Source organism: Rhinolophus hipposideros, assembly GCF_964194185.1.
Source record: "Rhinolophus hipposideros genome assembly, chromosome: 19".
Lineage (NCBI taxonomy): Eukaryota > Metazoa > Chordata > Mammalia > Chiroptera > Rhinolophidae > Rhinolophus > Rhinolophus hipposideros.
Window position 1 is genome coordinate 32,638,273 of NC_138065.1, and position 108,490 is coordinate 32,746,762.

The 108,490-nt window shown below is 37.7% G+C and overlaps 2 protein-coding genes across 2 annotated transcripts; both read left to right on the forward strand.

Moving 5' to 3' along the window:
* Positions 1-14,940: 14,940 nt before the first annotated feature.
* Positions 14,941-91,954, forward strand: CR1 (complement C3b/C4b receptor 1 (Knops blood group); the record flags this gene model as incomplete). Its single annotated transcript, XM_081026193.1, has 30 exons — positions 14,941-15,004; positions 17,314-17,710; positions 18,673-18,758; positions 22,589-22,987; positions 26,186-26,365; positions 26,459-26,561; positions 29,852-29,937; positions 32,228-32,446; positions 34,430-34,609; positions 35,194-35,293; positions 38,152-38,333; positions 40,213-40,611; positions 42,173-42,349; positions 42,434-42,536; positions 44,662-44,747; positions 48,195-48,422; positions 58,763-58,942; positions 60,050-60,149; positions 63,097-63,182; positions 69,923-70,321; positions 71,673-71,849; positions 71,934-72,036; positions 73,261-73,346; positions 75,086-75,313; positions 76,301-76,477; positions 78,597-78,782; positions 80,720-80,743; positions 82,063-82,138; positions 86,597-86,704; positions 90,798-91,954. 30 exons carry the CDS (start codon positions 14,941-14,943, stop codon positions 90,808-90,810), a joined length of 4,932 nt encoding a protein of 1,643 aa, XP_080882319.1. The 3' UTR covers positions 90,811-91,954.
* Positions 91,955-92,599: 645 nt separating this feature from the next.
* Positions 92,600-92,941, forward strand: LOC308487792 (protein Churchill-like; the record flags this gene model as incomplete). The annotated part of the gene is made up of 1 exon (XM_081026505.1): positions 92,600-92,941. The coding sequence occupies one exon, from the start codon at positions 92,600-92,602 to the stop codon at positions 92,939-92,941; it is 342 nt and encodes a 113-aa protein (XP_080882631.1).
* Positions 92,942-108,490: the final 15,549 nt, after the last annotated feature.

The following is a 108,490-nucleotide window of genomic DNA, read 5'->3' on the forward strand; positions in this document are numbered from 1 at the left end:
TTTTATAAATTTGGGATATTAACCCCTATCGGATATAACATTGGCAAATATCTTCTCCTATTCAGTAGGATCCTTTTTTGTTTTATTAATGGTTTCCTTTGTTGTGAAAAAATTTTTTAGTTTGATGTAATCCCACATGTTTATTTTTTCTCTCACTTCCCTTGCCCGAGGGGATATATCAGTAAAAATCTTACTCCGGGTAATGTCTGTGAAGTTTCTTCCTATATTTTCTTCTAATAATTTTATGGTTTCAGATCTTACATTTAAGTCTTTAAGGCATTTTGAATTTATTCTTGTATATGGTGTAAGGAGGTGGTCCAGCTTCATTTATTTGCATATGTCTGTCCAGGTTTCCCAGCACCATTTATTTCAGAGACTGTCTTTACTGCATCGTAGATTCTTTCTTCCATTGTCGTAGATTAAATGACCATATAGGCATGGATTTATTTCTGGACTCTGTATTCTCTTCCATTGATCTGTCATCATTCACTTGTGCATTGCCTCAAATATGCACTGAGTGCTAAGGACCTGGCTAAAGTATTCATTTAGAAGAACAAAAATCACGGAGTCTCTTGCCTTCGTATTATGCACGTCTGATATCTATTGAGAGAAATATATATTTTTAAAGCACACGAATCTAAAAAGCACAACTTGTAATAACTGATATAAATGGAAATGGAAAGGGTCTGATTAGAAATTATGATGGGGTGGGGTCAAGGGAAGTAGTTTAGATTTGAAATCCCTGAAAGGGTCAGAGAAGGCTTCAACATGGAAGTGGCATTTTAGCAGAGACCTAGAAGAACAGCGGAAGTTAGAGTGAAGAAAAAAGCAGAAAGAATATCACAGACAGGAGAAAAAACATATGTCTTAAACTTAAAGAAAGGGAAAGGGCTACAGCTCAGATGACAAAGTGGTACAAGATGCGGCAAAAAACATAAGCCAGGGCACTCTTACTTAACAACTGCTGGTTCCATGAAGAGAATGTGTAGTGATAGATATAAGGCTGTCTACTATTAGAGAAAAATAGGTAAAAAATATGAGCTTTCTTGGACCACGATTCTTTGCTTAAGTAGAGTATACAGAGTAAGTCCCCTAATTTTGATGAAAGCCACTAAACAGGAAAAAGGCAACTTAGTAACTATCCAGCCCTAACAGCTACTTGGATCTACTTTCTATAGGAATTCTCATATCTGTCAGTGGTCCGGTGGGAATCATGATAGAGCTCATGAGTTAGTGATTAAATCCCAGACTGAATCTGGGACACACTCATTCAGGAGAGCTTCTGAGATTACTGGTCTCTGAGGTCTTCCAGTGCTTTCCCAACACATACACAGGAAATAAACTCTTGGAAGCAAAGGGAGCATGCCCACTTTTGCAGAATATTTGAATTTATGTGTTAGCGTTTTTCTTTTCTATGAATAATAACTATACTACAATTTATCAAGTATATGTAGTGTAACTAAATGCTTTGCATTTTGACCCTACCAGTAAACCTATCAGGTAAATATTATCATTACCTTTATGAAGATTAAACTGGTGAGATTTAAGCAGCTGGTTTAAGACCTCAAAACTAGTAAGGAGAAGACATTGGATTCAAGTCCAGGTCTCTACGAGTTCAAAGTTTTTAATACTATGTGCCACTATCTTTTATATTTATTTTTCATTCCTATTATAACAAATTACCACAAACTTAATGGCTTAAAACAATAGATAATGTGATGGCTCGGTGCGAGGTTGGAGGGATAGTGGATGGGGGGAGGGGGTTCACAGTGTGAGGGATATAAATGATGAACGTCTAAGTATTACCTTATCTTGTACACCTTTAACTAATAAATTATAAAAAAAAAGATAATAAAAAAAAACAATAGAAATTTATTCTCAATAAATTTTTTTATTAAGTTCTGAAGGTCAAATCTAAAATGGGTCCATAGGGCTGTGCTCCTTTTGGAGGCTCCAGAACTAAATAGGTTTCCTTGCTGTTTTGTCTTCCAGAGTCTGCCTACATTCTTTGGGCTCATGGCCCCTTTCTCTACCTTCAGAACTATTAATAGCAATGCAACATCTTTAAATCTCTTGTCTCCTTTGATCCTTTGCCTCCTTCTTATAAAGACCTTTGTGATTACATTTAGGACCCATACAGATAATCCAGGGTAACCTTCCAATCTCAAGATTCTTAATCACGTTTGCAGAGCCTTATTACCATAGTAGGTGACGTTCAGAGGCTCCAGGGATTAGGGTATGAATGTCTTTGGGAGCTCATTGTTTAGCCTACCACACATTTCTACATAAATTTTCAAAATCTTAGTTGAGCCTACTGAGGAAATCCATTACTATTCCCTAATAGTAGCAAATGGTTATAGCCCAACAAACAACCTGCAGTGTGTACATTGAATATGACTAGTGAGAGTTTAAAATACATGTAGAATTTAAATACATGATAATGATAGAACAAAAGACAGGAAGGAAATACATGGAATTAGCGTTTTCAATGGTTCTTGCAATGTTGGGGAAATAATTGTTAATTATATGTTAATATGTTAAGGATGCATGCTTTTTTTTAAAGGAACAATCAAAGAATGTATAACTAATAATCTAATACAAATAACAATAAAATATTAATAACTATAACTGATAATCACAAAGAAGGCAAAATAGAAGAAAATAGAAAATAGGTCAAATAAAAAGCAAATAGTAAGATGACAGATCTAAACCCAAATAATATATCCACAATTATGTTAAATATAAACAGACAATTCTACTTTAAAGACATAGATTGTCATACTGCTGCCTTACGCAAACTGGGATGAGGTGCTTTGGGAGCCTCCATGAACTCACAGGAGACCTGTGGGATGTTTTAAAATTTTCAGTGGAAACACAGCAATACTTAATATCCCTCAGATGGTGTATAAACTGCTAGCACAGAGTAGCTCCTGCTTACATTACAGTACAATAACTTCCTCTTGATTATATCAAATCTTTGCAAAGTTGGTTTTCAACAGTGGTTATTAAAAAGTACCAAATAAAAATTATTTTGAATAGGAAATGAGGTGGTGGTTTACAATCTGACGCCAAGGTTTGAGAATTTTTTTTTAATTAATTAATTAATTAATTTATTAGTTTCAGGTGTACAAAACAAGGTAATACTTAGACGTTCATCATTTATATCCCTCATACTGTGAACCCCCCTCCCCCCATCCACTATCCCTGAGAATTTGAGCAGTGCTCAACATCTCATTGTTAAGAATTGTGGTGGACATAAGACTTATTAAGTTGTTTGTACCTAATTATTTAATAAGTGGAACTGTTAAGTGTTTCTTTTTTTGGCTAAGAATGACATGAAAATATTCTGGGGCCCTAACAGTGCTGTGAACTGAGTAAGTTTGGGAAGCTCTATCACAATAAATCAAAAATAAAAACTGCATGGTGCATATAAAAGAAACAATATACATGTTTAGAAACACAATAGATGAATATAAAAGGATGGAAAACATACCATGCACAAGCAAACCAAAATAAAAGCTGATTTGGCAAATGTGGCACTATGACAATCTTTGTCTTCAAATTGTCATTGTGTATTTATATTTAAAATATGTATTGATATATTGAGGATTAAAGCTACAATCTTATTATTTGTTTTCTATTTGTCCTACAAATAAAGTAGACAAGGTAGAATTTGACACAAAATATATTACTAGACATAGTCCACCACAAAATATAATACAAATAAAATTAAAAATGCACAGAATAAGAAAAATAGACAATGTACAATAAGATGGAATATTTTAACACAACTTCTTTTTATCTGATAGAATAAGCAGACCCCACCCCCCAAATCAGTAATTATCTAGAAGATTTGAACAAATATGTTTGATTAATTGTTGATTGGGCCTCACTGACATAACCAAAACGCCACACTCACTATCACAGACACATCATTTTAAAGAATGCGTATGACACAGTTACCTCATTTGACCATATGCCGAGCCATAAAACAAGTGTCAATTAATTTCAAAGCTCAGTGATAAATACACAGCTAAAACAATTCCCCAAATGCTTATAAATTGTGTAAAACACTTCTAAATAAGCCGTGGGTCAATAAGGAAATTACAATGGCCATTATCAAATATTTTGAACTGAAAATATGGTACATCAAAACTTTTGGACTGCAACTAAATCCATACTTAGAATAAAAACAATAATCTGACAGTTTATTTAGAAACAATGAAAGCTAAAAATAAAAAAAATTAAGTTATCTAAAGAAATTTAGTTTTTTTAAAAGCATAGCAAATAAACACAAGAAAATTTCAGTGAAGATAAAATAAATTTCAAAGCAAACCAATAAATCCAAACGTTGGTTCTTTGAAGCCTAATAAAATTGAAGAATTGATTTATCAGTCTGAATTTATCTTCCATTATTTGAATTAACTAGTAGGGGTTGTGGGGAAGAATAAAAGATTAACCAAAACAGAAGATACGATATTTCCAAAACTAATGTAAAATGATATTTTTCCAACAGATACTTCTTGATTACATATTGTTTTACTCTAAATGGTATTTTTATTACTTTAACTTAAACCATTTAGGCCTTAAGGGGAAGTAAATGAGTCTAATATTTAATTCAATATTTAATGCATTTTTAAATATATGCTCTCATAAAGCAAAATATAGCTTCAGTTTTTCAGCTTTGTCTACAAGGCAGGTGCTGAATTTCCTTGTGCTGAAGTAATTGACTTGGCAACATCTTTCAACAGTAATGACTGCTACTGAAGGCTAGAGAAGAGCTTACAGTCTTGCTAGGTCTGGGTGGTCCTCTAGAGTAGATATATGGTAAAATGCATGAGTGCATCTATCACACAAGAGAATGATAAATGAGGAGGGCACAGATGAAGCCAGAGCACAGGACTTCCTGACTAACTAAAATTTGAAGATATGAATTAGTTTTCCCTTCAGTGAAAGAATAGACAGGTATAGATGATATAGATAGATATAGATATAGATATAGATATAGATATAGATATAGATATAGATATAGATATAGATATAGATATAGATATAGATATAGATATAGATATAGATATAGATATAGATATAGATATAGATATAGATATAGATATAGATATAGATATATCTTAATTACCTTCAAAATAGGGAATTTCCAAATGGGTACATGATGATTTAAAAACTCATTTCTAATGTTGCTGTAAAATGTAGCAATCATTTTACCATTATTAAAGTGTTCTTTTTCTTCTTTGATCACATCTCAGAAGCATATTGGAGAAAAAGAGGAAGTAGAATAAATGTTCTTCATTGACTTTGATGTTGCTGTGGTCTTGATCTCTAGGTCAGTGCAAAGCCCCGCAGCATTTTCTGTTTGCCAAGCTTACAAGCCAGACTGACAAGGATGAGTTTCCCATTGGAACAACTTTGAACTATGAATGCCGCCCTGGTTACCACAGAAAAAAATTCCGTATCACCTGCCTACGAAACTCAGTCTGGTCAAGCCCTATAACCTGTTTACGTAAGTAACTCTGGACTGAGAACTCCTCTGTGTCCATTAAACATCTGTAAGATCTGATGCAATTGTTTAAATTTTGGAACTCAGACACATATGACTTAGTAAGTTTGCCTAAGGTACAGTTGATATGAGAGTTATTTTTGTAGGTCATATCTTCCTACTGCTTTGAGTTCCTGGCACCTTCATTACATGTTCATTTCATGAGAAATGACAATTACAAGGCATGATTGAGAGAAAATCTCCATTCACTAGGAGTCTCCCATTTTCACAACTGAAACTAAATACCAAATGACTCAAGAAAGGAAAGAAAAGTGCGGATGGGGAGAAAAGCCCAAACTTTGAGACCTTTACTTTACACGTGTTGACTCACACAGTAAACACTTTGGTAACAAATAAAGTTTACATTTTTCTGGGAGGCACAATATGGGGATGATACAGAACTGGAGGGGAAGTCTTTTTGAAAGTGGTACTTAGTAAGTGGTTGACTTTTAAGCAGTCTTGTGAGATTCCTCAAGTGCAAAATCTGTGGAACTGCAAATGCTCTTCAGTAAGCTACAGCCAGATTGGGACCTTATGTGCTAAGAGAAGTCAGAAGTATTCTACACCCAATCCCCAAATTCTGCTTCTTTTCCATAGGTAGATCGTGTGCAACTCCTCCAGAACTCATAAATGGCAACATGGACATAAACGAAAACACCCAGTTTGGATCAACTGTTCATTATTCTTGTAATGAAGGGTGAGTTTTCAGTAGCATTGTTTGATATGACAGTTCTAGAATTGTAAAACCAATCTCTAAACATTAATATTAGATAGAATTAAATTACCTGCCCATTAAAAACATAGCAATAGGATTTCTTAGTGGAGGTGTTGGCTTGAATTCAGGCATTTAACTACCCTTGAAATGACTAAATAAATATTTCAAAAATAAGAAAAACTTGTATCTGTGATAGAAAATTGGGGTGGGTGCCTATTGCACACCAAATTAATGCATTTAAAACCAAATGAAGCCTTCATTAGATGAGGAGGACCAGCTCTCTAAAGAAGCAAATAGAACAAACACTGGTTAACTTGCACATGTATTCTTAGCTCAAAGCAACAAGAGCTGGATGGAAATAGTGGATTCATGGAAAAGTGGAAAAGAGTGATTTGTTTGGGATAATGGAGCAGATGTGGGGGATGGGCAAATTTTAATTTTTATAGCCTCTTCAGAACTGCAGGCATCTTACATATTCTTGGCTTATCCTTGGGGGAGACAACCAATTTAGGAAAGAAGTAGGGAAACTGCTTCACCTTATATCTTAACTTTTGTTTCTATTACTTATGGCTTACTTACAATACATACAAAATCACATAAGTGAAAAATTAAAATAGCAATAAAAAGAATTTCAGTTTACACATTACTTACCTTAAGAAACATGGAGTCTAGATGGCAGTGTAGGTAAATGCTATATTTGCCTCCTCCCGTGACCACATTTAAATTACAACTAAATCATAGAACAATCAACCTGGAGAACCATTTGAAGACTAGCTGAACAGAAATCCTATAACTTAGGATATAAAGAAGAAGCCACATACAAGTAGAGACTGGTAAGAGGGGCAGAGACATGAAACGGACTGGCCCCATGCCCATGTGTGGCAGTTGGGAATCGGGAGGGATATAACAAATGCAGAAGTCCTCCCTGAGGACCAAGGGGTTCCAGCCCCACACTGGGTTTCTGAGCCCAGAGCACCAACGCAAGAAAAATGAGCTTCCACAACATCTGGCTGTGAAAATCAGCATGGATTCCATTTGTCAGAGTGAGACAGAAGGCTGCTAGAAACCTAGACATCCTCTTAAAGGGCCCATGAGCAGACTCTGGCTCCCAGGCACTCACCCCAGACTCTGGCAAAGGGACTGCAGCTGGGGATACACCACAAGCATACAGGGAAAGACTGAGTTGTGTGAACCACAGGGCGAGGGCTGGAGGGACAGCTACTATTGTCCCTGTGTTGAGCCCGTATCCCATGCATCTGGTGATCAGGTGCCACCTTCCCTGTGTTGAGCTCTACCCCCATAAGGCCAAATCTGAATCTACATTGGCCTGGTGAACTCCACTTGCTATACCCTGGTGATTCCCTGGGACTCTGCCCCACCCAAATCGTACACCACCTGAGGCTCTTTTGGTGGTGGGTGGTCAGCCTTGGCTCAGCTTCAGACTTTCTTGGACAACTCTCAAGGGTTAAGGGGCCCCAGGCATGCAATGGCTGACCTCAGTGTGCTCAGTACCTTTGCTGAATATAGCCCCAGGCTCAGCAGTGGCACCAAATCTGAATCTTCATTAACCTGGAGAACACCACACACTCCACCCTGGTGACACCCTGAGAACCCACTTCACCCAACTCTCCTAGTGTCCTTCAGCAACTAAGCCTTACCGGCAGCTAATAGGAGGTAGCAGGCTTTGGGGTGCCATGGGCCTTTTGCCTGAGCTGCCCCAGGCCTGGTACTGGTGGCAGCCAGCCTAGGTTCACAGTGTGGCCTCTCTCACATGCCTCCAGATCAAGCACAGGCAGCAACAAATCTTGGATCATTTTGTAACTCCTACTAGGTAGCCCCAGCAACACCTGAACTTAACCTACATAAGAGTCCCTCCCAAGAGGTTGGAGAATGAACACACCTGGAAGCCAGCTTCAGACCACAGCAAAGCACCACCTGATTAACCCCACAAGAAGCACACAAAAAGGGTGTTCTTGGCAAGCACCAGAGGCCACTGGGGTGAATCCCATTCCATGGGGTCCATCCCGCACAGCAGCTTGTACACTGTGGGCATGGCCAGTTCTCACAGTCAGCCTGAGGGTCAATCCTACCCACTGATTTGCCAATAGCAATCAAGGCTCAACTGTAACAGGAAGGCACATGCAATCCACACAAGGAATACTGCTAGATAACCCAGTGCAGGTGACAAGGGAGATTGGGCCCCACAGGAAACCTTCTACATAAGGTTACCAGGCCAAGACTGGGAGTCATTACAGATCTACCTAATACATAGACACAAACACAGAGATGCAGATAAGATGAAGAAATAAAAAAAACATGTCCCCGATGAAAGAAGGAGAAAACTCCAGAAAAGCAAATTTTAAAATGGAGGCAAGCAATCTACCAGACACAGAGTTCAACCACCAGTTATAAGGATGCTCAAGGAACTTAGTGAGAACTTCAACAAAGAGATAGCACAAAAAGACATCTGACCTTTATTGTTTCCTTCCTTTTACTTTGATCTTTGTTGCTGTTTGTTGTTTTTTTTTCTAGTTCCTTTACGTGTAAGGTTAGATTGTTTATTTGATATTTTTCTTGTTTCTTGACATAGGCCTGTATTGCTATGAATATCCCTCTTAGGATTGCTTTCAGTGTATCCCATAGATTTTGGGTCATTGTGTTTTCATTTTCATTTGTCTCAAGATATCTTTTGATTTTTTCCTTGATCTCAGTTTTGGCCCATTCATTGTTTAGTAGCATGTTATTGGGCCTCCATGTGTTTGTGTGTTTTTCAGTTTTTTTATTGTAATTGATTTCTAGTTACATACCACTGTGGACAGAAAAGACACTTGGCATGATTTCAGTTTTCTTAAATTTATTGAGACTTGTTTTGTGGCCTAACATGTGGTCTATTTTGGAAAATGTTCCATGTGCACTTGAAAAGAATCTGTATTCTGCTGCTTTGGCATAAAATGCTCTAAAAATGTCACTTAAAACCATCTTGTTTAGTTTGTCATTTAAGGTCGCTGTTTCCTCATTGATTTTCTGTCTGAAAGATCTGTCCATTGGTGTCAATGGGATGTTAAAGTCCCCGACTATGTTTGTATTACTATATATCTCTCCATTCATGTTTGTCAATATTTGCTGTATATATTTAGGTGCTCCTATGTTGGGTGCACAAATGTTTACAAGGGTTATATTCTCTTGTTGGATTCATACCTTTACCATTATGTAATGTCCCTCTTTTTCTATTATTATAGCCTTTGTTTTAAAGTTTATTTAGTCTGATATAAATATTGCTATCCAGCTTTTTCTTCATTTCCATTCACATGAAATATATTTTTCTATTCCTTTACTTTCAGTCTGAAGTGGGTCTCTTGTAGACAGCATATGCATAGGTTTTGTTTTCTTATCTATTCAGCTACCCTATATTTTTTTTACACCTGAAGCTGAAGCTGAATAATAATAAATATCAACTACAATTATATATATATATATATATATATATAATTGTATATATATATAATTGTGGAGATATATATATATATACATATATATATATATAAATTTACAAGAAGTGGAGTACAACATTAGGAATAGAGACAGTGGATTTGTAATGGCTGTGTGCTATATCAGAGGAGTAGTGGATGGGGAAAGGGGGGTTGTCACTGTGTGAGGGATATAAATGATAAATGATAAATGTCTAACTATTGCATTGTTTTGTGCATCTGAAACTAATAAGAAAATGTTTAAAAAATACCCTATATATTTTGATTGGAGCATTTAATCCATTTACATTTAAAGTGTTTATTGATACATGCATAGTTATGGCCATTTTATTATTCATATTTCTGTTCTTTCCTCCCACCCCCACCCTCCCCATCTTCTTCTTAAAGAACTCCCTTTAACATTACTTGTGTACTGGTTTGGTGGTGATGAACTCCTTTAGCTTTTTATTGTCTGGGAAGCTCTTTATCTCTCCTTCAATTTTAAATGATTGCCTTGCTGGCTAGAGTAATCTTGATTGTAAGTCCTTGCTTTCTATCACTTTGAATATTTCATGCCAATCCCTTCTAGTCTGCAAAGTTTCTGTTTAGAAGACAGCTGGCAATCTTATAGAAGCTCCTTAAGTAAGTAACTAGTTGCCTTGCTCTTGCTGATTTTAGGATTTTCCCTTTGTCTTTCACCTTTGCCTTTTTAACTATAATGTGTCTGGTGTGTGGGCCTATATGAATTCATCTTGTTTGGGACTCTCTGCACTTTCTGGACTTATATGTCTATTTCCTTCACCACATTAGGAGAGTTTTTAGTCATTATTTCTTCAAATAGGTTTTCAATTCCTTGCTCTCTTCTTCTGATATCTATGATGCGAATTTGATGTGGTTGATGTTGTCCCTCAGGCCCTTTAAACTATCCTCATTTTTAAAATTCTTGTGTGTGTGTGTGTGTGTGTGTGTGTGTGTGTGCGTGTGCGTGCTATTCCAGTTAGGTGTTTTCTTCCAAATTGCTGATTCTGTCCTCTGCTTTATTTTATCTACTGGTGATTCATTCAGGTGCATTTTTCTTTTCAGTTATTGTATTTTTCATTCCTGACTATTTTTTTTATGGTCTCTATGTCCTCTTTTATGTTTACTATCTCTTTGTTGAAGTTCTCACTAGGTTCATCTCTTCCTCTATGTTGAGCATCCTTATAACCATTGTTTGGAACTCTGTATTTGCTAGGATGCTTGCCACTATTTCATTTAGTTCTTTTTCTGGACTTTCCTATTCCTTCATTTGGGACATCTTTCTTTGTTTCCTCATTTTGGCTGCCTTTCTGTGTTTATTTCTATGTATTATGTAGATCGGCTATATCTCCAAGTCTTGGCCAGGTTGTCTTATGTAGTAGGTGGGGCAGATTGTCCAGTGGGGCAATCTGTCTGGTCATCAGTGCCAGGTGGTTCAAGAGTGTCTTTTGTGTGGATTCTGTTATAGTTGATTGCTATTGGCACATCAGTGGGTGGGAGTGACCTTCAGGCTGACTGGCTGTGGGGTTGGGCTACATCCACAGCTTACAGGATCCTGTGCACATGGGCTTACTCTGTGGAGAAAAATTTGCCCCAGCAGGCTCTGGTGCCTGCTAAGCCTCCCCCCACCCCCTTTGATTGTGCTGCTTGTCAAGCTAATTGGATAGTGCTCTGCTGTGGTCTGAAGCTGATCTACAGATATGTTCGTTCTGGGGCCTCTTGAAAAGGGCTTCAGTGCAGGCCCAGGTCAGCCACTACCTGTTTACCTGTGACCAGAAAGGGAGTATGTGGTAGGAGCTACAAAGCAACCTGGGGTTGGTAGCTCCTTGTGCTGGACCTGGAGGCACATGGGAGAGGCCACAATGTGAACTGAGGATGGCTGCCAAAAGTCATGGGCCTGAGGTAGTTCCACAAAAAGCTCAGGACACCCCAAGGGCTGCTATTGCCTGCTGGCTCCCATGAGGTTCAGTCACTGATAGAGCTTTCTGCAGAATGCCAGTTGAGTAAGACAAGATCTCAGGGATTTACCAGGGTAGGCTGAGTGGTGTTCAGCAGGTTAATGTATATTCTGGTTTGGTGCCAGTGCAGAACCTAGATCTACTCAGCAAAAGTCTCAGAGTACACTGGAGCCAGACAGTGCCCAACGTGGACCTGCAATCCCCCAACAGTTGTCCAAGAAAAAGTGCAACACTGGCAGAGCTGGCTGGTGCCAGAAAAAGAGCTAGTATTTCATGAGTTGGGTAGGGTGAAACTGAGAGAGTACCAAGGTGGAGCGAGCAAGGTGCACAAGGCTAATACAAATTCAGGTTTGGCTATGTGGGGGGAAGGCTCAACACAGGAAAGATGGTACCCACCTGCTGGCTGCACAGGAGAAGGATTTTAAACAGGGAAAATGGTAATTGTCCTTCAGTCCTTGGCCTGAAGCCACACAACTCAATCTCTCCCTCTATTTTTCTGACTCCTCTTGAGTCACCATACCTCCACCAGAGCCCAGGGTGAGTGCCTGTGAGCAAGTGAGCCTTTTAAGATGACATCTGGTTTTCCTGCAGCCTTCTGGGACCTCACTGGGAGGGTCAGGATCCCTACTGTTTTTCACAGCCAGATGTTGCGGGAGCTCCTCTTCTCAGCATGGATATACTGGCCTAGAGAGCCTGGTGTAGTGTTAGGGTACATTTCTCCTCCGGGTAGGGGAGAGATCTCCATGGCTGAAATATCCCTCCTTATCTCAACCACTACACACAGGTGTAGGGCTGACCTGTTTCATTTCTCTGTCCCTCCTACCAGTCTTGAAGTGGATTCTTCCTTATATCTCTAGTTATAAGATTTTATTCACCTAGTCTTCAGATGGTTCTCTAGGTTGACTGTTCTGTAATTTCATTGTAATTTTAATGTGGTCATGGGAGGAGGTACACACAATGTTTATCTACTCCATCCCATCATCTTGGCTCCTCTCTGAGAAATGGCATTCCTGACAGGAAGGACAAAGCTTTGTTGGAAAAAATGTTTTTTCAAGCTATGAAGATTCAGTAAGGAAGCCAGTGTGACTGTAACAAGGTGAATGAAGAAAAGAATGATAGGAAAAATGATCTGAAGAATAACCATAGCCAGATTTTGAAGGGCTATGTAGACCACAATATGGACTTTGGACTTTAATCTGCATTTAACAGGAGGCCATTGGAAGGTTTTTAAGCAACAGTGACATGATCTGATTTAGGAATTTGAAGACACATTTTAGTTGCCATATGAAGAATCTGTTGGATTCTTCATTGGAAGGTTTTTAAGCAACAGTGACATGATCTGATTTAGGAATTTGAAGACACATTTTAGCTGCCATATGAAGAATCTGTTGCCCTCAATTGGAGGGCAATTGAAACAGGGAGACCAGTTAAGGACCATTGTTTTGTCCAGGTGAAAGATGACCTTTTTTAGTACTGAAACAGTGGTTCCCAATTTGGCATTTTTGTTTGTCACAACAGAAAGGGTGGTACTGGCATGCAGTAGTTAAGAGTACAAGGATGCCACTAAACATGTTACAATGCAAAGGACATTGTCTTCACTTTAGAGAATTATCGGTTCAAAATATCAATAGTGTCTGGGTAGAAAAATCTTGGACTAGAGTGAGGGTTATGATAAATGATTGCATTCAAAATATGCTATGAAGGTAGAGATTACAAAATTTCTGAATGGACCAGATATTGAGTCAGAAATAAAAAGATGAATATGGATAAATCCAGGATTTTTTATTTGATATGAAAGCAGGAAAGAAGGAAATATCAGGAATGGAATAGAAGTATTTTTTCCTGATACTTTATACTAAATGGCAGTGTTTTGAGTGTGTTTTAAAAATTATTCTATAACAGTCAAGCTATTATTCATGTGTAAGAGTAACAAGAAACATTTTTTTCTAAAACTTTAAAGACTTTTATTAAAATATAGCTAACATACAATATATTAGTTTCAGATGTACACCATTGTTATTCAACATTTATGTATCTAAAGAAGTGATCGCCAGGATAAGTCCAGAAACCATCTGACACCATACCATATTATCACAATATTATTGACTATATTCCCTATACTGTATAATATATCCCTATGACTTATTTATTTTATACCTGGAAACTTGAATCTCTTATTCCCTTTCACCTTCTCCTCCTCCCTTTTTAAATTTTTCAATTACAGTTGACATTCAATATTATTTTATATTAATTTCAGGAGTACAGCATAGTGATTAGACATTTATATAATTTAAGAACTGATCCCTTGACTATTCTAGTACCCACCTGGCATTATACATAGTTATAACCATATTATTGACAATATTCCCTATGCTTTACTTTATATCTCCATGACTATTTTGTTACTACTAATTTGTGCTTTTAATCCCTTCACCTTTTTTAGGTGCTTCCTGCTTCCCACCTGATTCCCACCCCCTCCCATCTATCACATCAATAAATCTAGTATCCGTTTGACACCATACATAGTTATTACAATATTATTTAATATATTTCTTATGCTATACCCTACATCCCCATGACTACTTTTTAACAAACAATTTTTAACTTCTTAATCTCTTCCCCTTTTTTTTACCCTGCCCCCATAACCACCCTCCCATCTGGCAACCCTCAAAATGTTCTCTGTGTATATGAGTTTGTCTCCATTTTGTTTGTTCATTTACTTTGTTCTTTAGATTCCACATACAAGCAAAATCACATGGCATCTGTCTTTTTCTGACACATTACACTCAGCACAATAACCTCCAGGTTCATCCATGCCTCTGTGGATGGCAAGAACCCATTCCCTTCCATGGCTGAGCAATATTCCATTGTACACATGTTTCACCTCTTCTTTATCCATTCATCATCCATCAACAAGCACACAGGCTTCCTCCACATCTTGGCCATTGTAAATAATGGGTGGGTAGTGTGTGCCCTCCTCTTGTAGTTGACCTTTGGTTGCTGTTTGCATGTCAATGGGAGGGATTGACCCTCAGGCTGATTGGTTGTGAGGACTGGCCTTAAATACAGTCAATGTGCTGTATGCCGGGGCGACCTACGAAGCAGGATTAGCTTTAGCAGGGCTGTGGTGCCTGCCCAGTCTGTTCTTTGAGTGTTTCATCTGGGAGACAGCCAGGCAGTCTGGCTTGGTCTGAAGCCAGCCACGTAGAGTGGAACCCTGGAACCACCATGCTTGAACTACAGCTTAATCCACAGATGGCCATTACACGTGTTTGGCTTAAAGGTGCCTCAGGTAACCAAGCTGAGAACTGATGCCAGCTGCTACTAGTGCTGGGCTTGGGGTTGTTCAGCAAGAGGTATGGGGCATATTCATGTCTGATGCTGCTTGTTTGTGTTTTGTGAACCTTTGAGAGATTTCAGGAAAGTCCACAGCATGAGCTAAGATAAGCTGTTTGTATGGAAAAGCCACTGTAAGTGTCTTGGATGTGTCTGAAATTTGGGTGGGCCATGGTCTCAGGGAACCTCCAAAGTGGGGCAGAATAAAGCTGTTTTCTAGGTTGGTGGAGACTCAGATATAGTGCTGACTCTTTCTGCACACCAGGAGGAGGGAGGGTTTAATGAGAAATAATGGATTCTGCCAGGACTTCTGTCTGGGAGAAAGCTTCCCCTCCAGACCTTGTCCTGAAGCCAGACAATCCAGTTCCTCCTTGTATGTCCCTGGTGCCTTTGGAATTGCTGCCACGGCACTGGAGTTCAGAGCGACTGAATTGGCCAGCAAGTAATTCCTTACATGGTCCCTTTAAGAAGAATGCTTGGACTCTAACCTCCTTCTGTCTTGCTCAGCTACAAGCTATGCTGGTTTTCACATCCAAAATTTATGGGGACTTCTTTCCCTGGCACTGGAAATCTGGGCTGGGTAGCCTGGTGTGGGGCTGGGACCCTTCAGTCCCCCAGGGGACTTCTTCTGTATGTCCTTAGTTGTAGGACTTTGGTTCAACTAGACCTCAGGCAAACCTCAATGATGGTTGTGCTGTAGTTTAGTTGTAATTTTAATGTGGTCATGAGAGGCTGCCAGCACAGCATTTACCTTCTGCCATCTTGACTGGAAATCACTAAAAATTTTAAAGTGGTAGATTTATAGTATATGTCTCATTCTTGACCTCAAAAATGGAGAAAACAAATTCATATATATTTTAATGGATAGTACCCCAATAGGATAAAATATTTTCAATATAATTTCCAACTGAAATTATTAGTCTCATATATATATACATACATATAGATATGTAGTACATAAATACATATGTGCATGACAATATGGACAATTTTTATTAACCTGAATATTCCCTTAGGATAGTCATTATATTTTTAAAAGTTGAGACCCTGAAGGAGCTGTTCTGTACAAGGCAAGGGGAAAAGGTTCCTTGTTATTGTAGAAAAGGAGTAGAAAGACAAGTGAGGGTTAGAGTAAAATGCCTAATGGTATCCAATCTCCCGTGTAACACCTCCCTAAAATTTTCCCCAAATTAAACAACAACAACAAAAAAAAAACTGCTTTGAGCAAGCAGATTTGGAGGAGAACCCTAGGAAAAGACTGGGCTTTCATGCTGGATAAAAGGAGTGCAGAACCCAAACACAGCAAGGATGGACTCAGGAATGTGGATGCAGAGAGAAGTGTGAGGAAGTAAGCCCAGGGTGCACAAAAATTTGGGGGGTGGAGGACTCTCACATGTCTCTGAATTATAGGTCATGGTCCAGTTTAACCACACCTACTGACAGTTGATATTCATGTTATATGAGTATCTCTTTATAGAAAAGCTCTTGCCACAGATCAGCAAAGCCAGTATCTTCTCAGAGCTTGTTAGAAATGCAGAATCTTTATACCCACTGAATGAGAATATATTTCCACAAGATCCCCAGGTGATTTCCATGTAAATAAAACTTTGAGAAACACTGCTGTAAACCATTAAGTATGCACATTTCTGTAGGATAGAGTTTGGGTAATTTTTTTCCATTACTGGAATTTTCTATACCTTTCCCTCTTTTTTCTACATTAATAGGAATTAAATTTAATAATCAGCTATTAAAAAGTTATTACCAAACTTCCAGTTCCAGGACAAGATGGGCAGACTCACTTTTCCCTGCTTCTCTCTTTATATATAACTAAATACCCTGGAAGTAGTTTAACGTACAACCACAAAAGAAACACAAAAGCTGGAAAGAAGGTGTACTGGCTAGGAACCACAGAACTTAAAGAAAGACACTTGTAAGTTCCCTGGGTTTTCTTTTTATCTCTCAGACAGTGTGCTGGAGAGAACTACAAATTGGAACAGAGAGAGAGAGAGAGAGAGAGAGAGAGAGAGAGAGAGAGAGAGAGAGAGAGAGAGAGAGAGAGAGAGAGAGATTGAGAGAGAGAGAGAGAATGGGAGAAGAATCTGCTCTATGGTAATAGGATTGGGAAAGAAAAAGTCAAGCAGGGACATAGTGGGGAGATCAATACTTAGTGGCAATGGTGGCTCAATCTGCCCACATTAGCAGCATAAACAGAAATTGGGGATGGGGATAGCTGTAGGTTATCATTCCCATGTCCCACACCCACAGGGAGTGGCAATCCCTCCTCTACCAGCAGCTGTGTCAACAGCAGATTTTGGGTGGGCCAACACATCTCATGCCCTACAGCATACAGCAGTAGAGGGTCGTATTCTGCCTGCGGTGGCAGCATCAGCAGAGCCTGGTTAGTGAGACAGATTTCAAGACAGCAACAAGAGGCCCCATCCATTCTTACCAGGGATGTCAGAAAGCCCAGAGTCCCCGACACAGCATCAGAGAGCAGCTCAGAGCCAGTGTCTCTTGAGTACACCCAAGGTAGTGAGCCACCAAGCCAGCATCAGAGGGTGAACCAAAGTCAGGGTTTCTTGATCTTCTATCCAGTAAAAGAAAGCCTCCTAGACCCATATCTCCTGGTCCTCCATCCAGTAGCAAAAGACAGCCTAGACAGGTGCCTCATTCCCCTGTTGATACCAACATAGATGAAGTGAGAAGCCCACCTTCACCAGGTAGCTAGAGAACAGGCCAGAAAGCTTCCTCTCCATCCCAAGAGTTAAACATCCCCCATTTCCTACCTAGTGACAGCAAGCAGCTCAGTGAAGCACCTTCACTCTCACAGAGAGCTTCAGTGGGACCTGTTGAGAACTTAAATGGAGCCAGAAGAATGGAGAAGACCAGAATGGCATTGCAAGGTTCAGAAAATTAAATTGCCATTAGATCTAAAGCCCACGAAAGTAGACCAGAATCCGCACGACATCTCCACAGCTGTCACACTTTTCATTTGATCTCCATTTGGTCTGTTTTGCTGTTTGAATAGATTTTGTGCTGCCATATTTTCTTATATATTCATGAGGCAATGTTCTAGCTATACCAAATAATACTTGACTATTATTTGATACCATTTGCCTTCATTTGTAATAATATTAAGTTTGGCCCTACTTTACACCAATTCTCATGAATGGTTCATGCCAGCATTCCATCATTGTAGAGAGTCTCTGTTGAAGTAAATGTAAATGTCATTAATTTTTCCAAATTTTATGGCATACTACAAACAGTTTGTGGCATACTAATTGGGAATTTCTGCCTTTAACATTTAAAATATAAAGTTAGTGTTCAACTCTCTTTGTTCTGCTTGGATTTCCTTTGGTTATAGTTTGATGAAACTATTTACCTTAGATTTATAAAAAATGCACCTTAAGGTAATAAAGAGAGATCTCATCCAGTTTAGAATGTATAAAGAAGAACATTTAAAAGCCCAAATGCAGACATAAAATTTAAGAAAGTGATAGAACAATGACAAATGGAAATTGTTTTTCTGAATTCTCCAAGATTGTAGTCTCTTATAAGTAGCAATTTAAGCAGGGAGACTACCTATATAATTAGAATATAACATTCATTATTCTTTGCTTCTAGATATCGACTCAATGGTGAACCCTCTATCTCATGCATCATCTCAGGCAATGGTGTCGCCTGGGATAATGAAGCACCAGTTTGTGAGAGTGAGTTGAAATATTTATTCCTTTCTATTACACTTACTGATAGATTCTAAGTTTCCACCTGGAGTTATAAAAATCTGAATCGAATTCCATTTGTTCATTCTGTCCTTCAGATAGTTGAAGACAGCTGTCCTGTTCTCAAAACTACCTGTGTGTTTCCTTGCAAATGCTTCCTTAAGTTCATCCGTATCCTGAGATGTGCCTTTTCTGAATCTGGGAATTCAAATACATAAAAGCCTCCAAACCATATTTTTACTTCAGTTAATTTGGAATCTTGTGGGTTCTGCCATCCTCCGTGTAATAATTATTCTACCTGGCTAATAAGTAAAGATTTTAAAAGTGATACTGTCTTAAAAGGAATCCACACTCTCATGTGCTGAGTGTTCAGCAAACCCTCTCAAAAGGCACCATGCACTGTAAGCCTCAAAAGTGGGCATATATTTTGACCCACTTTCTAGAATTCATACGTAAGAAATAAGCATAGATTTTTACAAGGAGGTCACTGTAAACTTTTCATTGTAACATTCTTTACAATAGCAAAATTGTTAAAATAACCTAAGTGCACTACATGTTTCAAATATGGTTTAGTAGATATAATAGTAGAATTATATCTAGTAGAATTATATTTAGTAGAAATAATCTCATATTTAGATTATATTTGGAATTATATTTAGTAGAAATAATCTAGTAGATTATGGTTTAGAAATAATCTACTAGAAGGAATGGTGAGTTCAAAGCTTTAAATTCCTGCTCAAAGTCTGGATCTGAAAGCTTTCATATCTGACAATCCTCAAAATGGTCTTGGTATCTCTGAGTTTGTTTCTGTTTTTGTTATTGTTGTTGTTCTTTAGATTCCACGTATAAGTGAAATCATATGGCATTTCTCTTTCTCTGTCTGACTTATTCCACTCAGCATACTACCCTCTAGGTCCATCCATGTTGTTGCAGATGGGCAAGATTTCATTCTTTTTTATGACTGAGTAATATTCCATTTTATACACACACACACACACACACACACACACACACACGACATTTCCTTTATCCATTCACTTATCAATGAACACTTAGGTTGCTTCCATATCGTAGCTATTGTAAATAATACTGTAATGAACATATGGTTGTACATATCTTTTCAAATTAGTATTTTAGGTTTCTTTAGGTAAATACCCACAAGTAGAATTGCTGAGTCCTTCTTTGTCTCTTGTTATAGGCTTTGTTTTAAAGTCTATTTTGTCTGATATAAGTATTGCTATCTCAGATTTTTGTTTGTTTCCATTTTCATGAAATATCTTTTCCCATCCCTTTCAGTTTGTGCATGTCTTTTGATTTGAAGTGGGTCTCCTGTGGGCAGTATATGTAAGGGTCTTGTTTTCTTATCCATTCAGACACCCTATCTTTGTATTGAAAATTTAATCCATTTATATTTAAAGTAATTGTTGAAAGGTATGTAGTTATTGCCATTTTATTATCCATATATTTGGTGTTTTTTGTTTGTTTGTTTGTTTTCCTTTTTCTTCTTAAAGAAGTCCCTTTAACATCTCTTGTTATCCTAGTTTTGTGTTGATGAATCCCTTTAGCTTTTTCTTGTCTGTGAAGCTTTTTATCTGTGCTTTGATTCTAAATGATAGCTTTGCTGGGTAGTGTAATCTTGGTTATAGGTCCTCGCTTTTCATCACCTTGACTCTTTCTTGCCAATCCTTTCTGGCCTCCAAAGTTTCTGTTGAGAAATCAGCTGACAGTCTCATGGGAGCTCCCTTGTAGGTAACTAACTGCTTTTTTTCTTGCTGCTGTTAAGAATCTTTCTCATTTTAATTATGATGTGTCTTGGTGTGGGTTTCTTTGGGTTCATTTTGTTTGGGACTCTCTGTACTTCCTCGGCTTGTATGTCTAATTCCTTCACCAGGTTAAGGAAGTTTTCCATCATTATTTCTTCAAATACATTTTTCAATTACTTGCTTTCTCTCTTCTCTTTCTGGTACCCCAATGATGTGAATGTTGGTATACTTGATGTTGCCCCAGAGGCCCCTTAAACTATCCTCATTTTTTGGATTAATTTTTCTTTTTGCAGTTTGTTTGGGTGTTTTCTGCTACCTTATTTTCTAAATCACTGATTCAACCTTCTGCTTCATCTAATCTACTGTTAATTCCGAATAATGTATTCTTCCCTTCAGTTATTGTGTTCTATTTCTGACTCGTTCTTTTTTTATGCTTTCGATCTCTATGTTTATGTTTCCTATTTCTTTGTTGAAGTTGTCTCTGAGATCACTGAGCATCCTTGCAACCAGTGTTTCGAATTCTGTGTCTAGTAGATTGCTTTGTACTTTTGTTTAGTACTTTTTCTGGAGGTTGGTTCTGTTCTTTTAATTGGGTCATGTTTCTTTGTCTCCTCATTTTGGCAGCCTTCCTGTATTTGTTTCTACATATTAGGTAGGGCTGCTATGTCTCCCAGTCTTAGTACAGTTGTCTTACATAGTAGGTGTCTGTGTGGCCCAGTGACGCAGTCTTCCTGGTCACCTGAGCCGAGTGCTGCAGGTGTGTATAACTTGTGTGTATTTCTCGTGTCCTCCTATTGTAGTTGAGCCTTGGTTGCTCTTTGCATGTCAGTGGAAGGAATTGACCCTCAGGCTGATTGGTTGTGAGGACTGGCTGTGACTACAGTGGAGGGATTGTTGTGCATGAGCTGACTCTATGGAACAGGATTTACTTTAGCAGGGCTGTGGTGCCTTCCCAGTCTGCTCTTTGGTTGTGTTATACTGGAGACAGCCAGATGGTGCTCCAGCTCTGTCCAAAGCTGGCTGCCCAGTTTGTAACCCTGGTGCCACTTGTCATCAGCCACAAAGCAATTAGCAGATGGTTGACAGTGGCACTAGGCTTGGAGGTGCCTAGGAGAGGCTAAGCTGGAAACCAAGGCCACCTGTCTTTAGTGCTGGGTTTGGGGCTGCTTACCAAGGGGTGTGAACCATGCTAGGGCCAGATGCTTCTTTTGGGGGCTTGTGAATCTTTGAGAAAATTTTGGAAAGTCCAAATCATGGGCCAAGACGGGCTGTTTGGGTGGGAAAAAATAATTGAAGTCAGTTTGGGTGGGCCTGCAAGTTGAGTGGGATGGGGGTCTCAGGAAATCACAAGGGCAGGGTGAATGTTGTTAGCCAGGTTGATGGAGACTCAGACATGGCATTGCTCTGTGTCTACATACTTGGTGTGGGGAGGGCTCAACAGAGAAACAATGGCTTCTGCTAGCACTTCTGTCTGGGAGAAAGTTGTCTGTCCTGCCCTGCAGCCAGATAATTCATTTCCTTTCTGTATGTCACTGGTGCCTCTGGGGCTGCTGCCCCAGCACTGGAGCTCAGAATGAGTGAGTCAATCCATGTGCGGGCCCTGTAAGAGAAACACCTGCAACTCTAGCCATCTTCTGTCTCACCTAGCTACAATTTCCACTGGTTTTCACAGCCAGAAGTTAGGGGGATGTCTCTCCCAGTCACTGGGACCCTGGGCTGGGTGGTATGGAGCTGGAACCCCTAATTCCTTCAGGGAGGAGCTCCACAGCCAAATTTCCCTCCTAATTTTTAATCACCACATGCGGGTATGGATCCAGCCTATTCTGTGTCTCTGCCCCTTCTTCCAGTCTTGATGTAGTTTCTTCTGTATTTCCTTAGTTATGGGACTTCTGTCCAGCTTTACTTCAGGCAATTCTAAATGATGGTTGTTCTGTAGTTTAATTGTAATGTTGATGTGTTCATAAGAAGACACAAGCACAACATTTACCTACTGCACCATCTTATCTCACTAGTTATTTTAATTCATTATTATTTCAATTGCTTTTCCTTTCCCAGGTATTCTTTGTGAGCCACCAACAGTCATCGCCAATGGAGATTTCATCAGCACCAACAGAGAATATTTTCAATATGGAATGGTGGTGACCTATCGCTGCAAACATGGAAAGAGAGGAGAAAAGCTATTTGATCTCATAGGGGAGGCATCCATGTATTGCACCAGCAAAGACAATCAAATCGGCGTCTGGAGTAGTCCTCCCCCTCAGTGCATAATACCCAATAAATGCACGCCTCCAGTTGTTGAAAATGGAGTAAGGGAGTCAGAGAACAGAAGCTTGTTTTCCTTAAATGAAATTGTGAGGTTTAGGTGTCAGCCTGGCTTTGTCATGAAAGGACTGTCCAGTGTGCGATGCCAGGCCCAGAACAAATGGGAGCCAGAGTTGCCCAGCTGTTCCAGGGGTGAGTTTAACTGAGGTCTTTAAGAGGACTATAGATAATATGAATTGTACGATGATCAGAAGATTAGTGTTTGTTCTGGTAGAAAAATGTGTGGTGAGCAGTGTCATCGAGTACATGTTTTGGGGAAGGAATGTGATATAAAGAAAGTATGTGTAAGTGTATGTGTGTGTGTTAAAATTGATAAGCAAAGCTGAATCTGGTCAAAGAATGTGAAGTTTCCTTGGGATTCTTATAAAGAGAAGTTATCTGCATGCATCGCTGTGTCCATTCTTCATTGTCTGTCAGTCTTGAGTACAATGATTGCTAATATCTAATGCATGATTTCTCTGGTCACGTACCATATACAGGCTATATGTGCACTTAATACTGAAATCAAAGGTTAGTACAATTGTTTGCATATTTTACAGTGAAAATGAGTGTTATAGAGGTTAGATAACTTTTGCAGTGAAAATGAGTGTTATAGAGGTTAGATAACTTTTGCAGTGAAAATGAGTGTTATAGAGGTTAGATAACTTTCCAAGAGTAAACAGATATTAACTTGCAGACAGAAAAAGACTAGAACCCAAGTCTACCTGACTCCAGAGCCATACAAAATAAAAACCATTCTAGATATCTCAAGGAGTACAGATAATAAGATATAAGGATGTTGGAAGGGCAGGAGGATCAAAAGGAGGAAGGCATTGTTACCAGACAGCACGAAGCCACGATTACTCCTGGAGTAGATATGGGCACGTGCCCTCACTACTGAAAGTGTCAATGAGCAGTCTGTCCTCCAATGCTGCTAATGGTGCAGGAGGCACCACTGCTCCCAGGATATGGCTGAGGTTGCTGGAGCCAAAGTCATGCATTGCTAGAAGTAAAATTGCTGCTGCTAAGGAAGAGCCATCAACACTGCCACTCCCCGAGCCTCCTTTAGAACAATGGCTTCTATCTCGTCCCTGCCTTTTTTTTTCCTAACCCTTGATTCATTTTTCCTTATGCCAGGTTTAATATTAAATGAAAACTTTCCCTATTGTCTAGTTTTATATAGGCTTACTGTTCCAAAGATAATGATTAATGACAATAATAATTTCTTGTAGGTTAGAATATTTAATGCTTAAAAGTGTTTCCATATTCGTAGACTGTAGATGAAAAAAATAGCATTTGGCCCCTAAATTGTAATCATCCCTCAACTCAGCATGCCCTGCAATTATTAGGTTGGTACAGAAGCAACTATGGCTTAAAAGATTTAAAATAATCGTAAAAACCACAATTGCTTTTGCACCAACCTAATAGCATTGCTTCTCATGGGCTCCTCCTTCAGCATTTCTCAGTCTCAGTGTTCAAAGGCTTTTTTTTGTTTTTCATTTCCCTTAGCAGAAGCACAAATACAGTCTGTTTTCCTGTATAAAAACTGTTCTTTTATTCTTCACCACTCTCTACTACCCCTTCAATCAAGTCAATCTCTCTCTCTCTTCTCCTCCCCTCTCTTGAACACAAAAAGATACAGTAAAATATAAAATACATTTATTTATTTTATACTTCCTTACCAATTACTTTTATTCTGCTTTAGTATTTTTTGGACCGTAATTTTTTGCTTCTGTGTTAACTTTTATGATTAATCTGAGCAATTTCAAAAATACAACACATTACATTTGACACCTTTTAAAAATTTCTAACAGATACATAGAAAGTTAGCTTATACTGAATGGATCATCGCCAATATAATATATATTACAAAAATTATTACAAAAATTAATGTAGATTGTCTTCTACTTTTGGAAAGATCAGTTAGATAGAATTTTCCCTAAGTAAAACTAAAAATCCTGGAAAGTATATACATATCAAACATAAGGAGAGTCTGAAAACTGAAGAGAAAAGGCACACTGGCCAAGGAACATAAGACCAGAGTGAGTTCCCAAAGTTTTGTTTCTGCTTCATGTCTCCCACACTTAGAGCTGAAGAAGGTGATAGCTGGGAAATGCCAATAGGTGCAGACACAAAAAACCTCAACCAAAGCCTGCTCTCCAACCAAAGGACAGAAAAGGGGCAATCTAGCAAAACAGAAAACTTTTAGACAATAACTGCTTTAATTTAGTCAAAACACTGCAGAAAAATATTGTGGTTTAGCCTCTACTCACACCAGCAAAGGCTATGTGGAGAGCCTAAAATTTTACCGTTTTCAGGCTGTAATGAGTCTCTTCAAATCCCTCTTTGGGGTGGAAGGCTGAGTGCAGAGCTGAAACTTTCATCCCTCACCAAGAAGTAATGAGCCCTGCCACCACCTCCCTACCTGCCCTCTACCCTTGCCCATGATGTCAGCAGAGACCACCTGGAGAGCCTGAACTTGAGCCTTACCTAGTTATCATGAGGTACTAGTCTCCTTCCCAGCTAGGCTAGTCTCATCCCTGCCTTTTAATTTGCTATATATGTCACCAATTGACAGAGCTTAACCAGAATCCAGCTCACAAGGAAGATAAGCAATTGAAGTTTGCAGGCTTTCCAGCATCAATGGTCAAAGGAGAATGCAGAGGTGTTGGCTGTGAGTCAACAAAAATTTAACCAACACAGCACTTAAATATCACATAACTGTGTAGTTCTTAATCAAGGGAGGCAGAGGGTAATGAGCCCTGAAAATGGGTTTTATACCATTAAGGTCATTTATGAAGTGCTTAAGCGGGTCATTTATTCTCCTCCAATCCCCCATTTTATACTTGAGAAAGCTGAAGTCCAGACAGGGGAACTGATCTGTTGTAAGCCAAAATAAAATTATTTTTAATATAACTACATTTTTATATAATTTAGTTGAGACTCAAGTACATTCTGATTCTGAATGCAAACCAACTGTTTAAAGAGAGAGTCAGAGACTCAGTTACAGTATGCTCTGTGCAATGTACACTCTCATGAGGACTGTAGCTTTTTTTTTTTTTTAGAAGATTTCGTTCAATGGTTGCCCACCTTCTCATTGGAATAAAATAAGTGTTTAAGCAGCACCTGGGTATATAGAGTGTAGAGAGGAAACTCATAGTCTGTCTGTCTCTCTCTCTCTCTCTCTCTCTCTCTTTCTCTCTCTCTCTCATTTTGTCATTAATAAAATGACGGTGTTCATCTACCAGATTTTTTACAACATATATACTTATAGTTATGATTTTGTTGGCCCTTACCCCTCAGGAAGAGTTATTTTCACACAATTAACAGCACTTGATTCTCTTTCCCCAGTATGTCAGCCACCTCCAGAAATCTTGCATGGCAAGCACACCCTCAGCAACAACAAGGAGAACTTTTCCCCTGGACAGGAAGTGTATTACAGCTGTGAGCCCAGCTATGATCTCAGAGGGGCTGCCTCTCTGCGCTGTACACCCCAGGGAGAATGGAGCCCAGCACCCCCCAGATGTGCAGGTGCCTACACTCTCATCTGGTTTGACATTTTAAACTTGTGTCTTTATTCTCCATGTGCCAGTGTTATTTCTGTTTCTTTTTCTTTTATTCCAGTGAAATCATGTGTTGACTTCCTGGACCAACTCCCTAATGGCCGTGTGCTCTTTCCACTTAATCTCAAGCTCGGGGCAAAAGTGTCCTTCATTTGTAATGAAGGGTAAGTGTGAGTTGCCTGGCCTTCTGGACACTGAAATTGGAGTTAGAAATTACTTCAAAAAGGGAAGATTTGGCTAAAAAAAAAATCAAGGAGATTAAATTTTGGGAATATATATAGGAAGGAAGAGTAAAAAAATAGATGGAAATAATAACATGCAATATGAAGGAAAAACTGGGACATATATTGAACGGGGGGTTCACAGATAAATAAAAACACTTGTTAAGAATACACATAAGTGAAAAAAAATCATATTTTCCAAGCAGAAAAGAATAAGTAATTTGGAGAGTCCCAGGAAAAGTCTGCTATGTAACAATAAGCTTATTAAAAATAACTAATGTAATTTCAGAATTATTTGAGAAAAATTTTTAAATGTATTTTTTACTTCTTTCCATTTTTTTTAGGTATAGTTGACATTCAATATTATTTTATATTAGTTGCAAGTGTACAGCATAGTGGTTAGACATTTATATAATTTATGCAGCGATCCCTCAGGAAATTTTTTAACCATCTGTAATGATGAGTGGGGGAAAAGAAAAGGGAGCACACACTAGAATGGGACTAATTGATTTATTTAGCAATATCTAATCAATTTGTTTAGCAATATGCAAGAGCAAAAGACAAAGGCAATTATTGGACTGTGCTAACGACAGAAAGTAAAGGTGGTTAAGACTAAACTATATGTGTTGATAACAATGTCATGTCAAAGGAGTATACACACATGTAAGTTCAAGAGATCTCAACATATGTTTACTATTGATCAAAAATCACTTGGCTAAATACACAAATAACATCAATAAGGAGTATCCAAAAGCAGCAATAAATTTTATAGATGGCAACTATTACAGTAGATGCCAAAAGCTGACCAAACTGTGGAGAAACAACAGTGGAAAGGTCAGGAATCAAAACCTTGCCAGGTCCATGGCTGGAAAACGGAGGCATCTCCTGATGCTGCAAGTGCAAACTGCATACAAGTTTCCAAAATGTTAACAAGTTTTTAAGAACGTTGCTGTTGTTGTTGTTGCCGTTGCTGCTGTTGTTGCTGGAAGTTAGGGCGTCTCCTGATGCTACAAGCTGCAAGCTGCATACAAGTTTCTGAAATGCTAAAAAGTTCTCAAGAAGGCTAACCATGGGGAACCACACTGGAGAGGTGGGGACCCAGCCAGACCTCCTCAGGTCCGCGGCTTGAAGTCAGGGCATCTCCTGGTGTTAAAAGCTGCATGTTGCATGCAAGTTTCCAAAATGTTAAAATGTTGAAGAATCACAATGACAAAAGATGAAATTACACTGCCAATTGAGGTCTGTCTTATAAATTTTTTCAGATGTACCTTAGAGCCAGTCTCCTTGTTCTGGCCTCCCCTCAGGAAATGGCCAGTTCCAGGAGGGTTCAGCAGTTATGTGATAAAATATTGCTTATGACATCAATAAGGAGTATCCAAAAGCAGCAATAAATTTTATAGGATAGCAACTATTACCATAGATCCCAAAAGTTCACCAAACTGTGGCAAAACAACAGTGGAAAGGTCAGGAATCAAAACCTTGCCAGGTCTGCAGCTGGAAAACTGAGGTGTCTCCTGATGCTACAAACTGAAAGATTGCGGTCCATCTGAAGGGCCAGTTCATTCAGACAAGCAATACTTACTGTTCTTGCCTGGGACCATCAGCCCAAGGCCTTCCAAAGCCTGGAAACATGCCTGACACGTCATTCTGATATAACTTACTAGTTACTTCTCCATCTCATCTGCTGAAGAGGGCAAAACAGGCACAGAGCAACATCATCCCATATCTCTGCTGCTGGGAATCAGACGAGAGAGAAATTCTCTTAACCCTAAACCAACTATCACTCCACATGCAGTCTCTCATGTGGGGGAACAAACAGGTAATCCAAAACTAACCAGCTCTTCCCATGCAGTCTCTCATGGGAGGGAACCCCTCATACAATCTCTCATGTTGCAGGGGAGAACAAAGGAACAAAAAGCTAATCAGCTGACCCGCACCTCACATGCAGTCTCTCATGTGGGGAAACAAAGAAACAAAAAGCTAACAGACAAAGCTAACCATCACCTCACATGCAGTCTCTCATGTGAGGGAAGAAAAGCCAATTAAGAGTTAAACAGAAATCCAACCTCCAACCTCACAAGACGGAACAATCTCACAGGCAGTCTTTCATGTGAAGAAACCAAAAGCCAACCAAGAGTTAGACAGAAAGCCAACCTTATAAGGGAACAATCTCACAGGCAATCTTTCATGTGAGGAAACAAAAAGCCAACCTTAATCTGACCAACCACCTCACTTGGGGGAGACTAATATCACCCCAGGTGAGGGAAACAGACAAACAGACAAAAAAGCTACGTAACATCAGCCAATGAAGGCGAATTTTCTTAACATCTTCCCTACACCATCAAAAGTGAAATTTGTAATAGGAGTGAAAGTATACAAATAAACATTATTTTATCCAGTTACATATCTTCTGGTTAGTAATGGGCTAAGGGCTCTGAACTGGGATGATGATGGCTGATGTTAATGTTTTAGATCAGATGATCAGCTAGTTTACGTGAACCTTGACCATGTGAACGTCTAGTGCCCTTGACCATGTGAACATCTCTACATGGGAAGTGTCAAACATGGGCAACAACACACCGAATCTCAAAATGTTCCAAAGAATTTTGGCAGGCACCCAATACCAGTACCCAATACAACTTAGGAGCCATCAGGGTCCCACAGACATTGAGAATTCTGCATGATTTCATGCAAAAGTCATTTCCAATCTCCTTTCCTTTTCCCCTAGAGTATTCAAACTTACACTTCAATAGCCTAACATGCTCTTGCATGCCCTCTTCAAATCCATCACATCCATCATAACAATCTTTGTTATTTTTCTAGTTGTTCTCTGTTTTTCCAATCCAAACTGGGAGCTGCTTTACTTGCTGTTTCAGTGTTGGCCTTAGAAGGATGTTGCATTAGAAGACTGGATTTCCCATAATGACAACGAGTAGATTTATGAGGTTCATCATGGGGTGATCAGCTAGAGTCACTTCTCTGAGTCTGAGTCCGGGATCAAGAAGATGGCAGCTACGACTACCTTCTTCAATTCAGCCTGGGACAACATATTATGTGACTAGTTACTGTTCTCCCTTAATGGAGGCTGTGATGTGTCCAGATTCCTCTGAACCTCTGCCACCTGTTAGTTTCCAGTCCTCAAAATATTGAGATCTTTGGCTGAGCCTGAGATTGCAAACTAATGGCATTTTTGCTGAAACAGCTCACTTCTTCAGTACCATTTTCTTTTTTAGATTCCAATTAAAAGGCAGTTCTGCCAGTCATTGTGTCTTGGTTGGAATGGAAAGCCTTTGGAATAGCAGTGTTCCCTCATGTGAACGTGAGTAGAAGGAATAGCAATTTAGACTAATCTCTCCCCTTAATCTGTTGACTATTTTGACCTGTGAGCTCCCTGTTGTGGTTCTTTTATTTATTTTCTTATCTAAATTATTGAGAGACTTGCTATTTTAATAGTATTTATTTGTGATAAATTTGTTGTGATGCATTTTGCTGTGCACCATGTGTTTTGGGAACCATTTGCTCAGTCTGTGTCATCTTGAATTCTGTTCCATGTGATAAATCCTGTAGCAGTTTGCCTCTAAGTCAGGAGAGATTCAATAATGTAAAGCTGTCTTTCTTCCTTCTTTTCTTCCTTCCTCCCTCCTTTCCTCCTTCCCTCCTTTCTTTTTCTTTTTTTCCTCCTACCAAAGTACAATCTCTATAATTTTTCTATCTGCTAATGTATAAATGTGAAACATTCACTCAATCAATTCTTTACTAATTCATATGTGTGCTTGGTGATCTTCTAAGTACTGGTGTTACAGCAGTGAACAAGTAATTCAATTCCCCATCCCCATGTTACTTATACTCAAGTGGGGAGATGGTGAGGAAAAACAAACAAATAAATGTTATAGAAATGATAGATCAGAGCAATAAAGGAATGAGGGGAAAGTGGGGAACAGCATTACACAGGGTAAACAGCTTAAGACTCCTTAAATTATCAAAATATGTACCTAAATAAATGTAAAGATTCAGAAAAAATAAGCTGATTAAAAAATGAATCTCCAATATGCAGCATCACTACTGATTTCTCCTAGTCTACCCTTTTATATTTTCCCCAAAGGAAGACTGGACTTTTCTTCATCTCTTGATCCTAAAGATTGGAAAAAATATATTTTTTAAACAATCCAGTTTCTCTATAATGTTTATGTTACTAGAAATCTACTCAGACATCATAATGTGCTTTTCATAGTAAAGCTTATGAGAACATAACTTACACATAGATGCCGGCTACCCAAGATAACCATTGTTCCTTTATGTAACATGACAGTGGCTGTTCTGCTGGCATACATTTGAGCTCAATTATTGGTTGGACTACCTTTCTTATTTTTTTATGACTCTTACTAGTTGATGTACCCTCTTCCTAAACCCATGTCTAGTTAGAAATGCCAACTAGAAGTGAGGAGGAGAGTGTTTTAAACAGACAAGCAGATACTAGAAAGAAGTAACAATTTGAAGCCTGACAGAAAGTAGAAAAGAAAAATAAATCATAAAGAGATCCATGCATTTTCAAAAACAAAGCAGCCTGAATCATTAGAGTTTTTACAATGATTATAGATGTTTCAATTCATTGTGTCAGCACTACTGTTGTGATCGAGACTGATGACCAGTATCAGCAAGGTTTCATGTCTTTAAGGTCATTTCATATCTTTAAGGTCATTAGTACACATGGAATACATTGTAGAAATATTTGCCGAGAACGTAAGTTCCTTGGAGAACAGTGACTTTGTCAGTGGTCTTCACCATTATATCCTCAGTCCCTGAGGAGTGGCTGACACAGAATAAGTGCTCCCTTAATATTTATGGAGTAAATGAATGAGTTACCCTCCAAATGGTTATTTTTCTTCTTTAAAATTTTGGTACTTAATTATAGGTGTTAAGTTTCTATTACCCAGAAAACTTAACTATCTGGAAGATTCAAGATCAGCAAATATCTTTTCTACAGGTACCCCATATAACACGGTTGTCAGGTTCCTAAAAAATGCCATTATGTGAATCCGCGTTATATGAAACACAGAACTAGTACAAAAAAAGGGGGTTCGGTTCCAAAAATTAAAAAAACACACACACCGTACTATTATATTTTTATAATTAGGAGAAATATCTCATTAAAGCAATTTTCACCAAAAGTATACCATATTAATAGGTATTAAATAATGTTTTCTTTGTCATCACTACTAAGCTTTTATTACGTTCCGTGTTGTTCAGGGATTTCCCTAATTTCAAATGAGATATCTTTTGCTCTTAAAAGCTCTTATGATGTTCCATGTTGTTTGGGGATTTCTCTATTTCTCAAACCATGTTAGAGTGAAACCATCTTCTAGGATGCCGTGTTGTACGAGGGTTTCCCCCAACTCTCGAACCGTGTTAGAGCAAAACCGTGTTATAGAAGTGCTGTGTTATATGGGTGTTACCTGTACTTTTTCCATAAAAAAATGAAATTGAGATCTCATTTTATACAGTCCATGTCATCAAAGGCCTACACAAAAGATGTACTGTCATAACTGTTTTCAGGTAGCACCAACCATGGCTGTCCTCAATGAAACTTAGAGCTCTTGCCTTCTTTCCAGAAATCTTGTGCCCAAATCCTCCAGATATCCTTAATGGAAGACACACAGGAAACCCTCTGGAAGTCTTTCCTTTTGGAAAAGAAGTAACTTACACATGTGACCCCCACCCAGACAAAGGGATGACCTTCAGCCTCTTTGGGGAGAGCACCATCCGCTGTACAAGTGACAGTCAGGGGAACGGGCTTTGGAGCGGCCCTGCCCCTCGCTGTGGACTTCCAGGTTAGCGCATACCACCCCACATCCCAAATGGTTTCAGAATATCTAAACCAGATCTTCTAAAGTGTTGCAATTAGTTTCATGTTTATTTGTGCACTTGACACAATAATTGCCAAATCAGTGATAAGATTCTGATGACTTTTGCTGGTAGAAGGCTGGTAAAAAGAGAGGGAGGTGGTGGGTGGTGGTTCTATTTCTTACTAGAATTGGAAGGAAAATGATTTCAAACCATAAGAATTGAAAGCAAATACCTATGAACTTTACATAAGTTATACCATCATCACAGGTTTTGGAGGGAAGCACAGGCCAGCAGAGAACGAAGTCAGGCAAAGTCACTTTTAATTACCTATTTGGGCTGAGATCCTGTGCCTTCTCTAAGAAAGTTGAACTGCATTGTAGATAAATAACAAAGATTCCTTTGTCTAATTTGGGCAGCTAAGTTCTAAATTTAACTAAGGCTTACCTTCTCCTTAGCCCAGACTAATTTTAGCCGTTGAAGTCTTCCCACTTTGGTGGGGAGAAAAAAGCAAAGGAATATGAACTCAAGGGAAAACGTAAAATAAAGAGAATGTGTATTTCCAAGGTCTAGAGAAGTTTTGTTAACACACCCAATTCCCCTAAGACATCCACCATCAGGAAGTGAAGATGGGAAAGAGAAAGTAAATTGTAGAAGGGACCTTAGTCCTGACATAACATACTGACCACTGGGAAACTGAGAGAAAAGAACAATTCTAAAAGGAAAAGGACCAAGTGATAGGCAATCAGAAGTCATTTTTGCTCTCACTCTCCTCCTCCAACACCATGGCTTCAACTTGGGGTGCACCTATGAACCTGTTCACCAGTGTAGAGACCTTGTCCAGATTTACCAAATCAATAGCAAGAGGCAATATTCCCTTAAATTCTGATTTTTTTTTTCATCAGAACCCTATCTGAGATAGTAACCCTAGTTTTATCAGCTAGATTTTAGAGACTGGAGACTTGCTAGGCCATTCATGAGTTATTTGGCCTTAGATGGCAAATTTTAGTCATAACTGGGGACTCCTTGACCTAGAAACTAGTAGAGCTAATAGTTAAGCTCTAAAATAAAAAGAAGATGGATAAGTTTCCCTTGAAAATAAGCCAACCTTTTATATTGAGAAAAATTATTTAATTATGTGCAAGAGATAAGAAATTGATTTGCAAATCTTCATACAGAGAATTCTTTGGGTGCAGGATTGGCTCTAGTGTAACCATTACTATTTGAATAAATAATTGGAAGCTAGGTGGAGGACAGTTGAAAGAGAAGTTAATAGAGAAGGTATTGTCAAAAACAAGTGGAAATGATTTCTTTTTTTCTAAGCACGTGTACTTTTTTAAGTTCATGATATTTGAATCCAAAGTGAGGTTTTACTCCTAAAGCCTAGAGCTAATAGGCCATAGGGCATGGAGCTACAGCTAGAATTTGATTCAGCATACACTCCAACAACATTTTCTTATAACAGTAACCATAGTTTTGTTTCTTTGTTTGTTTTTATTTTAAGGAGATGTTTCCTTCTGTGTTGAAATGGCTGGCTTAGGAATCAGACCTACAAAATTGGTGGCTGCTTCCCCATGCCAAAAGTTATCTTGAGTTCTTCATTCATGTTTGTGAGCCCTCCATGGGGGTTTTGATGCACTGAAGTACAAAAACGTCAGACAGGAATTGTGGCACTTGGACAGGGGCACTCTTTCTGGCTCCCTAAAAGTGTGAAAAACTGAATGGGAGCTGTCTTTTACTGTAAATTATATGAGAAAAATGACAAGATGGCAGAATACCTTTCCATACAATGTATTTTCCAATGGGCATGTGCTAATGAAACTTTCCTTCCCAAGGTTACAAGGAAATTATCTTTTCAGAGCTAAAAATTTATTTTGTTCTGACATTAAATCCAGTAAGAGAGAGAGAAAGAAGAAGGGAGGTGGGTATCTCTTTGTTAAATCTAATGTTCTTGACATCTTGGTTTCTAGGTTACTGTCATACCCCAGATAATTTTCAATTCGCTAAGTTGAAAAACCAAACCAATGAAACTAAGTTTCCCATTGGGACATCTTTAAAGTATGAATGCCACCCTGAATACCACGGGAAGCCGTTCTCTATCAAGTGCTTAGAAAACTTGATGTGGTCAAGTGTCAAAAATGTCTGTAAACGTGAGTAAACCCTGTATTGGAGCTTTCCCATGTCTGTCAAATTATCCTTTGGATATTGTTTAATTTTTTTCAAGTTTTAGAGACAAGAAAATTTTGCTTACCAAGTGTTCATATAGGCAGATATAAAAGTTGGTTTTGTAGGTCATCCCTAATTATTGGTTGAAATATTTATTTCATGAGAATGTTTCAAGAAATATTTGCAGGAAAAATCCATTCCCTAGGGGAAATAAGTAATGAATGACTCCAGACCAGGAAAAAAATTGTGAGGAGACATAAACTGTTTGAATAGCCAGGTGGGAAGAAGAATTTTATACTGGGAGGATACAAGGCCGCATGTAACCTTTATATTTTGATGAGAGATATGAGGTGGAGATAAGACAGATCTAGATGGGAGGTCTTTTTGAAAGTGGTGCGTGGTAGGTAGCTGATCGTGGGGCAATTGGGTGAGGGTACTCAGGTGGCGCAAACCTGTGGCCCCATCTGAATTGCACATACTCCAGTGAGCTACACTCAGGTTGGGACCTTGTGTACTAAGAACAGCCCGAATACGCTACTTGGCTTCAAACCTCTGTTCTTTCCCACAGGTAAAGTCTGTAAAACTCCTCCAGATCCTGTGAATGGCGTGGTGCACGTTGACACAGACTCCCAGTTGGGATCCAGGATTAATTATTCTTGTAACATAGGGTGAGTTGGCGGCAGCATCTCTTGGTTCAAGATTTACATGGTAGCAATACTACCTTCTAGTCACATCTCAGCAAGGAGAACTAGGATATTACCATCTGCTCTTTTAAAAGCCTGCATGTAGGACTTCAACTCTTGATCGAAATGAACAAAGGTGTGATAAGATTCAGGGGGAACGCTGTAATCTTGCTGGAAATCAGGGCAGTGCATACAGGAAAAGTAAGGTAGAAAGGAAGAAAATGAAGGGAAGGCACAGTCAAACCCTAATTCAGAGCAGACATTGCTGGAAGACAGGTAAGGCCATGGAGCAACTGTGTGAGAAAACACATCTTAAAGGTAATAGCACTATTAGTTTGCTAGGGCTGCCGTAACAAAGTACAACAAATGGGCTGGCTTAGAACGACAGAAATTTGTTCTCTTACAGTTCTAAATGCCGGAAGTCCAAAAGTAAGGTGTCAGTACCACATGCTCCCTCCAAAGCCTCTGAGGGAGGATCCCTCCTTGCCTCTTCCAGCCTCTGGTAGCCTCAGGCCTTCCATGGCGTGTGGCAACATCACTCTCATTTCAGCCTCTGTCTTCTGTGTCTATGTCTTCACATGGCATTTCTCCTCTCTGTGTGTGTTTATGTCCATAGTTCTCTCTTTTTATAAGGAGGCTGATCATATTGAATTAGAAGCCACACAAATGACCTCAGCTTGACTTGATTACATCTGTAAAAACCCTATTTCCAAATAAGGTCACACTCATAGGGCTTGGGGATCAGGACTTCAACATACCTTTTTGAGCAACCCTACTCAACCCTTATCAGAGCCCACTGTGAAAATGTCAGGCATAACGTGTTTACTGGACAGTGGTCCTGCCCTTGGTCCTTACGCTGGCTCAGCACACAGTGGAGTCTTGCCCACATCTCAGTATGAGCAGCTGAGGCTGTTAGAGAATCTGGGCTAAACTCGTGCTGCCATGATAAGCACTGAAAAGCCATTGTGATCTCCAGTATATTTGCTGCCCTTGGCCTAACAGACCAGAGTACCTATAACCTGACGTAGTAAAATTAGAGTGAATCTAGATACTTCTCTTTCCTGAGCATTTTTTAATACAGACTATAAATTCTCTGACTATATGCTCTTCCTTTTGCATTACTCAATAAGGGTGAACCTGTCTATGGTATAAAACAGAAAATCATTCAGCTTATGATAAGTTACAGGACATAATGCAAAAGAGACCAATCTGAACAATCAGAAAGAATTTCCTCTTACAAAACAGAGTTACTTTCAAGATATAGAGAAAATGTTACAAAAATATCCTCTATATATTTTTAAACAAGATTCAGTTGCATACCGCTTCTGTATAACTAGTTAGGAATGTTTGCACATGAATGAAAAGCACAATTGTAAAACAAACAACAACAACAACTAAAAGGATAAAGAAAAGGAGAAAACAGAAGGTACGTGTAACACTGTACTAGGATTCAAAGTGCATGTAACAAAAATTCAAGAAGGAAAAACAATATGCCCATACCTAGCTATCACCAAGGAAACTTCTGTATTTCAGGTCTACAAGGGGGGGAAAAACAAACAAACAAACAAAAAACCGACTTGAAGAATGCAGAAAGGAAAATTATTAAACTATACTACGTGCAAAAGAAAGTGATGTGTATGGACATCACAATGATCCTTCATATCTCTAAATTGCAAAAGATAATGTTGAGCCAAGGGAATATTCACATCTAAAGGCTCCAAATATACAAGAAAGGAAAAGTAGGACCCCCAAATTACACCAATTAAATACTCATTCTGGGAAGAGAAAAATAATTAATCCGGGCAATCCATAAATAATTTCTTTAAAAATGAAAATGATAAAGTAGAAAAGAATTATCAGTGATGTAATAACTAATAAAAACAAAACAAAAAACAATTTTTAAAGGAAAGCATGGTCAAATATTTTCACCAAAGTTGTGAAACTAAATACAAGAACTAATTGTTCAAAAGTGAAACGGCATAATTGAAATTAATTATAATAATAAAATCATAATTTAATAACAACCTTTAAAGTCATAAAATATATCCATAAAACTGGAAAATGGGAAAAAGCAAGAAAAGATAAGCTAGACTTACATAACATAGGGTAGACTATACTATATATTTTGATACTAAAATTGAGAATACTCAATATTTAAATACATATTTAAATTTGATGCTAAAATTGAGAAAACAGGTTTAGATGTATGTGTTGTGTATATGCACAATATACACACATGAAATGAAATCTGTAATGGAAAAGAAATTGGATATTTAACTTTCAAATTATTAGAACACCTAAGAGAGGTTCACCTATCTGGTTCATATAACAAATGAGAGGGAGGAAAAAGGAATAGGAAGGCATGTATCTGTCTCTTCTGCCAGAAATAAGCCCCTCATTTTGGGGACAGATCTCTTATTCATTACTACATCCTCATCATTGGACATTATGAAAGAGGTCATTGACAATAGGATCAAAAGCATCAAATTTTGTGGTAGTTACAAGAAACATGCCTAAACTACAAGGAAGGAAAAAAGTAACAGAATTCAAGAAGGAAATCATCAAACAGGTCTTCAAAAGGATTGTTTTATGTTGGAACACAGTACAGTACACAGTGAAGCCAAAAATTAAGAAGCAGAGAGTGCCATGAGGAATTACTGAGGGAATAGCCCTTTGAAATGAGAGGATAGGAAAAGAAAAATTCAAAAAAACCTGGATAAAGTAGGTGGAGTTTAGGCTAGTCCTTAGACGTCTCCAGATTTTGTACTCTGTCTTGCCATGTATGCATGCTCTGGGGAAGTTGATGGTAAATAGCATAATTAATTTTCACTTTTTGCCTTTAGGTATCAACTCGTTGGTCATTCATCTGCTAAATGTATCATCTCAGGCACTTTTGCCGTTTGGGAGACGGAGCCACCACTTTGTGAACGTCGGTTGAAATTTCTTTCCCCATTTATCCCACCAGTTAATTCTTGCATTGCGCCCCCCCTCCCCGAATTACAAAGAATCAATCTCATCCCTTTTGGCAATGATATCCCTCCAATATTTGAAGAAAACAATCATATCCTGAAAATTGCTCACAATGTTCCAAGCTTCTAATTCCTCCTGGCTTTTCCTTATCTTGGAGCATAATTTATTTTAAACAATAGTCTTGAACTTGTTTGAAACAGCCCCCAACTTCCTCTTTTGTTAGTTGGACACTTTTCAGTTTGAAGATCATTCTCTTCAGTGAAGTAAAGAAATGCAGAGTTAGTGAAAGTAGCCCTGCTTCCCCTCTACCAGCTCTTCACATCAGATGGTATATTGAAAAGGTGTTGCTCTCCTTTCCTTTTTATTCTTTGTCAGAACACTGACATGTCATCTTCCAATGATTTGTTGGAATATGAGCTTCCTACACCTTAGGTCACATAGAGGAATAAGCAGTTGCAAATTAACAAAGAATATAAAGAGGACATACCCCTGGTTTGGTGATAATGTGAAGAAATCAATACTCTCAAACCCAACTGCTGGTAAAATAAGTGGGAACAAACGTTCTAAAAGGCTCGTATACAATAGGTATCAAAACCTTAACTGTATACATGCCTTCAATTCAGGAATTAAACATTTTATGATTTATTTTTTTAATCACCATGTTTTTTGCAAGGATATTGCTATATTTACCCACATTACTATTTGTGATAGTGGAAAAGTCAGAATAAGCTAAATGTTGAGCATATTCCAATGTTTCATAAATAGTTCAGAACTGAATTAATAGTAGTGAAATAACATATAAGATCTCAAAATGGGAAGCATATGGACTGGAAGGAAGAAGGTGTGTTCTGGAAGAAAAAGGGAAAGAAATTAAATATGCCAGAATACGTTAGCGAAAAGAGACAGCTCTTTTAGATGGAATCAGATAGTACATTCCTATACTGAGTATTATTAAGCCAATAAAGATATTTTAGAAAAAATATGGTGTGTGTGTGTTTGTGTGTGTGTGTGTGTATTAAAGATTGCACATTAAACAGTTAACAGTGGTTCTTTCGAGATAAGGGAGTTAAAGATAATTTTTACTTATATTTTATGAATTTTCTACAAGAAATATACATCTTTTTAAACATTTTCTTAAAAGTAATAATAAATAAATACATAAATGCGTGCCTCCTTTAATGCCTGCCAAAAATGATAAAAATATTCTTTTTTATGTTCCAGATGCTTTAAAGCACCTAGGATTTATCTGCTACTTGGATATAAGATTAAATTTGTCTATACAATTATCTGTGCTTTCCATTTTTTGGAAATAGTGTTTGTGATACATTTTTTCCACTTCTATATTCAACCCTTTCCTGAGTCAATATTGGCAAAATATATCTATAACCCTAATGTCCACATTGTCCAAATTATTAGCATAAAGTAGAACACATTCAATTATTATTACTTGTGAATCTGACTATTGTGTTTGTCAGGTGTAATATTGTGTATTTGTATTTTATTACATTTTTATTAGTGCCAGAGCTTTTTGTCTTTATTTATATTTAATAAAGAGGCTATACTGTATGCTATGTCATATCACTAACCAATAGAAGAAAGCCAAATGCCTTCTAGATAGAGAGATCTGAATTAACAGTAGTGAAGTAACATAGAGGATCGCACTTAAAATGAGAAGCATGTGGACTGTCATAACATATGGACATATTTATTGAAATAGTGTTAATTGAGAAGAGGAGAAGCCATAATATTGTGGTTACCTAATCTACAGTTGTGTAGAAAATGTCTGTACATTATGAAAAAATAGACTGGAGCAGAAGTATTGTGTATATTCACATTTGTAATTTGGATTTTTAAAAAACTGGTTACCAAAATTTATAATTAAGTATAATTTTCAGAAATTGAGATTTTCTTTAACTTGCTGATTCTTTTCCTAGGTATTCATTGTAGGCCACCACCAGCCATCGTCAATGGAGATTTCATCAGCACCAACAGAGAATATTTTCAATATGGAATGGTGGTGACCTATCACTGCAAACGTGGAAAGAGAGGACAAAAGCTATTTGACCTCATAGGCGAGGCATCCATGTATTGTACCAGCAAAGGCGATCAAATTGGCATCTGGAGTAGTCCTCCCCCTCAGTGCATAATACCCAATAAATGCACGCCTCCAGTTGTTGAAAATGGAGTAAGGGAGTCTGAGAACAGAAGCTTGTTTTCCTTAAATGAAATTGTGAGGTTTAGGTGTCAGCCTGGCTTTGTCATGAAAGGACTGTCCAGTGTGCGATGCCAGGCCCAGAACAAATGGGAGCCAGAGTTGCCCAGCTGTTCCAGGGGTGAGTTTAACTGAGGTCTTTGAGAGGACTGTAGATAATATGAATTGTAGGAGGATCAGAAGATTAGTGTTTGTTTTGGTAGAAAAATGTGTGGTGAGCAATGTGAGTAAATTTGGTGGATGAAGCATGAAATGAGGAAGGTGTGTATATGTTTGTGAGTGTGAGTGTGTGTGTGTGTGTGTGTGTGTGCATATGCACGTGCCATGGGACCTCATTTTGAGAAGCAAGACTTAATTAATCAAGGAAAAAGACATTTGGGACTCTCATATTGAGCAATTCGCAGGGCAATATACCAGCTCTAATATCTCTGAATTAGATTGAAAAATGATGTGGACTTTCTGGTCAGCTGTGTAATAAGCACTTTATATGCATTATCTCATCTACTGTTTACCAACCTCCTTCGAATAGTGCTATTCTTATGTCCTTATGACAGTGATGTTAGCTTGGTCTCTCAGAAGTTAAATAAATCATCCCAATCTCATGCTACGAAGTGGCATACTCTGGAATAGAATGCATGTGTCAGATCCCAGAGCTTGAATGCAGTGGTTCTTTCCATACTTGTATCAATATATTGCAAAAAGAAGCTGGCTTATGAAGACAGACATCATATGCAGAATAGTCACTTTAGGGTCTGTCTGGCTGTTCTGGTCCCCCTCCTATATTTTATTGTTAGGAATCTGAAGTTGAAAGTGAGAGTAACTTGTTCAAAGCCAAACAGATTTTTCATTCATCTTTAATTAGATATAGATAAATCAGTTCTGATACCTTGAGGACACACCAAAAGTGCTGTGAATGAAGGCAGCCGAACTTTGACTCAAATACTTTCTAACCCATACGCCCTTTCATTACAAGGACTGGCTTCTTGAAAGGATTTTGTTCTCAATGTTCTCAATGGCTTGTTCTCAATGGCTTGTTCTCAATGGCTGTTCTCGATGGCTTGTCTTCTCCTTCGTATGCCACAATGGCTGGCTGAGGAGTGGATTGGTAAATGTTGTCACTGATACATAGCAACAGACAGGGAGCCCAACCCACTCAGCTTTTTCATCACTGGGAGAGCAGCTTGAAGAACGAACAGACAGACATATAAATATTGATTATTATTACACTTTGATCATAAGAGTGCAATAAAAGAGACAAAGGGAAATCTGTTAAATAGATTTAGGCTTAGGCAAACTTCTCATTACCTGAAAGATGAGGTGGTAAATTAGATTGTCTTTCAATAAATATATGTAGGTGGAGAAGCCCACCAATACTAATAACTCTACACTGAATAGCCAGCACTACAAGAAGGGACCCTATGCCTGGTAGACCTATGAATATATTTTAGACTTTGTGTCAGGAAGAAGTGTGTTCTAATTCTCTACCTCATATCAGCTGTGAGGCCTTTGACTATATCTCTCCTCTGTTCTTAACTTCCACATCAGTAAAATGAGGTTGGAGTATCATGTGACTTCCTTTGTGAACCTTTCAATTATGAGTCTGTCACTCCTCAGAAGGGCTAAGATTTAGCAAAAGGTTTTTCCCCATAACTGACAGAAATTTGGATCTGTTCTTTCCCCAGTATGTCAGCCGCCTCCAGAAATCCTGCATGGTAAACATACCCTAAGCAACAAGGAGAACCTTTCCCCTGGACAGGAAGTGTTCTACAGCTGTGAGCCCGGCTATGATCTCAGAGGGGCTGCCTCTCTGCGCTGTACACCCCAGGGAGAATGGAGCCCAGCACCCCCCAGATGTGCAGGTGAAACCACATTCTCGTCTGGTTTGCAGATGAATCTCTTTGTACCTCACATGGCAGTCTTACTTCTGATTGTTTTTTCCTTAGTGAAATTGTGTGCTGACTTCCTGGACCAACTCCCTAATGGCCATGTGTTCTTTCCACATAATCTCCAGCTTGGGGCAAAAGTGTCCTTCGTTTGTGATGAGGGGTGAGTGTGACCCGGAATAGAGACCAGGGATTCAGTGCTGGATGCTGACATGCTGATACTCTGTACAATGGGGATTTATCCAAATGGGGACTGCCTGATGGAAAAAGAAGTACTAAAAGAGTCTAATATCTGAAACAAAGATTGGGAAGTATGGTAAGAACCATGTGGAACCATGAACCAATGTTTAAAAAAGGAAAAATGGTAAATAAACTGAATAGCAGAAATATAACAACAAATCTTGACTATTGAGTGTATGGATAAATAGTAATTCATCGGCATGAAGAGATAAATACTCCAGAAGGGCTGTTTTTAAAAGTTTGACGTATGGGTGTTGTTTATATGTAACATGCAAGGATTGTTTCAGAAAATTTTTATACCAATAGTGGAATTTGGAATACAATTAAAGAATAAGTAGAAGTATTTTTAATCTAATTATATATCATCTATGATTATTAGGTTGGTTGAAGGAGCATGTTTTAATTAACATCATTAACTCTTTATGATCTAAATGATCTTGCTATTACGTTCCAACACCATTGTCAGGTTAAAAACATGGACCATAGAGCTATTGTTCTCAGTGTGTTCTGTCAGCTCACGATCGTTGGTGCCAATTCAATGCCAACGGGAATCCCCAGTTTGGGGTGCAGTGAAGGGGACTTTGTTCAGTGCAAACAGCTCAATTGTGGTACAGCACAGCTGCAGAATAGCACAGCTGTGGAATGGCACTTTTTTAAACAACACTTCTGAAATATTTATCTCTTCATGCCTACAAATTACTATTTATCTATACACTTAATGTTCTACCTAAATAGACAAGATCTGTTGTTATATTTCATGAAGCAGCCCAGGGGCAAGGCAGCCCAGGGGCCCCTCTCCAGCTAGACAGCTCCATCCTTGTCCCGTCCAGCATTGGCACTTTCAGTGTAACAGCTCCAGCCAGCAAAATGCAGTCTTAGATGGAAAGGGAAAGTGCACTCCCCCAGCCAGAGGGGAGCTGAGATTGATATATACATATATATCAATATATATCAATCAATTCCAAGGAGTTCTTGACAGGCGTTAAAGGCCTGGAGGCAATTCAGGAGGCCATTAGTCTGACAATAAAAAAGATGTTTTAGGATAATTGTGCTCCAAAGAATTATCTCTTCTCACCTTCTCTTCTTTTTTTTTTTTAAATTTATTGGGGTGACAATTGTTAGTGAAATTACATAGACTTCAGGTGTACAATTCTGTATTACATCATCTATAAATCCCATTGTGTGTTCACCACCCAGAGTCAGTTCTCCTTCCATCACCATATATTTGATCCCCCTTACCCTCATCTCCAACCCCCCACCCCCTTACCCTCTGGTAACCACTAAACTATTGTCTATTCGGCAGTAAGAAAAGATGACATAGGAACATTTGTGACAACATGGATGGATCTTGAGAGTATAATGCTAAGTGAAATAAGTCAGACAGAAAAAGCAGAGAACCATATGATTTCACTGACATGTGGTATATAAACCAAAAACAACAAAAGAACAAGACAAACAAATGAGAAACAAAAACTCATAGACACCTTCTCTTCTTTTCTAGTTAATTTGACTCTACTCTTTAATAATCCAGATATGCTGTAAATCTCATTCAGGAACATTCCAAATGTATTGGCAAAAAGAACAGTCTCTGACAACCTTCCTCGTGTTCTCTGATTTGCCAACCTAAATCAGGATCTGTTTTCCCCTGGTCCACTAAGAGAGGAAAAGGCTACATTTTGCATTAGAGGACAGTTTCTCTTAATGACAATATGTGGCTCTCAGAGAGCAGTCAGGGAAGGATGACCTCCTCCTGAAGGTCCAAGATCAGACTAAGGAAATGCCTGTCTATATTTTGTGTTCCTTCTTCAGTTCAGCCCTCTTTGATTACTGAGATTTGACAGTTGTTATTGCTTTGTCCCTCACTGGAAGGTGCAATCCTTAAAATATTTTAGTTCTGAGCCTTTATCAGCTGAGAGACCAAATCAGCTGAGCTTTTTCACCTGGGATTTAATAGGAATTAAATTGTATTTTAGCAGAAGGGGAGAAACTGAGATCTGTCAATGAAGGATATGTATGCTCACCCATTCATTACTACTTTTGTTCCTTAGTTTTCATTTAAAGGGGAATTCTACTAGTTACTGTATCTTGGTTGGAATGAAAAGCCTTTGGAGTAACAGTGTTCCTGTATGTGAACGTGAGTAGAAGGAATATCTCTTCAGGTCTGCAGTTTTCTCCCTGTTTTTTTCTTTTTCAATTTCTTAATGCATTTTGCTCCCATTAAATTATCAAATGTCTGCCCCTCTGTTTATCTTCATTTTTCATAGAAACATTTCTTTGTTGGAATAGTTACAAGGAATGTATTTTGGGGAAATAAACCTGAGAGTCATGTGTTTGGGGTACCATCCTATAAATATTTAAAAACATACCACTTGCTATAAATGGGGAGACAGAGAGAAATTTATTATGCCCTGAAGCTTTGTCAATTTTTTTTCCAGTAAAAAAGGATAGTCACACTTCAGCTTTTACATCCTTTTCCTAAATCATCCATTCATTCATATACTCATTCTTTCAATAACTTTTTAGCACCATCATGTGCCAAATAGTCTTCTAGATACTGGTAGTATGCCTGTAAACAAGATAAACTAGGTCCCTGCTCCCATGTTATTTATATTCTTGTGCAGGAAGAAAGATTAACAAAAATACTAACAAGTAAACATATAAATAGACAATGTCAAATAATACTGTTATTAATAAAAAGACAACAAGGTATGCAATAGAATATTTATGTGAAGGGGAATAAAGGGTGGCAGGAAAAGAATAAAGTTCCCATTTAAAATAAGATTAAGAAAGTCCTCACTGAGAAAGTAACATTTGAACATTGATGGCTGTTAGTTGACTACCAAAGTGCATACATAGAGGAAGAACTTTCCATTCAGGTAGAGCAAAAAGTGCAAAGGCCTAAGGCAGAAATGTTCCTGGCATTTCCTTTGAAAAGCCTGTTCTGACATTTTCTCAGAAGCTTATATGGCTGGTACAGAGTGAACAAATACAGGAGTAGTAGGATGTGATAAAAGAGAAGTAACTCTGCATCCTTTAAGAGCTTAGGTTTTCACTCTGAGCAAGATGGAAAGACATTGAAGTATTATAAGTAAAAAAGTAACATGATGTAATTTATTTTTAATGATATCACTCTGGCTACTCTAAAGAGAACTAAGTTGAAAGGGGTATATTTTAGATGCAGATTCCCCAGAAAACAGCACCAAGCAAAGTTTATGTTATAATGTTCTATTAAAGGGCGCAGTCCCAGGGCAGTAACAGCCAAAGAGAACAAAATGGGAGGCGGGGAGGAAAGAACTGCAAATAAATAAAGTGTATATTATGTTACCGGGATGGCAGTAAGCTTTACAAGAGCAAGAGATGCTTGTTTGGTCATATAAGGCATCTGAAGAGGTTCTATAGAACCAGAAATATCCATTAGCAAGAGAAAAAACAAAGTTTATCTGTTGGATCTTTCCTGTATCCTATTTATGCCAAAGGTATTAAGCCCCTGTCTTCCACTCATCCCTCTGGTCAGACTCTGGGGACATCTCACATGTCCTGCTGCACAGTTCTCCGTCTAAGCCTAGATGTGGTAGGTGGAGCCAGAGTGGCTATGGATCCAGTTGTGTTGGCCGGGATGTGGGAGCTGCTTTGACCTCCACTACAGTGGGGCAGCAGAGGCTGTGCAGGAGCCCATCTTTCACCCTTGGGGAGACTGAGATACCTAGTGTTGTTAGGAAATAAGGTAATAGTGGTATCAGTCAGCACTTTTAATTGAGAATGCAGCTGAGGCGACAAAAGACAGGGGTAGCCAAGAAAACCTGGGAGTATAACCTGGGAAGCTACAGCAAAAACTAATCAGAGATTGTTGGCCCAGCAAAGCAGTAGAAGAGGTGATAAATGGTCAAATTCTGGATACATTTGGAAGGTATAAATGACAGGATTTGCTGATGGTTTACAGAGATTAAAATAGGTACTAATGAGATCACCTAGGGAGTTAGTGTGGACACAGAACTATGATATGATATGCATGAGCTAAGCCTTATAAATCCAGCAGTAAGAATTCAGAAAGATGAAAAGGAATCAGCAAGAGAGATGATGAAGTCAGTGTGTTAAGAGAAAAACCAGGAAGATAAGGTTATCTTGGAAGCCAAGTGGAGAAATTATTTTAAGAAGATGAGACCAAGCTACTGTTTCAAATTCTACAGAGAGGTCAAATAAGATGAGTACAGAAAGTTATCATTGGGTTTAGTGCTTGGAGGTAATGAGTGGCCTTGACAAAAGCAGTTTCAGTAGAGTAGTGGGGGCATATGCTTGATTGGAATGAGTTCAAGAGAGAATGAGGGGAGGAATGACAACAGGTCATAGACAATATCTTAGGGGAGTTTTAATGTAAAGCGAGTAGAGAAATGGGATTAAGCTGCAGAAGGAGGTGGGGTTAAGGGAGCTAATTTTTGTTTTTAGGATGATAAAAATATAGCTTGTTAAATACAGAAACACTACCGATATATCCAATCTGTCCAATTATTTCTTCACTAAATCAAACAGGATGTTTCTTCACCTTGTGATCATAATTATTGAAAAATACATGTTTATAATATAATTTTTTTCATGTGAATACTTTGCTTTAAAATTATTAGGATGTCTTGTACTGATTAATATAATGTAACTTGACAATTAGATCTTTCATATTTGGAAGTCAGCTATTTGAAAATCTTAACTTTCCTAAAATACAGTTAAGAAGCATCAAATAAAGAAAAAAATATTCTCATGAACCCAAAGATATACCTAAAATTGCTTACTAGAGTATAAATATTGGTTACGCTATTCCATTCTGTAGTTAATTTATTCATAATTCTTTCAAGTTACAGTATCTGCTTTCCAAATACAGACCACATTAGAAGGGGAAAGGAGCTTCTCCAATAGATAAACTCAAAAGAAGAAATGTGTGTTTCTTCAATGATGAAAAAAATACTGTAAAAACTATTAAGTATCTTAAAAGTCATGACATTTCTGAGGCTTTTTGGAGTATGCATAGGAGTATGGAAGATGTTTCATTTCATTGTGACAGACAGCATTACTGTAATAATTCATTTTGCTTTTGAAAACAGCCTCAGGTCACCAAGAAAAGATTAAATCACTGATAGAGAAACAGTAAATATATTTTGAAAGGTTTCTCTAGGATGAAGATCCTTGATGTTAAAAGAATTTGTGCTTAAGATAGTACTTGATATACAGTAGGTTCTTGTTGAATTAATGGATGATTTCTTATTAAGTTGATGATTTTCTTATTAATGTAGTTAAGAAGATTTTTGTTTATTTTAAAGAAATAAGATCTCCATTATCCAAAAGCCTTAATTCTGTGGAGAGTTCAGGATGCTTAAGTTTCTTTTGGACTTTTGTAATAAACCTTGATTTAGGTATAATTTCATTTACCTGTCATTGCAGAGGCCTAATATATTTATTTTATGGCTTATACTCTCCCCATGAGTTTAATTTTTCTTTAATTGGCAACACAGTCACAGCATCCCATAATTGTAGAATCAACTCAGATTAAAATGTAAACATTTTAGTGTAATTTATGGTTTTTATCTCTTTCTAGAAATCTTTTGTCCAAATCCACCGGCTATCCTTAATGGGAACCACACAGGAACTTCCCTGGGAGACATTCCCCATGGGAAAGAAATTACTTACACGTGTGACTCCCACCCAGACAGAGGGATGACCTTCAACCTCATTGGGGAGAGCACCATCCGCTGCACAAGTGACAGTCAGGGGAACGGGATTTGGAGCGGCCCTGCCCCTCGCTGTGAACTTGCTGGTCCTGCTGGTCAGTACCCAACTCCACATACCTTAAATGGGTTCAGAACATCTGGACCAGATCCTTCCTATTTCTATTATAAGATTATGGTGTTTGCTTGTGGGTTTAACTTGTCATAAGTGCAAATGTCAAAATTACATGCCATACCTAAAACTGATGTTTCCAGCAGTACTAAGCTGTATTTGGTAGGGAAGATTCTAATAACTCATGCTGGTGGAGTGGTAAGGAGAGTAGGGTTAGAGGAGTGAGGGGAAGGGTAGAGGGAAGGCAGTAAACACAAATTGTGTAAATCGAGAAGAAAAATGTGTTCATTGGATAGGACATGAAAACAACTGCCTATGAACACTGTCCAATATCAGGATAATTGATATACACTCCACAACTTCATGGGATGCAAAGGATAAAAGTGGCAATATGGATATTATTTAGCTAAGGCTTTGGTTAGTTTTATTCTGAATAAGCTAAGTAACCAAAAGGATTCACTTGACCATTGGCTAGAAACCTCAACTCAAAGTGGACCTTTTGTCATCCTGCCTCTGGATCCCACCTTCATCTTTGCCCTTGAATTTTTCCATGCTGGGAGTGAGAAGAAGCAAGGAAAGATCAACTCAAAGAGTACAAAAAGGAATAGGATAGTTCTTCCTACTAACTGGAGAGAGAAGGTTGCCTGGTTCTTGAGGGTTGACTTTAGGCCTCCCTAATAATGGAAGATGGAGCAGACTAGTGGTGTGTGGCACCAGTCTTGGGACACTGTATCATCCTCAGAGGGTCCTGAGAGAGAAGAGCAATCCAATGAGAAAAGGCTACACATGAACAAAGGTATTTGACCTTTTTTTGATATTCTTCACCCTCCAACTAGGTAGTATATATCAGAATGCAGTGAGATTCTTTTAATACAGATACCAAGACCCTCAGCCAGGTTAAATGAATGGTCAAACAGAAGCCGTCTCCTCCAAAGAAGAGATAGTTGAGTTCAGATTCTATTTCAAAGTATGCAGCACACAATATACCCTCTCATAAAGAAGGTACAGCTTCTTAGAGGATGATGCTTGGTGGTTTAGTCCATTTCGTCATTGTTCTTAAATGTCTGGCTTAGCATCAGAACAAGAAGAGTGGTCTATTAGTTTCCTAAGGCTGCCATAACTACAACGTAGGTGGCTTAAAACAACAGATATTTATTTTCTCACAGATCAGGGGCTAGATGTCAGAAATCAAGGTTATGACAGGGCCCCAATTCCTCTACCGCTCTAGAGGAGAATCCTTCTTTGCCTCTTGCAGCTTCTGGTGGCCCCTGACATTCCTTGGCTTGTGGACACACCATTCCAATCCCTGACCCTGTCTTCACATGGCCTTCTTCTCTGTATCTCTTTGTCTCAACCCCCATTTCCTTTCTTTTATAAGGATATCACCAGTCACTGGATTCAGGGTCCACCCTGGTTATCTAGAATGATCTCATCTCAAGATGTTACCTTAATTACATCTGAAAAAAAAAACAAACAAACATACTCCAATTGAGTTCTCATTTTGAGGTTCTGGATGGATGTGTCTTTTTAAATATTTTAAAAATTAAATGCACAGGGCTGACATTGTTAATAAAATTATATAGGTTTCAAGGATGCAATCTATAATACATCATTTGTATATTGCACTGTGTGTTCACCACCCAAAGTCAAATCTTCTGACATCATAAATTTTACCCCCTTGACCCTCTTACGTCTCCCGCCTCCCCTCTTTCCGTTTGGTAACCACGATAATCTTGTCTGTATCTATAAGTTTTGTTTGTCTGTTTGTCTTGTTTATTTGTTTCAGTTTTATCTCCTACTAATGAGTGAAATCATATGGTTCTTGACTTTTTCCATCTGACTTACTTCGCTTAGCATGATATTCTCAAGATCCATCCCTGTTGTTGCAAACGGCAGTATTTCACCTTTTCTTAGGGCTGAGTAATATTCCATTGTGTATATGTACCACATCTTTTTTATCCAATCATCTATTGAAGGACACTTTGGTTGTTTCCATGTCTTGGTCACAGTGAATAATGCTGCAGTGAAGATAGGGGTACATATATCTTTACAGATAAATATTTTTAAATTTTGGGGTAGATACCCAGAAGAGGAATTGCTCGGTCATATGGTAATACTATTCTTTATTTTTTGAGGAAACTCAATACTGTTTTCCATAGCGGCTGTACCAATTTACATTCCTACCTATAGTGTATGAGGGCTCCTTCCCCCCCCCCCCCGCAACCTCTCCAACACTTGTTATTACTTGTCTTGTTGATAATAGCCATTCTAACAGGTGTGAGGTGGTATCTCATTATGGTTTTGATTTGCATTTCCCTAATAACTAGTAAACTTGAGTATTTTTTCATATATCTGTTGGCCCACTGTATGCCTTGGGAGAAGAGTCTGTTCAAATTATCTGCCCTTTTTTTTTTAAGTTGGATTGTTTGGCATTTTGTTGTTGAGTTGTATGAGTTTTTTATGTATTTTGGATAGTAACCCCTAACCGCAGGTGTTGTTTGCAAATACCTTTTCCCATTTAGTTGGTTGCCTCTTTGTTTTGTTGACAGTTTCTTTTGTTGTGCAAAAGATTTTAGTTTGATATAGTCCCATTCATTTATTTTTGCTTTTGCGTCCCTTTCCTTTGAGGTCAAATTCATAAAATACTCTCTGAACCCAAAGGTTCATAAGTTTAGTACCTATGTTTTCTTCTATGCAATTTATTGTTTCAGGTCTTATGTTTAGGTCTTCGATCCATTTTGAATTAACTTTGGGGTCCCATTTGTCTTTTATTAAGTTTATTCCTAGGTATTTTATTCTTTTTGTTGCAATTGCAAAAGGAATTTCTTTTCATTTCTTTTTCTGAAATTTCATTGTTAGTATATAGGAACACAATAAATTTTTGCACATTGATTTTGTTTCCTGCAATTTTACTACATTGGTTTATTGTTTCTAGTAGGTTTGTTTTTTGTGGAGTTTTTACAGTTTTGTATATAATCATGTCATCTGCAAAAAGTGCCCATTTAACTTCTTCATTCCTAAATTTGATGCCTTTTATTTCTTTCTCTTTCCTGGTTGCTCTGGCTAGGACTTCTAATACTACCAGAGGGTGTCAGAAAAATTTATCATAGTGGACACTTTCGTCAACTGTAATGATGAGTGGGAAAAAGATAGGGGAGGAGATGCTAGAGAGGGGCCAATTAATTTATTTAGCAATATCTAATCAATTTATTTAGCAATATGCAATAGCAAAAGACAAAGGCAATTAATAGAATATCCTAATGACAGAAAGTAAAGGCAATAAGACTACACTATATGCATTGATAACAATGTCATGTCAAAGGAATATACATACAAGTTTAAGAGATCCCAACATATGTTTACCATTGATCAAAAAACAAAATATCTTGGCTAAATATACAAAATAACATCAATAAGGAGTATCTAAAAGCAGTAAATATATTTTATAGGATAGCAAGTATTACAGTAGATGCCAAAAGCTCACCAAACTGTGGGAAACAGTGGAAAGGTCAGGAATCAAAACTTTGCCAGGTCCGCGGCTGGAAAACTGAGGCGTCTCCTGATGTTGCAAGCTGCAAGCTGCATGCTAACAAGTTCTCCAAAATGCTGTTGTTGTTGTTGTTGTTGTTGTTGTTGTTGTTGTTGCTGAAAGTTAGGGCATCTCCTGATGTTACAAGCTGCAAGCTGAATATAAGTTTCTAAAATGCTAAGAAGTTCTCAAAAAGGCTAACTGTGGGGAATAACACTGGAGAGGTCCGGAACCAGCCAGACTTCACCAAGTCCGTGGCTGGAAGTTCCGGCATCTTCCAGTGTTGTAAGCTGCATGTTGTATGCAAGTTTCCAAAATGTTAAAATGATGATGAATCACCAATGACAAATGACGAAAATTAACAAGTGCACTACCAACCGAAGTCTGTCATATCTATCTTTTCAGATGTACCCTAGAGCCAAGCTCCTTGTTCCTGCCTCCCCCTCAGGGAATGGCCAGTTCTGGGAGGGTTCGGCAGTTACTCTGATAAAAATATTGTTTATCCAGCTGAAGGGCCAGTTCATTCGGACAAACAATACTTACTGTTCCTGCCTGGAACCATAGGCCAAGACCTTCCAAAGCTTGGCAATATGCCTATCAGGTCATTCTGATATAACTTAGTTATTTCTTTGTCTTATCTGCTGATGTGGGCAAAACAGACAGAAAGCAACATCATCCCACATCTCTCCTGCTGGGAATGAGACAAGGGAGAAATTCTCTTAACCCCAAGCCAACCATCACCCCACATGCAGTCTCTCATGTGAGGGAACCCCACATGAAGCCTCTCATGTGAGGGAACCCCACATGTAGTCTCTCATGTGGGGAACAAAGGAACAAAAAGCTAATCAAAAAGCTAACTAGCCCCTCATGTGCAATCTCTCACGTGAGGGAAACCAAAAGCCAATTGAGAGTTAAACAGAAAGCCAACTTCCAACCTCACGCGAGGGAACAATCTCATAGGCAGTCTTTCACATGAGGAAACCAAACACCAACCTTAATCTGACCAACTGCCTCACAGGGAGAAACTAACATCACTCCGCGTGAGGAAGACAGATAAAAAAGCTAACATCAACCAACGAAGGTGAATTTTCTTAACATCTTCCCTACATCAACGTTGCTCAAGCAGTAGTTCACTGTAATCAGAAGTGTCTGGACACTGATGGTAACCACTTTGAGCACCTCTTGTAATTGCAGAAGTCAAATGTGACTTGTATTCATCTGTTGTTATCAGTATATATTATTACAATTTTAATACAAGTTTTTCCTTTCTTAAAATGTGTATACACTTTTTTGGTATGCTCTGTAGGTTGAATAACAGTGATGAGCATGGGCACCCTTGACTTATTCCTGACCTTAAAGGAAAAGCTTTCATTTTTGTTCACCATTGAGTATATTAGCTGAAGGTGTGTCATATATGGCCTTTCTTTTTTGTTTTGAGGTTTTTTCCTTCTATATCCATTTTATTGAGTGTTTTGATCATAAATAGATGTTACATCTTCTCAAATTCTTTTCATACATCTATTAATGCAATTATATGATTTTTATCCTTTATTTTGTTTATGTGGTGTATTACATTGATTGATTTACATATGTTGAACCATCCTTGCACCCCTGGAATGAATCCTACTTGATCGTGACGAATAATCTTTTTAATGTATTGTTCTATTCAATTTGCTAGTATTTTGTTTAGGATTTTTGCATTTATATTCATCAGAGTTATTCATCTGTAGTTTTCTTTTCCTGTGTTATCCTTGCCAGGTTTTGGTATCAGGGTAATGTTGCCCTCATAAAATGAGTTAGGAAGTATTGCCCCTTTTCAATTTTTTTAGAAGAGTTTAAGGATAGCCTTCAATCATCTTTGAATGTTTGGTAGAATTCACTAGTGAAGCCATCTGGTCCTGGACTTTTGGGGACATTTTTGGTGGTTGTTTCAATGTTCTTACTGTTGATCAGTCTGTATAGGTTTTCTAGTTCTTTGTGATTCAGTGTAGGAAGGTTATATATTTCTAAAAACTTGTCCATTTCTTCTAGGTTATTGAATGGTGGCATATTTGGTGGCATATTTAGTCTTTCATAGCATTCTTTTATGATTGTATTTCTGTGGTATCCTTTGCAACTTCTCTTTCATTTCTCATTTTGTTTGAGTCATTTCTCTTTTTTCCTTAGTAAGTCTAGCCAGGAGTTTGTCAATTAATATTCACAAAGAACCAGGTCTTTGTGAATTAATTTTTTTCTATTGTCTTTTTGTTCTCTGTTTCATTTAATTCTGCTCTAATTTTTATTATTTCCTTTATTCTGCTGACTTTGGGCTTCATTTGTTCTTTTCCTAGTTCTTTAAGATGTAATGTTAGGTTGCTTATTTGGGGTTTTTCTTGTTCTTGAGATAGGCCTATAATGTTATAAACCTCCCTCTTATTACTGCTTTTGCTGTAACCCAAAGTTTTGATATGTCATATTGTCATTCTCATTTGTCTCTATGTATCTTTCGATTGCTCCTTTATATCTTCTTTGACCCAGTCAATCTTAAGTAGCATGTTTAATCTCCACATATCTGTGGTTTTTCCTGCTTTTTTTTTTTTTTCACTTAATTTCCAATTTCAGAGGCTTGTGGTTAGAGAATATGCCTGGTAGGATTTCAATCTTCCTAAATTTATTGAAGTTAGTTTTGTATCCCAACATTTGGTCTATCCTTGAGACTGTCCCATGTGCACTAAAAAAGAATGTATAATCTGATGTAAATGGGTCTGTAAATATTATATATGTTCATTTGGTCTAATGTGTCACTTAAGGCCAGTATTTCCTTATTCATTTTCTGTTTGGATGACCTATCCAAAGTTGTTAATGGGGTATTTAGGTCCCCTCCTGTGATTGTTTTTTTTTCAGTTTCTGTCTTTAGTTGTTAAGTAGTTGCTTTATATATTTTGCTGCTCCCTAATTGGGTGCATATATATTAATAAGTGTTATGTCTTCTTGAAGTATTGTCCTCTTTATCATTGTAAAATGTCCATCCTTGTCTCTTTGTATCTTTTTTATCTTGAAATCTATTTTGTCAGATATAAGTACAGCTGAATCCCATTTGCTTGGAGTATTATTTTTCACCCTTTTGTTTTGAGTCTATATTTGTCCTTGCAGCTGAGATGTGTCTCCTGAAGGAAGCATATGATTAGGTTTTATTTTTTGATCCAATCTGCTACTCTGTGACATTTTATTGGTGAGTTCAGTCAATTTACATTTGGGGTAATTATTATTTTTATTTATTTATTTATTTATTAGTTTCAGGTGTACAAGACAAGGTAATACTTAGACGTTCATCATTTATATCCCTCACACTGTGAACCCCCCTCCCCCATCCACTATCCCTCCGACCTCACACTGAACCATCACATTATATATATAAAATTATAGTTGGCATTCATTAATGTTTAGCTTCTGGTGTACAATGCCATGATCAGGTATCCACAGTATCCCTGAGGTGGTCTCCCAAATAGGATGCATGTCCATCGGATACCCAACAAAATCTTTACAACATTATTGAATACCTTCCCCAAATTAATTTTCAAAAAAACCCTGAGGCCATCTTGTGGTTACCAGCTGCTTCCAAATCCCTTCACCTTTCCCCTTATCCCCAACCTGCCCCCCCACACACCCATCTAGCAACTCTCGGTTTTTCCTTTGTGTACATTTGGGGTAATTATTGATGTATGGTGCTTTCCTATAGCCATTTCATCTTTTGTTTTCTGATAGCTCTGTGTCTCCATTGTTTCTTTGCCCTTCTATTTCTCCATTATTTATTTTGATAGTATTCTATAATTTTTTTCTCTCTGTTTTCTCTGTTTTATGTTATGTGTCTCAGTTCTGGACTATTTTTGTGTGGTTAGCATTAAGTTTATGAAAAAGAAAGTTTCATATATACTGTAGTCTTTTTTCTTCTAAATGCATCTTATTTGCATTCCTCATTACAAATTCAGACCTTTATCTCCTCCTCTTTTAGGTTTTTCTTGTCACAAATTATCCCTATTTATGTTGTGAGTGTATTTCCAATAGTTGCATTAGCTATTGTTTTCTTCTCTTTTTGAAAATCTTTTTAACCCTTTAAATTTTATGTTATATTTAAGAATGTAATACCATCTTCTGAATAAGGGTTGCAATTTCCTGATTCTGTCTGTCTGTCATTTTACTCATAGCTTTGTACCTTTTGGTCTTTTTGTTTCAGGTAGAATAACCCCCTTCAGTATTTCCCGTAATGCTGGTCTTGCTGTGGGAAATTACCTCAGCTTCTATATGAAAAAGTCTTTATTTCTTCTTCACTTCTAAAGGATAACTCTGCTGGACATATTATTTTTGGCTGGCAATTTCTCTTCCAATACTTTGAATATTTGATTACACTCCCTCCTAGCTTGCAGAGTTTCGGGGTGGATGGAGTACCCTATAATGGGATTTCCTTTATAGGTACCATCTTCTTTTCCCTGGCTGCCTTGAGAATTCTTTGTCATTAATTTTTGACAGTTTGAATATAATGTGCCTTGGATATGGCCTTTTTGGATTCAGATAATTAGGTGTTCTGTTTGCTTCATGGAGTCGAGGATCGAGTTCTTTCCAAAGGTTTGGGAGGTTCTTGTTGACTATTTATTTGAATAGGTTCTCTCTCCCATTCTCCCTCTTTTCTCCTTTTGGTGTACCCATTATTCTTATATTGCTCTTTTTGATGGAGTCAGATAGTTCTGGTAGAGTTCTTTTCTCTCTCTCTCTCTCTCTCTCTCTCTCTCTCTCTCTCTCTCTGTTTTCCCTTAAGTCTTTCTCTTTTTCCATCTGTGTCATTTCTAAATTTCTATCTGCAATATCACAATTCTTCCCTCCATCTGGTCAGGTCTATTTCCTAAGCTCACTAGGTCATTCTTCATCCTTTATTAAGTTCTTAGCTCCAAAATTTCTATTTGGTTCTTTTTTAAAGGTTCAATCTCTTTAGTATATTACTCTTTTTGTTTATTGATTTTATTTCTGAGTTCATTAAACTGCCTATCTGAGTTTTCTTGTATCTCATTCGGTTTTTTTTAGAATTCCAATCTTGAATTCTGTCATTTAAATCACATATTTCCATGTTTTTATGTTTAATTTTTGAGCTGCCTTATTACCTTGTTGCTCATCATATTTGAGGGATTATTTTTCTTCCTAGGCATTTATGAGAATAAACTCCCTGATTTTCTTTCTTTCTTTTTTTTTTTTTTTTAATGATTCTTTAGCAGGTTGATAAGAAGGGGTCTTTTGTTTGCCAGTAGGTGGTGCTGGGGCACAAGTGTTTTATTTCTCTCTTGCATTGCTCAGGCTGCTGGGATCACTGCTGCATGTGGAAAATGCTTTGTATTCCCTGGGGAAATGGGATTCTCCTCTGTGACCAGGTTGCCTCAGTCTCAGGGCACCTCCTTTGTGGGGGGATGTTGTGGGTGAAGGGGTTCCAAGCCCGTAAAATTTCAACACTGCCCCCTTGCAAACAGATGCAGTGCTGTACTGCCCGAGGTGTCCCAGGTGCCCCCTCTGGGATCAGCCACCATGGGTGGGGATGGAGTAGCTTGGGAGAGGTCACTTGTGGGTTTGTGGCTTTGTTCTTCCAGCCATGGTGACTACCAGACCTCAGCTGCTTCACCTCTGTATCTCTACCTTTGTCACTGGGATTAGCTGCAGCTTGCATCTGTCCCTCAGAAACTCTCTCCAGTTTTCAAGGCTGTCGATATTCTGCTCTGTAACCCAACACTCACTGCTACAGCTTCTGGATCCTGCTGCTAGCTCTGGCACAGTGCGGGGAAAGTGGGCTGTGGGAGGGTGGGAGAAGAAGGACAGGCTATGTGGCTTTGCTTTCCATCTGGCAATGATGGCTTATAGACCACAACTGTCACATTTCTGTATTCCATCTCTGCCCCAGGCACTGGGTTTAGCCACAGTATATGCTGATCACTTGGGCAGAAATGCTCAGGACTACAGAAAGTATACACTGCAACCTGAATCCTCCCCTCTCCTACACTTGATCTTAGCCAAAAGGCTGAAAAGTGATATCCTTCCCTGTCTTGAGACCTGCAATGAGTTCTGGGCTGTGTTTTTGGCACTCATCTCTGCTCTTCTGCCTTCCCTCCTCCCCTGTTTGCTCCCATTCACTGACCTTCTAGTGTTTTGATGTGTGGATCTCTCAGACATGTTTGTGGGTTGAGCAGGGAGTCCTTTGTTGAATTATAGCTGTTCAACTTGTAACTTTAAGAGGAGAGGTCACGGGCATCCTCTCACACAGCCATGCTTCTGACATCACCCTGGATGGATGTATTTTTTGAGAATATATCATTCAACACACTACAAGTGCTTGCTATTTAATGCCAGGGAGGCAGCTTATAGCGGGCACCCTGAGAATGGGTAGGGAGGAATAAATAGAGACAGATGATAAAATATATATTGATATACATGAGCACATTAGCACCAATAAATGAGGATATGAAGGTGATACAGGTGCTTAGATACAGATGGTCTGATAAGAGGCCTAACATGTGAAACTATTAGCTAAATTTCTTGCTTTGGTGAAATAAGAGAAGAAGGCCAGAAAGGGGAATAGTCCTCAAGTAGCAAAAATTTCCCAATGTGTAGATGCTGTTGGAAAGCACCATCCTAACGTAACAGCAAGAAGAAGAATATATTATCATTCTTATAAGTCTCTGTTTCTGTAGTCCCATAAATCAACTTCATTGGAGAGAAAGAGAAGGTAGCGTGCAAGTCTCCTTGCTCACTTTGGTATTCCTGTGGTTTGGGTCTCTTTACAGGTTACTGTAAAGCCCCAGAACAATTTCCATTTGCCAAGCCTACAATCCTGATGGATGATTCTGAGTTTCCAATTGGGACATCTTTGAATTACAAATGCTCCCCTGGCTATTTTGAGAATATGTTCTCTATCACCTGCTTAGAAAACTTGGTCTGGTCAAGTGCTGAAGATATGTGTAGACGTGAGTAATGCCTTCTTGGGAGCTGATTCACTTATGTTAAATCACCTGTGGGATTTGATTTAATTTGTTTTGATTTTGCAGGTGACACATCTAAGTTTGCCCAAGGTATTTAAATGGAAAGTAGACTTGTAGGTCATCCTTTTTTATTGCCTAAAGTTTCTGCACCTTAACAAGGTATTAATTTCATGGAAAAGGTTCTCACAAAAGGAACTGGAGGGAAAGTTTCCACTGGGAGGGAGGTTACCCTTTGTCATGCAGGGTGTCATCCTGGGTCTCAGCTCCCGCTCCCCACATAAGAACACAGGATATAATGAGGCCAAAAAGGAACACCCATGGAGCCATAGATGGGGGAGTCATACCACTATGTTCTCGCTGGCAGCTGGGTTGGATACACAGGAAGCAGGAGCCACACGATCTGCAACCTGCCGTCCACTTATCTCTGCCAACCAACCCCACTTGCTAACTGCAATCCGCTCTTGCTAGCTCAGCCACCGTCTTCTTGCTAGCCCCTGTTTGCTGCTAGCGTAACCATGGCAGTTATGTTCATTAACATAATGAACCAATTAACATAATGACATTAACATAATGTAACCAATGGCTCACTGGTTACAGCTGATGGCCAACTAGCCACAGCTGATGGCCATCCAATCACAGTTGATGGCCATGTACTACCTGAGCCAGCACCTTTCCACATGAGGCCGAGAGCCTGGAAACTGCACTCCTGGCTCTGTCCCCATACCCTTGATGACTAAAAAAGCCATGAAATGAATGGAAAAGGGACACAAAAGAAAATTATGTGAGTCACAGTGAACTGTGCTTGGCTAACTAAGATGAACAGAAATCCCAAATTATGAAGCCCTTGATTTAGGCTGGTAGGAAGAGAAAACAATCCTATTGGGAGATGCAAGGTAGTCCTTTTAAAAGCTAGAGTTCTATAGCTGCTTGATTTTAAGGTTGTATGATGAGTTTCCTCAAAGTGATCAATTCTGTGGAACAATCAGGAATATATAGGCTGTTCAGTATGCTGCACTCCCATCTGACTCTTAAAAATAAATGTAAATTGAATTTTTTCGACACCTATTGCCAAATTCTGTTCCTTTCCCATAGGAAAATCATGTGGAACTCCACCAGAACCTTTCAATGGTGTGGTGCATATAAACACAGATACCCAGTTTGGATCAAGAGTTAATTATTCTTGCAATGAAGGGTGAGTTGGGAGCACTCTCTCTGGAATATGAGTTCCGGAATAGCAATGTCAATCTCTGTCCCACTCTTAGATAGGGAAATTTAAAAACTTCCACCTGTACTTTAAAAAGTGAGCAATAAAATTTCTGGATAAAGATCAAAATATGACCAAATAAATCGAAAGAAAGAAAGAAAGAAAGAAAGAAGGAAGGAAGGAAGGAAGGAAGGAAGGAAGGAAGGAAGGAAGGAAGGAAGGAAGGAAGGAAAAAAGAGAGAAAGAGAGAGAGAGAGAGAGAGAGAGAGAGAGAGAGAGAGAGAGAAAAGAAAGAAAGGAAGGAAGGAAGGAAGGAGGAAGGAAGGAAGGAAGGAAGGAAGGAAGGAAGGAAGGAAGGAAGGAAGGAAAGAAAGAAAGAAAGAAAGAAAGAAAGAAAGAAAGAAAGAAAGAAAGAAAGAAAGAAAGAAAGAAAGAAAGGAAAGAATCTGTGTCTATATTATAAACTAAGGGAGGGCACCATGTTCCTGCCAAAAACAGTACATGTGAAACCTGGTAAGAGATTCACTGGATAAAAAGGGTCAGCCTGACAAGTAAGTAAAAGGGAAAATGCTAGTTGGACCATGCAAACATCTTTAAAGGAGATCAGCGAGTACAATAGCTGAGTTGGAGGATGCTGAAGCAGGGGCTGGGAGGGTAACTCTTCTATGTAACAGCAGTTCTCGGACATGTAAGCATTACAGTGCACACAGAGAGGGGACACTAGTGGAGTTCTTGCCTTTTTATATGAAAATATACATGAAACCCAGATGTTAATTGGGCTGAATTACCTTAAAAGGGAGAGCTGGTGAAATTCGACAAAGGCACTGATTCCACGGCTGTGTAGATTCCCACCTGAGTTGAGGTGGTGAGGACCACCTCAACTATGAGTTCTCATATTTTTTTAGCTTCATCAGTCCTTTATGACTACAGCTTCTGTCAATATAAAGACACCATCAACAGAGTGAAAAAACAACCCACAGAATAGGAGCAAATATACAGCAAATCATTTATCTACTGCAGCATATTAGTGTCTTACAATACCTGCAAAACTATTCACTGTTTTACAGCCGTACTTACACTGGAACCTATTTCACATTGTTACTCCTGCTCTCTAGCTTAGTCATGGTGAGCAGGTTAAGAGCAACATTTACAAAGTCAAAAGTCAGAAGACACCCATGATCCTGTGCTCTGAAGGCAATTTTTAAATGCATGACAGGAGACAGGCAGAAGGAAACACACATGTAATGGAAAGATTATTATCTTCTTTCCCTACTCTAGTGAAGGGGTGTCCAAACTTTTTTCAACGTTTTTTACCAAAGGCCATATGCGGTAAAATACACAAACAGCCAGGCCACTCACTCGAGGTGAAGTACGTATTGCCTCACCTGGTTTATTTAAGTAAACTAAATATATTTTTGGAATTTGCTGCGGGCCAATTAAAAATGGATTGCAGGCTGCAGTTGGCCTGCGGGCCGCAGTTTGGACAGCCCTGCTCTAGTGGTTCTCAGATTGTTTGCAGAAATTTTGAAGACAAAATATTTGTCGGAATACTTGAAATGATTTTACAACATAGCCCATAAAAATAATTAACAATAAGTAAAATTCAATCACTACCTAAATATAAAAGTGACCCAATATGTCTGCAAAAATATTCACTGTCATTGCTATACCCACATGGTTGCTGTCACCTTTATGTCTCTGTTTTGGGAAAAGATGATGTATCAGTTAAGATTAGATTCAGCTGTAAAAGACAGTAAAAGACAAAATAACAGGAGCTTAAACAAGAGAGTAGTCTCCTCAGGTTAAAAACCGTGGGAAGTCTAGGGCTTATCGGATGGCTCCAAGATCCACAGAAACCTGGGATCTTTCTATCTGAGACTCCATCTCACCTCATGGTCCAAACTGCAGCCAGCAAGAAGAAGAATGGAAGAAGGGAACACTCATCCCTTTAAAGACACTTTCCAGACACTCCACTTAGACATCTCTGTAGCCAGAGAGTAGTCACATAACTACCTCCAGTGGTAAGAAAAGCTTAGAACTGAAGCCTTTATTGAAAGTGGCCATTGGCACAGGTGAAAATACTAATGAAATTGGATACTGGAGATACCAATAGTCTCTGCTACAAGTGGTTACTGCTCTGATGACATGTGTTAAGTAATCAGAAAAATAAGTTCTTAGTTGGTCCACTACTGTAACTTCCTCACTGTTACATGACATTGCAGTATACACCTTCCTTTCTTTCACTTTTGCCCTGCTGTATACTGGAACACTTAAATAGGTTAGCTGAGCCTCCTTTGTGACAAAATCTTGCAGTAACAATATAGACATAAATAAAAATAAATGATGATAAAATGTTCTAAATTTTGTGGCCTACTCTGAAGGATTTTATGGCACAGTGCATGAGTACCCCTGCCTTTCACATTTAAAGTGTGAAGATGATCAGCTGTTTCCTCTGGCCTTCATTTACTGAATCTTCAAAGTAAAGCCATCATTCTTTCCTTCAATAAACTAATATTAATTGAGCACCCCAAGCTTAAAAATCTCTCAGCCAGGGCTAGAAATTGCACGTATTTCCATAAGACATCTTTCCTGCCAATCAAGGAACTCATAATTTCCTGGATGGAAGTACATATGGATAAAATAACTCTGTGAGGTTCCCTAAAGTCAAGTACAAAAATGTGCCATTATGAATGAGAGGATTATTGCCTTGAGTTGTGAGGGAATAGGAATGAAAATGGATTAAAGAGGGAGGAATTTAAGCTTATTCTTAGGAGTAAAGGGCTAATTTTCAGATGGAGATGGGGTTTCTTCCTTGAGTGCTTCCACGTTTTAATCTGTCCTGTAATTTGTAACATCCTCCTGCTATTATTTTTTCTGACTTAAGTTGGAAATATGTGTGGAGTATAATCATTTTTCATTCTTTGGTTCTACGTAGGTATCGACTCATTGGCTCTCCATCTGCTGTTTGTCTTCTCTTAGGCAATAATGTTGCTTGGGATAAGGAGGCACCTATTTGTGAGAGTAAGTGGAAATATTTTTTGCCCTAATTCCCTCTATTTGATCCCAGTTTGCCCCTTTAGTTACAAAGAGGAAACCTAATCCTTTTTGCACAGAGTAGTCTCTCAGATATTTGAAAATCGGAGGCATGTGCTGCATGGTTCTCCTGTTTTTGTTCTGTTTCTTTTTTGGGGGGGAGGGAAGTAATTTATCTGAATGTGTGAAATTGAACTCAGGTAACTTTCCCACTTTGATAGTGAACTCTTTCCTGCATAAATATCATTCTCCTAGTGAGTAAATTTAAAAGACATTAAAAAAATAAACCTGTCTCTGCCACCTCTGCTACCTCTTAATAGCACATGACAATCCCAGGAAGTAGCTTACTCCCTTCTTTATTGTTCTTACTCTAAACAGTGAAAGAACAATTTGCACTTCTTAACAATTTTACTGAAGCCTCTGATCATTCTGCATGTTATTCCTTCGAATTCTTCCAGGCCCACACCCTAGTTGTATTTGTTCTTGATTAGCCGACTCTGTCTATTCAATGGGATACTCTAAAGTGAACCTCCAAAACTTTGAAGAACATGGAAGAATGACTGATTGCAAATTGGTAGAGTGTTAAGGCTGTGAAGAAATCAGTATCACATGCAGAACTAATGGCCGTAAAAGTGGGCACAAACTTCTGGAAGGCTAATGAGCAATACACCTTTTGATCTAGCAACTCCATTTCCCAGAATTTATCCCAAGAAAATAATCGTGTAATTTCCTCATAATTTTGATCCAAAGCCACACAATGAAATTATATTTATGATAGTGGAAATTTTCAAGAATTCCACATATAAATAATACCATGTGGTACTTGTCCAATTTATCTGACTTAACACAATGTGCTCAAAGTCCTCTAATGCTATCAAAAATGACAGATCCTCCTTTCTCGTGGCTGAATAATATTTCATTGTATTCATGTACCACATTTTCTTTGATGAACACTGGTTATTTCCATATCTTGGCTATTGTAAATAACGCTACAGTACATAATTATTGTAAATAATTATTGTAAATAATGGAGTGCATATGTCTTTTCAAGTTAATGTTTTTATTTCCTTTGCATAAATACTCAAAAGTGGAATTACTGGATCACATGGTGGTTCTATTTTTAATTTTGTGAGCTACCTCCATCCTGTTTTCCATAGTGCTGCATCAAGTTACATCCCCACCAACCGTGCACAAGGGTCCCTTTCTCTCCACATCTTCACTAGCACTTGGTATCTCTTGTATTTTTGATGATAGCCGTTCTAACAGGTGTGAGATTATATCTTTCTTTGTGGTTATAAATTGCATTTCCCTGATGATTAGTGATGTTGAGCATTTTTCATGTATCTATTGGCCATTGGAAGTTCTCTTTTAAGAAATGTCTATTTAGGCAAAATGTCTTCGGCCTTTTTTTTCTTTTTTTTTTTTTTTGTCTTTGGCCTTTTTAAATCAGATTTTGTGGTTGTTGTTGTTGTTATTGTTGTTGAGTTGTATGACTTCTTTACATGTGTTGGATATTAACCCTAATCCAATGTATGGTTTGCAAAATTGCTCTCCTATTCTGTAGGTTGTTTTTTCACTTTGTTAATTGTTTCTTTTCCTATGCAAAAGCTTTAGAATTTAATGTGATCCCATTTGTTGATCATTGGTTTGATATTTGTGCTTTTGGTGTCATATCCAAAAAGTCATTGCCAAGACCAATGTTGAGGAGCTTCTTTCCTCTGTTTTCTTCTATGAGTTTTATATTATCTGGTCTTATACTTAAGACTTTGATCCATTTTGTATTAATTTTTTTATGAGTGATGTATGATAAATATTCAATTTTATTTTTCTGTCTGTGTTTCTCCAGTTTTCCAAGAAGCATTTGTTGAAGAGACTATCCTTTCCTTATCATGTACTCTTGGCTACCTCATCAAATAATAGTTGACCGTATCAACATTAATTTAATTCTGGGCTCTCTACTCTGTTCCATTGATCTATGTGTTTACTTTTGTGCCAGTATCATACCATTTTTATTACTGTAGCTGTGTAGTATAGTTTGAAATCTGGATGTTTGATACTTCCAACTTTGTTCTTTTTCCTCAGGATGTTTTGGCTATTTAAGGTATTTTGTGATTCCATACAAACTTTATATAATTTTTTTTTCTGTGAAGAATGCCATTGGTATTTTGATGGAGATTGCATTGAATCTATAGATAGATAGCTTTGGGTAGTATGGACATTTTAACAATATTAATTATTTTGATTCACAAACATGGTATGTCTTTCCATTTGTTTGTGTCTTCTTTGATTTTTTTTTCCATCAAAGTCTTGTCATTTTCATTGTGTAGATCTTTCACTTTCTTGGTTATATTTATTCCTGAGTATTTTATTATTTTTTGAGGCTCTTGTGAATGGGATAGTTTTCTTTATTTCTTTTTCAGAATTTCCTCTTTAGTGTACAGAATTGCAACTGATTTCTGTATGTTGATTTTGTATCCCGCAAGTTTACTGAAGTGATTTAGTTCTAATAGTCATTTAGTTGAATTTTTTGGATTTTTCTATATGCAGAATCATATCACCTGCAAATAATAACAGTTTTGCTTCTTCTTTCCCAATCTGGATGCCCTTTATTTCTTTGTCTTGCTTAATCGCTCTGGCTAGAACTTCCAGTTATGTTGGGTAAGAGTGGGTATCCTTGTCTTATTCCTGATCTTAGAGGAAAAGGTTTTCATTATTCTCCATTGAGTATAATGTTAGCTGTGGGTTTGTTGTTTATGGCCTATATTGTGTGTAGGTATGTTCTTTCTATACCCAATCTGCAAAGGGTTTTTGTCATGAAAAGATGTCGTATTTTTTTCAATTATTTTTCTGCATCAATTGAGATGATCATGTGATTTTTATCTTTCATTATTTTACTGTGACGTCTTAAATTTATTGATTTGCATATGTTGAAATATCCTTGCATCCCAGGAATAATTCTACTTGGTTATGGTGTATTCATCTTTATGTGTACTTGGATTTGGTTTGCTAATATTTTGTTGAGAATTTTTGCATCTATATTTATAAGGGATATTGGTCTACAGTTTTCTTTTCTTCTTAGCTGGCTTTGGAATCAGGGTAATCTAATGCTGACCTTGTAAAATTAGTTTGGAATTATACCCTCATCCTCAATTTTTGGAAGAGTTTGAGAAGGGTTGGTTTAATTCTTTGAATGCTTGGTAGAATTTACCAGGGAAGCTTGGGGTTTTCTCCGTTGGGAGGTTTTTGATTACTAATTCAATCCGTTTTATTGTTCTGTCAAGATTTTTTATTCTTTCTGATTAAGTCTTAGTAGGTTGTGTGTTTCTAGAAATTTATCCATTTCTTCTAGGTTATCTAATTTGTTGGCATATAATTGTTCATATAGTCTCTTATGGTCCTATGTATTTCCGTAGTATTGGTTATAATGTCTTTTTCATTTCTAATTTATTTTATTTGAGTCATCTCTTTTTCTTGATCTAGCTTCAGATTATCAATTTTTTTTTTTTGAAGAATCAGCTTTCAGTTTTATTGATCCTTTCTATTGTTTTTCTGATCTCTATTTCATTTACTTCCACTCTAATCTTTATTGTTTCCTATCTTCTGGTAACTTTGGGCTTAATTTGTTCTTTTCCTAGTTCTTTGAAGTCTAGTTAGGTTATTTGAGATATTTCTAATTTCTTAATATATGCATTTACCACTATAAACTTTCCCCTCAGAAATGCTTTTCCTGCATTTCATAAGATTTGATCTGTTGCATTTCCATTTTCATTTCTTTTGAGATACTTTTGTTTCCTTTTTGATTTCTTCTTTGACCCATTGGTTGTTCAGAACTGTCTTGTTTAGTTTCCACATATTTGTAGATTTTCCAGCTTTCCTCTCATTAATATCTAATTTCATACCATTATGGTAAAAAAATGGTATAATTTTAATCTTAAATTTGCTGAGATTTATTATGTGCCCTAACATATACTCTATCCTGGAAAATGTTCCATGTGCCTTGAGAAGAATGTACTCTGCTCCTGGTGGATGGAATGCTCTATATATGTCTGATAAGTCCATTTGTTTTAGAGTATAGTTCAATTTTAACATTTCCTTGTTACTTTTCTCTCTGGATGATCTATCCATTAATGACAATGGGGGTATTGAAGTCCCCTACTATTATTGTATTGTTGTATATTTCTCCTTTTTGGTCTGTTAATATTTGCTCAATATATTTCAATACTCTATTGTTAGGTGCATATATATTTATGATTGTTATATCTTCTTGATACATTGATACTTCTATCATTATAAAACGACCTTCTTTGTCTCTTGTTATTATCTTTGGTTTGATGTCTATTTTGTCTAATATAAGGATGGGTATGCCTACAATCTTTTGGTTTCCGCTTACATGCAATATCCTCCCCCATCCCTTCACTTTGAAGCTATATGTGTCTTTAGAGCTGAAACGAATTTCCTTTAGGCAGCATACAGATTGGTCTTCTGTTTTTATACATCCAGCCTGTCTGTGACTTTTGTTGGTGAATTCAATCCATTTATAATAAGAGTGATTTTGGTATGTAAGGATTTTGTCCTGCCATGTTATCGTTTGCCTTCTGGTTGTTTTGTATCTCCTTTGCTTCTTTTTTCTTCTGTTTCTGTCTATCTTTGTACACTGTGGTTTTACACTGTGATTTGCTCAGTCTCCTCCTTTGTTATGTTTCATGACTCTAGTATAGATTTTTGAGTTATGATCACCATGTGGCTTACATAAAACATACCTAGTTCTAATAGTCTTTTTTATGCTGATAGCAGCTTATCTTCTTTTGCCTATAAGCATTCCACCATTTTAATACACCCCTTTTACATGTTTGATATCACAACTTACCTCTTTTTATGCTGTGAATTTGTTGAAAATTAGAGTAGCTGTAGTTAGTTTTATTGTTTACTTAAGCCTTTATCCTATAATTAAGTGATTAACACATGCTTCTAATATAGAATTACAGTTTTCTAAATCTGACTGTATATTTTTCATCTTTGCTAGAGTACTGTGTACTTTTATTTGCTTTTATGTTATTAGCATCTTTTCATTTCAGCTTGAAGCACTGTTTTCAGCATTTCTTGCAAGGCAGTTCTAGTGGTGATGGACTCCCTCGGTTTTTTGTTTCTCTAAGAAAGGCTTGTGGGTGCCCATGGCCCAGTAGGTAGAGGCTTAAAAAGGGGTTTTCCCAGAGATTCGAGAGCAGACCTCCTGCTGAAATCCCAAAGCAGACAGCAGGGGGTAAACTGTTCCTACAATGCCCTTTGTTATTCTCGTCTGCCTTTCCCTTTCTTAGCACTCCACGTAGTCATAGAGGTCACTCCTCAGAAATCCACGGTGTGGGAGATAATCAGGTCCCTTCAACTGTGACTTGCACAGAATCACCACTTTATCTAAATACACTCTCTTTGGATACAGCTTTTGCTTTACCAGTCCTCTGTGAGGGAGGTCACTGTTGTCCCCACCAGCGAAAGCCCAGCATGTTGCAGTGTTGCCGTGGGGAGGGGGACCACCTACTGGAGATTCTCTTCCTCTTCCTCCAAACATATCTGTCTCCTGCTTCCATGGAATGCCTCTTTCTCCCATCAGGCTAGCTGGACCTCCACAAGTTCTGCCTCCCTTGAGTATCTACCATGTTTTGCACTCTTTAGTTTCACTTTTTCCCCAGTCGTGGTTAGTGGGGTGGGACAGGTTCACTGACTCGTTAGACCCATTGTCCCCTCCAAGATCCTATCTATCCATTTACTTTCTGAAGGACAGGTAAGTAGTAATCTCCTGGATGTTCTAGTATAACATACAGAGGCACTTTTGTTCATTTATGAATGACCAATTAGTTGTAAATAAAAGGGCAGAAAAAAAGGAATAACACATGTCACCAAGATACTGATAACACTCTCTTTTTTCCTCTGTTTTCTTGATGAGCAGTTCCAGAAATGGTATATTTAACCTGAAATGATGTTATTAAATAACCAATAGAAAAAATTGCCTTGCAATAAGTAAATAGCAATCTATGATAAAATCACATAGATTATTCACTTAAGATCACAAATATGTAAACCATAATAATACATGACTACTTTTACAAAAGTAATTATTATGGACAGAACCAGTATCACACACACACCCATATTTCAAATATGTAAACAACATGTCTGATTATTAGCAAATATTAGAAGAAAATAACCATATTGTAATTAGATACAGTCTAGGAAGTCATTTGATTCTTTGTATTTGTTATTTAAATTCATAATAAAATAACACAGTAAAAAAAAAATATCTGAAAAAGGCAAAACTACAGAGACTGTAAAAACTGGTTCCCAGAGTTTGGGATGGTAGGTGGGATTAACAGGCAGAACACAGAGGATTTTAGGGCAGTACAAATACTCTGTGTGATACCATAATGATCAATATATGCCGTTACATATTTGTCCAAACCCACAGAATTTGCAATACCAAGAGTGACCCAAATGTAAACTGTGGACTTTGAGTTACAATGATGTGTCAATGTAAGTTCATCAATTGTAACAAACATACCTCTCTGGTAGAGCCTTTTGATAACAGGGGATCTATGTATGTATAGGGGTGGAGGGTATAAGGGAAATTGCTGTACTTTCCGTTCAGTTTTGCTCTGAACCTAAACCTACACTAAAACATTGTCTTAAAAAATTAAAAATTAAGCTGTTGTTTACTATACTTTTCCTTATCCCAGTTATATCATGCAAGCCGCCCCCAGCCATATCCAATGGAGACTTCTACAGCAACAATAGAAATGTTTTTGAATATGCATCGGTGGTAACTTATCAGTGTAACACTGGGCCGGATGGAGAAAAGCTGTTTGACCTCGTGGGAGAGCAGTCTATATATTGTACCAGCAAAGATGGTCAACTTGGTGATTGGAGCAGCCCTGCTCCTCAGTGTATTTCTGCTAATAAATGCACAATGCCGGAAGTTGAAAATGGGATGACAGTGTCAGGAAATAGGACTTTATTTTCCTTAAGTGAAATTGTGATATTTAGATGTCAGCCTGGCTTTGTAATGAAAGGGTCCAACATTGTGCAATGCTGGGCCAACAGCACATGGGTTCCTGAGCTGCCAAGCTGCTCCAGGGGTAAGTTTCATCCACTTAGACTCTGCTTGGGATGGGGGGGTGAGGTGAGTATAAATGATAGGATTTCCTGAAATTAAGGAAGGTGTGTGTATGTAAATGTTTGTGTATGTACAGGGACTATGAAATTGGCATAAACACTCTAAACTTAATATTTTCTGTTATCTCTGATCCTAATAATTGTCAAATAGTAATCGTTTCCTGTCTTATTTATAACACATACATTTTATATGAGTTGTTTAACTTAATACTTAGGGCAAATATATGAAGCAGGAACTATTCTTATCCCCATTTTACATTGAGAAAACTGAGTCTTAGATGTGTTAAATAACTTTTCCCAGGGCACAGCATTAGTAAATTGCAAAGCCTGGAATTTAAGAGCCTTCCTGATTGCAGAGCCTAATGATAATGTAATAGTGAAATGTATGATGAATAATGATGATAAAAATGACATACAGCTATCACTGGTGGGAGTCAATAGACAAATGAGTCATGGGGACCAAAATGATAGCATTCCATTAAAAAGGCCTTAGATTTCGTTCATTCTATCCAACTCCCTCATGTTATTACTGAAAACCCCAAGGCTCAGAAAGGAGAAATGACTTGCTCAAATCCAGAAAATATTTACTTTTATTCAATTGTATATGGTTCAGATGGAAACTCAAATGCCCTGAGCATACACTAATTGAACTGTGGATGGAAGCCAAAATTTTAGTCAAAATATGCTCTAAGCAATATGTTCTCTCTTTAAAAAGTATATAGCTTTTTTGTTTGTTTAAGAAAAAGGACGCTGTGTATTTTGTACTTGATGGCTTCTCTTGTGTTCTTTGCTGAAATGGCTGGCTTAGCAGTGGAGTGGGAAGAATCTGGGTTGGCACTTAAGGATCCAGAGGAGGTTTACAGTTCAGAACGAGAAACTTGGAGGAAATATAAAGGGAGACACAGCTAGGTGAGGGGTCTGTTAGATGAGACTTGGGCATAGGTATCCTTTGTTGTTGCCAGAAAGACTACCCTCATAGGAAGTTTTAAGAGTAGAATGAGCCACCAGCACTCACAGCTCTGGACTGGATGGCCAGTACTAGAAAGCAAAACGACCATTCTCCCTGTTAGCTTAGGAACATTTTAGTAGAAAAAAATGCAGATGAAATGTTGGAGAGACCTTAGTTCTAGTCACAGCTCTGAACTGTGGCCTTAGTTTGCTCATCAGTAAAACGTGGGTATGAAACTACCAATTCTTTTCTTCTTTAAACCTATACTCTGTAATTAGGAGTTTTAAGCTCCCTGGCAGGCACAGGGTATAGCAAATGATGTTTCCCCATAACTGACAGGAAGGTTGGACCTGTTCTTTTCCCAGTATGTCAGCCGCCTCCAGAAATCCTGCATGGTAAACATACCCTAAGCAACAAGGAAAACCTTTTCCCTGGACAGGAAGTGTTCTACAGCTGTGAGCCCGGCTATGATCTCAGAGGGGCTGCCTCTCTGCGCTGTACACCCCAGGGAGAATGGAGCCCAGCACCCCCCAGATGTGCAGGTGAAACCACACTCTCGTCTGGTTTGCAGATGAATCTCTTTGTACCTCACATGGCAGTCTTACTTCTGATTGTTTTTTCCTTAGTTAAATTGTGTGCTGACTTCCTGGACCAACTCCCTAATGGCCGTGTGCTCTTTCCACATAATTTCCAGCTTGGGGCAAAAGTGTCCTTCGTTTGTGATGAGGGGTGAGTGTGACCTAAATAGGACTCTCTTGGATTCAAGGGTTAATCCAAAAATGGGAGCTGACCTATGGAAAAGAAGAAGTACCCGGAGAGATTAACATCTGGGCAATTTTGAAATAAGTGGAAGGACTCAGTAGCAACACTATCAGGAAATAAGGAAATGGCACATGTAATTCACTGTTAAGTACAAATATAAACACTGACCTGGACTTTATGGTTGAAACTTGAAGTAAATGGATAAATACTTGTTTGGAGGCAGGAAAAAATATTTTTATGGAAAATTTGCTAGTAAAGTTGTGTAAGACAAAAATTATTTGTAATGTGATAAGTCAGGCCAGGGTTTTTTTCAGGAAACTTAAAATCAATCAATAATGGAATTTGTAAGTGTATGTATACGTATTTTTTAATCCAGTAATGTATCTTTCCATCTGTAATACTGTTGACATTGGGCTCATAATGGCCAATGTTACTGTTTCAGTTATTATTGTTAACGTGCATCTAGGACTCCAGGTATTATGCACTGTCTATGGGAAATAACTAGATTGGGCAATACAGTAGTTATTTTTAATATGTCCCTAAAAGTCTTTGATATTTACAAAGTCTACCACCCAGTAATAATCAGCAGATCTCAGAAGGACAACAGGATCCAGTAATAAGCCGGGCATGTCAGGGTGGCAAAGACTCCTCCCCTCATGCATCTTTTATTCCTAGAACATTTGGTCAATACGCTTCTGTGAACCTCTTTCTGGCCCTTACAAATGTAGCGACAAGAATGATGCCAGTTCTCTGCAGATGTTCCCTGCTTTGCTCGCCCAGATGGAGAGCTGTTCTTCCTCATGACACACTGATGAGAATAAGTGGCATGTCACAGGGCTGTCAGTGTGCCCTAGAGATGGTTCTAGGGCACAGGGAGGAGTCCAGCTCTGTGTTCAGTGGCTCTGTGTTCAGGTGACACTGGGCTATGATGTCTTTAGGACCACTGAGTGTATCAGTTCTGATGACTTTGCCCTTCACAGGATACCATGATTCTTTAGAATAATTTGGTTTCTGAGTTTCTGCCAGCTACTGAATTCAGATCCCTAATGAACAGAGACGTTTAGCTGGGCCTCAACCTAAGAACCAAATGGTATTTAGACTGAAGAGAGGAAACAGAGTTATCTATCAGTGATGAGAAAACGGAAGAGATGGGATTTGCTCACCCATTTGTTACCCCTTTTTCTTCTTTAGGTTTCGATTAAAAGGCAACTCTGCTAGTCATTGTGTCTTGGTTGGAATGAAAAGCTTTTGGAACAGCAGTGTTCCTGTGTGTGAACGTGAGTAGAAAGACTAACTATGTAGCCTGGGTACCTCTCCTTTTTGTTTCCAGTGTGTTTGGCCTCATGGAATCACTTGTTGTTGGAAAATTTCAAAGTAGGTCATGTAGATCTTATACACCATGTGTTTATGTTACTAATCTGGAAGTCACTAGGTTAATGCCCATGTTGAATTTTGTGGGGAATATGTGGGGAGAAACAAGAGGACACAAGGTCCACCAAAATTCATTTATCCATTTATTTTCTAGTTTTGCCACCGAGAACTAATCTCTCTTAAATTTACGTGTCCTATTATTTCCTCACGTATCTAAACTATTTATTCATCCTGTTATTTAATCCAGAGTGTTTACTGAGGAGGGGCTTCCCACATGCCAGGATTGCACGTGGAGAGAGTATTGAATAGGGAAGACATATTCCTGCTCTCATGAAGGTCATAGGGAGGCAGATCATGAACAAGAAAATAAATAAGTAAACATATAAAAAAAAGGAACACATAAAATGGTATGTTAAAAGTGATGTATTATAAATAAAAGAAAGCAATTTTATGATAAATTAATACGGTATAGAGAGGTGAATCCATATTTAAAATGATGAGGTGAGGTGCCCTAAATTTCCAGACCACCCAATTTAAAAAAGCATCCAGATTCAGAAATGGATAAGTAGATAAAAGTGTTTTATACACCCAGATGTTACTGATTTATCCTGCTTTGTTTATTAACACAAGCAATACTTATTTTAAAAAAATTCCTTTTTCCTGATGTTTGGAAATGTTCATTTTACTTTGGATTTTGATAAAATACCTTGCTAGAAATCTTTTGGACATTTTGTGGAATTATGGTGGAGCTTTATGAAAACGTTCCATATTTATAAAACTCAGATATCCTGTAAAGTCAACCTTCCCGGCACACATAAAGCTGGAAATAAATTTATAAGTAAACTCTGGATAAACACAAACACAGTTAAATTCCAGGTATGAGAAGTCAATCATTGTTTGATGTACTATGGTCCTCACTTTATTTACACATACAATTCTGACAAGCTTGGGTATCTCTTCCTAAATTTATATAAGATTAGAAGTAACTAATTAGTTTTAGGGAAGGAACTACTAGATACAGATACACTAACAGCAGGAAGAAAGGACAGCTAATAACTTGGAATAAAGAAAACAATGAAAGAATAATGGGGTGAAAAAAGCTTCCTGTTACCCTTTAATCTGGCTATACAGAACCCTACAGGAATCAGTGTAGTATTCTGATGACACTATTGTGTGTTTGGTGTTGGTACTGAGGATAATGGTCATGGGTCATCAGGAAACATTTACATCTACTGAAAAGGATAGTCCATTTTTAACAAACTTCACAAAGATTTCCCTGGAACTTCAGATCTTTGAACTTCAGATCTTTGAGGGCCAAAACTTTGTCTTCCACCCCACTATCAACCCAGGACTGTTACAATGCCTCACATAAAGTAGGCAGTCAAATGATTGCTGGGAAAAAAACACTAATTATCTTCCAAATTGATTAAAAACTTAAAAGCTTTTTGGATTTTTGCAATAAACTAATTTAAGTCTCACCTTTCTTAGTTCATTCTCAGAAAAAGCCTTACATAATAAATTCCACCTTAGTTATGTTCTCCTAGAAAGAAAACTGTGTTTATAGCACAGCCCCATGTCACTAGTATTATACAATCATTTTTGATTGAAACACTAATAGACCCTAAAGCTCTTGTTTTCCTTCTAGAAATCTTTTGTCCAGATCCTCCAGCCATCCTTAATGGGAACCACTCAGGAACTTCCCTGGGAGACATTTCCCATGGGAAAGAAATTACTTACACGTGTGACTCCCACCCAGACAGAGGGATGACCTTCAACCTCATTGGGGAGAGCACCATCCGCTGCACAAGTGACAGTCAGGGGAATGGGCTTTGGAGTGGCCCTGCCCCTCGCTGTGAACTTGCTGTTCCTGCTGGTCAGTGCACATTTCTCTACTCCACAGATGGATTCATATATCTGGGCAAGAACCTCCATATTTCTCTAATGATGGTCGTTTATGCTTCTGAACATGGCTTTGTTATGAATATCTGATACAGAATTACCTGCCAGGCAAATAACAGATGGTTCTAAATGTACTACACGGTGGCCTAATTGGTGGTACTTTCATGACCCTTCCTCCTGGGGTGAGGAGTGTAGGATGGTGAAGACAGGAGGGAGTAGAGTGGAGAGAATCAGTGAGGCACAGATTTTATAGAGGATATTTTCAAAGTAATTAAAACAAATGTCAAAGAAAACATTCAGTTATGCCATCTCTATCACTAGTTGATTTTATACTAGATAGGTGTGTGTGCAGAGCAAAACATACATGTTGATGGCAGTAATTTACTTCAGAATGGGTAATGCTATGGAAATAATTAGGAAAGTCACATGTAGACATTTATACTCCTTGTGTAACTTCTAAGTGTTCTGCTCAGCCTGGGACGGCATTTTGTTATCCCTTCATCTCACCTTTAGCAAAGGGAACTCAGGATGCCCTGGGGAAGTGGAGTGTAAGGTTGTGCTCTTAGACTCTGTACCTCATTCCTTTTTCATATTAGTCTGGCTTTACCTGACAGTGTCTGGCAATAGGGGGTTCCTTTGTGGCTGTGATTGTCTACACAAGCGCCAACCTCCAGTGAGGACAGACAGCAATGAATTGGTAGTTTGTAGATTCCAGTGGTACTTCCATCGGGGGCAGTTTGCAGGCAGAGAATACAGATGATCCTGTTTAAAGGCTGAAAGGTCTAGGTTTAGAGAATCAGTCTTCCCACTGATTTGCAAACATTTAGTGCCTTGGGACCTACCTACCTGGGTCTTCATGTGGCTCTAATAGTCAGAGATATCATTATGTATTGTGGCATGTTCATATTTCTCTGGTTAACTGAATGTCTTTTCTTGTGTTTTGGGGGGAACTTGCTGGTAGCATGCCCACATCCACCCAAGATCCACAACGGGCATCATATTGGAAGACATGCACCTCCATATCTTCCTGGGATGACGGTCAGCTACACTTGTGACCCAGGCTACCTGTCGGTGGGAAAAGCCTTCATTTTCTGTACACACAAGGGAACCTGGAGCCAATTTGATCATTATTGCAAAGGTATCTCTTACTCTTGCTAGGCTTTTATGGAAAATTAATGCCTGAGGCTAGTAAGACAGAGATCCTTTATAAGAAGATCATGAAATGAGTGTCATTAGAAGAGGAGAAATGCAGAACAAACAGTAGAAGGAAGGCTGCCCAGGAATCCTCAACTGTACCGAATCAGTAGGAAGAACTGATGGAATTTCCAGTGGTATGATAGACTACATTTAAGATGCTTTACAGGTTTTTAACTAATAAAATACTTTAGCTCTAAAGGATCACAGGTGGTCCTCACAGATACCCTTAGAAAGTCAGTAAGAGACAAGAAGCACAGTTTGTTGTGAGGACATTTGAAGCCTAAAGTAAGGTTGAGCAATTAGTTCCTAGAATTACCAGATGCTGAGTCTTCTATAATCTCCAAGACCAATGGTGAGGTGTTCATTTCATCTCTTTCCTAGAACAAGTCCCAGGGATTATTTCCGTTATTTCTGTCTATGTTTACAAAAATAACATCTGACTTAAAAATCCTTATTGACAATATTCTAAAAAGCTACAAAATGTGAATAATATTCTATGACTAGGCATGATACTGAGATCTTTACAAAAATGATTTGTGTTAGTCTCTAGAAGAATCTGATGAGGTGGGATTATTAGTCAGTTTCCAGAGGAGGAAATTGAGGTCTAGAGAGAACCAGTAACCAGCCCATGATCCACAGCTCACGAGCGGTGGTGCTAGGATTGGACCCCTGCTCAGCCCTGCCTTTGAACACTGAACTCTAGATTGTCTGCTTTTAAATGTGGCTCTTTTGACTTTGCAAAATGATAAGTTAAATGATTTTGCTTTGCTTGTTTCTCTTCTATTCTTTCATTTTAGAAATACTATGTAAGGACAGGGATGAGGCTTAAGGGATTACAGAGATCCCTGTGTTTCTAATATTAAAGATTGGTTAGTTCTATGGCTGCTCTGGTTATAGGATCATAGCACTTTCCCTAACCTAAAAGTCTCAGAAATCCTTCTTGGCCTCCTAGCCCTCGATTTTAGAGATAGATAAAATGTGACCCACCATGTGATGGTAAGTGACTCTGTTGTGGTTATTTGCAATAATGGACAGCACTTACAGAGTCGCTGTGGCTCTGCACAAACTGGAAAGTTCACCCCTCTTTGTTTTACTTACATAAGACGCATGAAGATTTGGGGAAGAGTTCAATGACTCTTATTCAAATTAAGACTGGGATAGTTATCCTGAAAAATAAAAGAATGATACTCTATTCTATTGGTAGCTGCTTTATTTTCACTTAGTGTAAAATTCATTTTGCTTTAACAACCATTCTCTTCAAACATGGTTTGTTCTTTGTCCATATTTATTTAGCATTAGCAAAATCAGTCAGCAACCTTATTAAAAAAGACAGATTCTTAATCTGCATTCCTAAGAACTCTGTTTTTGACATTTTGGGTTGAGGTCCAGACATCTATTTTTAACAAACTCATCAGAATAATCTGGTGTAGGAAAACCATAGACCATTCTTTGAGAAATAGTGCTTTATCTTGTTGGTGTTTATCGATAAAAAAAGAATTAAGGCTAATTTTGAGATAGCCAACTGAAAAGTAGACCTTGCTTTAATTGAAGGAGGGTTTGACAGCTGGGCAGGAAAGCAAATGAGATACTGTAAATTAAGTAGAAATTTGATGTTTAATTTCAGAATCATTATTTACTAACTTCTTTGTTCTATGTATAAAAATGACCAGAAACATGCATAATCCAGACGCAAAATAGCAATATTTGTTGTGTTCGTAGAGAGACTTAATGTGATATTCCTATGTCCTTATGTTATGACCCAGTGGATCCAGGGCTAGCACATGGGTATCCTAATTCCTAATCTTTCCACAACTTTCCAGTTGCAGAGTTGTCCATGATTGAAAGTGGATTACACTTCATTCCATATTCCCTTACTTTACCTGAGAAATTAAAGTCAGAGAGTTTTAAATCATAAGATGTGGGGGTGGTCAATAATTCTTGACTGATCTTTGCTGAAGAGAAAGTAGGTTTGGGGTCACAGATCTTTGTATTACTTATGGCAGTTATAACTAACAATTATCAATAAAATATCAATTTCCCTCTGATTTTTCTAATTCCAGAGGTAAAATGTAGCCTCCCACTGTTTATGAATGGAATCCAGAAGGACCTGGAAATGAGCAGAGTGTTTCAATATGGACATAATTTAACCTTGGAGTGTGAAGAAGGGTATACTCTGGAAGGCAGTCCCTGGAGCCAGTGCCAGGCGGATGACACATGGAATCCTCCTCTGGCCACATGTATATCTAGTAAGTGCAAGTACAAAGAATGCATGTCCTTTCCAGTCATTATACTGTTCATTCATTCATCCATACTGTCACTGAATGTGCTGTGATGTTTATGGCACATGGTAAGAGATAAGGAGTGCAATAGGAGCCCTAATTCATCTCCAAAAGCCCTTAACAATGAGAGTCAGAGTAGCCTTGCTCTCCTCACATTTCTCAACCCATCCATCTCTCCTGGGGGTCTCCCTCTGAACCTTTTTTGTCTATATCACTCTATTGTTGCATGCATCCCAGAGTAATGATCTGTTTATGGCCTAGGAGCCTTAAAAGTCAAGAGCACATCAGAGATAGAGCAGGCCTTATTAACCAATGTCATCCCAATAAATGTAATAAAATAATTTTTTTAAAAAAGAATGCTTCCAACGTGAGTCAGGAAGCCTTCCAAGTTGCAGAGGCCAGCTGCTAGGTCTGCCTCACTGGTGTAGTTACAGGCTTTTAAGCTGGTACAGAAGATTTTAAAATCATGTGTCATTGAGCTCTGTGGGAGAGTAGCCCTCTGCTGGCTACGAGAGGGTAATGCAAGATAGAAAACCCTAACACCTGAACTTGTACACATCAAGGGGGTGATGAACTAACACTGAATAACTTTTCTTAATCTAAGGAAGTGCTAGTCTGTCCCCCACCCATTCTGATGACTCTTATTTATAATATGTGGATACCAAGATTGTTCACGATCCATTTTTTTACAGTTAATCCTTTAAACGTGCTAGTTAATCTGATTTACAAATAATGTCTCCAAATTATAAACCTGACACTCCCTTAATATCAAATTATATTCACTTCTTTGGCAAAATACTGCCTAACTGACTGGATGCCTTTGGAGTATTTTGAAGATGAGGCTATGAAAGACAAAACATTCACATAATTGGGGGACCACCATACCAGATAGTAAAACAAAATATAAAGCCACAAGTCACTTTATACCACACAAAATAGACTTATTTTATAAGTAAGTGGAACAAAACAGATATTAATAATATTTTATTTATTTATTTATTAATAAAATAAAGGTGATTGTACATAAAAATAAAAGTATCTTACGGATAAAATATAATAGCTGAGACATCATCAATCCACGAGAAAGGAAAAGATGATCAAATAATATAGGTAGCATTGAAAAAATTTAAAACCTTTCTTTTTATCTTACCATAAATACCAGATAAAATAAAGAGTTAAAATTTTAAAAGTCAACACAGAAAAATTAACATAAAAATAATAACAGAATATTTATCAAACCTCTAGAAGAAGGTCAACTCTGAACTTTTTGATATAATAGAGAAAATCATAAAAGGTCATCAAATTTGACTTACAACGTATATACACACTTGGAAAGTAAGTCAGATGGCAGTGGACAGATGAGAAATATAATGAAGGGTTAATCGTTTTATCGTGGAAGTAGCAGCAATGGTGGTTGTGGTGATAGCAATGGTTGTAAAAGTTAACATATATTGAGCGCTTAATTCCACTATGCCAAGGTAAGGTAGATACAGAGATTCTATACATATGTAAAAACTCAGATGCATGAGAACATGTACCAGAAGGGAATGTACCACAGCATTTCACGGTGGTAGGATTATGTGTGATATTTTTCTTTTATTTTGTTTTATAATTTTTTTGCTGTATTTATACTACTTTTATGATAAAATATGAAGTTAAAAAGAAATTAAACAGACCACTGAGTACACAAGATGAAATGAGCTTGTCTGAGTAAAACCAATGGTTTTTTTCATATATATATATATATATATATATATATATATATATATATATATATATATATATTAGAAAATAATTGGACTGTGTACTGATAAAAATCAGATACATTGTCACTGGCTGAGAGTTTCTGTTTAATCAGGTAAAGTGCTAGACTAATGCATTTGTGGCCTTTGTCTTCCTTTTAGGCTCACATAAGGCTCTCATTGTTGGTAAGTTTTATAAAGGGTTTGCTGAGGAACTCTAGCATCTTTAACAGTAAGTATTCACTTATAATGAATGAAATGTAAAAAGAGAGATTAAAATGTCTTACATTGTGACTTCATTAGAAAGAAAATAGTGATAAACTCAGGCCATAGTGTGGCAAAACTGATATCCTCATAGGCATATAGAGTGAGTGTCCTTTATCAAAGTTTCTATGAAATCTTTGAACCATTACAAATGAACAATCATTTATCTTATTTTATTATAGCTGGAGAATACAACCAGGAATATTCTTCAGGATGGTAGTTAGTGTGCCCACTTGTACAAACTGGAAGCTACAAAGACCAATTTTTCTAAGCCCTCTTTTGAGATCTGCGTATGTAAGAGGAATAGTTTTATAATAGAGTTTGCTTCAAAGGGGATTGGCAGAGATTATTGTATAGAATAGCTCTTGCCTTGTGCATTATAGGAGCTCCAGTATTGTTCTCACATACTTGTTGAAAGGCTGCCTTTGGAATAAAGGTTACAAAGCTGCTCTGTTCACCCCTTTTCTATAACCCTAAGGTAGTAACAATAATGCACTAGATTAAACAAGGAGCAGAGGGGAAATCTTAAAGGTAAGCCTGTACAACAGGGGTGTTTTTTACAGCAGAATTTATAGTAATAGTCTAAAGAATCATTGGCAACCTCTAGAGGGACTAGATATTAAGATAGCATTTAAAACCTATGGGTTATATTCTCCATGCCTTTTTTTTTTTTTAACGTGTTTTGTTTATTAAGTGTCACAAGGGAAGACATGAAAAGCAAAGATAAAGGCTGAACTAGCTTTAACCATTTAAAAAACATATGCCATTGAGGCAGGTAATCATCTATTTACCAAACAGTATGTTCAAAAAGTAATCTGCCTGCTTGACTTTCACAAACATCTCAAAAGTAGCACATCCTAAATGGAACTCTTAACTTTCTTCTCCAGACCTATCCCCCTTTCTTGAGTTTCCCCCATATCCACAAATGGCGCTCCTGCCTACCCAACTATTCGTGCCAGAACTCTATGAATTGTTCCTCATATATACCTCACGTGCAATCTATACGCAAGTCCTATTGATTCTGAAATGTCTTGAATTCATTCAGTTTATACATAGACATTGCTGATGAATATTTTTTGAAAATCATTCTGATCTCTGGGTGACAAATGAATGGGAGGACTAAAGAGTGGAAGAAAGGAGACCAGTTAATACATTAATGAAATAGTACAGGTGAATGATAAGAGTACCTTAAACTAAGACAATAGTTTCTATGCTTTTAATTGCCTTGTTTTACTGCCTAGGCATGTCCTTTGGTGTGATCTTCTTTATTCTACCTATCCTTGTAGCCTGTTGGATGATTCTAAAGTGCAAAAAAGGGTAAGTACAGCCATATTCTCCTCAAAAATGTTTATTACTGTTCTTGCATCCTCTTGGAACCCAAAGAGAAGTAAATGAAGAAACTGAAAAAAGAAAAAAAAAACCACTACTGCATAAACATATGTAGAAATTCTTATGAAGAAGGCCTTTGATGCACATTATGCATAGAGAACTATTCATACTAAAATAAATATATAGGATACTAAGAACATTTAAAAAAAAACAACGCCGAATTTTACAAAGGAATTGGTTTTTACAAAAGAGAAAATAAGCAGAAGGAATTTTTCCAAAGGTGTTGATGAGGCAGTTGGTATCCCAGTTCTGCTGAGACATTTCAGACTTCTACCTCTACACACAGACACTATCAGGGCACTAGAAGTTAGATAGTGTGCTGCACTGGTGCACATCTCACTGGCTGCCAGTGTGGAAGAGTTGAAGCTTTGCATTGGGTATTTTTAAAAAAGTAAATCTTTTATAAACACCATTTACTTTTTAAACTTGTAAAAATGTTGCAAGGATTAAGATCTAAATAAAGAAATATTTTTGATTGGAAAGAGAACATACACAGCTTTTGTATTAGTCAGTTTCATTATAATAAAATCAGGGAGGTCAAAGTCAAAGAGGTCAATGTTTTAATCTTGATTAGGATATTCTATACCAATTAGAAACAGTATATAAATTTAGGTGAACAATTTTCTAAACAAATACAGTCTCCTAAAGAAGCATTATAGAAATTGAAATTCTAACATTTCACAAAGGATGCCAATATAAACTTCTTAAAAGCAGAATTTCACAGCAGAGCTTCTTGCAAACAAAGTATTCATTTCCTCCCTCTCCCCCATTTTGAATTTCCCACATTCTATTAACTTATCTCTTATGTTCTTGGTATCCACTACACTCCTCACCATCCCCCTCCCCAGACAATGAGTTCCTTGTGAGCAGGGATTACCTAAGGCACTCAAAATAATTTTTATGTAATAAAATTGGACTTCTACTTATACAGTTGTCAACATTGATAATGAGAGTAGCAACAGCTAACATGTTTGTTTACATAATGCTTTACCATTTATTGTTTTCTTTAGTCCTCAAAGCAACTGTGAGGTAGGTTGCAATAATGTTAACATAATGCGATAATGATAACAATAATGTTATTCCAAAGCAGAGAAGATTAAGATTCAGAGAAATTCAGCGAATTGATTAAATCCCACCAGTAGGAAGTTGTTACGAGTTAAGGCTTTCATCCCAATTGTCTGACTCAAAAATTTGAATCTGTTAACCTAAAAATAAAACGCCTTTCAAAATGAGAGGCAACAGCATTTATTTGAGATCAAAGAATCACTATTCAGAACGCACTGATTCAGGCAGAAGCCCAAATACTGTTCTGATTAGGAGACAAAGACCAGGGGCATTTATGAGAAAGGGAAGGGGAACAGTTACATCAATAGAAGGAAGGCATTTCTATAGGGGCAGATAATATAGTGATGTTTATTCTAAAGAATATTTTTAATTTTCAGTCTGGTAGTCATCAGTCCTGTAACCTAGTATCTGCTTTCTTGTTATCTATGCAAACAGTTTTTGGGGGCACAATGAAGGTTTAGGCCCAGTCTAAAGGTTATTTTGCCCTATTTTAACATTCCTAAGATTCGCACTATAAGACGTGCAAGGCAGCCCCTCAGGGATGACAGCTCTGGCTCCATTTTAAAGTCGGTATATATGTACACACACACACACACACACACACACACATATGCACAAACCCATTCAGCTATTCTATTGATAATTTTATTTGCCCATTTCTGAATCTGTTTCTGTATTACTGAAATTCAGTATACAGAACTGCATATAGTACAAAGCTGGAATATTTCCTTTTTGCTTTCATATCCCCCCCCCCGCATCTATTATATTGGATTTGTTTTAGTTGTTTGGGAATATTGAACCAGTATTCTTCTAGAGAACAGTATGCATGCTCTCCTGTTTTTCTGTAGTCTAAATTATTAGCCTAAAAGAATCACACTATTTCTAAAGGCCTCTGTCCATATTAAGGTTTAGTTAAAACTTTCCTGTCATTTCACAAGGCTTGCTAGCTATTTCTGTGATTTAACCTCACTGCCTTGACATTTCACTAATGAAAAAAGATGCTATTGTCTGCACATATTTACTCCATCAATAATTTGTGGTAAATATCAAACAAGATAACTCATACACTGATATCTGGAATAATAGTTACTCCTCCATTCAGAGACCAATTATCCTTGCCTCTTATTTCTGTCTAATCCATACCCATTTCTCTACAAAAGAGACTTCTTGTTCACAGTCTGATAAAGCTTTAAAAGTCTTCATTGCTATGATGCTTGGAGTGACAAAACTATTAAGGCCACTCTCAGCAAAGGCTCTCTGCATTTTCCCATGTCCACAAAAACTACTGTGTTAGAAAAAAATTTCACTGTTTCCTCCTGTCTGTATCCTTTAGTATTCAAACAGAATACTTCACTTTTGATCCTTGTGGCCACTAAATGTATGATACTTTTTTCCACAACAAGGAACTCTGTGATAACAGCTAGATATCCTACAACTTAATTTACTCAATTCCCACAAAATCTACCTGGAAATAGCATCAGATCCCACAGGTTATGGGCTCAGTCCCACAAGACTGTTCTCACCGGACTTCAGATGCCAGTCACAAGTCCAGGTTGTCACCTGTGCTTCTGACCCAAGGGCTATAAATCTTAGGTTCCATGATGGCCTCCTTGGGTTTGATTAATTTGATCAAACAGCTCATGGAACTCAGGGAAACATTTACTTATATTTACCAGTCAATTAAAGGATATCATAAAGTATACAGATAAACAGCCAGATAAAGAGATACGTAGGGTGAGGTCGAGAGGGTCCTGAGCTTCTGTACTCGTGGAGTGAGGTGTATCACCCTCCCCTTATGTGCATGTGTTCACCCACTTGGTAGCTCTCTGGACCCCACACAGTTGGGAGTTTTTAGAGGCTTCCTAGGGTAGGCATGATCAATTATTAATTCCATCTTCAGCCCCTCTCCCCTCTCTGGAAGTAGAGGAATGGGGCTGAAAATTCCAAGCTTCTAATCAGGGCTTGGTCTTTCATGTGACCCAGGAGCTATCCAGGAGCCTACCCAGAATCACCCCTTTTGAACAAAAGATTTTCCTAGTATTCTTATCACTTAAAAGTATACAAGGATTTCAGAAGATCTGTGACAGGAACTGGGGGCAGAAACAATGTATATTGTCTATTATTTCATAACCACCTTAACCAACTGGATAGCCATTCATTTAGCATATCCTCACTAAGGTAGTATTCTCTCACACCCCATGTACCACTCACCATCTAAGACCACTTTCAGGCCATTGCTCATCTAACCACATAGTCACTGCCCTTTGGAAGCCCATCCCACCTGAATGTAGAACCCTTACTTCTTCAAGCATGGATCTCAAGTTTTCCCTTCCTCATCCTGTGAAACCTTTGGCTCCTGACTCAGTCTTCTTATTTGTCTGAGTGGAGCCCTCATTCTAATTTCCGCGAGAGAGTAAAGAGTATTACAGAAGTAGAGAGAAGTGGTGGAGTGAGTTAATTCTTTGTTCTTCCATTCTTAAATTCCTAAAATCCATGCATACTTGAAATCTACGGTACTGGTGTTATTTATCATTTCACTTATGTAAAATGAAATGTTTATTAAATAACCCCCAAAAAGGCAAAATAGCATACAAGGAAAGGCCATGGGTTTTGCAATCATTGAGACCTGTGTTCACACTCACTTACTAGCTTTGAGACTCTGAACAGGATACCTACCGTCTCTAAACTTCATTTTCATTGTAAAACAGGAATAATAAGAGTTCCTTCCTTGCTTAACACAAAGCCTCACTCGTGATGACTGTTAGAAAATGTTGGCGCTTGTTATTTACACATGACTATTGATATTGACATTTAAAAGTGATAATACTTCTTTTTACAGTCAGTTCTCATACACTTTCATGACAATTACTGCTGCTCTCTTAACTATGGGTATTAATTGTACAAAATACAGAAGTGGTATATTCACTGTAGGGGGAAAAGGAAGGCTTGTGTAAGATTTCAGTGCAAAGCCTTTTACGTTGTGAAGCTTAAGTATCACAATCTTGTAACAATATTTACTAATTGGTATTACTTTGGAATATGGAAATGTGTTGTTTTAAGGAATGAACACTTGTCTATTTAGAGTTCTGACATAATATGTAGGATGGTTTTAGTATTATTTCTTAATCTAACTTTTTACTTAATCTTAAAAAGTGGGATTTGGTTATGTTTTGTTTTGTTTTAGATATCTTACAAAGATTTCAGAAACCTGAGGCAAATTATGCCCTAAATTTCAAAATGAAACCTACTGACTAATTTCTTCCAAACTGAGAAGTGTATAATTAAGTTATTTTTACCATCTTTGTCTCCCCTACCAATTAGCAATAATACAGATGATAAATTTAAAGAAGTGAATATCCATTTACATCCCCAAGAAGGCAACTGTGATCATCATGCTCAATCTCTCCAAGCAAATCAGGAAAATAGCAGGTACCTAATACATATACTGAATTCAAAATGTTTTCAACAACTCAAATATCAAAAACGGAAACAGGATCTGAATATATTTCACTAGTTGGATCATTGATGCCAAAGAAGTTAGAAAGTACTTCAGGAGCTGGAAACACCTTTGTTGTTATTCTTGCTTGAATTATCTTTGTTTCCAGTGATTTGGGGTGAAGACTCTGTCAGTGCCATGCCCAAGCACTGTTTTTCAAAGTATTCCTAAGTATAATTTTGTGCATTGATGTTATGAACCTTTGGGAAGTAGTAAGGTTTTCTTTTTCTTGTGGAACCCAAGCATTTGCCACTTGGGTGTACCTCCAAGCCCTCCAGCTTCCCTTAAATGTGCAGGACCTCTTAAGGATCCTGTGAAGACTTTCACTTTACCTCTTCCCCTGCTGTCCGACTTTCACTGAATTCTGTCTCTCGGCTGATCTCCTATGACTGCTCTCTCCTCTCTGTCCTCTCCACTGGGCTTGTTACCACATCCTCTCCCTTCATTCATCCCACCTATTTTAGAGTAGCCTTACCATAAACTGTTGTGTAGTAAATGTATAATTGTTTGCTAAAAGTTTGGTGTGAAATGGGAAATTATACTACAACCCAATGTGGCATACAACATAGAATTATTAGAAATCACTGAACTAAAAAGTAACTGTTTTTGTAAATTAAGTTTAATGAGAACACAACTACACCCATTGGTTTACTTACTGTCTCTGGCTGCTTTCACACTGCAACAGCAGAGTTGAATACAGTAGTCCCCCCTTATCCGCGGGCATACATCCCAAGGCCTGAAGTGGATTCCTGATACTACAGATAGTACGGAACCCTCTATATACTGTTTTTTTTTCCTATACATACATGCTTATGTTAAAGTTTAATGACTTTTCTATCTTAACTATGCACTTATCACACACCGTGGCCATACTTTGTAGTTTGAACTACGACAGCAAACATAACACAAATTTCTTTTTCCTTCTTAATTTCATGGGTAGAAAAGTCATTCTTACTGCAGACCTTAGCAACCTCAGAATATAATCTTTTTTCTTTTCTGAAGTCAAAAACTTTCACCTTTTCATTTAAAGGAAGCACTTTAAAGATTCTCTTTGGCACGTCGAATTGCCAGCATCACTACTCTTGCCCTTTGGGGCCATTATTAAGTAAAATAATGGTAACTTAAACACAAACACTACAATACTGCGACAGTCCATCTTATAACCCAAAGGGCTACTATGTGGCTACTGGGTGGGGAGTATATAAACGTGAATACAATGGACAAAGTGCTGATTCATGTCCCAGGCAGCACGGCACAAGATTTCATGATGTCACTCAGAACAGAATGCAATTTAAAGCTTATGAATTGTTTATTTCTGGTTTTCTGTTTAATATGTTTGGAACAGTGTTGACCATGGTTAACTGAAACTGTTAAAAGGTAAACCGCGGATAAGGGGGTCAACTACAGATGCCACAGAGATCCAGAGACTGCGTGGCACACAGAGCCAAAATATTTTCTATCTGGACCTTAAGAGGGAAAGTTCATCAAAGCCTGAACTATATCACACTATGATAATTTTCTCACTGGCTAGTCCACCTTTAAACTTTGGCTTTCTGTTTCCAGGCTTCTTTCACATTAGACAATTGTCCCTTTTGTTCAGCTCTGTAATGCATTTTCAGGGTACCTCAATACGACTTTTGGTTTTCTTGTAAATTCAAAATTCAATTTTTCTTTATCATGCAAAGGAATTCATCCAGCCCTTGCTTACTCTGGCTATGCCCAGGAATCCAAAATTTCCTGTTCATAAGATTTCCAGGGCATTTTCAGAAACAAAAGCACCAAAAGCCCTAGAAAGGGATTAAACCACTCCTATGAAAAGCAGAAGCAAGAATATCACATTTTTTTTAGTAAATTTCCTTTTTTTTTCTGCCCTACCTGTTTCTCATATCAAAGTGCATTAATCTAAACCTGGCATTTTATATCTACACACATGCCAGAAATCCTAAATTCAACAGAAGACAGTGGAAGTGGCTACAGAAAAAGGAGGTGGGAAATGCATTTTATAGTTAATCAAGATATAGGCAAATTTTCCTAAACAAAAAATATACAGGGTATGGTCAATATCCTCTTAAATAGAAATGAATATGCAAAGCCTTGTTTATTGTCTGGTTTCTACTCATATTGTTTCTGTCGAATAACTTGTTTTCATGACTGTTTAGGGAAGCAAATCGAATGTAATGGCTACTTAATAATTCAGAATTGGCCTTTTCATTTTTGAAGCTTTAACGATCATTTGTCTTGATCCTTCTCAAATGAGTATTCACATATGCCTGGGGAATGTGTGGCTGGTATACCAAGAGGATCTAGAAGTTATGAATGGAAAAGGCATGGCTTCCTAGAATATTTTTTCTGATGTTATTCCAATAGCTTAAAGGGAAAATATCATTATTTCTATATAAGCACAAATATATGTATACAGGAGCAGAAGGAAAATAACGCAGGAGGTTTCAAGATAAGACAGAAAATATTGTCCTTTCAGAGATGCTTTGAGTTAGCCTCCAAGGCTCTTGGAGTGATGCATTTATTTTCCTCAACTATTGGGGTGTTTTGGTGGAGAAGGAATCATAGACAGCCTTGCTGCCACCAAACATAAACGTACAAAGTAACCAGTAAACGTACAAAACCAGTACGTATTGCATTCATTCACTTATTCATTGATTCATTAAACCTTGATTAGTCATACATGTGTGTGTATGCCATACACTGTGCTTATGTGGCTTTTTTCCCATGCTAAATTAACTTATGAGTAAGGACCACATTTTAAAATTTCCCCAAATTTCTACATATAATCTTAATCCCAGTTTGAGAATGAATTTAAATTTTATTTATCCTCAACTTTTTGGAAACATTCTTTTACACCAAGTTGCATCTCCAATTGTGTACATTGACTATTAAATACCTTTTAATAATGAAGTTGGAAGTCCTTAATGAATTTGTCTCAAATTTCTCTTTTAAGATTACAATTTTGACCACAGGTAAGTACAGGAACAATGTTAACCATTTGTGGCAACATCTGGTGGATAAGGAGTGAGTTAGCATCTGTACCAAGCTGAAGACCTGGCTCTTAGGCCAGGTACAGGGGTAGAGGAAGACCCCAATAGTCAGAGGCAGACTCCAAAGACACAGCTGCATGTTGAAGGATGTGAGAATGTTCAATGCTGATACAGATGACCCAGGATGTTGGGAAGACTTGTGAGCTAGAAAGAGAACAATGATGAGAGATCCAGTGACAATAATTACTGGGGGTGTCAGGTGAGCAGAAGGGCCTCATCAGGGGGTCTGCCTGTTGGTGGGAGAACAGTATTCTTGGCCTTAAGGAAAAGAACAGGCTTCAGCATGGCCCAGGAAGCATCTGTATACCTTAGACCAGGGTGTCCAAACTTTTTTCATCATTTTTAACCAAGGGCTACATGTGGTAAAATACACAAACAGCCGGGCCACTCACTCGAGGTGAAGTACGTATTGCCTCACCTGGTTTATTTAAGTAAACTAAATATATTTTTGGAATTTGCTGCGGGCCAATTAACAATGGATCCCGGGCCACAGTTGGCCCGCAGGCTGCAGTTTGGACACCCCTGCCTTAGACTATACAATACCTTCTTTCAGTGTTCTCTGTGATTAGAGGACGAGCACATGCTTTCTGAAGCTGATCCTTCTCAAACTACCAGATCCTGTTTATTTCCCTGGATACAATCATGGTTCAGAAAAGAGATTCAAGGAAATAATTTGTGTGGTACATACGTTTTCTGGAATAAAGCTCTTTTTATTTAATTGCTCAACTCTGGGAACACTTTTCTTTTGACAAAAGAAGCAATGAGGAAAGGTAATCATTAATCTCTCTCTTATCTACACAGTAACTTAATTTATGCCATACTTTCTTGTGCAACCACAACAGAGGGCAATAAACACCTCTTTTAAACTTGAAATTTATGTGTAATGCCAGCATAATAATTATCAGCATATAAATTCTGGATAGTTCAGTTGTGGACCATGAAGACATCTAAATAAAAATTCTTGTTATTTCAGTGTCCTTCCTTGACAATGTACTATAAAGCCAAAGAACAACATGAATTAAAATGATCCTTGGAAAGGAGCCAATTCATTTCAACAAAGTAAGATCTGAGACTCATAAAAGTAAGATCTGAGACTCATAAAATCTTTGAAGTGACTTCACAGAGACGCAAACGTGCCCTCGAAGATGCTGATGCTCTCCCAATGTCTAGTGACGCTCCCTCTTCTTAGTTTGGATTACTGTCACTCCATCACCCCTGTCCTTGTGCTGAAAGCACACACTATCTAGTCAGGGGGAAAGACTGCACTTAGGGTGTAGAAATAGTCTCAACTACTTAAAGGTAGATGGCAATGCCTAGGATTTCTGTTTAGAAGTTTGTCATTTTTCTTATTTTCAATTGATTATACAGATGACCCTTGAACAATGTTAGTGGTGCTGCCTAAATGAAAATACTGTTTCTGATCTGTGGTTCACTGAATCGTGGATGTGAAATCTGGGGACACAGAGGGCCAACTATATATTTATTGAAAAATGTACACATATAAGTGAAACCATGCAGTTCAAACTCATGTTGAAGGGTTAACTGTAATATGGAACAGACTCATTAAGGAGAATTTGGAAAATGCAGAAGGAAGATATGAAAAACAAATAAGTCACATATAATTTTACTACCTGGTGATAACCACTGTTAATGTTTTAACTCTCTGCTAATCTTTCTTCATTTATGTTTCTTTACACATATATGTCTTGTTTGTTTAAACACCTCTTTTTTGTTTATAGTGCAGAACCCACTCCTTTTAAACAGATTGTAGTAAAGTAGATGCTTTATCAGTTTTCACTTTCTCATAGAAAACTAAGTAATTTTTGTTTATTAAAAAGGTATTAAACGATTATCGGGAAGATGGGTTAAGACTATTCCAGAGAAATATCTGGGGAGGGGGGAAGCTTTGGATAGTTCCTAAATTCTATTTTAGAAGTACTTTGTACTGTGTTCTGTATAAAAAACATACTAAAATTTAAATAAAAGGATAAGTTTTTATGTAAAATTAACTAGTTTACTTTTGAATGGATACAGAATACACTAAATTAACTAGGAAAGCATGACTTTTAATAATTTACCAAATTAATAAACATGTATTGACACATTCTCAGTAAATGGCCTTGAAGTCTCTGTTACGGAGCGAGTCCCCAAGAAATGACCACGGAGCCGAATTGGACAAATTAACAAGGCCTTTATTACAGATTCGAATCTGGGCTCAAGCCTCCACTGACATAGTAGTGAGCGAGAGCCCTGAGCACTGTTTCCCATCCCTATTTATTCTTTTCTGTTACTTGTCCTTTTTCTGATTTATGTGTCTTGGAGAAAAAAGGGGTGCTGGTTATTATTATTTTTTAAGGGGATGTTTTCAGGGGTAGGTTTCCTTAAGGGGATGTTCCCAGGGGTAGGTTTTCCTTAAGGGAATGTTCCCAGGGGTAAGGGGATGTTCTGCTTATCTTTGCTGCGGCAACAGGATCTGCTTATCTTTGCTGCAGCAGCAGGATATCTAGTTTTGGGGTAAGCTTAACTGGGTACATGGTTTTAACGGAAGATATGTTCGGGTGGCCGAAAATTTCCCACGGCACTTTTGCTCTGACCTGCTTATCTTCCATTGTTAGGTAGCTTGCCTAAGCTGAATTGAGGCACGGGGTTGTGTTTTTTCTTTTCTTGACCTCCTTGTCACAGTCTCTAAGGGATCCATATCCTTATTGATCAAAAATTCATTTAAAACCGTCTTCCCGGAAGCACTGGAGGACCTTCCCTGTTACCGGCATCGCAATGTGTGGGGACTGTGTGGAGAAGGAATATCCCAACTGGGGTAACACCTGCCTGGGGAATGGCTCTTTCCTGCTGAATTTTACAGGATGTGCAGTGTGCAGTAAGCGGGATTTTATGCGGATCACAAACAAATCTCTGAAAGAGGAAGATGGAGAAGAAATAGTTACTTATGATCCAGATCTGTGTAAGAATTGTCATCACGTAGTAGCCAGGCATGAGTATACATTCAGTATCATGGAGGAATTTCAGGATTATACCATGCTGTGTCTGTTATGTGGCAAAGCTGAAAATACTACCAGTATTCTCCCTGATGACCCCTGGCAAATGGCTCTGTTGTTCTAAGGATTCTTCTGTAGTTCTGTTGTCACGATGTTGTGTTGGTTTATAACACAGCAAGACTGATGGTGTGTCCTACTTAGTTTATGATGGAAATTATTTGCATTTTTCTCTGCTTAGACTTACCTATTCTTTGAAAAAAAATAGTTTAGGGGGTTACTATTCTCTAGAGTTGAGCTCTTCTGCTCAAGTTCTCAGCTCACATCAGAGTGAAACATCTTTGTTAGTAGTTATGTGGCTAAAAAATAATGAGAATGAGAGCACACTTAGTGCCCAGATCTTGGTTCCAATAAAAATGGGGCAGTAAATATATAAGATGAGCTTGGAGCATCTTGTGCCACACACAAAAAAGAAAGTACTCAAAAAACCAAAAATGAAACAATGGTTGGGTATGTGAAAGGGACACAAGAGCCAACTGAAGGAATTCCCAGTGACCAAAGCTGGAATAATTTGAACAAAAAATTAAGTAGCATTGGATTATAACCCAAACTTGAAAATAAATATGAATCACTTCTCAGCCTTTTGGCTAAGATCAAGTGTGAAAATAAATATGAGCCCATACTGATAGAAATATATGATTGAATAAATAAAGACATAAATTGGAGAGGATAGACAAATCTCCCATACAAAAAAATTTCAAATAATGTATGTAGCTAATGTATGTAGCTACATTATATGCTCAAATAACGTATGTAGCACAAGTGTGGGTTGTGCATGGCGACTTTCTTCCATAGTATAGTATGAAAAGGAAAGAAAAGTAACTTAACCATGGAAAAACCTGACAAACACTAGCCAGGTGATCAGTGATAAGCCCCGTTGATGGCATGTGCCCTTGATGTGATGGGATGAGAAACGCACTTTACCTGTGTAGTCTTCCTCCTCAAAACCCATAACCCCAGTCTCATCATCAGAAAAACATCAGACAAATTCCAATTGAGGAACATTTAGCAAAATACCTGACCAGTGTTCCTCAAAACTGTGCATTCATCAAGGAAGTCTGATGAACTCTCACAGCAGAGCCAAAAAGAGCCTAAGGAAACATGGCTACTAAATGTAATGTGGTAAGGTGAATGGGACTTTGCACCAGAGAAAGGGCATATGGTGAAAATTAGGAAAATCTGAATAAAGTGTGGACTTTAGTTAATATAAATAAATAGAATGTTTTGAATTGCCCCAAAGGGCAAAGGGGTCTTAAAATGTCTCATCTTGCCCAAAGGGATCTTAAAATATCTCATCTTGCATAATTGAGAGAAACACTAGCTTGGGTGTCGTAAACCCTAGTATTCAGGCCTCTCTGCCATTTGGTAGCCATCTAACCATTAAGCAAAGCATGACTCTGCACTTTATTGTCCCCTTTTTATAAAATTGGGCTAATAAGAATTGATATTATAGTTCCTTTAAAATATTGTCTTAAGATCCAAAAGCATAATGAATGTAAAATGCTTTGGAAGGCATTTAAAGTACTAGATACAATGGGATGGTTTTAGTTAGCTCTTCTCATTCTGAGACAAAATTTTAAAGGGTCAGGCATTAGAGACAAAATTGTTTTGTCTTCAGATCTAAGAGACTTGGGCATTCTGAACTAAGGCTTTGCTTATAAGAAAAAAAAGTGAGCAAAATGGTCATTGTTGATACCAGGGAAAATAGTTGTTGTAGAACAGGAATAATGATAAGAGCTGAGGTTTGTTGAGTACTTACTACATGGCAAGGTAGTACTTATTTAATCCTCATTAACTACTCCACAAGGTAGATGTTATTGTTGTCCCAATTTTAGAGCCAAAAAACATAAAGCACAAAGAAGTTAAGTGGCTTACTCAAGGTCACACAGCTAGTAAAAGTATAGCGACTCCCTCTCAACAAGAGTGTTCAGTGCAGTGAGGTATAAGGGTCCTGGCAAGGTTAGAAGAGCTTGAGAATATAGATGACTGCACTCTGAGGAATCTAGGCATGTCAGACCAAGATTTATTGCTTGGAAAAGTTAAATCAGCTATTCCTTAGAAATCAGTTGTTTTATTCCTGGAAAATATTTTCCACTTTCTGCAAATCTATATCTGACCTGCTGAGGAAACCGTTTGGTGAAATGAATCCAGAAAGCGGAGAGAAAATGCTTCGTTACTTTAAATAGCAGCACTAAGCCCGTTACAGCCTCTGAATTGTCCCTTCTTGGAATTTGAATGCTTCCAACTTAGTCATTTGGAGCTCAAGAGTACAATTTTGTATGTTCCTACTGATATCCTCATCTATTGCAAAATGTATAATTTTCTATTTTGGAAATATACTACAAAACTTTAAAACAAGATCCTATTCATACATTTCGTTATTTAATCAACATTGTGCTATGCTTTGTGATTCTTTTCCATCTTCTAGAATTCTTCTCTGGATCTAATAGAATAAAGACCTTTGAACCCCCCCCCCCCCAAAAAAAAAAATCATTTAAAGAGCAATGGCGGTGACCACCACCACAGCTGGTCCTGCTTCCACAGCTCTCTCTCCTTTACCGGAACTATTTGGGCTGCGAATCTGTGTCTGAGGTCCACAGTTCTCAGAACAACTTAAGAAACACTTTCAAATTACAAAAACAAAGCTAAATGAATATGGAAATCGAGACTTTAATTTCCCTGGAGATTGAAAAGCAATCAAATTGGAATGGATATTCAGATGAATGGGTTAAAACAAAAGATGGAGCAGGAGTTGCAGGAAAAAATAACTAGAGAACAAGAGAAGACAGCGCAGCTAAATTTGAATCGGAATTCAAGTGAACATTTCCTCTAACTGCTTGTCTAGTTAAATATGCAAAAAAGAATATGTTCACTTTCTGAATAAGAAGTATATGATCTAAAACATATATAGTACAAATGTATTTACTGGACTGACATTAAACATAGTGCATGTAAAATCCTTTAAAAAAATTCATTTGATATGGCTATTATGGGCCACACTAATGACCTCTAGAAAATATCAGAATCATTCTGGATATTTAAGAATATATTTGTATATGACTACTAATTTCTGTGTAATTATGGTTTTAATAGTTGTTTTTAAAGTGTATTGTGCCACATTTACATTTATAAACATAAATAATAAACTGGACATCAACTTGAAGTTCAATTTAAAATCATGCAAGAAAGGAAAAAACAGCATAACCAAAAAGTCAGCTGACAAACTGGGAGAAAAAGATTGCAGCTTGTATCACAGACAAAGGGTAACGGGCTTAATTGAGAGTTAATAATTCAAAGACCAAGCTTCACCCTACCTGTCCCAAAATGGGCGAAGAATATATATCCGAGTCACCAAAAAGAGAAATGCAAGTAACCCACAAATATATAAAAAGAGGCTCAAAACTTTTCCTAGTTGGGACTTTAGCAAACCTCTATTATTTCCTGGGTTTAGGAAGAAGTAACTTTTAAAGGAGTACTAGAAATTGTTTGTGAATTGGCCTTTATTAGAATTAAAAATGCCCATTATAAGAAAACATTCTAAATTCTTTTTTTCCTCCAGAATGGAGTGTAATGTGATTAACAAATACCTCATGCCTATAACTTTTTAATTGCAAGAAATCCATGAGATTTTTTTTATCAGTTATCTATGGGAAATACTATGTACATACTAACAATGTATAAAATAACATATTGCCTAAGTGTAATCGTATTATTGAGCAATTCTGTTAACCTCTGGACTTAACATTTTTCATCTGAAAAGCAGGAGCTGAAACAATTACTCTCCAAAGGTATATCTAGTGCGAACATTCTAACATGGTTTTGTTTTTCTGCTCTTTGGTACACTTAAGTATGAGATGTAAGTTAAAGACTATAATGCTTAAATGAAAATTTCTGTCTACACCATTAATTATAATAAAAAAGGAATAAAAGATTTTATCTTTGTAAATCTACTCATAGAATATGGTTTGCAATATATCTACTTTTTAAAGCCTTCAACACCAAAAGGTAACAAAATTAAAATACGTCTCTTCTGAGAAATACCCTCCTTGTATTTGGTTGCATTCAGAATGCCTGCTTTGGGTGTGGCATATCACAGTAATGCCTTTGTTAGTGACAGCTATTGGCTGCCAGGTGCAAATAGAGGAGGCATAGCTCGCAGGGCCAACATCACAAAGATGGCTTCACTATCCTCTGTTAAGCCATTCTCTTTCAGGTTTTCACAAATCCTAATACGTAATTCACCAGGACAGTGGAGAGCATTTTCTGAAAGCATTTACAAGTCCATTCATGCTGCTACCCTCACCTTTGGAAAAGCAGAATGTAAATATATTAATTTAGGAGGCAAAATATCATTTGACATTGTTTTATTTTAAAGCAGTTGGCCTCTGTATAATGACATCCACACACACTTATCTTCAGCCTACTGCCATTCATAAACCTTGAAGGAGATCTACCAAACAGTTCAAAACCTGCATATTCTCCATTCTCTCCTCATTTTCTCTGCCAACACTCTCCTTTGTACTCAGTCACTAAAATGATCTCAAGGCTAAGGGGCAGACATTAGCTTCGCATCATAGGTCAGCATGTGATGCCTGATTTAGAAAGGCTTCCTGTTGTAATTGCAGACAGTTGTCATTCATTCCTTTTAGAGACAAATCCAGCTTTGTTCTTAGAGTGTAAAGTTATTAAAATCAAGATCTCTCAGAACTCTCTAGTATTCGGTACACCCATGCAGGGATGAATTGGCAGAGACATATTTAATGCAGTTGACAATAGCACCCATTTATTTCATTCAGTATTTAATAAGTATTTATTTTGCACCTACTACAGGCCTAGAACTGTCTGGGCACTGGAGATACAAAAGAAAACTTTCTGACTAATGGACCTTGTCTAGAAAATAGGGAACAATGCTTGGAACAGAACAGTAGCTTCATGAACCCTCGATGTAGAAATTCACTGATTGAGAGAACATTTCAGTAAAACTTCAGTCCTTGAATCTAATCTAGAACCTGTAAGTAGGAAACCAAACACTAGCCTTATTTTTTTTCCCTATCTTGAATTTTCTCACAAGGAAAAACAACAAAACTTACTTTAAAGCCTAAAAATAGATGGGAAAAGTTCTTTTCAGCTTTAATGAGATATGATTGACATATAAAATTGTGTATAGATGGTTGTAGAGAACAGTAAATAAATTCTGTTTTTACAAATAAGTGCCAACATTGAGCCACAGAACATTTCTCTTATATCACTGTTTTACCACTGTAAGAATGAACAGAGTTGATAATTCCCCCTCACTGGGTTTTTTGTTCACTGTCTCCTTAATTATACCTCCTTTAATCTGTGTCATCAAAAAGTATCTAGATTTTATAATCCAAGACTCTAAGGTGTTTATTTTATAAGTACACATCACCTCCACACTTAGTGTCTTATATGTTCTGCCAAGAATTCAAATATTGTGTTGATCTGGGAGGAGATTCCATGGTTTCTTGAACCCAGAAAGTCTTTAGTACATCTCAGATGTAGAATTGTAAACATATATAAATATACATACATATACACATATATACGTATATATATGTCTCTCTCAATATATATATATGTATATACATATACATATATATATATATATATATATATATCACATTTTATAATTCCAGAGATGTATTTGAGGTTTATATGGAGAGCTTCCATTTCCTCACCACCCTCTCATTCCTTAACACTGTGGGATACAGGTTCTATCCCCACCATTCTATGAACAAAGTAGATGTTAACATATACGGGCAATTAAGTTCACAAACTCATTCTAGAAAGTGCTATATACCTTATTGCTGAATATCACTATGGTCACCTTCGAAGTACTCTCCTTGGGAAGCTATGCACTGACGCCAGTGCCTAGTCCACCCTTCAAAGCAATTTTGGAACTTTCTCTGGAATGGCCATTAGAGCTGTCATCACATTACCCTTTCCGTCCTAAATGTCATCAAAATGACTTCCTTTCAACATTTCCTTTATCGTCAGGGAAAGAAAGAAGTTATTGGGGACCTCCAATACAGTTATTTGTTTACTGGCTAAAAACTCCCTCACAGACAGTGCCCTGTGAGCTGGTGCATTGTCGTGATGCAAGAGCCATGAATTGTTGGTGAAAAGTTCAGGTCCTCTAATTTTTTCATGCAACCTTTTCAGTACTTCCAAATAGTAAACTTAGTTAGCTGTCTGTTTGATACAAATTCATAATGAATAATCCCTCTGATATCAAAATAAGGTTAGCAACGTCATTGTAACAAGTTCGCGAACTTAATTGTCAGATTATGTTGGATTGTTAAATTTTTCTTCACCAGACTCCAAATGTAACATAGGATCAGTCAACATGGAAAAATGAAAATCACAAAGAAAACGAAATATAATTGTGGTATATGGACAAATAATCTCTTTTTCTGTGTATCAATATACTGCTTTTGTTTTAATAAAAAGAATATCAAAAGATATATAATGATTCAGATTCTGCTTTTTTCTGCTTACAAATAGATCAGTTTCTCACATTGATATTTTTACACTGCTTGCTGCACACAATTTCATCCCATAAAGCTACCTACCATCAATTCCATAATACAGTTACTAGACACTTAGGGTTTATGTTTTTCAAAAATTATGCATCTTTGCCCACAGCTCTGATAATTTCTTTGCAATAAACTTTAAACAGACTTGGTGGTTCAAAATCTATGTCCATTTAAAAACATTTCACATATGGAAAAGTTATGTTAAAAATTAAAAGTTTAAGTTGCTGGTCCCCTCAAAATGTTTACTAACATTGGCTGATTTTTTTTTTTTTTTTGCCAACTAATAGGAAGAAAATGTCAACCCCTTTTGTTTGCTCTTTACTACCCACCAAGGTCCTCTTCTTTTTTTCTTTTACTAGTCATACAGGTTTACTCACAACTCTACAAACAAATCTTGCTCATTCTTAATTTTCCAGCATTGAGAGATTGTTCCATCAGAAAAGTTCTTCCTCCTATCTACTTCACCTAAGCAATTAACTCTAATGACATTCATTGCTTCCAAGAATTTCCCGCTTAATGTCATTGTCCTTACCTTTTCATGCATGTATACTTCCTCTTCAATAAAACATTTCGTTCTGCCAGGCAAGGGAACCATAGAATTGAGGCCCCCTGTGCTAATGGACAATGTTGTTTAGTAATTTACCTTTCCAGGGGTCCTCTCAAGAAAGTAGGGGGTAGAGTAATTTACATACGTGTTGGGAGCGCCAAACCCCAAAGGGGTGTCCAAACCCCAGAGAGGGCCACGCCCCTTCGCCTCAAGGCCTAAATGCCCCACCCCCAAACCCACGGCGCAGGCGCTGAGGCCCCGCGTGGCAGCCAGCCCGGTTGGACACACCCTTTCCTGTACCTCCTTCAGCCCCGCCCCGGGCCTGCCGAGGACACACCCACCTGTGGTTAGGAACTTGACACTTTGTGAGTCTGGGTTTGCTCTGTCGGATACCGGGCTCCCTGGCGCTCAGTTTTCCCGCTGATGACCCCGAAAATGACGGTGTCTTGCGCACCACGAACGACCCCTCCTTGCAGCCCCAACACTCCCTTTTTTTTTCCTGGAGCTTCTTTTGAATCTTTTTGGTGGGTGTAGTGCTCCTGCTGCCCACATGCTCCGGTAGGAGCCTGGAGAGGATCTGCGCTCCGGGGGGCGAACTGGAGTGGTTTAGGGAGGGAACTCACTACTTGCTTTGTGTTGGGGCTGGGGAGCACATGTTGTGCATGTAGCCCTTGGGTGAGAGCAGGTTCAGAGTGCCTGGGGTCTAAAGGGATGAGGAAGAGCGTGCAATGCTTTTGCACCCAGATAACAGGCTCCTTGTTGCCCAACGTCTTTTTTTTTTTTTTGCCATGGAGTCATCTTTCTAGTCCCATCCAATGTAGACAATTGCTTATTCTGTTACCGAATGTCTTTTTTGGCATCGTTTTCCTTCTTTTCATTAGGTTGGGTTATATTTGACAGGATATCCAAAGCAATCTATAAAGCATTGGTAGCCAAACTTAGTGAGAAATAAGTATTCTAAGAAGTGATCACTAAATGATGTTAATATGGTATCCCATAAAGTTCATAACTAAATAGAAGGCTCATCCACTAAGTTTATTTTGTGTTTCGCTGAATGGAATATGTACTTTAAAATTATATATATATATGCTACAAAAGACATGCTTGTTGTATAAAACAAACTCAATCAAAGGACAACCACTTTTAATAATTGGGTATATTTCCTTCTTTATATGCACATGTGTTTCTGTGCTCAAGTAATTTTTAGGATCCCATTACATATACAGTTTATATGCTTTGTTCTGTTCTTAGCAGCCATCATTCTACAAATGTTTACCTTCCATGTACCAGGTTCTGTGCTTGTTCTGGTGAGCAATATCAAACCATTCCTATTTGCATGATCTTTATTCCACTATTTGTTTGCATACATACACATACACACACACAAACACACACATGCATGCAAATATAAGCAGGGGCTGTATTTTGCTCACTGTTAGATCCCCAGTGCCAGGCACACAGTAGAAAACTACTAAATATTTGTTATAATTTGTTGGGAGTGGTGGACAAGAACCAAAACATAATATTAATATATTATAACCCAAGAGAAGTGATCTGTAGGAAAGGGGTGTGATTCTCTGACAGCATTTAACTAACAACTGATGGAAGGGAAGACTTTTCTGTTCATCAGACAGGCCAAACTTTGCCACTTTGGGGCTTCTGCACTTGCTGTTCCCTCAGTCTGGGAACATTCTCCTCCTGCCTGGTGCATAATTGGCTCCTTCTTAACCTTCCAAGTCAGTTGTGATGTTATCCCCTCAAAGGGACCTTCTCTAACCACACCACTGCAGGTAGACACACACACTGCAGCTCAAATCCTCCTAATTTGTAGTCATTCTTCCAAAACTGTCTATTTTGTTCTCTCTCCACTAGAATGCAGAGATCCTGTCTGTCTTGTCACACTTGTGCTTCATTGTTTTTAAAAAATTATTTTTTTATTTTTTGCCTCAGTATCAACACTCTTGTATAACTATTAAATGCTAAAAAATTAAGTATAATATTAGGCTGTGGTTTAGAGCCCAGGAAAAAATTCAGGAGGAAGGTTCTTTAAAGAGCCATAATTAGGATAGCCTTTCTGTGGTGCCTAAAAAGCGAAGGCAGTGAGAACTGAGGGTCATAGCAGCTCTGTCTTCTCCTGTTTACGTAGAGTCTGGAGGACCCAAGATACTCCAGTTTTTTTGTTACTGATCATTATAGTGTTCATTTATGTTGGGGGAAGGTGGGGAAGCAATGGTGGTAAGAAGAAAATTAAAGGAAATTTTTTTTTAAAGAATAAAGATTAGGCTTAACACTAGAAGTTGACGGAGACTATGAACACTATTGGGAATAGAGCAAAATAAAGTTAATCTGGTGCAGCATGAAAGGTAACACTACAGATGAAGAAGAGGAAAAACAAGCTTAAGTTTAAGGTTGGAAAGTAAAATCAGGATAAAATAAAACTTAGAGAAAGGAAAAATGAGTAATTACTAAGCTGGGTAGAGAAAATATGTGGATAAAATAAATACTTCATTTCTGAAACCGCTCATGAGGAGAACGTTTTGTAAGCAGACACAGTTGTGCTTGAGAGGCTTGCCTTCTCAGACATAGTTGACAAAAGGTTTGTGATCAATGAAGGGACCATTAGTAAAATTTTGGGACTAGTATCATTCCTCCAGAAGTGGTCTGCTTTTTTGAACACAAACAAGCAAACCAAAATCACCTGTTATGGGTGGACTCTTCTGCCTGCTTTAGATCTTTTCTTTCTTTCTAAGTGAGGAAGCCAAGATCAACAAGTGTTTACACAATAGTTTCTTACTTTCCTTACTCTGCATATTACAATGCAAAGACAGCAGTTCTTATCCTATCAATTGCTAGTTTACCAGAATACTGGAGAAAGGCAATAAAGGAAATTATATGGCAAACCTTTCTCCAGTGCACAAAAATTTAAGATAATTATTTTCAATATTAGATTTGTTACAGTATATTCTTCAGCATTGTTTTCCATTTGACATCAGTAGTAGTTTGGTTACCAATTTCTTTTTAATAATTACTCTGAGGAGCATAACACATTAAGTGCTATGGCCACATGGATTAGTGGAGTTAGCCATGTGAACTATTAAACACAAAAACAGGTGCTAAATTACCTGAGAGATCATGCAGAAGAGAGTCCAAGAGGATTGGTCACTGCCTCCCTGGGGGAAGTAGAAAATGCTTCCTAGAGGAGATGTTGAGTGGATTAAGTCTACGAAGATAAGAGTTGAGCTGGAGGTGCAGCTGAGAAAATATGAACGTGTCCATGAATTGGAACATTTAATATTGTTATGATGTCCATGCTACCCAAAGCAATCTATAGATCTCATTCAATCCTTATCAAAATTCCAATGACATTTTTCACATAAATGGAAAAACCAACCCTAAAATTTGTGTGGAACCACAAATGACCCAAATAGCCAAAAAATCTTGAGAAAGAAAAACAAAGCTGGCAGCATCACACTTCCTGATTTCAAACTATATTACAAAGTTATAATAATCAAAAGAGCATGATATTGGCAAAAAAACCCAGACATATAGATCAATGAAACAGAAAAGAACACCAAGAAATATACGCACACATATATGATCAATTAATTTAGGACAAAGAAGCCAAGTATATACAATGGGGAAAGGATATGCCTACGGGAAACTGGACAGCCACATGCAAAAGAATGAAACTGGACCCTTATCTTACACCATACACAAAAATCAACTCAAAGTGGATTAAAGACTTGAGCATAAGATCCAAAACCATAAACCTTCTAGAAGAAAACATAAGGATAAGCTCCTAGATATCAGTTTTGGTAATGATATTTTGGATTTGAAACAAAAAGCAAAGACAACATAAGCAAAATTCAATCAATCAATCAATCAATCAAAAACAAGTGGGAGTACATCAAACTAAAAAGCTTTTTCACAGCAAAGAAAATTGCCAACAAAATGAAAAGACAACCTATATAATGGAAGAAAATATTGCAAATGATGTATCTTATAAGGGGTTAATATTTAAAATATATAAGGAACTCATTAAACTTAATACCAGAAAAACAAACAGTATAATTTATTTTTAATTTTTATTTTCAATTACAGTTGACATTTAATATTATTTTATATTATTTTCATGTGTACAGCATAGTGGTTAGACATTTATGTAATTTACAAAGTGACCCTCCTGTTAAGTCTGGTACGCATCTGGCACCATACATAGCTATTACCATATTATTGACTATATTTCTTATGCTGTATTTTATATCCCTGTGATGATATTGTAACTACCAATTTGTACTTCTTAATTTCTTCACCTTTTTTACCCAGCCTTCCCACTGCCCTCCCTCAGGCAACCATCAGTTTGTTGTCTGGATCTATAAATCTATTTCTGTTTTTGTGCATTTATTTTGTTTTTTAGGTTACACATATAAGTAAAATCATATGGTATTTCTCTTTCCCTGACTTATTTCACTTAGCATAATACCCTCTAGGTCCATCCATGTTGTTGCAAATGGTATGATTTCATTCTTTTTTATGCCTGAGTAATATTCCATTGCATATATGTACCACAGCTTTATCCAATCATCTGTTGATAGGCACTTGGGTTGCTTCCATATCTTGGCTATTGTAAATAATGCTAAAGTGAACATAGGGGTGCATATATCTTCTCAAATTAGTGTTTTGGATTTCTTCAGATAAATACCCAGAAGTGGATTGCTGGGTCATATGGTAGTTGTATTTTTAATTTTTTGAGGAACCTCCATACTGTTTTCCATAGTGGCTGCACCAATTTGCTATCCCACCAACAGTGCACAACATTCTCTTTTTTCCTCATCCTTGTCAACACTTGTGTTTGTTGATTTGTTGATCACAGCCATCCTGACAGGTGTGAGGTGATATCTTATTGTGGGTTTAATTTGCATTTCTTTGATGATTTGAGATGATGAGCATCTTTTCATATGTCTGTTGGTCATCTGTATGTCCTCTTTAGAGAAACGTCTATTCAGGCCCTTTGTCCATTTTTTAACTGGATTGTTTTTTGTTTGGTTGGTTGGTTGGTTTTTTGTTTGCTTGTTTGGTTGGTTGGTTGGTTTTAAGTTGTATGAGTTCTTTATAAACTTTGGATATTAAGCCCTTATCAGATGTATCATTGGCAAATGTATTCTCGAATTCAGTAGGCTGTCTTTTTGTTTTGTTGATGGTTTCCTAGGCTGTGCAAAACTATCAGAAAAAAATATTACTAAGAGCAGTGTCAGAGTGTTTACTCCCTAGGTTTTCTTCTAGGATTTTTATGATTTCAGGTCTTACATTTAATCCATTTGAAGCTTATTCTTGTATATAGTGTAAGAATGTGGTTCAGCTTCATTTTTTTGCATGTATCTGTCCAGTTTCTCAACACCATTTATTGAAGAGACTGTCTTTACCCCAGTGAATATTCTTGCCTCCAACTATATATCATCATAGATTAATTGACCATATAGGCTTGAGTTTGTTTCTGAGCTCTCTATTCTTTTCCATTGATCTACATGTCTGTTTTTATGCCAGTACCATGTTTTTTGGATTACTAGAGTCTTGTAATATAGTTTGATATGAGGTGTTATGATACCTCCAACATTGTTCTTTCTCAACATTGCTTTGACTATTCAGGGTCTTTTGTGGTTCCATATAAATTTTAAGGTTATTTATTCTATTTCTGTGGAAAATACCATTGGTAGGGGATTGCATTGAATTGATAGAGATTGCATTGAATCTATAGATTGCTTTGGGTAATATGGACATTTTAACAATGTGAACTCTTCCCACCCATGAGCACAGTATATGCTTCCATTTATTTGTATCTTCTTCAGTTTCTTTCTTTAATGTCCTATAATTTTATCAGTACAGGTCATTTTCCTCTTCAGTTAAATTTATTCTTAGGTATTTTTTGATGCATTTATAAATGGGATTAGTTTTTAATGTCTCTTCTGATAGTTCATTATTTTTGTATAAAAATGAAAACCATTTCTGAATATTGATTTTGTATCCTGCTACTTTAATGAATTCATTTGCCAGTTTTTTGATAGACTCTTTCAGGTTCTCTCTCTATAGTATCATGTCATCTGCAAATAATGACAGTTTTACTTCTTCCTTTTTTATAATTAAATTCATTGGGGTGATAATTGATAGTAAAATTACATAGATTTCAAGTGTACAATTCTATAATACATCATCTATATATCACATTGTGTGCTCACCACCCAGAGTCAGTTCTCCTCCTATCAACATATATTTGACCCCCTTTAACCTCTTCTACCATCCCCCATTCCGCCTTACCCTCTGGTAACCACTAAACTGTTGTCTGTGACTATGAGTTTTTGTTTCTTTGTTTGCCTTGTTCCTTTGCTTTCAGTTTTATATCCTACATATCAGGGAAGTTATATTTTTCTCGACTTTTCCTGTCTGACTTATTTCGCTTAGCATAATATTCATCTTATGACAGAATAATATTCCATTGTGTATATATACCACATCTTCTTTATCCAATCATCTTGTTTTTTTTCCCAGCTCCAGAGTTGAATCGTCCCAACTCCGATTCAAGCCTGTGTTCTCAGTCTAGTTGTGGAGACGCACTCCCTGGCCCATATGGGAAACGAACCAACGACTTCGGCATTAGGAGAACAGTACTCCTAGCACCTGAGTCACCCTGCTGCCTCTCCAATCATCTATTGAAGAACAATTTGGTTGTTTCCATGTGTTGGCCACTGTCAATAAAGCTGCAATTAACATCAGAGTCATATGTCTTTATGGATAAATGTTTTCAGATATTTTCGGTAGATACCCAGGAGAGGGATTGCTGAGTCATATGGTAATTCTATCCTTAATTTTTTGAGGAACCTCCACACTGCTTTCCATAGTGGCTACAACAATCTACATTCCCATCAACAGTGTATGAGGTTCCTTTTTCTCCACAGCTTCTCTAGCACTTATTATTTGTCTTCTTGATGATAGCCATTCTAACAGGTGTGAGGTGATATCTCATTATGGTTTTGATTTACATTTCCCTAATAGCTAGTAAAGTTGAGCATTTTTTCATATACCTGTTGGTCATTTGTATGTCTTCTTCAAAGAAGTCTCTGTTCATGTCCTCTGCCCATTTTTTAATTGAATTGTTTGTCTTTTTGCTGTTGAGTTGTATGAGTTTCTTATATATTTTGGATATTAACCCCTTATCAGAGGTGTTGTTCGCAAATATCTCCTCTCATTTGGTTGATTGCCTCTTTGTTTTATCTATGGTTTCTTTTGCTGTGCAGAAGCTTTTTAGTTTAATATAGTCCCGTCGATTTATTTTAGCTTTTTCTTACCTTGCCTTTGAGGTCAAATTCATAAAATGCTGTTTGAAACCAAGGTCCATAAGTTTAGTATCTATGCTTTCTTCTACGCAGTTTATTGTTTCAAATCTTATGCTTCGGTCTTTGATCCATTTTGAGTTAATTTTGGTATGTGGTGACAGATAGTCGTCTAGTTTCATTCTTTTGCATGTGGCTTTTCAATTTTCCCAGCACCATTTATTGAAGAGGTGTTCCACTGTATTTGGCTCCTTTGTCAAAAATTATCTGTCCATATTTATGTGGGCTTATTTTGGGGTTTTCAATTCTATTCCATTGGTCTGTGTGTCTGTTTTTCCGCCAATACCATGCTGTTTTAATTACTGTTGCTCTGTAGTACAAGCTGAAGTCAGGTAGTGTGATACCTCCAGCCTTATTCTTTTTTCTTAGGAGTGCTTTTGCTATTCGGGGTCTTTTGTGATTCCATACAAGTCTGATGATTTTTTGTTTTATTTCTTTAAAAGAATGCCATTGGGATTTTGCTGGGATTGCATTAAATCTGTATATTGCTTTGGGTAATATGGCTGTCATTCAGGGGACCCTGCTCGCTGTGCCATTTGTCATGTGAGGTGGCCTGCAGGGTCTCTAGTCCTGCTCCCCACATAAGAACACAGGATATGGTGAGGCCAAAAAGGGGAACACCCACGGAGCCATAGATAGGGCAGTCATACCACTATATTCTCTCTGGCGGCTGGGCGAGACATACGCAGTAGTAGCCACAGGATCCCCAGTCGGCCATTCACTTCTCTGCCTGCCAACCAACCAACCAATCAACGCAGCCCTGCAGTTACATCAGTAGCCAATTGGCTAACCGGTGACAGCTGATGGCCAACTAATCACAGTTGATGGTCATTCACTACCCAAGCTAGCACCTCCTCAGGTGAGGCCAAGAGCCTGGAAACTGCTCTCTGGGACTCTGTCCCCACAAAGGCCATTTTAACTATGTTGATTCTTTCAATCCATGAACACAGAGTGTTTTTCCATTTCTTTGTGTCTTCTTCAATTTCCTTTAAAAATGTCTTATAATTTTCAGTGTATAGGTCCTCCACATCCTTTGTTAAATTCATTCCTAGGTATTTTATTCTTTTTGTTGCAATTGCAAAAGGAGTTGTTTTTTTTTTTCTTCCTTTTCAATTTGGAGGCTTTTT